General features: G+C 40.3%; 2 protein-coding genes and 1 long non-coding RNA gene across 4 annotated transcripts; 1 reads left to right on the top strand and 2 right to left on the bottom strand.

The window, feature by feature from the left end:
- Positions 1-38,078: 38,078 nt before the first annotated feature.
- On the bottom strand, positions 38,079-40,515 carry LOC133954793 (4-galactosyl-N-acetylglucosaminide 3-alpha-L-fucosyltransferase 9-like). Its single transcript, XM_062389282.1, has one exon. The coding sequence runs from the start codon at positions 40,262-40,264 to the stop codon at positions 39,173-39,175; it is 1,092 nt and encodes a 363-aa protein (XP_062245266.1). The 5' UTR covers positions 40,265-40,515; the 3' UTR covers positions 38,079-39,172.
- A 13,838-nt stretch (positions 40,516-54,353) lies between these two features.
- Positions 54,354-115,756, top strand: LOC133954753 (chemokine-like protein TAFA-5). Of its 2 annotated transcripts, XM_062389236.1 has the most exons (4): positions 54,354-55,083; positions 75,766-75,915; positions 88,649-88,776; positions 115,289-115,756. In XM_062389236.1, the coding sequence occupies exons 1-4, from the start codon at positions 54,993-54,995 to the stop codon at positions 115,307-115,309; spliced, it is 390 nt and encodes a 129-aa protein (XP_062245220.1). In that variant the 5' UTR covers positions 54,354-54,992; the 3' UTR covers positions 115,310-115,756. The 2 variants fall into 2 exon arrangements, with proteins under 2 accessions (XP_062245220.1, XP_062245219.1); XM_062389235.1 differs by lacking the exon at positions 115,289-115,756 and having other exon boundaries at positions 88,649-88,954.
- Positions 97,521-99,669, bottom strand: LOC133955505 (uncharacterized). Its single transcript, XR_009920884.1, has 3 exons — positions 99,370-99,669; positions 98,545-98,596; positions 97,521-98,277 (listed from the first exon to the last, which is right to left on the bottom strand). It is a non-coding gene; the product is annotated as an uncharacterized LOC133955505 (long non-coding RNA).
- Positions 115,757-144,179: the final 28,423 nt, after the last annotated feature.

The raw sequence follows: 144,179 nt of genomic DNA, 5'->3' as shown, positions 1-144,179 counted from the left end.
TTTATGTCCCCCCTCCCCTGTAAAATGGTTGAGTCCATGAATCCTATTTGCTCTCTTCTCACCGTGCGCATCTGCCGCTTCATTCAAATGAAGACAGAAACGGTTTGAAAGCCAAAGAACTGGAGACAAGCCAACTGTACGCTTGCAGTGATGAAAAAAGGTACAGTACAGCTGAAACTTGAATCAAGAAAATGTGATGGGTGGTCATATGTGATAGACAATTCCGTTGTAATTTCAATCGTTTATTTAATTGCTAGCTTGCAAAAGTCGATAGGACTAGTAGCTAGCTCGCTATACAGCTGCATTAAAATGTGAGAGGATGACTCGGTTATATGCTATAGACCCTATTGTGTATGTGGTATAAAGGCTGGGACGAATTTCGAATTATAAATATGTTAACCGTTTTCATTAGCGATTGGTATAAATAAATACATATAGACACCAGGCATGTGTGTTTCCAACAATAAAAATACTTGACTTGACTTTGTGTGTGTGATTTGCCACCCTTGAATTTAACTTGCCACCCTTCTGCCACCCCATGTAAAATTTTCTAGAATCGCCACTGGGCCTCCACCAATCACATCCAAGTTACCTCTGGCAGTCCCTGAGTCACAGCTATTTACCTGAGTCAGAGTAAACACTCTTCTGCTGTGCCAGATTACCAACCTGACAAATAAGCCAATTGCAGAGGGGCCAGAAAATGCTCATGCTATATTATGAGAGAATGCACAAAACTGGATTAATCACACATTTGTTTAAAAATCTCATCAAAGAAGTAGGATATTATATTCCTCATCTTGTAGCCCAGTCCAGAGACCTGCTGTCAAAATCTACTTTTAAATACCAAACTGTTGTTGAGCTCATATCTTGTAATATTAGGTTTCATCAAATTGCTTCACTTTTTTCTCTGAAGCAACATGAACAAAACCTCAGCCCATGTCGCCTAACTCCATCATAGGAGGCGTGTGAGTTAGCAACCAAAAACAGTATTATTTCAATTATCAATAGATCTAACAATTGTTTTTCTTTCAGTGTTTGAAAATTTGAATGTTTTTAAGGTGCAAAATCAATATGAAGCCCATGGGTATATTTACAAAGTCTTTTTGGGGATTTCAGCCATGGGCACAAATGCTGGAAACTAATCAGCTGAACATAAAATATAAAAATAGAAGATTGATATTTCAGACTTTAAATCCAACAGATATTTTTATGATTCACTTGATTTTAAAATTATATAGATGCCTTTCACATCTGATACTATCTTTTGTCCTTCCTTATAATACCAAATATAAAAAAAAAAAGTCTACCCCATTTATTGCTTGCTTCACATATGCATTGTATGTGTGTGCGAATGGGTGGATGGAAAACTGTACTGTACAAAACTGATCATCAAGACTAGAAAAATGCTATACAATACATTCCTCTCACAGACCATTCCATCTCACCTAAACTGTTGGTTGTCTATTTTAGAAGCTAGCTTGATTCCGGATAAATAAGTATTTTTTAACTTGTACATGAATAACACATGTGGACTTGAAAAGCTCCACTCGGTCATCCATGAGGTGGACAACAGAAACAAAGTGTACCAAAAATGTCCAGGCTTTTACAGCCGGCTGTTAAACATCTCATGCAGGGTATTACACCGTGGTGCGTTTTACTACCTGCTGGCACAAACAGCCGCCGCAGGATGGACCCATAAATCCCTGAATAACAGTCGTATTAATGCCCCCCTCCTCATAAAAGTGATATATTTCCTGCTGCTGACTGGATGACGAGGATCTTCTGCAGCCACTGTCAGGCTTATATCGCTCAATCTAACAAACTGTCTGTGGAGAATGAGGAGGAAACAACTACACAACCACGAAAGCTGGTGTGGATATCTGATTTGTCACTGTGCCAATATGTTATTACCTCTTTGTTGCTTTGTTTCATTTATCTAGCATTTATATTCTGCAGTGAAATGTGTCAGAGTTACATTTTCACTGTGCTATTTGTGTTTTGTCCTCTATGTGTGTGGTTATCCTGCTCTGCTCTATAATCTCCAGTGGTTTTAATGGTGTGTCTTATTCCTGGAACAAGTCATTGTGGTTAATTACTACATTCAAACTCCATTGTAGCAGGGTTTTAACCTTGGTTTAAGTAGGTTTAGTCCTAGTTTTACCCTGAGTTTTATCCACAGCTATATAGTCCTTAGTTGAGGGTGTAAATTAGGACTCTTTACTGTAGTGTCTGACTTGTCTCAGCTGAGCAATCACATGTCAGATCCAATTCATTTCAGTAGTTAATACAGCAGCCAAAGCAATCAGCAGCATCACACTGCCAAGATGTTCAGCACAGTTTCTGACTGTCTCTGTTCAGTCGCTACTTCAGTTTGTTGCTTTTCCCAACTGTTTGTAACAGTTCTGCGGCCACTTACTGTATTGATGACTGTTATAACAGTATTGCTTCTAGATCTTTTTCAATAGGCTTTTTGTGAGGAAGTTACGTGCTGACATGTGTGGTTCACAACAGAGGTGTTGTGCATTAATATGGGTCATACGTGCACTTGTGTGTGTGTGTTTTCATGATAATTCTGATTTGATTTCCCAATCAGCACGTAAATAAATAATAAATAAATCTAAAAGGATTAAATAAAAATTAAATAAAAATAAAACTTGATAGTTAGGGTAAGATGAGTTGTGTCGTCAGGGGTTACAGTTTTGAGCAGTAGGTGGTTTTTAAATTATTACAAGGGGGATGGCAGAATTGGCAATTTTTCTATAAGGGGCCATTTGGGGTTCAGTATCTTGCCCCAGGACAACTCGGCATGCCGATGGGTTCAAGCGACCGACTTTCTGAGGTCGACCACTCTACCCCTCAGCCACAATGGCCCAATGGAGATTTATTTTAGTTCATTTTGATCAGAAGCAGATGGCATTCCCCCTCATCCGCCGACAAATTGTATACTGGTTGTGTTTCCGGGGTTGCTGATTTAATACAGGAAATGTCCAGTGTTTTTCTGATCAATCCATCCAACCTTAACTCCACCATACAAAAACTTTTGTTTTTAAGATGGTGGAGTTAAGGTTTAAACATTTAAGGGGAATGTAACTTGAAGGTAGACAGATTGTGTTGTATTGGGGCTTTGACTGGAACAAATGATCCTGTTATTGTTCTCTTCAAGCAGACACAACACTGTGTGAGTATGCGTCTACTTGGCTCAAACTGTGGTGCAGATGGCAGGTGGCACTCCATGCTTGGCTGCCATCATGACAGCATGACGACAGCTGATGACCTGTCAGCTGGACGTCTGTGATTGGCTGAGACATGGGGAAAGGGGTTCATGCAGATCCTAACCTTTCAGCAGCGACTGCTGTGAATCAGTGGCAGATGGCGACTCACGGCTTCTGATGATGTTTACTGTTTTTTCCCATTGCATAAACACTAAAATCAAAAGTATAACACAATTATCAAACCTGACACTCAAGGAGCAAAACATGGGCCCAGATCTGCACCACTATAAGCACAATGTCAGCTTCACACTTTTTGCAAAACAATACACATAGTGATCTGCAAAACACTAAACACACTTGTTTACATTAAACACAGAAGTATATCCAATGCTGAACTACACAATCTTGTCTATCACTGTATTTCTGAGAGTTTTACAGATGGATGCTGAGGAAATCGCATGAATTCATATACATGAAGGGTTCAACCTGAGAAAAACCTGACAAAAGCAAGAAGGAGAGGCAGAAATATCATTGGCCACAGGGCTATGATCCATGTCCCAGAGCAACGTGGGGGTAACATCACCTTTTGTGCTGCCCCTACACAGAATGGGGTCCTCCTCCATCACGCCCATATGGGCCCTTACAACACACCTCACATTCTAAAATGTTTGGACTGATTACACAACATCTTCACAGCAGTAAACCACATGCACCAGATGCAATCCATTGTCATCTGGGACAATGTGTCATTCCACCGCTCTGCTCTGGTCCAGAACTGGTTTCAACACCATCCACAGTTTACAGGACCATACCTTCCACCAAACTCTCTGTCTCTAAACCCAATCAAAGAGTTTTTCTCGGCATGGTGATGGAGGGTTTACGATCTCCGGCCCCAGGCTCAGGTACCCCTCATTGAATCCTGTACTGGATACAGAATTTTCTGCTTGTCTGATATTTGCTGAGCCTACAAAGTTATGCACACTCCTGTAGTAGCATGGCAACTGCGACATGTTTTGTTGTGAATCTCCATGTTGACATGTTGACTGATTTGGGGATATGGAGAGAAATAAGTTCAATTTTCATGGGACTGCAGCATTGGTCTTGTGTAGTGTTTGGTGAATTTATTGTATATTTGCACTTTCTCAGAGTACTTCACTTACAGTAGTCTAATCACTGAGAACTGGAATTGCTAAAAGTGTTTAAGGTTAGCAACAGCAGTGTGTAACTGGCTCAAACAGAATTAAGTCATATGAAGCGTGTGTGTTTCATATGGCAAAAAAATATGGTTTCGATAAATAAGTGTATAGTTTTTACAAGAGTGTTTCGTTTTGCAAAGGATCTGAGGTGTTCTGCTGATTGTGTGTGTGGTTGTGCTGATTGTGTTTAGTGTGTGAAACACTGTTTTGAAAATCGTGCTTAAGCAGTCGAAAAAAACTGTAAGCTGTTAATGTCTTCAAAAGCTGTGAGACGAAATGGAGCCCCTTTATACAACATTTCTGCAGCATAAACACAGGGTATGAGGTCAGATGAATGTTTCTAAACACCACCTGTCAATCAAACATCACCTGACAGATTGCTTACAGGTGCAGACAACGTCAACACATCACTATCCTGTCACTTTTAGTTGATCTGGGTACCGACAGAAACCCAATTACCCTCCCATCGTCCTTTGTGTCTCACCAATGTTTGATGTGACATTAACAGGCGTAAACAGCAGTGCTGACATGAGAAACTAGTCCTACACACCAGACACATCATCTCTCTGACAGTGCACCCTCGAGGGCGTCAGGTTTCCACGCCGAGTGAACGAAAGTGAGCCATTAAACACTTGACTTCCTCCAGCTCTGCAGAGCATGAATCAGACAGCAGATTATGAATTATTGACCTGGGAACACGGAACGCACAGTCTCATATTTTAGGTGAACCAGCATTTGTATCTATTAACATGTGAATCTTAAAAGAAATGTGTTCCATTCTCCCAGAATGTGATGTATTGTGAGGAGGGTTGCCATGTTAGGTGGTTACTTTTATGAAATGTTAGCATTTAAAAAGGCTGGCTGTGATAACGTGGGCTGCTGTGGTTTAGCTTTATTTCAGTGAATCATTCCCACCTCTCATCCTGTCTTGTCATCCTGAGATTGACAAGACAGTTTAGTCGTCATGTTTTTTCAGGAAATTATAGTTATTATTCTGTTATAGCACTGCGATAAACCCCTGATTGACATATTTGATCAAATCAGGATGACTCTTGCTTGTTTTTCATCATTAAGGCTTCAGATCTGCACCAACATCCAATGTATCCAAAAGAAAGACACTACCTACAGAGTGTCAGACAGTTGTTTGACCACTGCTGCCGCTGAGCAACTATAGCAAACACACTGATGTGATATTAGAGAGAGCCACCGCTGACAGGAGAAAACACCGGGTCCTGATCAATAATACAAAATTGTTGCTGGAGCTTGTGTAGGCTGTTTGCAGAGTTGACTCAGGCAAATCAGCAGATCAAACAGGAGCCTCTGTATCTTCAGTGTGATAAATGATGATTGACAGCGCAGTTAATTACGCACATAAAACCTGATGAGTGAAGAGCTGATCCTGGGAGCCAGAGTGAGGAGAACAATAACCGTAATCATTGATGCAAATACACAAATGTAATTGACTTCTGAAGGTTTATGGTTCCTCAACTGCAAAGAGAAGAAAAGCAGAGATACAAAATGACAGCAAAAAAGTGCAAAACAAAAAAAAAGAGATACGAGAGAACTACAAAGTCAAAGAAAAAACTATTAAAGAAACAACTAGAACCGGTGGTTATATTCTTCCACCATCAAGAGCAATTTCAGTCAACATACATTATTTTTCCAGACTAACATGAGGTCACTGTGACATTTACCTTTGACCACTGAAATTTCAACATTTAATCCAAGTCCAAGTGACCACTGGTCAATATTTTAAGAAATTCCCTGCAAGCAGATGTGTGAGAAATAATGTTTAAGAGCCAAAAACATGTTTGGAGTCCACCGTGACCTTTTACTACTCAAATCTAATCAGTTCATCTGTGAGTCCAATTGAATATTTAGTGAGGATATGTATATATTTTCTTTGGTTGATACGTACCTTTATCATGTTTACAAGAACAGGAGCTCACTGTGACCTTGACCTTTGACCACCAAAATGTAAATAGTTATCATTATGTCAAATTGAACACTTGAGAATATACAGAAACTCCTTCAAGATGTTCCTGTTACGTTCACAATACCAACAACATGTTACGTGAGATCACCGGGATCTTGACCTTGGATCACTGAATTCCTATCCTTAAGTCTAATTGAACCTTTGCAGCATTCTTGAGAAATCATGTGTTCACAAGATTGGGACAGGTGCACAATTTGAAAAGATGCCTATGGCCACTGGTTGTCACCAGCTCAGAGGCATACCAACACCATGTGTAAAAACATGGCAACAGATGCAAAACCAACAAAAAGAGAAAATATATTTAAAATAACTAGTTAGGCTTTACGTTTTGTTTGAGATTGGTGAAGTATGAAATTCATGAAGTCATTCAAACCTGAAGGATCATCCTCTCAAAGGCAGAAATGAGATTTGGATATTTTGGAACTCTTCTGAACACTCGTTGCTGAGGTATCTTATCTTTACTGCTCATCCAAACAACTGTAACCATCAGCAGTTTGATGTTGAATGCTTTCCCTCCTCTCAGAGTCATAACTCAAACATACATCATGTGTGGGCAGAGGTTTCACTCATTCTCACTGTAGAAGTAAAGTTATCAGTTTCAAAGCATTTTGGAGAGACACAACCGGCCTGGATCTGACTCATCAATGATGAATGAATCAATGCAGTCCAACAGAAAACAGAGCAGACAGAAACAAACCTCAAACACAAAGAGACCTTCAGAGAAATGAAATAAAGAGAAGCCTGGAGATAACCAGAGGCAGAAACCACACACACACAGCCACACAGGAGAGAGAGAATTTGCAGCGAGTAAAAAAGTTTTGTGAAAAAAAAAGAAATGTTAAATGCCCTGGATCCTGTCCATTTACAGTCACTAGGCGGAGGAAACAGTATTTGTGTTAATCTTCTGAAAGTTTACCGACACAGACCCAACAGACAGAACTGAGCTGTATCAACGGATATATTGGGGCAGTGTAGCCAATAGCTACATGACACAAACATAAGCACTTGTTTATAATAGTTGACAAATACTCAAATGCAGTAATCTTGAATGTCCTAGTTTCCAGGTGAGCAACATTGAGCCAACTTTAACATCTGAATTCATTTTCTACCTGTTATTTTTACTTTGATAAAAATCAACGGAGGAGCTAAAGGGTGTAAAGACTTGATGTGTGATCTCTTTTTGCTCCAAGTCAGCACTCATGCAGCAGAATTCAGGATTCTGGATTGATTGTATGACCAGACAGTATTACAGAGGTCTGGTCTGCCGCTTGTGTGCATTAGCCTCACAGAGAAAATGCTCTACAAATTGCAAACTGCTGCTCTTGTGAAACCACATGAGCTTTGCCAACAATCAGACCTGCTAGTTGGTTTGATGTAAGTCCCAGTTTATTCAGTTTTGAGTTCAGTTTCTCTTTGAACAGATTTTAACTTTTACTTTAAATGCTGATAATCAAAAGTTTCCCAGGTCAAAAACTTAAATCGAATTGCACTTTTTCCAATCATGTGAAACTAAGTGACAAATAGTCCTCTAACTTAGATGAACTTTCATTGCCCTCCTTTTAAACATGTGGTCAGTGGCGGTTTTGGGCACGGGCGAACCGGGAAGCTGCCCGGGGCGGCACCTTTCCTGTCACGTGGGGGGCTGCACAAGCACTTAAAAAAAAGGTAATCTGGCCCGCGAAGCGGTTTTCTATTATCTATCATATCACTGCGTGTGGAATTGGCAAATTGGCGCCCCCTGCAACTGCAGCGCCCCTGCTTGATGCTGTGTGAGAAAGGGGAAGGGGAGGGGGGAAGGGGGACAGTTCATCTCTGGGTCTCCCAAATGACAAGCAGTGATTATCAAACTGTGTGGCGCGCCCAATGTTTTAATCTCTTTAACGGTGGAGCAGTAAACAAATCCCTCCTCTGCAGTGGCTTCCTGAACAGTGTTGTGTGTGTCGCGGACAGCCCACACACACAGGCGCCGGAGGGCTCTCGCCCGGGGCGCAATTCCATGTAGAACCGCTACTGCATGTGGTTACAGTTTAAAGAAACCAGAACAAACTATTGTTCTAAAACTAGAAACAAACAATATAGACGTATAGGGACAGTATCAAATCAAAAAAGATATCTGCAGTGGAGAGATAGAGGGAGAGAAAGAGACGCTGTGGCAAAGTTCAGACTCAAAGTGCTGATGCTGTTGGAGCAGGACATGGACCTTAACCCACCTACACTCCCTCCCACCAGCCCGATCTCCCCCTTTCTCCCTAAGGCTGTAATCTCCTGAAAATAGTTGTTTTCTCTCTCATGGATTTTTTTCTCCTGATGCTGCTCTGATAAGCCTCCACATTATTGTCAGCATTGTCCTGCCGTGAAGCGTTGCCAGGGCGATGGTGACCTTGTCAATGGGACTGATGGATGACACCTCTAATTAGGTTTGGGAGTTTGGGGAACTAAAGTTCCACTTTGTAGTACTTTGGATGATTCATAGGTAGAAAGGTTTTCATTATTGTACACTAAACTGAAAGTAATAATCTTTGTGTTTGTATTACATTATAATGAACCCTTTATTTCTACTTTGGGAATAGGACCCGTCACACAGTGTGCTTCACATTCTCTACGGTAGAACGAGAACAGACAGACCAAAATTTGGCTGTAAAGAGGGCCTTTCACATTCATCAGTGGGGAGAGAGGTGAGGGCTGTTCAATTGGTTGCAATCTGCTACCTTACCAGTAGATGCCACTAAATCCTACACACTAAACATTTGATGATAATAAACAGCATGTGAATAAACTGAATCAAGAAAATTATTTCTGATTGGAAAATTGTTAAAATGATTTCCATTAATGAATACAATTCTTGTTATAAAGAAGTGTGTTTAGATGGTTCTAATATGATAAAGGGTTCTATTCCATATCACAAATCTTACTAAAAGCAGCAACCGGGTTCAGTTAATTTGTGGTGGCTCTGGTTTTTATCCCAAGTCTACCAGAATTATTTCTTGGTAGAGTAGTCCAAAGCGAAAAATGAAAATTAATGTAATTGATAGAACAGAGTAATACCAGTAAATGGCATAAAGTTGTTAAAATGTAATGCTTATAATCGTAAAAGACACAATGATGAGTCCAGCGTGAGACTTTAGATGAGCTCTATTATAAAGTTTGGCTGTAGGTTCAATACTTTATGTGGTACTAAGAGACCGGAATTGAACACTAGGAGATTTTTGAAGTTAGGATATTAGAAACAGAAAGTGTGAGATATGACCTGCCGTGGTTATAAAGATATAATGACTTATTAAAATCCTTATTCTTTTATTAGATTCTGAGTATGCACTTCATGTGGGAGGTGATAATAGATCAAATGTAAGATACTAATAATTCTTAACAGGGAAGGTTTTTATTCTCAAACTGTGGGGTGGGAGAATAGAAGTACATGCAATCAGTTTTATCCTGGTCAGATAGTGTGTCTGCAACCTATTAAATAAGAAAATCCAATCTGAAAACATAACGTAGGTCTCAGTCTGATCGAGACTGAGATACAGAAGCAGTAACCAAGAGCAAAATATAGTCTGTAATTACAAAAAAAAAATGTCTGACTGACTAGCATTTCCATGACGCATAGACAGTAAAGAGGACAATTTGAAATGTCAGATGGAATTAGTTGAAGAAAAGATGCTTTGCTGCAATCTGTTGTCACCAGCAAATGTACAGTTTGGCAGCCCTCATTAAACTGGGCTACTGTATCTGAAAGGTGTGATGGCCAGAGATGCTGTGTGAAGACATGGCATGTGTAACTGTGTCAGCTGGAGTTCCCTGACAGGTTTCTAATGCAGTTTGTGGAGAGTGAAAACTAAACAGATCGGGGTGAAATAAAGTTTGTAACATAGTCAGACATCTTCTGCTCAACATTCAATTTACAGATGGTGATAAATTAAATCTAAATGTGTTAGTTATGTTCCACCACAACATCTTCTTCATGTCATTAGTTCTTCAAAAGCACTGAAAGCTACTAAAGGGATGGCCAGCGTTCCTCTTGAGGACATTCCCTCTTGTTTTTTTACTGATGCTGGTGAACATATCACCACAAAATCTCCCTTCACCACCTCTAAACTCAACAGGAACCTACTGAGGGACTAATAGGACATCCCAAGAGACCAGTAAAGCCTCCAAAAGATCCCCCAAACTTCTTTCATGCAGACTATCCTCAGTGACCAGTACAACCTCCCCTTGAACCTTCGAAAGAACCTCTAGAACCTGGACACTGACCACTCAAATTACCGCTGCAACTTGATAGGGATCCTCCATAATTAGCTTAAAAAACACAGAACCTTATTTTTGTTAAATACCTTCTAAAGCTATCCATGGAACCTTTGACCACTTCAGTGACCAAACCGTCAAAGCAACACCTGTAACAACCCGAAGGACCAACCTTCCAATCTACCTTCGACACATACTAAATAAAAGAGAAAACCTTCAATCTGGTTGAGAATAGAAAAATGGCACTTTAATGCATTAAAGTATGGGATTTCTGGAAAACATGTACAAGTTATGTATTTAAATAACAAAATATGAGGAACTGTAATAATTTACAATACATTTTTAAGCCACATTCTTGTAATTGATTCCAATAATTATATTTCAAATTGCCTACATATCTAAGTATTTAAAACAACCTTTTGGTTTAGGAACTGCAGCAGTGAAGCATTTTAGGTTGTCATTTAATTTTGTATCCATCCAATGCTTTTGCAAAACAGAATTTACAATGACATTTTCTGAATTCTATCTCTAGAGGATTAGTTGCAACAAACTAAAACAAAATGTTCTGTGGAACTGTAACATCAAAATTTTTCTTGTCTTGTTTATTGGTTTTTCCTGTAACTCGATGCAGTGGGAAATAAATTCTTCATTGCTTTAGAACCGTCAGAGCAACACCTGGGTTCAGTCTACTTTAGTCCGCGTTACATGCAATAATAATGTAAGAAAATGTTGAAGTAAATATGCTAATCCACTTTAAGTAATTTGAATACTTCAACAAGTTACATTTAAGTTTTACAGAGAAAGATCTGAAAAGAAGCACACAAATCCAAAGGGACAAAAAATAACACAGGTAGTTTTCTGTTTCATTAGATCAGCAGCTGGACACATTTTATTTCTCAGAGAGTCAAAGTTCTCAGACATCCTCAGAAAGTCTCTCCAAAAATCATCTCTCTTCTCCAAAAGCTCCAGCTGCTGCTCTGAGCTCTGGGGGAACCTGCTCTGTTTTCTCTTTGCAGTGAAGACGTTACGACTGTGAGGGAATCTGACAGAAAGACGAGCCGAAGTTTAATCCGACACGACGACAGAACAGACAAACACTTTTCCCCTCACACAGGTGACTAATGAGAGCTGACTGGTCGACCTTGGACTGACCTCTGCTAACTGCCTCAGCGTGGCAGCTGAATGAAACCCAGTGAAATGAAGTCAGCTGTTAAAGCAGAAAGGAGCTGATGTGAATCCTCAAACAGACAGTGAGGATGTTTTAATAGACACCTCTGACATGTGCTCAGCAGGTCCAGTGGAGTCAGACCTCCTCCGTGCTGTTCACTGTTACAGAAACGTGATGTGAAGCAGAAAATGTACTCTGCCCGATTACGCTCTCTGTGTGTGTTAGAGACGGCGCTGTGTGTCGACAAGGTGTCGCAGCTCAGGAGCAGCGAGGCGAGACGAAGAGACAGCTTTGAACACACATTACAGCACATCCTGCATTTATCCTGCCCTCATGCTGCTGGCTGGGGATGGAGGCAAATGGAAATTCCACAGATTTTCCACCTGATTAATTTATTTCAACCTGCAGTTTTATCATAATGTTATATTAGGCAGACCATGTGAATGCAACAGCGTCACAATACCCAATACTACTGTCACTTCTGTTCCCTCATTCAAAACCACACTACTTGTAATAATACAAAAAACAGGGATGGAGAAACAGCTGAACCTGCTCTGGGTCACTTTCATGTCTGACATTGTGCTTAAATTCATTTTAAATGCCAGCCTCAGACAGAAGTGCAGCACACACACAAAATCACTTCATATGATGCCTGCAACACACGCTGTGTTTTTTACAATCTGCAGTAATCAATATCCCTGTAGTTAATCTGACAAACAGATACCACTGATCAGCTCCTGGTCCCATTAACCTTTGACCTCTTAATTTTTGGACTGGAAGCATTGATGTTCGCTGGCTTCAGAGACCGAGACAGCCTATCAGACGTGGCAGAATGACCTGAAGAGGTCTGGATCCATCCGCAGGTCAAAGGACAAGTGCTGCAAATTAAGAAGGGTCAGCGAGAAGGGCATTTGAGTGAGTGAGTGAAGAGAAGGATACTGATAAATCAATGGACAGAGGAGTGGCGCTCAGATTGTGTGTGTGTGTGTGTGTGAGTATGGAAGACATTGTTGCACAAATTTATGGATTGGGGCTAAAAAGAAAAGAATATACCAAATTTAGCAAAATTGCAGCAATGAATCACAATATTGGACAAAACTATGGTCACAACGACAGGAATATCAAACTAAATCACCAGAGAATAGTGGAGAAATCAGCAGAGACTACAGGAGACATCAGTGGCTGAAACAATAGAGAATGCTGTACACGCTTCCGAGGTAAATCATTAGCTTAATTTTTAGGTAGGACAAATGCAGAGCAGGGTGCAACCAACAGCTGGAGGTTTAAAAGGTTTACTGTCACAGGACTTCGCAAATCCAGTCCAGAATGGTTGAGAAACCACATGGGGCGGACAAGTTTTTCAGGATTCCGATGGCGTTTCAGGAGAGAAGCAGGTCAGACCGGTCGTGATTAGTTTAGAGCAGACAGAGAGGCTGCAGCTCCACAGGCAGAGCAGGGCATCCACTATCCAGAAGGTCCGCCAGGGGGTCCAGCTCGGCCCGCCGGATGCAAGGCATGCTCTAAATCTAAAAAAAAAAAAAAATTGAAATAAAAAAAAAAACGTTAATTTGTCAATCATCATGGTATCAGGCCAGTATGGAAAACCGGAAAATGCAGAAATGTGTGTGTGTATCTCCAGACAGCACACACACACAGGCCCCGGGGCTCCAACCCCACACACTCGCTCAGAGACACACACATGAAATCAGAGCTCGTTCCCCTGAAGCAGCCGATCAGGGACAAACAAGACACAGTGTTCAAAAAATGAGTTGAAAAGAAAGTATGATGAAGCCTGTCTTGCTCTTTGGTTCACAGTGAATGAAGGAGGACATGAGGAGAGACCAGTGTGTATTTTAGGTCTGAAAACTCTGGCAGATGACAGTAAGGGACCCAACAAATTAAGAAGTCACTTAGAAACATTACAACCCAGTCAATTGCATGTGTTCTTTTTTGTTAAGCTTTATCATCGTTGTAACAAAGCAACGGCTTTGTTTGAAAAAGTGCAGACTGAATGATCAATGTAGTGATAAATGTCACCAAAAGTACTTAAATTAAGTTGAATTTAAGCAAAGTTTAAAAAACATTAACAGAAACAAATGTTGCATGTTTTAATATATCTGTTTCTTACCATCATTGTTGTGGAAATCATTGTTAATAATTTTTGTGAGAAATAATTAACATTGACGTGATTAGACAGTCTCTTCACATATATTATTGTTGTGCAATAGTACGTAAAAAGTGTTACCATAGAATGGTGTGCCTTTAGGCACTCAATAAATTTGGTTATCAAAATAAAATATAAACATTTAAAATATTAATATTAAATCATAACTTTAATTGGTTAAAGTTCTCGCAGGGCACCACCCTTCATAGAAGGGAAAAGATAGCCAATTCATTGATTAAGATCAGTCTCATTTAGATCTAGTTCAATTAGAAATCTCAATATTTTACCATTAAAGATTATATAATGAACATTAATGACAGATCATTTGTGAAAGAAGAACATTTATTATGAACATAATAAAGTATAGAAACACAAATTACTAAACAATCAAACTGTTAACGACTATCTGACTAAATATGAGTGTGTGTGTGTGTGTGAATTAGGGGCCTCCCAAAATGGCTGACCAAATTTCACACCTTTGTAGAATGCTTTCAAAATGGTAGTTTATCCCCTAAGATAAGAGCCCCCCCCACCCCCCCCCCCCTTCTTCTGAGGTTGCTTTACGGGGGGTAGGTTTAACTAGGTGGAGACTATGCGTGTGTCTGTGTAGATGTTAATCAGATAATGCAAGAGTCAGAGAGACCTACAAAGGAGGCCTGTGAAGGGCCTAACTAACAATTACTTTCACATAACTTGTTGCCACAATATCACACCACATATCAAACTTATAAACACACACGATCAAATAAACAGTCTTGCTTAGCGTAATATAATTATTAAGCCCAGATTATGTTACCAGTCCGAGGGAAAGAGGAAAAGAGAGTTGCTGTTCAGTTTGCAAAATTCTGTATGTTTAGTATTAGGAAATGTCTTGTGTCTTCTGTTGTGCCTGTGCACTTTATATATCTCACTGTGGGAGAGTGGGAAACGTTGTATCGATTCCTTTTTGTTCATAACATGTTAAGAAATTGACAATAAAGCTACTTTAACTTTAACTTTAACTGTGACGTCGCCTGGCTTTGTGGTCGTAGAGTTCTGCATTCGCGTTTCTGTCGAGCGGTGTGCTCAGATACTGGTTGAAGTTTTCCTGCAGGACATCGCGTCACTACAAGGTTTTGTAGAGATTGAAGGGCGAGGAGATTTCCTTGAGAAGGGTGAGCTTTGAGCTGCACCTCTGACCTCCGGTTGTGGTTTGGATAGAGAAGGAAGCTGGATCAGCCAGGCCCCCCCCCTTGGCGATGTAGGAGAAGAGAGGCTGGACAGCCTGCTGGCCTTCGAAGGATTGTAGAAAGAGGAAGATCTTGAGGAGACCTCTCCTTATATTGGCCCCGGTGACCTCACAGGTCTTGGACCAGAGTGACCAATAGGAGTTGACCCTGGTGGTTCTTGACACCTTTGTGTGACATTGCCCAGACCCCAGGACATGCAGCATCCTGTTACATCCTCTGGGAGACTGAGTTCCTTGACTTTCTAAGATCAGTGGAACCTGTGGCATCTTGGGGGATTGAGTCCACTCCAGCACATGCGGCATGTTTGTTACAAGTTTGACTGAAAGGAGGCCTGTGGTTTGCACAAAAACCATGTCCCAACATTATTATTATTATTAAAAGGCGATCTTTGCAACTTTGTTACTCAGGAAGTTTGTATCAAACAAGTAGCCCTTCGTAATACTCATTACCTTTGAAGTAGCTCTCAGTTTCCAAAAGGTTGGTGACCCCTGCCATAGACCATCGGTTCCCAAACTGGGGTACGGAGTACGCAAAGTGGTTCAGGGAGTACGCGGGGGTGTGCACGGAGCCCTTGGGGGCTGGAATCCCACCTCAGCCGGTGCACGCCGGCCCTCACCTTTCTCTTTCAATGCGTGCTTCAGACTCCTAGGTCCGTGTTCCAAGACGGGTGGGACCCCACGTTATGTTGGTTTCATGTTGGTATCCTCAGCCGGGGCATGGTGGGGGTACGTAGCTATTATGCTATGATTTTACTGGTCTGGCCCACTTGAGATCAAAGTGGGCAGTATGTGGCCCTTTAACTAAAATGAGTTCGACACCACTGCTGTAGTCAGTCTGAACACTCACACAACATATTGCAATGATGCAGAAAGATACGCTTTAAAAATCCTTCATCATAGTGTTAAACAAAAGCCTGATGTCTGTTTTGCTCCCCGGAGAGTCCTCGGCCTCCTGCTGAGTGTCTCCTCTCACAGAGCCTCCTCTTCCTCTCCGACAGGAAACCAGTCTTTAAGACATCAGTGAGTCTTCTTCTCCTCTTCATTTCGTGCTGCTGTGTGGAGGAAACACTCAGCCAACTTCAGTGAACACAAAGGCAGAGCTGTTTGTTTCCACCCGTCATACTGAGCTCTTTGAGTTTGATGGTGTGATGATGATGATGATTGAGGAGAAACTCTGGTTCGTAACATAAGGACAGAAATTCATTGTGAGAATGAAACATGTGAGATTCAACGGAAACTAGATCTGAATGTTATGAGGTAAATATCAGATTTTGCTGACATGTTGTGGTTTAAATGATCTGTATATAAGTTATCCAAGTCAAGCTATATACAGTCTATGATAATGTTAAGTAACAAAACTTATAATTTCAAACTTGTCATTTTATGCTACTAAGATGTGTCATTTTGTAAGCTTCACAGATCAACAGAACAAGCTGATGTTGGTTAGATTTCCTGTATCTTGGCTGTTTGATGGATAATTCTGTGGTTTATCGACGTAAAAAGACACATTTGACTGGTTATACGTTCTAGTGTGGGAATTGCATTCAAACGCAGAAGACAATTCTTGAAGTTGGGAACACAAGTCTGTGTCCCGTTTATTATTGTAGCTGCCCAACAACAAACAAAATGGCGCTCCAATACCCAGCAAGCCTTGGGCTCCAATGTCATCATGTTACCCAGCAGGCACTGGGCTCGACCTCATCACGCACATATATATTTAAAGGGACATGGTCCCGGCACAGTTATACTTTATATATTAATTAAATAACGGTATGAAAGAGTGTATAGAACTACACTAAGAACAAGGGTGAATTATGCAAGTCACATTCACTACACAAGTCCCCCCAGAATTCACCATACAAAAAGAACATCATCTGAGAGGTGGTCGTATTAACCGGCCAGAGCGGCTGTGTTTTATAGGGGGTCGAGGAGACACTGCTGTGGCAGGTACCCCGCTATGACACGGGTGTGGGGCATGGAGTGTGGAAGATTTGGAAGGAAGGGGAGCAGGTGGATGGGTGCAGAGCTGGAGGACGCCTGCGTCGTGAGGGCTGGGCCAATTCAACAGGCCTAGCCACGTCCAAATAAGCTGGTTTGAGGCGGTCAATGGAGAGTCGCTCCGGTTTACCGCCCATGTCCACCACAAAATGTTTGTCTCCTGTCTCCAAAACACGGAATGGGCCTTCGTAGGGCGGGCGTAGTGGTCCCCTGTGAGCGTCGTGGCGGATAAAAACATATTCCGCCGTCTGAAGCCAAGCGGGGATGTGCGACTCCCCGCTTGGCTTCAGACAGGAACAGGTGCGAAAAGCCTTGCGTTGTCCAATAGCCTGGAACGCTGGAGAGATGCAGACCAAGGAGCGGTGGAGGGAGGAACAAAATGCCCTGGAACCCGCAGTGGCTGGCCATAGACAAGCTCCGCGGATGAGGATTGTAGGTCTTCTTTTGGTGCAGTCCTGATGCCCAGCATCACCCACGGGAGCTTGTCGACCCAGTTGCAGTCTTTGAGGCCAGCACGAAGAGAAGCCTTCATCAACCTATGAAACCGCTCACAGAGTCCGTTAGCCTGCGGGTGATACGCAGTCGTACGGTGGAGTTTCACTCCGAGGCTCTGGGCAACTGCGTTCCGCAGCTCAGACGTGAACTGTGCGCCCCGGTCAGAGGATATGTCCGAAGGGGTGCCGAAACGGGCAACCCAGGTGCCGATAAAGGCCCTTGTCATCTCGGCGGACGCCAACGATGTCAGCAGCACAGTCTCAGGCCAACGGGTGGTCCTGTCGACCATGGTCAACAGTTAGGTGAAACCATGAGAGGAGGGCATAGGGCCAACCAGATCCACGTTAACATGATCAAAGCGTTTCTCAGGCACCGGGAAAAACTCTAAAGGGGCTTTGGTGTGGCGGTGTACTTTGGCCCGTTGGCACTCAAGACAAGTGGTAGCCCAGTCTCTAACGTCCTTTTTGAGGCCGTGCCAAACAAACTTCGCCGTCACCAGCCTCTGTGACGCTTTCAAACCAGGGTGGGAGAGACCATGGATGGCATCAAAAACGCGTCGTCTCCATCCAGTGGGAACGATTGGCCGAGGACTGCCTGTCGAGACGTCACACAGGAGTGTGGTGTCAGCCTCACCAAAAACCACGTCCTCAAATTTCAGATCAGTAGTCGAGGTCCTCAAGATGTGTACGTCCGGGTCTGTGGTCTGGTCTGCTGCCATGCGGCTGTAATCAAGACCAAGACGGCCCCTGCCACAGCCCGTGACAGGCAGTCCGCCACCTGGTTGTCCTTACCGGCCACGTGCTGCAAATCCGTGGTGAACTCAGAGATGTAAGACAGATGACACTGCTGGCGGGCGGACCACGGCTCGGCCACCTTGGCCATGGTGAAGATCAGTGGCTTCTGGTCGACAAAAGCGGTGAAGTAACGACCTTCCAGCAGGAAACGGAAGTGTCTGATGGCGAGGTAGTGACCCAGCAGCTCCCGGTCGAAAGTACTGTATTTACGCTCGTTGGTGCGCAGTTGGCAGCTGAAAAGGCAAGCGGCTGCCAGGCCCCCCCTTACCCACTGCTCATAGACGGCACCGACAGCGTAGTCCGAGGCGTCCGAGGTGATGGCGATGGAGGCTGTGGCAGAAGGATGTACCAGCATGGTGGCGTGCGCGTGGGCTGTCTTTGTGTCAGCAAAAGCCCTGACCCTGTCCTCAGTCCAGTTCACAGTGTGCGAGGGTTTGCCTTTTAAGGCCTCGTGCAGGGGCTGCATGAGCAGAGCGAATCTAGGGATGAAATGGTGGTAAAAATTCACCATGCCTAGGAACCCCTGCAGGGCTTTCATGGTGAGCGGGCGTGGAAAACGTGTGACCGCCTCCACCTTTGATGGGAGAGGGACCGCGCCGTCCTTGGTGACTCTGTGTCCCAGGCAATCAATGGTGGAGAGACCAAACTGGCACTTGGCAGGGTTGACAATCAGGCCATGTTGGTTGAGCCGCTCGAAAGTGTTCGGAGGTGCGGCGGTTTATTCCAAGATGTTCCATGTTGGAAAACTCAGCCTTAGCAACTGCGAGCTTAGTAGGGTCGAGGGGCCTAGCTCAGGCGTAGACCGGTGGACCAATAGTGGCGACATGGTGCTCCACACCATGCTTCACAGCAAACGCGGAGAAAGTGGGCTGAGTGAGTGCTGCACAAGCCTGAAGAAGACTGCTGCCGACGAGAAGAGGTTGCCGCGACAAGGGTGGAATCCTCCATTGTCACAGGAGCGACGTGCGTGGAAAGAAACGCGGCCATGACACGGTGGTCTTGACCCGCCAGGAAAAATATATCAGCCTCTGCAGCCAGTTGTCGACAGTCAGTGATTGTGGTGTTGGCCAACGCAGCTCTGACTTGGGAAGGCAGCTGACGCAGGAACAGATAGATGAAAAGAAAATCGGGACTGTGCCCGCCCAGGAGATCCAGCATACGGTCCATGAGCCCAGAAGGTTTGCTATAACACAGTCCTTGGAGGGAGAAAAGCCTGTTGGCTCTCTCAGCGTCGGAGAGTTCAAAAGTCTTTAACAGGTGGGCTTTGAGCGCTGCATACTTCTCCATAGCTGAAGGGTTTGTAAGGAGACTCACCACTCGGGAAGCTGTTGAATTTCCGAGAGCTGACACAACATAGTAGTAATGTGTTGAATCGACGGTAATCTCCCGCAATGCAAACTGCGCTTCAGTCTGGGCAAACCATGCCGACACCGATGATTCCCAGAGTTTGAGGGCAACAGCGTTCGCGGTCATGGTCAAGTCGTGTTTGTTAATTCGTCAAGCAAACAAACGTCGGGGTCACCAATGTGGGAATTGCATTCAAACGCAGAAAACTATTCTTGAAGTTGGAAACACAAGTCTGTGTCCCGTTGATTATTGTAGCTGCGCAACAACTAACAAAATGGGGCTCTAATACCCAGCAAGCCTTAGGCTCCAACGTCATCACTTTACCCAGCAGGCACTGGGCTCGACGTCATCACGCACATATATATTTAAAGGGACACGGCCCCTTCATATATTAATTAAATAACGGTATGCAACAGTGTATAGAACAACACTAAGAACAAGGGTGAATTATGCAAGTCACATTCACTACACTAGGTTATATATTTAAAAGGTAAAAGTGAAGGTGGAGTCACCACAGACATTTGGAGCTGTTGCTTTGTCATGTCTACATTGATCAAATGTAATATGTAACCAAAAATATGTAGATAATGTCTCACTTAGATGTTTTCAGACATGAACTCAGGAAAGTGTCTGTACAATGGACAATGGCAGCAACTCACGGTCATTTGCATTTTCATATACAGGCCCCTGGATAAATTCGGTAGATATACAGACTTAAGTGCACGTCTCAAAGCCGCTATAAAGAGCCCTGAACCCTCAAGTTTGACGCTATGCCGGTTATTTAAAACGGGAAGTTTGCAAAATAACTGCAAGAGGAGTAAGTCAAGTCTATCCCTAATAGAAGAGCACCTCCAGACAGATTTATTTTCTGGAGACAATTAGAGTCTAAACAACAGAAGTGAGCGCAGCATGAATAGTTCCAGAGAAAGCTACGGACGGTTTATTTTGTGTACGCCAGTATTACGTAATTGTACATTTTTTAAGTTTATTTTACAATTATTTTTAAGTAAAGGTAAAGAAACAGTTAAAAAGTTAAAATACACAAAGTCACTTGAAACTGCGGCAGAATCATGACACAGGGATTATTTGGATCATATCAGAGAAACAGAAAACATTGATATTGCTTGTATTTTAAAAGTAGATCATGTTTGAGCAGTCTCAAAAACATTCAAAGGAATAATTCACAGAACAATATAAATACACTCATAATCTACTCACCACTATGCTGATGGAGTGGTGGTTGAACTTTTGGAGTTTCAGGGGTAAGCAGCGTTTCATGTTCTTTTCTGACATTTACACTGTGTTTAAAGACCAAATGTCTGCTACGGGAAGTAGCATAGCTAGCGGACGTAGCCACATGATGCTGTGCTCCAGGATCGTGCATGTGAATGCACCTCATAGGAAGCAATCAAAGACATTTAGGCCAAAAACTTGGTGTAAATGATGACGTTTCGAGTCGAATACAAACTTCGGGCCTGGGCACTTGGATGATCCCACCAGTCTGGAGGCATGTTTTGTTTTTTTCTGTTGTTTTATTAGGTCTGAGGTCCCGATTGACTTCAATTTGATTGGATTTGGCTGCAAAACTGTTTACCCCTGAGACTCCAGAAGTGTTTTGTGGTACTCAACACTTTACCCACCCCTCCATAGGCATAGTGGTTAAGGATCAGTCGGTTTAATAATCATGTCTTCCTTTAAAGAATATCATTAAGTTCATCTTATATAATTGCTGTTCCTCCAGTGGGTGAAACTGAAGCATTATAGCTGTGCTGCAGAAAAATTATATTGATAATTACACTGTGAGCCAACTCCTGCTTCATAAAACAGTTTGAAGACAGCAGTAATTGATTTTTCCGTTTTAATCGTGCTGTGTTTTGTCCTGTTACTGAAGGAATCATCTTTTTCAGGGCAAGAAAGTGTTGGAGTGATGAATAAAACATGTGCTTGGTTTTCTGAGGACGCCACATCGTCTGATTCAAAGCAGCAGACAAACAGTTATCATCATGCACCAAAAACAACTGCAGTTGCACATTTGATAGAAATCTGTGGAGCAGTTACACAAACTAACTAAAGTTTAATGAAATGATGAAGAGTTTTGCAAGTGGGATCAATCAATCAATCAATCAAATTTTATTTGTATAGCCCATATTCACAAATTACAATTCATCTCATAGGGCTTTAACAGGGTGTGACATCCTCTGTCCTTAACCCTCAGCAAGAGTAAGGAAAAACTACAAAAAACCCTTTTAACAGGGTAAAAATATGTAGAAACCTCAGAGGGATGTCGGAGTACTTGATAAACTGAAGTCAATAAACTGAGGTTTTCTGGGTTTGTTTATTTTCACTGAGCCACGTTAATCTCATTATACAGTTGGCCCCAGTTTGTGCCTCCTATGTATCATCACTTCATCTGAGTAACAGAACAAAAGATACTTCAACTCAACTCAGGTGGACACCCACTCAATCTCAGATCTGACTATATTGAACAGTGGCGAGACGACTAGAAGACACCGAAAGTGCTTAAGTCCACCGAGGCTAATACCCTATCCCAATATGTTAAAGCAGTGTTTCGTATTCACTGTTGACTGTGGCGATGTTCTAATTTGTCCAGCCACTTTCACAATGATAATTTACTCAGATGCCCACCAGAATTCAATAGGTTCTTTCCTGACCCACCTGCAGGTTTTGTGGTAATGTGTTGAGTAGTTTTTGTGTAATCTTGCTAACTTTCAAACAATCAAGCAAAACGTAACAAACACGTAATCTTGGTGGAGGTAGTAATAAAACATAAGGTAGTAGCCTAATTAGCCTTATTCCTTATCTTCCTTTTTATTTTAAAGACCACCATGTCTGGTGTTTGGAGACATGGTGTTTGGAATGGTCTTTTTGCTTGAACTGCTGTCTGCAGCTTTCTTTCTGAAGCGGACAAAGCTTAGTCCACAGAACCCATAAGTTACCATAGCTGCACAACAAGCTTTTCAACTGTTTATTCAAAGTTTAATGAAGCTCGACTCAGATACAGAACTGAGAATCAGTAGTTGTGAATTCAAATTTGTCATGATTGATGTCGCTTACATTCATGAATACCCGCCTGTTTATTCAAAGTGTCTTGATATATCACGTGTCCAAATCACACCAAACAGACACCAAATGTGAAGCCACAGATGAAAGGTTCTCAAGATATGCATTCCAAATTCATATAGACGGACAAACATATCTTGAAAAAGCGGATTGATGGTAAGGGAGATCTCTGTCCATGGTGACACCCCTAAACAACATGGAAATGACCAATGCCCTGTCAAATTCACCCCTTAGCCATCCCACTTGGGCTTACCCCGTCCAGATCTTCAATATGTGTCCGCAGCACATCTGTATTACCCTTTTAAGCAGAATTGGTGGACAACTTTCAATTTTTAGTATCTGATCACCTGAGTCTTTAAACTTGCAGTCCAGTGTGTGTGTGTGTGTGTGTGTGTGTGTCTGTGTGTGTGTGTGTGTGTATGTGTGTATGTGTGTGTGTGTATGCATGTGCGTGTGCGGATGCAAGTGTCCTGTAAGTGAGGAGCCGGAGTGTGTTCGGATCAGAGCCAAGCAAGAAGTCATTACTGTGAATAATGACTTGCTGAAGGCGCTTGTGGCCTTCGTCTTATTAGAGTACTGATGATGACACCTCCAGCAGAGAGAACAGAGACGAGGGGGGGGGGGCGCTGAGAGCTCTCTGTGGGTGAGCGGCGACCTCGTGGTAGTGTAGGGCTCCGAGACAGTTTTTTTTCTCTGTTGGAGGTCAGAAGGGACCTCCTGGTACTGGATGCATACATGTAATCCTTTTAAAAGCACTCCAGCTGCTGTGACCTTTGACCCTGTCTGTCTGAGTGAGATCGACCACTCGAAGAAAAATGAAGAAGAAGAAGAAGGGGCGGGCGGGGGGCTTCACGCAGAGGTACCTTTTGTATCTCTTATATCTTGATGGATGATGTTTTGGTCACATGACCAATGGAGGTCTGTGGAAAGAGTCTTCCCACAGAGTTGACTATACCTAAAAGGTTCACGTTGGTTTAAAGCACTACAGGTGACAGTATTTACATGAGTTTTATTTCACCTTTAAATGTAGACTTTAAAACATACTTGGTTATATGTGTGAAATGAAAACCAGAATCGAAGTATTTCATTTAAGAACAGCCATGATTTTGTTTACAGTTCAAAAAACACATTTGACTGTGAAAGAAATCTCACTAAAACATAATGTGAGTCATGATAAGCATCATAATGCAACGGCTGCAGCCATTACGGAATCTTTGAACAATGCAGGGCCGTGTGGTGCAGTGTTTTCAGACAGGTGGTGCTGATCACAGAAAGAATCTGTTGTGAGTTTTCTATTGTGAATGTTATTTTGAGTTATGCAGTTGGGTAACCTTCACAGGGGATGTAGGAGGGGTCATCAAGTTTCAGGGTTATTTGTAAATCAACCAGTGGAATAAAATTATGTTTTTCAGGACCTTTCCGAATCAACTGCCTGAATTGAATGATAATAATATGATAGTATGAATAATTAAAATAAAAGATATAATAGCTTTAAAATACAGGTTGAAAAAGAGCATATGATGCCAGGAAGTAGGGAGTGGGGAGTTCCTTCACCACGCAAAGCAAATCATTCCTCACAATCCTGTGTCTCTGGGAAAGAGCGACACAAATTTCATTGTGTGATATTCACAGGTGAAAATAAAACTTGATTAGCTGAGTTTTCTCTATGCTACTGTACAAATCTGGTGGCTGTTTGCATCTGAGTGATTAAAACATGATGGACGCCCATTTCTGCCACTGTGATGAAGAAAATAAATGTCCTGTATCTCATAATTAGGACTTTCTATCTCATTACTTTGATTAAGTATCTGATAATTATGAGATACAAGATTTGTATTTTCTTCATCACAGTGGTGGTAGTGGGCTTCCATAAAACACAAACATCTTCTTAAAATAAATATAACATGGGCACAAGACCGGGGCACAAGATGAGATCACTCTTATTTGTGCAAATGCCCATTAATGCTTTGTGTAGTGCACACTGAAACAACAAGGGCGGACACATACCAGTTTCTTTACACGTGTTTACAAAATTACCACTGAACTTGGCAATGCTGCACAACTTCAGTGTCACACACACGCCTCTTGCAACTATTGCTCTTGTACTACTGACAGGCAATTGTATTTCTTTTTAACTTTTTTTGGACCTATCTCTGTTACTGAGCTTTGAACAGTGTTGGCTATGAACAGAGAGGTTTTGTAAAAAGAAGGGAACGTTATGATACAATTTTTATACAGAGTGGGAGCACACACACATACACACACACCCAAATGCTTACACACACAAACACACACACAGACACACACACACACACTCACACACACACAGTGAGCTCTTCCATATTTCCTGAGGGGTTAGTGTTTAACACTGAGTTCTCAGGAAACATGACCATCCGGCAGCTGCAGGTCTCCACATCCCAAAACAAACTCTTGGATGGTTTCAAGGAATCACGCAGTATAAAAATCCTCAGCTGGAGTCAGAGCAGGGATGTTCAGCTCTGCTGGGCTCCTGTATGGGGACAGCTCACGTCACGCCAAGACGAAATGGAAATTCTGTTCTTCACCAGGAGGTCAGATAGTCTCACTCTGTTTATCAGCCAAACAAACTGTCTTTTAGTCTTGCTTTGTTATAAACACAAAGGAATGATGATGGAAATGAGTGTGACTGCCGTTTCTTCAAGTTGCTTCAGTAACAATTTTAATTGTAAGTTAAATCAAAAATACTTAGTCAACTCTCATCTGTCCAGAGTGTTTCATTACTTGAATCTATCCAGCAGAGATCAAGGAGTAGGAGTACACCTCTTCCACACCTTCCTGGCCTTCTATAACATAAATATCAATATATATATATAAAAATATAAAAAATAAATAAAGCCCCTAACGCTCTTCCTGCCTTTCACTTTCACAATCTTCAAAGAATCTCCTGCTGTGTTCTTCATGTGTGAAAAGCAGATTTCTCGAGAATGGCGAAAAGTTTCCTCCTTCCCTTCCTTTTCACTTCCCTGTCGGGTCCTGAGGGGGGGTCTGTTGTGTAGGGGTGTTAGGGCTGATTTCCTCTCCAAAGAGAGTTAAGATTCCTTCAACCTCTGATACATCATTTATATTGTCTCAGCATTGATGGTGTGGTCCCTGCTAGTGAAAATGGGAAGAAAGGAGAAAGAAAAAGAGGAAGTGGGATGTGTTTGTTTTGATGTACCAATGAGGAGTTCAACCTTGGCATATACTGTAAACTGGAGGTAGGTACACACAAATACACACACCTTTCATCTATTGATTATCCATGTTCTCACCTTGACTTCACATGTCATAAAGAAAATCATCAAAGCTGCAAACAGAAAGAGGCTGAACACACACACACACACACACACGCACACACACACACACACAGACACACAATGTGAATTTATATATCTCTCAAATCCCCAAAATTCTACTGTACAAGAGAAGATGCTACTCATTGTAAAGTTAACCCCACTGCTGTTGTTTGATGTGCATGATGTGTGTCCATGATTTAGACTTTCAAACCATTTCTCTTCAAACAGTAACAAAACAGATATAATTCAAAAAGCATGAAAAGCTTTTGATTTTTAAAGGAAAGGGAAGTAAACACAGGAATATTTAATATTGAGCTAACGTAAAACCAATATTCTGTGCATATTCTGTGTTATACAGGATGAAATGACTGAGGCTGTACAGCAGGACGATCAAGTTTTCGAGGTTTAATACAGAAATCCAAAGCTGAACAAGATGCAATGCTTTTTTTCTCCAACAGCATTTAATGTTCTTGGAGCTTACAGTCCCTTGGGAAGATTGTTTGAAAGAGGTCTTTGAAAGGAAGCTCTGCAAGGTACCCAGAACTGGTCAGCGACTTTTAGTGGGCTGATGGAGAGCAAGGTGCCTGCCAGTGGAGGTTGGGTGCCGGGGACTTGCAGCCCAATCTCCTGCAAGAGCCTTGAGTGTAATCGGCATCAAGGGAAAGAAGAAGAGGGGAGCAATCCGCAGCACCATGACAGGGCAGAGAGGGCTTTGAGATGGCTGTGGCTCAAAAGACATCAGTCAAGTAGTACCAAGAAGCTAGGCCCCTATGCACATGTTGAGGTCTGATCAGCCCTGGGCGGATCAACTGAAGGAGGGTGTATGATGTTGAAAGACCCAAAACACACGATGATTCCAGGAAAATCCCTGAAGATGTGTCCAGAGGCATCAGCAGCTGTGTGTACGCGACGAAGCTGGACACCATTTGCTTGGAACCATTACATGAAATTAGTTTTGTACAGAGGATCTGAATAGTCAGCTCAGATTAAACAATCAATCAATCAATCAAATTTTATTTGTATAGCCCATATTCACAAATTACAATTCATCTCATAGGGCTTTAACAGGGTGTGACATCCTCTGTCCTTAACCCTCAGCAAGAGTAAGGAAAAACTACAAAAAACCCTTTTAACAGGGTAAAAATATGTAGAAACCTCAGAGAGAGCCACATGTGAGGGATCCCTCTCCCAGGACGGACAGAAGTGCAATAGATGCCACGTGCAGGAGAACATCATCAATAATCAAAGTCTCTAGCAGCATTGATGAAGCACAGTCCATGCTCAGCAACCATCTAGACCACGATCCACCATCCAGACCAGACGCCACTTCAGTCCTCAGTCACCGTCCACCGCCGCCCACCAGGAGGACCCATCACAAGCCACCACTGCGGTCCTGGTCCACCGCCCGTGCCCAATGCCAACGCGACACAGGGTCCGCCACCAGCACCACGATCAGCCCACATGACTCAGAATCCGCCACACTGGATCCAACACCGCGACCCCCGGTGCGCGATCCACAAACCGTAATCCATGGTGCGGCCACAGAGGCCCTGGATCTGCGGGTGATAAAGCAAAGGGATTCCGGGGAAGGGGGATAGGGATGGAGAAGAGGAAGGAGAAGCTGGAAAGAGAAGCTCCGTGTGTCATGTGTCATAAAATAGAACAAGTAACGTTCTGGCGCACTAATTAGCTCTAACTATAAGCTTTATCAAAAAGAAAGGTTTTGAGCCTACTTTTAAACGAACAGATGGTGACTGCCTCCCGAACTGAAAGTGGTAGATTATTCCACAGCCGAGGGGCTTGATGGCTAAAAGCTCTGGCTCCTACTCTACTTTTAGAGAATTTAGGGACGACAAGTAGGCTTGAATTCTGGGAGCGGAGTGCTCTAGTGGGTTTATAAGGTATTAACAGCTCTTTAAGGTATAAAGGCGCTATATTATTAAGGGCCTTGAAGGTGAGGAGGAGAATTTTAAATTCTATTCTAGATTTAACTGGAAGCCAGTGTAGCGATGCTAATATTGGAGAAATGTGCTCTCTTCTCTTTGTTCTCGTCAGGACACGTGCTGCAGCAACAACAGTGAAGCCAGAGGAACTGTTCATGCTGTTCAGGTTTGGACTGCAAATGTCAATCACGCAGAAGTTTAAACCTGATTTGATCCTTTGAGATGAAGGAATTTGATCAGTCGATTCACTCACTGCAGCTCTCAGGTAAACAAATATCTATTTAAATATATATTACGTCTTTCAGTGACAATTGCAGGCACTCAATTGGACTGTTAAGACTTAGAGCCCCTTGATGAACGACTGGTCAGATGGATTAGAGAGCGTGAAATCCCACAGGTAAACAGAGGTGATCAATGATCAATAATGCCTGCGGGGACCGGGGTGTGGGTTGTTAATTAAAGCTCAGGACAGACTTGAGCATTTGCTGAAACCCACAAGCACAAAGCACATTAATGATTGTTTGCAAAGATTCTGCAGTGCATCTCTTTCGGACCCTGAGGGACTTGACTCTTATCACAGGCTGCTCATCGTCTAGTGTCTCTCAACTGACTTTCAAGACTGAAAAAGGGACAGAGATGGAAGCATGTAATAATATTGATTGAGGTTGGAAAAGATTTTTGCAATTAGTCTCCATTTGAGTAAGGTGTCTTCATTAAGTGTTGACTCAAATGAAGACAGGAGTTATACGACAGCATCCCCCCAGAGACTAGACAGTGGTGGTGGTGATGGTGGAGAAGAGCCAGCAGGTGGTAGATGGAAACTCTCAGCTCCTGTTGAGACCTGGTATTAACATCCATCCTATGAGATCTGATCACAAGTGATGAGCTACAGGTTCGTCTGGTCACATCTTACATTAAAATACGTCTTGAACATGTCTCCTGTGACCACTTCTCATTTCTCTGCTCTATATCCAATTAATCAAGTACATCATTTATGTTTGCAAAGACCGAATCATGCTATTTTTAGCCAGTGTGACAGTGTGGCCTGTGTGTGTGTGTGTGTGTGTGTGTGTGTGTGCATGTGTGTGTGTTTTAGGGAAGGAGTGGTAGAGAAAGGGAGAGAGTGGGGCCAGGAGATGCTGATTGACTCAATGCAAGTAGATTTAAAAGATTTCACTTGTTAGGATAAAAGAAAATCAATGTGTACTTAATGCATCTTGGGTGCGTTCACTCCTGTACATACAGCTGTTCACTCCGGATGGATGTTCATACCAGGTCTGAACCGGTCTGAACAAGGTCCCAGATGGGTTACTTTAAGTCAATTGTAAATAGTTTTTTAATACAGTTTTGCCATCCACACACACATTCACCGTGCATCTATGTGCAGCATCTTCTCTTTCACACATAAATCCCTTACAATCAGTATGGACACTACAGTATGCAGAATAGGGAGACTGGGATCGAACCGTCAACCCTTTGATTAGTGGTCGACTCTCTCTATCTCCTGATAGAGAGAGATTGTCATTACAAATTGCTCTTGTGTCCTAAATGTAATTCTACACTTCCTCATAAAATGTTCGCACTCGTCTGTTTCTTGTTTATTTGTGTGTTAGTTTGATTGGAAGCAAGATTTCACAAAAATAACTTACTGGTGGGATAAGGAGGTAAGTGGTAGGAGATGTGAGGAGTGAGATAAAGCTTTTATCGGCATTTTCTTTGACCTCGCAGAGAATAGTTTATTGATCTTGATAAATAAATACGGCATGTTTAGGGGACTTACATTTATGTGTGCATTTTGATGAAGCTCCAGATCTCCCCACCTTCACAGCTCACCTGAAGTTGAGGAGCATTTCCTGGCTGCTGAGTCACGCCTGACAAGCTGACACATGATTGGTTTCTCAGGTTTCTGACATTATAAATCTTGCTATTTTAAATCTTTTTTGTTTACTGCTGTGAAATACTTATCCCTAATATTGACGAATTACTCCTCTCAAAATATTCCTTTTATGACATTATAGTCATAAGGGAGTCATGTAAAAATGTTTAAAAAATTTATTTTCACCGCAGGAGGAAATTTACGGTTAAGATGGTGGTGGTGTGATTCTCAATAGCAGGTTTGTAAGAAAGTACAGGAACACGGACAGAAAGATAATTGGTCAAGTATAGTTCCCTTGAATTTGTGGGGATTCAAAGTTTTATTTAAAGCCTCATAAGCTGTGTAGTTAGGTGAAAACAGTCTTCTTATTATAAAAAACATAGGACTTAAAATGGGTGGATGTTGTTTAGATCCATGATCTTATGCTTAACCTAACCAAGCAGATTATGTTCGGTTCAAGTTCTGACTGCATTCCGGATAACTTGGGCTGGGAAATTGAAACAGTTTTCTTGAGCATAAAGGAATATGTTTTCACACTGTTCCTCAGTGTAAAGTTCTCTGAAGCGTTCAAAGGGCAGAAAAATGCCATCTGTGTCATTGTTGGTTATCTTTTCTCCAGTTTTCAGCATACCAGACCATAACTATTTGTCATTCTTTTGATAAAATCAATGTAAGCAAATTATAATAGGTACTTTTATACAATATATCAGAACTTTAGTTCACATGCTTTTTTCTCTTAAGTGATATTACCTATATACAATCTATTCTATACTTTATGACTCCTCTATGCACTTCAGTTATGATAATATATTTATTCTCTTGTTTTCAACTCTCTGAAAAACTAATTTTCTTGATATATATATATATATATAAATCTACATTAAGATACCACTGTAACGGATATGACAATTAGAGTAATTTCACTTCTATAAAGGGATTGTATGTTTATGAGATTGATTCTGTTGGACAGCCCTCTACATCAATTTAAACTCCCTCCCCTTCTGAAACAGAGAGGTTTGTCTCTCTTTAATTAAAAGTCAGACTGATTGTTTTTTTGTGAGAGCACTCCACTCCCTCTCTCTCCTGTCAACCTCACATTTTTCAGCAAACTCTTGGCCAGGAGGTGGAAGGAGGTTGGGGAGAGGAATGTTTTGGCAGTAAGTGTTGGGAATCCATTTTCCTTGGCGTGCTGCTGCAGTGGTGGTGAGGGTGGTGGCGGTGCCAGTGACAGGCAGCAGTGGGGGGAGATTAGGAGCCGATATCCTGCCTCCTCACCCGTCGCTGATAACACACAGCAGGATAATGGCTCTGCTATTTCTGCTGCTGCTGCTGAAACGATGTCCGCTGTTATCTAATTGCTGGAAGCTGCTGTTTAGAGCTCCAGGAGCATGGCAGACCCATCAGTCAGTATCAGTGATGGACTTATGGAGTTCCTGCTGGTAAACATCAGTGTTGGTGCTGCTGCTGTCTGACACATCGTACACAGGAGCGTCTGTCTGTTGTAGAGCTAATTTGTTTATTTGGAACTATGTGAAATTATACCGATACTGTCGTCTTTTATGCTAACACGTTCAATTTAAGTCATTTTATTGTGTTATTTAAAAAAGGCTCATGCTACTAATGGATCCGATCTAACATCAGTATTTCCCTCGGTCATTCATCTGAATTTTGAAAGCGCTCTGTGACTCTGCTTGTGTCCTAGGCTGCTGAGCATTACATATGCATTAACTGTCTTTGGGATATAACGAGGCAGCACAACATCTATAAGCACAACATGTGACATCAACAGACAGTTTCTTACTCATAGATCCAACAGACACAACAACAGAGTCATGTTTATGACCAAGTGATAACTTACCACAATATTTACTCTGCTTTCAGTTGATCACAGGTTTGTGTTAACAGCACATCCACACCTTTAATGACTCTTCCCACCAAACTTTTTTTCTACGACGTTGTGTAATTCAGTTCTCTGCCATTTGTGTCTCACTCCACGTGTCTCTGTGTCTCCTCTGTGGTATCTCTGCTGCTGCCTTTTGAACCAGAGCATCAGTTAGCCAACAGCCCTTCAGCTGCTCCATGCCCACATACCACCATCACCAAATCAGGCTCGCTAACCATCTGGGAGCAATGTTTGAGTAAACTATTATTATCTAGTTAAATTATATTTCACATGTTTTTAGAGGCGTTATTGTCTCAGGATTGTGAAGGGGCGGCACCCAGGTGTCCCATATTGATAAGAAGCAGCCACTGGTTATACTAAAAGTTAGCGTAAAGAACTCTCTCTCTCTCTCTCTCTCTCTCTCTCTCTCTCTCTCTCTCTCTCTCTCTCTCTCTCTCTCTTCTTGGCCATTTTCATGCAAATGCATATGCAGTAGTTCTTTCTAGACGCAATGGCAGCCAGTGTGGCCCTGATCTCCTAATCCAGACTTTTTATGAGCCTGAAGGAGAAACTCCAGATAATGTCCACAGACATGAACTCAAACATTTGTGTTCTCAACCACAGCCTCTCTGGATAACATCAAGAGATGTCTGAAAGAAGCTTTAATCTAACACAATACTACTTGTATTGCTCTTCTTTCCCCCTCCTCATCGTCTCATCTCTGACATAAATTAGGGTCTTTCTGCTCCCTTACTTGTCTGCTAACCTGTTGTACCCAGACGCAGCGTTTACCCTCTGGCTCCTCAGCTGTTCAGGAATCGGTTGCGCTGGTTTGTAGCAGGCCGTTGGCGCCTTCATGTGACTGTGTTTAGTGGTTCTGGAGTTATTAAAGACCAGAGCTATTTAAGTCTTGTGCAGCAGATGTGCACTCAATCTTATATGTGATCATTAAAGTCACTCCATTCTATTTCTGAAAAAAAACATTATTCATTCTTTTAATATTTCGTCTGTAATCTGAATTAGTCAGAATATAATGGATTAAAAAATAAGCCACTCAAATCTTTATTTTACCGATCCTTCCTCTTCCTCTTTTTGTTCTTGGTCTCCTCTATTGTTTTCCTTCCTCCTTCTCCTCCATTTTAATAAAAACATATTGGGTTGTAATGCAGGTTTTTTACTTGAAATATTTAAATCAAGACAAAAAAAAAAGCCAACTGCTAGCTTCAGTAACAACAAACCATCTCATCATGTCTCGATATTGAAAGCTTTGGATCTCCAAATTTATCATGTATATTGTTTAGTTTTTTCAGTTATCTGCAGAAAAGTCATTTTAATCCACTTGCAGAGAAAAAGTGAAGACCAAACAGAGATTCTGACTGAAACATGTTCACCCTGACAAAGGTAAGTCCAGGTCAAAGTTGCACATAACAGATTGAAATAATGAAAAGAAAATAGGGGTGCTAATGTAAAGAGCCAGACTGGAGGTTTGGTCTGCAGATGAAAATGAGCCTGAAAGAGTGAAAACAATGAGAGCTGATCTTATTCTCACCTTTGCTACAGATCTCATTATTATCCTGACCGAGAGAAAAATCGAAATTCTTGGGTTGATAGGATTTCAAGTTTCAGTCTATCTGTGTTCACCATCTTCAACTCTTTCAGGTTAGCGTCAAATACAATGATTTGATGTATAAGTCCTAACAGACCATGTCCTGATAGCTCACCTGACACTGTTTCAGCGCAGATGTTGGTTAAACTCCAGATTTTAATTAATATAATACTAATATTCTTTTCTCTTTAGAATCAAGCTGAGAAACATTTATCAGATTACTTTTGTTGATATGAGAGTATACAATAAGCTTCATAGTATTAGAGAGTAACCTATCTGATCACGATGAGACACTCCTGATGCCTCCATTATTATCCATTATGATTATAAACCATCAATCCAATTTATTTGTATAGCCTTCATTTACAAATCACAATTTGTCTCATAAGGCTTAACAAGGTCTGACATCCTCTGTCCTTAAGTATAATTTGGTATCATGTGATGAACTTTAACTTTAGTGATTTAGAGCAGATGTTAGGTTGGAAGGTTCTTCACACCTTTAAGTTCAACAAACTTGAAAGATTTTGCAATTTGTGTCTACAAATTGAAGTATTTTCTTTCAAACTGGTCCAACAATTCTTTTTACATTGATTGAAGATTAAGATAAAATGTAATTATTTCATGGCCAGATACTGTTGTTAAATTATCTAAATCGTAGTTGGTTAAATTCCTGTTGGTTGAGCTATGTCATTAAATGACTAATAGATCGAATCATAAATTATAAGTACTCACATAATCACAAATATTCACACTAGCAATGAGCCTGAAAGACCCTGGTGGCAACAAGGTCTATAACACTAAGCAGCTTAATTTTATTAGCCCTTTATTTTATATTCTTTTACAGTAATATGATAATATCCACATGCGTAACATGCCTTGTTTCCTTCACCTGAAGCATTCTCATAGGCTCTGTTCCCTGCACTTGAACCCTTGTGCTGACAGTGATTTTTCATGTAAGACTCTTGTTCAATCTGAAGCTACAGTGACTGGTCCACATACAGCTCATATTGATTATCTGGTCTGACCACAGAGGACCAGAAAACATCAGCATTAAACACAAGGGTTGTGTTCAGGACATAATTTTCAGTTTGTCCCTCGACATCACACTGTTAGTCTGCTCATGAAATTACTGATGTCGGGAAAAGTGGAACTTCATTTTGGTGTCAACTTCTAGAGAAAATCTTACTAAATTATACAAGAAAAGAAACACATTATTTTAGGGAACAATATTAACCAGTACCCGGTTGCTTATTAGCATGCATAGTATAAGTATATTGGCTCTTTATTAATTATTATAAAGCAATTATTAATGCCTAATTCAGCACAACCTTATTCTATAACTACTAGGCCATTAACTAACACTTTTCCCCCTAAACCACCTAATTAATGCTTATTGATTGTAAGTAAGGAAATTGTTGTACATGAATTCCAATCTTAATATGGTTTGTTCAGTATGGGCCTTATAAGGTGTAGTACCACAAAAATCGTCATTCCCCCTTCATAACGCTTAATAAATATATTATATTCACATGTAACACAACACAAAACTAAAAGTGTTAATAGTGTCTAAATAACTCTAAATGAAGTATTTCTTACTCACAACACGTTCCCCATTCTAAAGTAAGATTTTGCTCATTCACTAGTAGTTTGACACTTATTAACCCACACAGGTTCTAAAGATCCTCTTCTTCACACTTAGTAAATCCATTATAGCACATAACTAGCGCAAATAACAGGCACTATACCTCAGTGATGGGTTACACCTTGAAAAATGCACAGGTTCTAGAAGAACAAAGTCATCACAAGTAGAAATATCTCCTTTATTAATGGACCACTTCAGACATTTTCAAAAGTAGCTGTTTAAACATTTTTTAAAGTTTCATCAAGGCTAAGAACAAATGTACTGCCTAGACTTCCTGTATACATTTAAGCTGACAGAGCTTTTTGGTGCGTAAAGGAGCACACAGATTTTCAACCATTTATCTATATATTTGTTATCATAATATATGACTTATATAAATACTGACACTTGTCAATATTCTATTTCTCACTTGCAATTTTGTCTTCTGTAACATGTGAATAGAACATATTTATTACGTTTTATGTTGGTGTAATTACTATTCTTGTGGCACAACCACATTATAAGGACGCTACTGAGGAAAGCATATTAAGATTGTTGATGAGAGGCAATTACTGAAGAGTAGTGCATTTTTGGATTTTTTTCAATCATGATTACAGTTTTTCAGTGGTGTGACGACAGACATGAACCGCAGCAATTTTTTCTGAAGAGGGTAAGTGAATGGAAAGAGTGGGTTAATAGAAATATTCCTCTAATTATCTTAATTAAATAAATCCAACTCCTCTTTACGTTTCCAAAAATATACATGTTAGCATCTCTCTAAACTGTCGGGTCTCTCTCATTCTTCTGTGTACAGCTCGTTCAACGCAAGGAGCTTCGATCCATCATAACTCACTATCCTGACATATAAACACATCCACAGTTTGTGATCACGTTTTATAATACGTACAATTTCATAAGATGCAACATTGCCGTAAACAGCTGCTCTGAACATTTAGTTTGTTGAGCTTCTTTGAGACATGCACTGAACTCCAGATAACCTCTCGACTTTATTAGGAGTAGGTGTTTGTGTAAATGCAAATGTCTGAGTGAGAGCCTCAACAGTTTCCACAGTTTCCGCATAACCTCCACAGGAGCCGATGTAAGGTCCTCCGCGGGATTCACTGCAGGCGGGTGGGTGTTGTTGATGATGTTTCCAACATGCTACATACACAAAACTGAAAGACAAACGATAACAAAACAAATATCTCTAGATGAAAAAGCGGTGCCATTAGCTGTCAGTCAACTTTCTTTGCTTAACTTTAGTACATTCAGCCTGTAAAATTATTTTGTGTCTTTAAGTGACCACTCTCCTTTAAAAGCAGAACTAATTATTAATTCAGTGTCTCCATCAGCTTTCCAATTTGCAGGAGTACTGCAGGATGCAGTAAAAAGTTGGTGTCTCCACTTTATAATAATAAATAAAGCTCATTTGTAACCTTCCTATGAATTAATTTGTGTAATGAGCCACTGCTCCAGTTCCTGTGCCGAAGAAATATGAAACTGCAGCTGATTAAATTAAAGTGGCGAGTCTCTGTTTAACACTGAGCAGGTTCACACTCACACTCAGTTCACTGTTAACACATGATGCTGCGTGTGCACAGAGTCTCTGCTCAGGTCACGAATGCTATGAATCAAATACTGATCTGAGCACTCTCTTTTTAGGATCGAACAGAACTCATATCTCTGTCTTTAATTCTCTCTTTTACTTTTTTGAATAAGTTTCAGCGAGCTCTTTTTCTTTTTTTTATTCTTGATCTTTTAACAATAGCATCTTGAAATCATTTTTTATAACATTTTATTTTAAGTTTGAAAAGCAGGTGGTGCTCATTCTCGAGTCACAGCCTTAAACCACTGCAGAAGAAGAGGATGCAACAACAAGATGCAATTAATAAAGCACAGGTCAAACTTTAAACTGTAGACTTGTTTTAAAAATTTAACTCAAGTTGGGTTTTATCTTTTGAATCCCTCTATAGTGATGTCTTTTTAGTGTGCATTTTCTGATCTACGTCTGATGGCCTGGCAGTTAAAACATCATCACTTGTAACACAGAGGCAGACGTGGTTCCTCAGATGAATGGCGTTGGGATGGTTTGGTTTGTCAATGGAAATTGGGCCCTGCAGGTGATTCTGAAAAGTAGGCGATAAGAGAACGGGATGAATCAAAGTCTCATGAGAACAGACGTCTCTATGCCCTGTTGCTTACTGCTCGTCCCCAGAAGAACGAGATGCCGGCGAGCATAATCATACATCCTGTTGATGAGGTTTTCTCCAACAGGTTCAACCACCGCTACAGGCTAGAAAACAGCTGCAGAGGGAATGTAAACATTTGCACCTGAGAACGACCTCCTGCTGAGAAAGGCACAGTTTAGCTGCACCTCTAATTGTAGCGAGGGACTTCTCTAATGAACACAGTTACAACTAAGCTGGATGTAAATGTGTTTAGACTCTTCATGTAAAAAAAAGAACAAGTTCTCGTTACTAACGGGCCTGGAACACAAAGGATTTCTCTTCCACATCAAATAATTGCATCTGAAGTTCAAATGACACCATCATGAACGATGATGTCGTGATAGGAATGGACAAATGGTTTTCGCTGTGGAGGGAAAGATCTGATATCAATGAGAGTGTCCCATGGTGCTCAACAATAAATCCTATCGTCCTAGCGACCCAACTAATCGGGATGTAAATGTTTCAAGACTCGGATGTAAAAACAAATTGAAAAATCCGTTATCTATTCGCTTATCATTTGAGGGTGGGAGTACAGGAGCTGAAGTGTCACAATTTAACTAAACCAAAGTAGAAAAAAGGGTTTTATGCCTCCATGCAGGCGACTGTCATTTGCCGGAGACATTATGTTTTCTGGTTGTGATTATTTTTCTTTATACTTTTATTTAAAACAAAACATGATAGACCACAACATTGTTTTCATAACAATACAACAATACATAGAAACAAGATAACAAACACTGACTATTTATCTTAGAGGAATGTTGAGCCTTAAGTTGTCTCCGATCACACAACACATTGCATCCTTTTAGCACCATTTTTAAATAAAATCATCCTTAGGCTTTGACTAAGGAGATGAAAACAGGAGGTGCTTCCTCCCCTGTCCTTCCCTCCACTCTGCTCTTTCTGCTGCTGTATATTTCGACAATTTGGCTTGTCTTACAATCAAGTTGAGCAGCTGCAACTTTGAGGCGTTAGCTTTTTTGTAGCAGACTCCAAAAATTAAGGTAGTCTGACACCATGTTTCATCAAACTGTTTAAAAACAAACGACATTGCAGTAAAAAGACTACAGAGTAGTTTATATTCATAAAAACAGTGAAAAACAGTCTCCACTACCCCTAAATATGGAAACTCATTAGACACAGAAGGAGTAATACCAGTTTTTGTTTTCAATAGGTTCGTATAAAACCACGTCCAGTTTCAGTCTCAACAGTATCAGCTCGCCTGTTTAGTTTGTCTATTGTTTTTACATATTGTGTATGTAAAAACATATGTAAAAATATTGTGAGTTTTTCCTTTAGCTGTTCCATATAATAAGTGTCCTGAGGTCCATTGCAGAGTCATAACGAATCCCAGTTCTGGAAATGGATCAGAACCTCAGGAGTTTCCTCTCCTCTGCTGTACTTTTGCAGCATCTTGACCTCCTCCTCTGTCAGTCTCTCATCTGCTCAAGATACTGCTGCTCTGCAGAATCGACTTCAGTCGGGACCAGCTACATCCCCACTTTCCTCAGGATGGTAGTTCCAGAGGTGAACAGCAAACCGCTGAGATATACTGAATATTCCCTCTGGCTTGTGTGGGAAGGGGCAGGGGAAGATAGGAAATGTTTCTGAACATGATGACGTGGTTTAGGACTTTAGTTTCAGCATAACGGTCTGAAGCATCTTTATCGTCATCTCAACTGGTTCCACTGGATCATCTTAACAAATCATAAACTGGCAGCAAGTGAAGACTTATTAAACCAGTATCGGATGGCGAATGAAGCTGGAGTTTGTTTTTGTAGTTTTCATGAAAAGTACCACCCATAAAGATCATTGATAACATGGTATCCTTTGTCTTTTGAGATGCGGTCACAGGCTAGGCAGACAGGTTGAATGAATTCCTTGGAGAGTGTCAAAAGATGAGGAGTGACTTTGTAGTACTTTCTCCACTCAAAGTAACTCATGTACGCTTCATGATCCTTGTCCAGGTGCTTCAGAAACTTTGCCAGTCCTTCAGCATCACGGAAATCATTTACGTGAATGAAGGAACCATTGGGAAGGAACTGCTCATAGTTTTCTCTTGGTGGACCCAGAACTACAGGAACCGCCCCGGCTAAGAGGGGCATGTTGACCTGCTCAACAAAGTAGTCTTTGTTGCACGAGTTCTCAAATGAGAGATAAAACTTACAAGTCACAAGGGTTGGGTAATACTTTTCAAATTCTAAAAAGTGCTCTGTAAAATCATTACCAAAGATATTGATCCTAATGTGTCGGGACAGCTCTCTGAAATATTTCTCTCTCAAAGCTATTCCAGTAGCTGAGTTTTTGTTACTGACAATCCAACACACACATTTGTCTTTCTTGGGCAGAACAAATTCCTCCTGCGTGTCTGTATTCTTGATCGTCACCTCATTCCTCACTGTGATGTCAGCATCTCGTCTGTAGCTCAGTGTTAAGTTAAACAGGTTTTCCAAGCCTGGGATCTTTGCCGTGTTCTTGGGAGATTCCAAATTGAACCAAATCCACTTCTGAAAATATGGACGTGGATCCTGAGGCAAGTTCTTCAAATCCCAGGAGATGTCTTTATGGAACAAAATGACTCCCTCTGCTTGGCTGTACAATGACCTGTTATTAGTCAGTATGCAGCTATCAATGTTGAAGTAGGCTTTGCATATTTTAAAATCAAACTCTACAGCAAAAGGCCAGGTCCACAGCAGGACGACAGGCTTTTCAGTTGGCTCTGGGGCTTCAGAAGTCTTTTCCTCAGCCAATGTGGACGTAGATGGACACGAAAAAGCTGAAAGCGCAAAATATAGAACGAAGACAATAGTAAAGCAGATAAGGCCAAGAACAGCTACCTTTGCACGGCCCAAAGCTTTACTGAAATATGCTGTCATCTGTGAAGACAACAAAAGAAATTTATGTTATCATCCATATCATGATCATTAAATCATACTAGGAACAGACTTCTACCCATGCAGACATAGAACAAATGCACTGTGGTGCCCAGGTATAACCTAACCTAACCTCATTTTATTTGTTTTCGTTATTTTGACATGTTAACAGGACAGGAAGCATCAGATATATACTTCACATGATTTAATTCCCTAACTTACAAAAAATGCAAGCAATTTTTTTAATCATGCAACATTTTCAAATAAGCATTTACTCCAATGTTTTAATAAACAAAAATATGTGGCAAATAAAAAAATTAAGATAAATGTTTAAAAAGAAAGGCACATGTCCATATTCCCCAGGCATTGATTTATCATTGGGTGTGATGACTAAAGTTATAACTGACCTCATTGTTGAGGATTTTTTTTTTCATCCTTACACATTACTGTATATGCCACCTAATATTATGTAAATAATGTATATTGTAAATTATATCTGTACAAGAGAATAGTGCCTGTCTAATTCCACACATACTCCCTTCTTTCTCTAAGCAGTAACCAAGATACTTCAACTGCTTATATTGCTACTGCAACTGCTACTACTTCTATTTCTACTTCTACTTCTACTTCTACCTCTACTCTCCTCTGTGCTTGAAACAGTCTAACAAAACCCTGGATCTATGTCAATATCCTTGCTGAAGTACATAAAGTTTATGGGTAATTTAATTTACCATCTTGTCCGAGGTTTAAATTAATCTCATCAATTACTGCTATTCAGACATGTTAACCTATTTGCAGAAAGTGATCACAAACTACATCCTATAAAACTCCACATCACAGATCATCAACCAGGCAGGCTATGGCATGTTGTTTTAGGTGCTAGGGCTAAACGACTCAGTTCTTTATTTCTGTCCACATCTTCTCTATGGATCATTGTAACAATCATTTAGCATCTAAAGATCTTATACAGAACCACACAATTGAATCACCATCATCTCAGAATAATAATTTCAAAAAGACTGCCGTTCTCACCTTTGTGTAGAGTACCAGGACAGGGTGTCCTCTCACTTGAACACTGAAACTACAGATGGGACCCACCTCTTTTTCCAACAAGGCAAACCAGTTGTACTAGTTTTCACAGCTTGACAATATTTTGTTCCTGTCACAGTGCAGTCTAGTGATAACAGTGTTGATTGTACTGAAATGACCGCCCCTGGTGACATTACGTCAAAAGTCTTAAGTGCTAAAGCAGTGCTGGGATATTGCAATGTACGTTTACGTTGTTACTCCAACTAAGTATGATTTCATGCATCCCTAGGCCTGCTTTACTACCAATATTCTCGTATCAGGTCAGAACAGTGATAGTAATAGATGACCCTTCTACATCAACATGTTTTCAGCAACCTCCAAAATGTTCTTGTTCAACAGGCTCCCAGGTGAATCTGGGACATTGGGTAAGTAGAGACACCTAAGCTTTAGTTTCTTTAATTCCCATCTAAAAAGATGTTGCTGTAGATAAGCATGGATATCATTTGACTGAAATCATTTGACTTCATTAAATTTTTTACATTACATGTCATTTAGCTGACGCTTTTGTCCAAAGCTACTTACATTTTTAGAACACTCAGCATTTATGAGGGGCCATTTTAGTTCAGTATCTTGCCAAGAACACTTAAGCATGCAGATGGGAAAGAGTGGGGTTCGAACCGGAAACCCCCGCTCTATCCCCTAGACCACGCTCTCCCCACTTGATGGGGGTAATGTCACAGAAAGGGGTTGGGCAATGTCATCAGAAACCCCCAATTGGAATTGCATGACCAGGTCTGGGATTCTGATGTTAAGATCAATGTTAAGGATATAAATCGGTCATGAATGAAACAATGTTCCTAATTGTTATCAAATTATGTTTGTGAGGCATTCCAGCAACAAAATATGCATTGAGTTGCTGAGATTATGTTTTGGTTTGGGACTTTTTCAAACATTTTCTTATTGTCCGACTTTATCAAATATGATAGATAATATGGAACCGCCATGGTTTGGGTAAAGTCATTTAAGTGCTCTTATCGGGTGAAATATACGATTTAGGGCCTTCATAAAGTAAAACAAAATGAATAAACTAAAGGAATGTAGCATATGGTCAGACGGGAGTTAATGGTATATACATTCTGTCCCATTCTGATTAAACTAACTGTCCCTGTCTAAACAGTTTGGCTAACTTGCACAAAATCAGTTAGCTCTCTTTGTCAGAGATGATCCAAAAAGCACACAAGAATGTCTGTTCTGGGCTCTGCAGCCATTGGAGAAGACAATGGGCTGATCAATGATGACGGTCTCTCACCTGCAAGGACTGTTTGTTCCCTGAGTAGCCCAAACAGAAGGGTGAATTACTAACTGAATAATCAGTTATTGTTTTTGTTTCTTGCTGTTGATCGATTCAAAAAAAGTGATACACCTTGAATAGAATGTTTCAAATGAATATTATAATTTCTTTATTTAAGATAGGATTCTTTATCCAAAATAGGAGCCCTTGGTGATGGAGGTTCTGACGCTGCAAAATGAGTGTGTAGATATTCTGCTGGATCCGTACGACTGATGCCCAACCTACTCATTTGAATAACCAGTTCTCTACTGTGAAGTTAAGCAGATTGAATTTGAAACAATGGATGCTGATACGTTATGAAAGTGCTTATTATTTCAGAGCATCAACTTTCAGAAATGAAAAATCATCCTGGAAAGGGTGCTATTATGTATACAAATTTGCCAAGTCCAAAGAAAAGGACAAGCAAAGACAATAGAGAGCATGAATAAACACAGTCATTAGTCACAGCTTTAACCAATTCAATATAAAGTCGTATACTTTTTGGCTTCACACCAGCGTACTCCCGGCAGCTGATCTGATTGAAAACCCTTTAAAGCTCAAGCTATTTTCAAAACATGCAGTGTAACATCAAGACCTTTAATGACACATTTTCTTTTGGTTCTATATTCAGCTCAACCAGGACACCTTTAACAAGTCATTGAGTTTTAAAAGGCTGATAAAACTGTTATACATTATACAGCTGTAAAAATAGTCACAAAATATAAAAAAAATGACACACCAGCAGTGTATTGGAACAAAACACCTTACACTGCAGTAAAGAGTATTTAGTGGTACTTCCTGTATAACTTAATACAGGAGCCCCACGTGGAGTATCCAGTTTAACCCACGGTCTGGTTTGTGTGTGTCTGCTGTGGGAAATGAAACGACAGTTCCGCTGATGTATCACCTCTGTGTTTCCTTTAATTAATGCTCCTCCTGTGCAGTAAAGTGAGTGTAATAATTCCACACAGGCCGCTGTGATCTGCATAATTTGCTGCCCTACCTCTGACTTAAAGCCAGACCATAAATCCAGTTGCGGCCCAAGCTTTAGCGATGGTGGCTGAATAATGTGGCGATTAGAGAGGGCGGGGTCAGGAGGAAAGGGAAGGGGAGAAAGGCACCTTAAATCCAATTGTTGCCCTCCTAAATCTGTGTCTTACTTTACTCCAGATTTCTAAAAGGAATCAGATGAGGTTCATAAATATTGTATCGTATTGTACGCCCTGCATCACTGGTGACATTTGTTGAGAATGTACATAGCTTTGAAAAAAAAACAACTCAGATACTAAGGCTCAGAAGAAGGTTATTCATTCATTTTGAGATTACAAATTAATTAACATAAAAAAAATGCTCTTTCCAAAGATTTGATGGGTTGTTTTCTGACCCATATCACATCATTCCATCAGATTATGAGGTTATCCATGTATGTGTAATCTTGATAACTAACAAACAAACAAACTTTGAAATTTTGAATTTCTCAAAACAGTGATCAAAAACTGTTTCAGCAAAACCTGTGGAGAATGAGGGTAATACTTAAGTGAACTGGCTTCCAGATTGTCAGAGAATTGACTGAAAAACTCACATGTTGGTTTAATTTAGCAAATGGTTTGGGGGCAAAATATTTCTGCTTAGCCGTTCAGACCAGATGTCGTGGAACATGTCTGATCACAGCGTCTAGACTAAACCTGAAGAAGCAGTTCTGCGCTTTTATTCTTCACATATCTGGAACAAGCTCCCAGAGTAGGCCTGACCCAATCATGGTTTATAACTTTGTTTTTAAACACTAAAGATTCACACTTAATTTCTGTATGAATTTTTGTCAGACTTCTGCCAACAATCCAAGCGTGAGAGAGAAAAAAGAACGAGACAGAGCTTAACTTCAGTTTACTCACATTCACTGCATCCCCCTCTTTTATAACAACATTAACTTTGTCTCTCTCTCTCTCTCTCTCTCTCTCTCTCTCTCTCTCTCTCTCTCTCTCTCTCTCTCTCTCTACCGGCTGACACTGTTTAAGACCCGGTGTTGTTTTACAGCTGTAATATGTGGTCGTTGAATTCTCTCTGCTTGTTTTTAAGACGCTTTGTTAGAAAAATCAATCACTCATCTTTACTTCAGGCAGAAGTGGAAATGAATCGTTTTATGCACCATTAAATTCTCAGCAAACACGAAACTGTGTAGAATAGGTCAGGAGAATAAAAAGTTTCATTTTAAAGGCTGTTATATTAGTTATTAAGCCATCCATACATACAGAGAATGATTGAATGAATGTGTATTAGGTCTATAAGTGATCAACCAGAGAGAAGTAAAGAGAGAGAAAAACATCACAAATATGGGAGCTGGCTGAGCGTGATTGTACAGAGCAGGTAACCTTGGGATCCTGGGGGAAGACGAAGAGACTGGGTTAGTGAAGAGCAGGCATACAAAAATCACAAACGTTTTCTGAAGAGGACTGGTAAAGTTTAGCTGAATACCAAAAAGGAAGGTGACGTTAAGGCAAGGAGTTGGTGATCAGACTGGAGGCTTGATGGGGGGAGGTGAGTGGCTCATTGCCAAAGGGGTGCATTCGAAAAAAGCCTGTTTTGCTTAGGGACCTTCCAAACTGAATGAAATTACCTGGAAGAATTTCAACGACAGCCATAATAAGAGCAGTTTGAATAATAAGGAAAGGAGCTTCTTTGCTTTCATACAATTCATTGCAGCAGTAACTTTAAGAGTGACACAACGCGCAGTTTTATCTTGTGACACGATCTAGAACTGATGTGAATGCTCACATTTTTCTGAGCTCATGTCTTTCACATTTGACCAGTGAACAACAAGCTGATGCACTTATAGTTCAAAAGATCATCCTCAGAAATAAATACAAATATAAAAGTGATTTCATTCACCAAGTAGTGGAATGGAAACAATCATTTTTTTCTCTCAATGACCCTGAACAGTCTGTCTCCTACAATAGAGTTAGGGTGTTTTCCATAACTACACAGTTCAACACAACAAAAAGACTAATTTCTTTACTTTTTACAAAGACGAAAACTAAATCTGTCCCAGCCTGTGTGTGCTCAGCTCCTCTCTCTGCATTGCCTTTGCCTGATGTCACATTTGTCAAACATTTCCAAAAGCACTTTATTATTTATTGATTTTTATTTGATATCATGGGATCCTTACATTTTGTTTTTGGAAAGATCTTTTCTTCACAGGTTATTGACAGTAGCAGTATATTTGAATAGCTGTAGAAAAGCACCCATTAGGCAAGCTAAAGCAAATAATATACCTAAATTATGATCTAAAAAGGACCAAATGTTTTTGTATGAAAGACTTCATTTTTCATGTAACCAAGCATTCTGTAAGAAATATAAACATCTTCCAATTTTGTAATAAAGCAAACGGCTTACAAATCGGCTGAAAATTCACTTAGTATTATCCACAATCAAAATGACACTAGATTGTGTCCAGTGATATTTTTTTCTCTGTAGGAACACTGTCCAGGATTTTAGCAATTTTAGCAAGAATTTGTAGTGGTTATACTGTGGTCTATAAATGTTCTTAGGCAGACAGAAGAGGCACTTGTTTATTTGTTGTGTTGGTTCTTTGTTGTCCCTAGAAGTTCAGATGCACTAGTCCATTACTATTTGAACCTCAGCATCTGGTGTCCAATATTTTAAATTATGCATTATATGTATATTTTTGTTATAATTTTTCAGGCAGTAGAAACATAGAGGACAATTTGGGGTTGTTTTGTGTCTATATACCCTATAAAAGGCACTTTGCATTTTTTAATTTGGTACTTGTACTTTTACTTTTGAAACTTAAGTACATTTCAACACCTGATACTTTTGATACTTAAGTACATTTAAAATTAGCTACTTTAAGACTTCTACTTAAGTCATTTTCTTATGTGTGACTTTTACTTTTACCTGAGTCACTTTCAGGTAAGATATCTGTACTTTTACTCAAGTATGGCTTTCAATAACTTTATACACCACTGGTTTTTACAAGTCTTATCATTGTGTTTTTCAGAGTGTCAGAAGGATAGAAGAGAGCAGGAAAGAGCAAAGCCTGGATGGACTGAATAAATCAACAAGCATTTTTTATTATAAAACTGATTTTTCTTGTTTAAAAAAGTTCAAAACCACCATGTGGTGGTCCTTGTTAGTATTGTGGCAGTGGTCAAAGTGTTTATGTAACATGTCTGCTGTGGAGCATTCCTTGAATAAAGTAGATCTTTACTCAACTAAATGCCGGGACTATGTTTTGAAGCTGTGCGTCTTCTGGTCCTGGAATAACATTAAAACCTAGTTAAGACAAATGGTTTCAGTCCAGAAATACAGATTTTACTTTGAAATTAAGAGCTGTTGCCATTATTTATGTTTGTGACATATTCAAGAAATACAGACATTGAATATGTGCTAAATGATCAAAGATGTTGCCTCATTATGAATGTAGGACAAAACATTAAAAATAAACATGTGACTGAGCTGTAGTTTACAGGCGTAAGTTTCATGTTTCTTTGTGGGTGAAATCAGCAGAGGTTCTAATAGTTGATCTGCAGATCATTTCCGCTGAGGGTCACTTTTCACTCCGCTGTGATTCACTAACCCAGATGGTAATAAAATGTCATGCTTTGCCATCATGTTTAATCACTGATACTCAAGCTTTATTGCTGCTGTCTGTGATTAGACTGTTGCTGTCAGAGAGTCATATTTCACTATACTACGCACCAGTATACTCACATTGTTGTGAAGAAATGCTGCTTCAAGGTAGAAATGAAAATACACTAATTATCTACTTACCATTATGCTGATGGAGGGGTGGGTGAAGTGTTTGAGTCCACAAAACTATTTTGGAGTCTCAGGGGTAAACTTTATTGCAGCAGAATCCAATGCAATTTAAGTAACTGAATCCTTCTTCAGACTTGCATCATCCAAGCACTATCGGCAAAGTGGTGAGTAGCTTTTCATTTTTCAGTGAACTATCCCTTTAAATACCGGACATCAACCTGAAAACCAAGCTAAACGTGTTGGTCTGTTGCTTGGTCCAGAAGCTTGTTTCCAGACTGATATAATTATCTTTCCTTAAGCACCTCAAATTTCAATTGCTTGATAGGTGTACCAATCCATCACAAACTGACCTGCCCGACACGTGCACCATGCCATGTAGCAGAAACAGTGCAGCCAAATTTCCTGATTCCGTGACAGGCAACGCAAGTAAAGAAAGATTAAATTTAAAAAGGCTGGGACCAAATAGCATTCATGTGTTTTGGGGTCATGGCTTTGATGAGAGGGCAGATAAGAGCGAGTGAATTCATATTTTCAAGGTCAATGGTTTTGATTTTATATAGCGCTTTTCTAGTCTTGATGACCACTCAAAGCGCTTTACAGTACAGTTTTCCATTCATCCATTCACACACACATTCATACAGTGCACCTAATCGCAGCACTTTGTTAATCTATGGGGGGCCATTCAGTTCGGTTCAGCATATTGTCCAAGGACACTTCGGCATGCAGATGGGTCAGACTGGGGATCGAAACGCAGACCTTTAAGTTGGAGGATGACCACTTTAACCCTCAACCAGAGCCGCTCTTGGTGCAGCTCTCTTGCCAGCTTTTCCAGGACTACCAACAATGGCTTTACTTTACCTTATCTTGACCTGATGTGACAATAATAAGACGCAACATCAAACAATCTGATACTCTACATCAGAAGGTGACGCTAGATGCTGCTGTGATTAGAATGGCAAGATAAACGCCCAAGGCTGATGATTAACAGGATGTAGATGTCTGCTTTAATAGTTTTAAATGAGACACATGCACTGTAGACCACAGAAGACCCTTGTGAGTGTGAGTCTTTTTGTTTTCCTGTGGACTGGTAAAACTACTGGTGTGATCCCACATTATCGACATATTCTCTGCTCATCACCATATAAACAGCTTTTGTCAGAGCAAATCTGCCTCTGCTGCTGAGTTAATTTGGATCCGGGGGAAGCAAAATAAAAAAGCCAGACACCAAAGAAACAAACAGATACGGTGTTAAATAAGATTCTCCTGCACAGGAATCAGGAGGAACACTCCTCGATTCAAAACCAGCTGTGTCGTTGCTGTCGATTGTGTGCAGTTTTATTTGTGATGAATTTGCATTTGTCTCATGCTGAGTGAAGAGTTTCCTCTGCTTCCTTAATGCCTGCTGAAATCATTGTTTACTCTCAGTCTGGAGGAGTATTGATGGTGAAGCACACATCTAGCTGATGTGTGCTTTTCCATGAAATAAACATAAACAAAAAAACGAATGTGGCTTCCAATTGATTATTCATCAGAAACCGTCAAATCACTTGTCTGCATGCACTTCTTCAGCATGTTTGGAAAGAACTCATATCAGTTTGTCCTAAGCAACAACAAGGAAACACTTAATGGTGTTGACTTCATGGAGGTGACACTTAATTCACCATTCACCCACAGTTTGAATCAAATTTACATCTTGCGTCAGTTACATTGGTTTAGCTGCAGTGGTTTTGCTGTCACTTTTTGTTAGACATGTATAATATAATATAATATAAAACATCTTTGGTTGTTCATTCACTGCTGTAGCATTGCACTGATGAACCGTGCACAGAAAATCAGACAATAAGTAAACTCCAAAACTCAACTAAATTAATCACTTTCTCCTCCCACACTTTGTTTGATGTCTAAGATGTCTCTTTTTTCATGCAATAAATAAGCATGTTATTAAAAAAGAAAAGGCAAAATATTGCTCAAGAAAATTCTGTCGTTGATGTGAAAGCTGGCATTAGCTAGATATTTTCAAATTGAAAACATCAAACAAATTAGAATGTGTGCTGTTTGTGATAGCTGCATATTCACGGTTCTTCAAACTGTCAACTGACATCCTGAAATACTCCTTGAAGTAGCAGCGGTACCAGGCAGTGCCAGTTCTCCTCTCTGCATCAATATTGGGTGAACCCCTATTTTTCAAGTGAAAGATGCACCAGGTCCTCATGACTTGATGTTGAGTCCATCTTTCTTTACCAATCTGTCATTTATACTCATAATTTCCTTGCTAAATCGTGTCACTCTCAAGGTTATATATCTAGCATATTAAACCTAATTTGTCCATTTTTGTGTATCAAGGATCTCATCCATGTTCATCAAATAAGGAAATAGTGAGTCTGTGTTCTGAAGTTCTATCAAAAACAACAGAAAAAAAACACAACATGCCTCCATTCTGCTTGTGTAGTGTCCGCAAGCCGGGATATTCATATTCACCTTGAAACAAGGACATTTATACCACGTTTTTAGCCTAAAAGGTTGCTGATATCTGCGACGAGATGCATTCAAAGACTGTCGGGCGTACTAACGTCTGTTAGCTTAGCCACTTCCGGTGGACACTAGTGTAAATGACACCGTTTCAAGTCGAATATGAATGTCAGGGCTTGCTGAAACTTGGATGACACCACACAAGCAGTTAGCAGTTTTTTCTGTCGTCTTTTTACCCCTGACACTCCCCCCCTCCCTCGACATATTGGTGAGTAGATGATGAGTGAATTTTAATTTCAGGGTGAACTATCCCTTTTAGAAAGATGAAGTGATATCTAGATTCAACTTCCTCCAAGTGGGCTGTGAGTTTGAGAGAGTTTGTGGTCACAGTTATTTGTCAGGTCTTAATCTCCTCCTGACTTTCCATCCTGTCAGACGGACAGTTTTCATTTTCTGTCCTGCTATTGACACCAGATGAGTCCTGACAGTGTTTGTGTTGATCTTTTTCTCCAGACTCGTCTCTGCGACACCGCCGGTCGTTGAGGGAAGGCTCTGTGGAAATCTAATCGATTGCAGAAAACATCAGCAATAATCACTACCGGTGGAGGCCCAGAGACCACGACCTGACGGAGACGGGTCCAGATCTGAGCAGAAGAAAGGCTGTGATGGAGTCTGTGTGATATATGCAGAGCTGCTGAGAGCTTTGATAAGAGCTTGAGCGTAACCTGGAGCGTCTGAGGCTGAACAATCAATCAGCTGGATTCTTTCATTCAGACTGAAGAGCAGGGGACTGCAGAGCTGTTGTCATCATCACCACACGTCTCCATCAACAGACAACCAGCCATCATTCAACCTGGAGGACACATGTTCATGCTGGAACAGCTGCAGAAAAAACTGTGTAATCAACAACTGTCTCCAGACAGACCCTCACCTTAATGTACAGGACATCCCATGATAAGCTTAACAGGTATGAAATCTATTTCATTACATATTACAAGCTCTAATAAAGAATAAGGAAATGGCCAAGTTTTATTTTTCAAATTCAATATCATTATTAATACAACTATTATTATATATTTTTCTATTACAAACAAAGATTTCTAGTACGTATGAGTATCTATTTGAACGTGTCAAATTGGCTTAACAACAGTGTTAATTTTGGCAGCTATTTTTGTTTTAGTCTTAGTCTTTTGACGAAAATGCATATTAGTCATTTTTATCCTTCTTAGTTTTAGTCTAGTTTTAGTCAACTAAAACTATTCACATTTTAGTATAGATTTAGTCACATTTAATAGCCTCATTAAAATCCTTTTCTTCTCTCCTCAGGCCCAGGGACCCTGTGTTGTGTCTAAAACTACATAATAGTCTAGCTTGCAGTACTTAAGTTTTCCATTAGATATCCCTACCAGCATAGGTCTATAGCAGGGGTTGGCAACCTTTACTATCAAAAGAGTAATTTTGCCCACCAAATAAAATGTGTCTGGAGCCGTAAAAAACATATTTGATAACAAAGCTAATAAAGTTTAATATAAAGTTATACTATACTAAACTATAGTTTGTTGCATTTACGAAATTATAGAACAACAATAAAGACAACTCTTGACATTTTATTGCTGTTTGTACCTGTTACAACAAAGGAAACACCGAACATTTATGAAGAGAAGAAAATACACAGGCAAGTGTAGGCCTACTTTGAAATAAATTAAACATATAACTTTGTAGGGTTATTTGAGTCCTCCCAATATTTGTGGAAAATGTATGAAATAAGAAGTACCCTATTTTGAAATAAATAAAAACACATAGCTGCAGCCTAATAGCTTAAAAATATATATTTAGTTTAAATGTGAAAACAAAAAGTGAGAGCAGGTCAGGCTGGAGGCTGATGCAGCTCGGTAGAAACCAACTGCAGCTTCTGCTCTGATCAAGAAGCTGAGGCGCTGATCTCTGATCAGCTGAGACCGGAGAAAGTCTGTCTGTGTTTTCACTGTTTCCATAGTTAAGAAGCAGTTAGTTATTGAGAGGCTGCCTCACAGGGACAAGCTCTGATCTCACTGTGTCTCTGAGCGAGTGCTCGGGGCAGGGGGCGGAGCCTCGGGACAGGTGCGCTATCTGGCGCGCACACACACACAGACACACTCACTCGGCCACTCCTGATTCTTTATGATGGCCTGATACGATGATGTTAAAAAAATTTATTTGACTTAGTCAACAACCAACATTTTCGACTCGTCTCGTCTCGTGAACGAAAGTTAAAATAGATTTAGTCATAGTTTTTATTTTCAAAGATCCGTTTTCGTTACATCTTCGTCTCGTCTTCGTCATGGAAAAAAGATCGTTAACGAATATTTTTCGTCATAGTTTTCGTCAACGAAATTAACACTGCTTAACAACATAATAGAAATTCTTCTCTTCATCATACACTTCATTAACACGTTAAAGTTAAATAATCTAATACTATTAAAGCAAAATGCCTAGAAATGTCCCACACTAGTGGTTATGGAAGTGCAATACTTGGGACACTTGTAGGCACTTAGAAATGTTCCACTCTTGGTGTTAGGGAACTACAATACGTGGGGCACTTGTAGGCACTTTACATGAAAGTAAAATCTCTAGATTTGTCCCACACTAGTGATTATGGATGTGCAATACTTGGGACACTTCTAGGCACTTATCAGAGTAGCAAAATGCCTAGAAATGTCCCGACCAATCAGAATGAGCCGGACACTTCTAGGCACTTATCATTGAGGTAAAATGCCTAGAAATGTCCCACTCTTGGTGTTAGGGAAGTACAATACGTAAGACACTTGCAGGCACTTAACATTATAGCAAAGATGCCTAGAAATGTCACACTCTGGTCGTAAGGGATCTGCAATACTTGGGACACTTGTAGGAACTCATCATTTAAGCAAAATGCCTAGAAATGTCCCACACTTGTGGTTCGGGAAGTAAAATATGTGGGACAATTGTAGGCACTGAACATTACAGCAGAAATGCCTAAAATGTCCCGACCAATCAGAAGGAGTCGGACACTCCTAGGCACTTATCATTGAGGCAAAATGCTTAGAAATGTCCCACACTAGTGGTTACGGATGTGCAATACTTGGGACACTTGTAGGAACTTATCATAGTAGCAAAATGCCTTGAATTGTCCAACACTTGTGGTTCAGGAAGTACAATACGTGGGACACTTGTAGGCCCTTAAAGGGGACAAATAATGCCCATTTTACCACAAGTTGATATGGTTCCTTGGGGTCTTAATGAAATGTCTGTAACATATTTTGGTCAAAATACCACAAGGATCATTTAAACAGCACCCTTTTTACCCTGTCCAACACACACCTCCTCAGATTAATCTGTTTTGAGTGTTTGTTCCTTTAAAACCTAATGAGCCAAGTCCCCCCCCCACGAGATACGAGCCAGAGTCAGGTGGGTCGAAGCCTGCCTGCGAGGCTGGGGCTGTCGCAGGCTGTTTCGGCCGCTTGACTCTCTTGTAAAGTGTGTACACTGCCGTTTCAGTTTCTATAGAATCTCTGAATAATGTATTTCTTTATGGTAAACAACACAGTAATTAGAGCAGAAAGTAAAGAACACAATATATTGGATCACAATATTGTGAGAGTTCAGGGAAAACATAAAAATTGTAATTGGCCGGTGGATGACTGAAATAATTCATGCTCTCAGTGCTACTCTCTAACAACTGGGAGAATTACATTTTCCTCCAACAACAGCGGCACAATGTTTGCAGCAAAATTCCTATAAAATAGGAGTATACCTGAGAAAACATGAACAGGTTTAAATTCAGACATGTCTGGCTGGATTCGCACAAGTTACTAGAAGTGACGTAAAGCTGTTGGTTTCTTGGAATTCTTGGATAATTCATCCACAACCTCTGTCGTCCAATAAGACGACAGAGGTCCTAAACCTTAAACAGATCTTACTACGCAACCCAAACATCATCTTTTTTCAAACCTATAATCAATTTGTGTGGTGTTTTTCCATTTAATGGATGTTTACACTTGTATTTGGAAAAAAGCCTTGCTACAAATGATTACCCAGTACTCAATACCCACGTAATGTTAAGACATTATTTATTATTTCAAATAACTAATAATTTTTTCATGATTCATACAAACTAGGTGAGTGGCTTGGCAAACTCCCATTAAATGTTTTCTTTTGTTAATCAGATGTATTAATACATCTCATAAATGTTTTATAAAGGGTGTCTTATTACAGAGTGGCATATAACCTGAATTATAAACTGCATACACTAAGACCAGGGTGCCCCTCGCAGTGCCCCTCACATTCCAACATTTCAGTATTCCGCTCCTGTTGCACCGCGCGGGTCCGGGTGTATCTCACTGGAGATTTGCCCCAAGCTGACGGTACCAGTGACGTCAGAGAGAAAGAGCGAGAGAGAGAGAGAGAGAGAGAGAGAGAGAGAGAGAGAGAGAGAGAGATGCTGTGGAAGCAGCAGGTCGCAGAGGATCCTCAGACTTTTAGTGGCAGCAGCTGCATCTCCTCCTACTCCTCTTCTTCCTCCTCCTCCACTCCATCACCACCGGGCAGTGGATCCGTTGGACGACCTGCCCAGTGTGTCGGGGAAACGTGCAACATGCCCGCTGAACACTTCCAGTCGTCGCTTGTTCAAACTCTGGTGGGATTTACGGGGACGAGCGGACGGAGACTCTTGGTGGATCCGAGGCGCAGGGAGCTGTAAGTTGGGCGGTAAAGTGGGAAACTTTCCATCTGGAGCAGGTTTTATAATTTGATGGACGTGCTGCGGTGGAGGAGATCACCTCGGGCATCACCACCCGCTGCTGCTGCTAGCGGTCGCCGCTGCGCACCGTGACGCGCCGGGTTGCGCGGCGAGGACCCCCCGGCTGATTCACCCGGAGAGCGCGGGGACAGAAACAAAAGAAACAAACAGTGCTTCTTAAATCTCCTCAACTCTGGATTTATCAATTCAGGCTCCTGTGTGGTTTCGTATCCCGGAGATGCCACCTGTGTCTCGCCTACGTCCTCCTGTGGATGGGATCGAGATGGATGTGGCGCCGTGAGGAGGCACCAGCTCCCGGATAATTACAGCTCGGACTTTTTGGCTGCCGGTGCGGCTCTCGGCTCTTCCTCATGCAGCTCCTCCGGCCGGCCTGGGCTCTGACTGCCGCTGCGGTCTGCATCCTGCTCCTGCTGCTGCTCCACAACCACATCCTCAGAGAAGGTAGCTACCACACTTTGGGATGGTGTGTGTGTGTGTGTGTGTGTTTGTGTGTGGAAGGTCAAACCGAGGGCCTCAACAGGTCTCTGAAACATTAGCAGATGTTAAAGAAGAGACCTACATGGTGTTTTGGTTTGATTAAGAAAATAGTCAAATGTACAGTGTTTCGCATCGCGTGCACGTGCATCAGTGGACGACATGGTGATACAGGGGATGAAGGGCGGGAGATGGAGAACAGATCAAGGAACAGAGGCAGTGGAAGCTATAGGCTGTTTTTATTGGAAGGATCCAGAAAGATAAGAGACAATGATAGAGAGAGGAAATACTGAGACTTTGCCCCCCTCTTTCTCACACACACACACACACACACACACACACACACACACACACACACACACACACACACACACACACACACCCCCCACACACACACACACACACAAACAAACAGGCACACACACACACACACACAGACACACACAAACAGGCACACACACGCACACACATAATTCAGTTAACTGTTGTTAAGATTTGAACTTTGGTTGTGAAATGATGCATTTCGGTCCTCTCACCATTTAAAAACGATCAAATCCATAATTTATTAATAGACTAATTGTTTTTGTATGAACTGATTCATTTTTTTAGTCTGTAAATTCCAAGGGGACATAGGTGATAAATTCAATTATCAATAAAGTGACATTCCCGCTGTCTAAGTGCTGATAGGAAGATAAATCAGTTGGAGAGATAAGATCTAAAAATCCCAATCCATTCATTTAGATTTTAAAATGTGGCAAAAAAAAGCTTCTGGTCATAGCTCTGCACTTTTCGAACCAAAAAGCGATAATTATTGAATCATAATGAAACAAACTAAATGTTAGGGCTGGCAGGCATGGCAGTTCATAGAGAGAAGTCATGCCCAGTTGAGGGGAAGCAAGAGGTCCGTCCACTCATTCCTTCTTGTTTGTATCGACAGTTCACATCGAGGGACAAAAGACCTGCCGCTCCTGATGGGGCTGTCTGCCTCTGACTGAACTCTAGAAAGTGAGTTATGTGCATATAAGATGTTTAAGTTGACAACTTTTCAGCATTGCTGAAAATCCCCACAGAGAGATTGCTTTAATTTGTCCGTTAGAAGAGTCTGATGAAGAACTGAAATTTTTTTTTTCAAGAATTTTAATCCTTTTAAGGTTTCAGTTGTCAAAGATTTCTCTGGAAAACGGACAATTCCTCTGTTGTCGTCAGAGTGTCCATCTGCTAAAATCCAGAGTAGACAAGAAACGACTCTTGGATTAATTCCACCACTGTCAGGTTTTACAAGTAGCAGTGTCGGCAGAGCCTCTCCCATGGATTTTGCCTCTCAGGCTCAGGATGCTACTGTCTCTGACCTTCTGACCCTTCGACTGGACATTGCACCGACATGCACAACTCAGGCCTTCAAAAAAACGGCAAACTCTTTTAATTTTTTTGGCAAGAAAATAATAATATTAAGAACTAGAGCTTATAGAGACCCTAGAACCTAGACCCTGCCAAGGCCCAACAGTCCCCTTATAAAACAACACATTTAAATTAACTACATTCACATATTTATATCAAATACCTACATACATAAATATCCGTCAAAACAAGCTGGATTTTAAAACTATCTTACAATATTAAAGAAAGCCCCAAGATAATGACTTGTATAGACCCCCCTGATCTGGATTCACACCAACAGGAATAAGGAAGATTCTTCTTTACTGTTTAGTTTTTCATTTAAAAAGTCTAATAGCCAATTACATTCTGATATCTTATTTAATAAAATGGAATTAATATCCATTTTTTTTATGATGATCTCTGCGTCGCCCCACTTCCCAAACCAAGCCTACACCCTTGCTCTTTGCTGAGTATTTTTATTATCAGTTTTCATTATGGATGACGCCTTCACCAATCAGTAGAAAATGTGTCACCGTCTCAAGTGCAGAGATAAGTGCGTATGTTGATGATCCTCATATCAACACAGACTGTATAACATGAAGCCTTTTTTTCTTAGTGAAGAGTTCAGCCTTCAGAGTTTGTTCTCCCTCTGTTTTCAGCTATAAATGAGACCAGAAAAGAAATAAACATTACAAAAGCTCTGCTTTGCTCCTCAGCAGCAGTACTGATCCTGTGTGATGGCTCGTTATCAGAGCTTCCTCTAAAGTGCAGAGTGTCTCCCAGTGAGATGCTCTGCAGGAACAGCAGAAGCCTGCATAACCTTGAACATTTAAAATGTAATGTGAAGAGAACAGTTTGGAGCACAGATAGTGAATTGACCACACAAGCTGAGTTGCACTGAGTTATGATTTCAAAGTGTCAGCACCTCTTCTTTTAAATTTTTAATTTATATTCCCCTAAAGCTGCAATGATTGGTTGTTTAATCAGTAAGTTGACCTGCAGAAAAGGAATTAAACATTAAACATTTCCCGGCTCCCAGCTTTTATCCTTTTCTCTTTCACTCTTATAATTTTAAGCGGAAAATCTTTGGACTTTTGCTTGGACAAAACAAAACAGGACGTCCACTTGGACTGTGGGAAATTATAGAAGGGATTTTTAACTTTCTGACATTCCCAAGACAAATCAATGAAAATGAGTCAGCAGATTAATCAAGAAGGAAAACAATGTGCATTGCAGCCCTGCTGTACATTCTAGTACGAATATTAACTTATCAGCCGATGAGGTGTTTATGGCAAACTAGCCTTGCTGCACCTTTTCCCTTTTTATTAACTTTCTGGAAATGACACTGAATCAGTTGAGTACAGCGGCAGCTCTAGGATTATCCTAAATCCAGAGCTATAAAGGGGCCACAATTAACACAGAGCGGCCAATTATATGTTCAACATCCATGCACAAATCCTGATTCAGTAAGGTGCACATTTAAGGCAATCCTTGTTTACTGTTAGCCGGCAAACATCATTGAATATATTTAGAAAATTGTTCCTTGTTCAAGCACATTGTGTACGTTAGTAAATACAAATTCTTAACAAAGTCATATCTTTTGTTAATATTATTTGTAAGTGACTAGTTAATTTTGGGCTCCTGTGGTCTTGTACATGTCTGTGAACATTTACAGTTTCTTGTGTGAAAGCAATTTTCTTCATGCAGTGCACAGCCAAACTGCTGCTCCACCTCTCTGACCCTCACTCAATAGAGACACATTGGGCCTGATCTACTTAGATCCCCATTAAAGAGTGCTAAATTGCATGTGCATTATAACAGATTAGCCATTTGCGCTGGTTAGCGTTTTGCAGATGAACTTCTAAAAATAATTGTGTAAATGATAACAGGTGCAAACATGGTAGAGGCAGTAGTATATAAATTCGTGTTTTGCATGTGTTACTGGTTTCTGCCATATAGCATTAGGGAGAGCTGAGTGACTGCAAGCGCAAAGCTAAGTTTAATGCCATGGAATTGGAGGTGTAAGTGGAGGAGGCAAACAAACATGTTGTTGAGCTACAGCAAAGAAATACGAATGTAACTCAAAGAATCGCGAGATGGGAGAGTTTCTGTGAGAATATAAATTCTGTGTCTAAAACAAAAAGAACAACAGATGAAGTTAAGAGAAGATGGCAGGATATGAGAAGGAGAACAAAAGAAAAATAGCTCATAATAAAACCTCGGCAAATAAAACAGCTGGTGGCAGAGATGCCTCCTACCAATATTAAGAAGCAGGTGCAGTTCACTTTTTGAAAAAACACGCTCTCTCCGTTTTCTTGCTGCCGTCTCCTCCTCACCACAGTAACCGGAGCCATCTGAGCGTAACACTGTGCCGATTAGCACCTACCTTTCAAATGTACTAAATATAGACACATACAATCCCCGAAATTTTTTTCATGCTTTGTAAATCACAATATGTTTGCTAAATGTAAGTATTTGCACACCTAATATTTTGTGAACTCGGATTTAAATGCCCGATAATGCATATTCATTGAGGCAAGCGTACTAAAGCGCGTGTTATTTTGCACGTAATCCTCAGTGCACAAAGTTAGTAGATCAGCTTGCTATTTTTTTAAGGCGGTCAAATGAAGTTTGCACAGGTTTTTACATGTGCAAACCTTTAGTAGATCAGGCCCTTAGAGGCGAGCCTCTCTCTTGAGGGGCATCCTCTCAAAGTTTGTTGCTACAATGTTGTTTAAACGCTAGATGTTACAAACACAGCGTGGCAATTATATGCCTCCACCAACCAGCACAGTTTCAGTCCAAATACTCTTTTTCCCCAGACTCATATGAGGACACCATGACTTTTGACCCCTGCCACCCTATCAGTTCATCTTTGAGGGTGTTTCTGCCAAAGTTGCAACGACAATAACAATGACCTTCATGTCCAACTTTTATGGTTAACTATGAGTCCAAGTGAATGTTAATGCTAGTTCTAATGAAATTCCCTATGGGGCGTTCCTTTCATGTTCACAAAAACATAAGGTAACGTGAGCCATATGAGGGGCTAAAACAAATTTAACGCAGCTTATATTAACTGCAGCCGACACAAGTCGGAGTGATAAAGCCTTCCGCTCTGGTTGGACTCGGTTATTTTCTTACAAGCTTGGACAGGCTCAGATTGAAACACGAAACCCAGACTCTAATGTGTAATACTGTAATGTGCTCCTTCTGTGATTTAAAAACAGGCCAACAGAGAGGCCCCCTTTTTTGGGTAAGAAGAGTTTCCACCCCTGTGTCTGCTTCTGTGTCCCCCGTCATGTTCAGACACTCCATCTGTTTAACTTGCTGTATAAGGAAGTGTTCAGAGCACAACTGAGCATTTGAAGATAATAAAATGCCTTATATTTTATTATTAGACTATTGATTGATTATGGTTTATTACACTGTCAAAGTCGTGGTGCACTATCACACATGACTATGACACTGGAGTACTGCCAACCCCTTCTTTTAACCCCCCCCCCCTCTCCCTGACATACACATGTTTCAAATGATCTTTGCTGCAGAGACAAGAGAATCTTACAATCCAGCATTCAGAGCTCAAACATACTCAGAGACTCCACATGTCTCCTGACGCTGCAGTGGGTCTTCATATTAATTTTGATTAAAAATGGTGAAATGTCAATATGTCGACTTGTTCTCTCTTTATCAAACAACAAAAGTGGTTCACCATCTTTCTGCTCATGCAAACATCTTTAATGGGATAAAGTTAAAATCCCAGATGTGAAATTTGAAGGAAAACTTTAAAAGAAACGTGGAGTGAGTGAATTTCAGGAGGTGTTACCTCAGTGTGAAACACTTTAATGAACACAAACTGCAGACTGAAACTTCATCTCCATCTGTTTACTGCGTGACTCCCTCCACTCGCTCATGAAGCTCGTTTAGATACTGGAAACAGGCCTATTATGCAGCCATACTGTTGTGCCTGCAGTGTAGAATGCTTACCTAAGGAGCCTTCAAAATCCAAATGAATTCTCAATGCTTCATTAAGTAGAGCATATATTCATGGGCGTTATGAACAAACTGCATCGGAATGAAAGAGAAAAAAAGAAAATCGAAGGAAAAAAATAACAAACAGAAATTAACGTGGCAAAAGGCTGCAGAGGGTGTAATTGGATTTGAATAAATTCATCAGGAGGTGGAACAACAGTGAGCGGTGAGCAGCCCTGCGTGGCGCTGATGATGCTTATTGTTTACACTTCTCACTCTTAAAAAAAGTAAAAGAATGAAATCCGTCACATGTGCGACAGAGACAAGATCCCCTGCTGGGTGATGGGAAAATCCATTTGGAGCAGAGTCGTTATGGAGCCTTAAATCCGCAGAGGAACACAATATCTGACTTTGTCTCACAGGAGAGTCGATTCTTTTCCTTTTTCATTTCACACAGTCGTTGTTTTCTTTTAACCAAAGAAAACTGCCAAAGTAAAATGTTAAGCCAAACCATGATCTTTGAAAATGTAACTCTAATGTAAAATATAATATAATGTTTGTTTCTTCTATCGTTTGTATTGGTCACGTGTAATGGAGCATGATTATTCATTGGCGAAACGTGAATAAAACTTTAATGTTTAACCTCATAAATGAACATGTTTGTTCACCATCATCAATGGTGGTGAAGACACAAACTCCCATGATCCCACACTGCTTCACGGAGTCATCAAACTATGTATTTTGTTATAAAGAGACCCCTAGCAGCCGAAGTTACACATAGTGCATTTAACAGATCACTAAACGTATTTATCCAACAGCAACCATATAACTTTGTATCAAATATAGACATAAATCAAAAGATCTCGCAGCACAATGTACTACTAGAGACTGCAGCAATATGATGATGTTAAGAATCACTGCATTGGTTAAGGTAAGGGATTTAATTTTAAGGAAGCTAATTTCAATTGCATCTAAACTATGAACACAGGATCTCACCTTATCCAAAGTTCTTCTGTTGTCTTAACCACACAGGACTGTGGTTGCACTTGCCATTCACCTCAACCAACTAACTCTGCGCAGTGATTGGCTCACTCACATCAGTGTTTCCATGTAGCATTTCAACTTACTTATACTTATACTTGTGCTGCCAGAACACCTGCCTCTTTGTTTGCTCAAGATTGGACTGTCACTCAGCTCATGAATCTGATGGCATGTAATGACTCTTATTGGAACATTACTGTTGACCGTTGATAGGCTGCTGGCATATACGGCACTTCTAAACAGTACATCATAAACATAACAGTTCTCAAATGAAAGTACTGCTTCTCATTGACACTGCTGTTAAGTAATGCATTAATCAGCATTTATTTCAATTCACATCACGAAGAGGAACATTTCAATATCTTGTTCTGTTTGTGTCTAAAGACACTCAGGACGTGATCTACTAAGATCCCAAATAAAGAGTGATACATTGCGTGTGCATTATCACAGATAGCACGTTTGGTTGGTGGGCGTTTTTGTGGGTGATCTTCTAAAAATAATTGAGTACATGATAACAGGTGCATACATGGTAGAGGCAGTAGTATTTGAATGAGTGTTTTGCATGTGTTACTGGTTTCTGCCACGGAGCATTCAGAGAGCAGAGTGATCGCAAGTGCAAGGCAAAATTTAATTCCATGGAATCGGAGGGGTAAGTGGAGGAGGCAAACAAACATGTTGTTGAGCTACAGCAAAGAAATATGTATATAACTCAAAGAAATGCGAGAGGGGAGCGTATCTGCGAGAAAGGAAATGCTGTGTATAAAACAAAATGAACAACCGATGAATTTAAGAGAAGATGGCAGGACATGAGAAGAAGAACCAAAGAAGAAATTGCTCATAATAAAACCTCAGCAAATAAAACAGGTTGGGGGCCAGTGGCAGTGATGCCTTTGACCAATATTGAGCAGCAGGTGCAGTTCCATTTCTGAAAAAAATTGTTCTCAGCCGTCTCTTCCTCAACACAATAACTGCAGCCATCTGTGCATTACGCTGCGCCGATTAGCACCTACCTTTCAAACGTATTAAATATATAGACACAGTCAAAATCCTTGTATATCACATCGCATTAATTTAATTAAAATATTTGCATCTACTCTAACTTTGCGGGTTGTTAAGAAATACCCGATAATGCATATTCATTAAGGCAAGTGTATTCATTAAGTGCGGGGGCTCTTCTGCACGCATCCTAAGTGCGCACCATTAGTAGATCAGCTTGCATGTTTGTACAGGGGAAATTAAGTTTGCACACGTTTTTAAACGCACAATCCTTTAGTAGATCAGGCCCGTAGTCATTATTCTGACAGTAAGTTTGGAGCTGTTAATAAATCTGTAAATATGAATCAGTGACCGAACAGATGCCTCCCTGAGGTGTTAATACATCAAGGAGGCAATAAACTAATAAATGAAAATCTAATTTTTGTATCAAACCAACTGGCATATAACGAACAAAAAATGACTATAAAAGTATTGAGAAAGAGGGAAATGTAGATCCATAAATCCATAAACCATTTACAAATAAATTAATATATAGTAATATATAAGTCACATTCATCATTTCATGCATTCTTTTTAACACTTACTCCAAACACTTTCAGAGACTTTATGTCCAACCTCGTGTTGGATTCATAATTTATCTCCTGCTGCACAATAACAGACTCATTAACTGTCATCGGATGATCAGCGGACAGCCGCTGAGTCCTGTCAAATCCCATTTCAAACTCATCACTATTCCCCCGTCTTTACTCTGAGGATAAACACGGGGACTCCGCTTGTCAGTGAGCAGGGTATTGAAAAAAGATTGTCGATAATAAATGCTCATATCAACCAAGACGTCAGTTTATCTTTTTCCATCATCCTCTCCCTCATGAATAGATGACACTAGAGCTGTGACTGCAAAGAAAAAAAATAAAACGGCAACATGGGCAGAGAAAGCTAGATGTGCTGTAATTTCATCGTTCTGCTGCGCTGGAAGCGGGATGTTTGGAGCCTTAATGCTAATGTCACAGCATTCAGGACAACAATTGATTTTGTGATTCATTCAGATAAACTACAAAGTAAAATAAACGCACAAGAGTTCTGCTGCAGAGATCAGCAGGAGGAGATTGATCCCCGCAGGCAAGATGTCATTACACCAAGATAACTGCTGTAGGAGAAAGGAATCTCTATGGTAATTATAATACAAGTTCAACAAATATATTTGAAACTATGCACTTTTCCTTTCAGGCTTTTCTTTATGAAGATTATAGATACTTTCCTGCAGGTGAAAAAAATTCACTACATTACAGTTCTCTGTACATCTTTTCAAACTAAATCTGACTGTTGGCAGTCAAAGTGAAACATTAAAGCTTCTTTCAGACATTCACTGAAGTCTGGATAATCTCCTGAAATTATCCAGAGGGGCTGTATGTGAGAACAGAAATGTCACAGTCAGAGGTCAGAGGCTGGGTATTTCTCTTAATATCACAACTTTATGTCTTCATTCTGGAAATCTTAGAATTTCTTTATTCAAATATGGCCCTAACATATTTTGTTAATATAACATTATCTAAAATACATTTTTATCACACTGATTCCACTCTCCTGTTTAATAGTTACATAATTGGGCAACTTTCCTGTCACTGAAATGTGCCACCACTGCACACAGGATGTTTGATTTGTTCTTCAGAGCAAATCTACCTCGAGCAGGAGCTAAGTGGATCAAACCTTACTTCGTTTCCAGACAGTAACACGGATCATAAAAGGCAGAGAGACGACAGCCCTGACTGCTGAGTGAACATTGAGCTCCATGCTCATAATGAGAGGTTCTAAATGCAAAACATTTGTTTGTGTCGTCTGCAAGAAACATTTATTTTTAATATGAAGCAAAGCTCACACACAGCTAAATGCAACACATTACTGCACATTATGTGTCATCCTCAGCCCCCTAGGACTTTAGGAAGTTCTCAACATTGCCCTGAAGGGATATTTTTTTAAATGATGCATTTCTTGTTGTATGGTCTGAATTACAAAAAAGTTCACTTTGACCTTGACTAGATACAACAACAAGGTTCTATCATCACATCATCATCTTGGAAAAATATAATTTACTCACTTTTGATTTTGACCTCTTATTTTACTCAGATGCCTGCCAGTTGCTAGAAATTGTTCATACTCTTGAACCACCTCCTTTTACAAGATTTATAAGGTACAAAAGTTCAGAAAACTGCCTTTAATCAATCTTCTTTCTCCTTTGAAGTAGTGGGTATGAATTACTTGCAGACATTAGATACTCAGGAAGCTTTGCAGTATTTACAACCAGCCTCAAGCTCTGGCGAAAATCAACACAAAAGTGTCACCAATTAAGACAACTTTGTATTTACAGGACTTGTATGTATTGTATTGCCTCATGTAAAAATAATAATAGTTAATAATAACAACTACAATAACGACAAAGGTTAGTTTGTAATATGCACACCGATGGGAAACAGTTCTTTGTCTTTATACATTTGGCTAACCCCTCCCACTCTGGTTGGGGTTGTTACAAAGTCAAAGGTTGGGATCTTGGGATCAGATACGAGTCTGATATCAGTCAAGAGGTCAGACGCAGTAACACCGAGTTGACGGGGGTCAGAGCCGCTTTACATATTTCTCATGATTGACATTACAGTCAGGAATTACTGATTTCATGCTTTCATTTCATCGTCCCGCTCCTGCCGACTCAGGGCTCCAGACTAACTTGTTTTACAAGCAGCACATATCCTCCTACTGAAAATATTATGAGCCCAAGCAGAACATTTAGGGGCACACGTTAAATACCCACCTACCCCCCATTAAATGGACAACTTAAAGAAATTACAATGTAGAAAAAAACTTGTCAGTATACAGAGGGAGATGGTAGTGATTGCAGAAGTATTACAGCGGGTAGAAGAGTTACAAATCAGGAAGGCCGTGGTCAGATTCATGCTCAGTAATCATGTTGTTAAAGTTATTTTCTTCAAAAGTAGGCAAGATGTAGTTAATGAGATATCTGACACTCTGTATAGATTTCAAAATATGAATATTGTGGCTACTTTTAAGGAAGTTACCGGATCACACAGAGGAATGAAGCAGAATAAAGGGTTGGATTTAATGGCTAAGCACTAAGTATGAGCACAGTATAGACAGCCATGGGAGCAACAAAGATGAGAACATCTTGACCAGGCCGATAGGACAAACTGAACTCAGTACCACACTGCATGTAATAAAATGACATCCTACAGGATTATTCGATTACTGCCAAATCATCTTTACATCTAAACTTATTTGTTAGGCATTATCCTGATATTGGCTGAAACAATTAGAAGATGCAGAAGAAAACACAGATCTAATAACCTTATGAGACATTGATACTAAACTAGTTACTAAACCAAAGTAGAAATGGACTCACCCAGACTCAATCTGACGCAATATAACCCCTGTCGTTTGTCCTTCTGAGCGAGCAAAACTATCAGATGATCACAAAAGTCCCCCAGTGGTTGCCACTGCATCCATCAACCACTGTAATGAAGAAGACCAGGACCCTCAAGAGGAAATGGATGACAAATTCAGGGTCATCTCACATCTCAGGGATTCAGAGGAGAGTTTGAATTCTGATGATGGAAATTCTGAAGATGATTCTTCTGATGATGGAAATTCTGGAGATGAATCTTCAGATGATGGAAGTGGTGATGGTGGAAAATGTGACGCTAAGGAGGATTCAGATCAAAGTTTGTGCAAAACTTCTGTCAAGCCAAGGCAGTCTTCTGATGTCCGGCCTCCTTGTGAGCCAAGAAGGATGTCAACGCAGAACTTAGTTCACGTAGAGATTGCCTTGGTTATTACAAGGCTTGCAATGTGTACCATAAAGAAGGCCAAAGTACCACAGAGTGTGATAGATGTGCACAGTCTTATCAAAAATCTTTTAGAGAGGGCAAAGCAGCAGATCAAGCCCGAAACAAAGATCGTAACCATATTAGAAAATTATGAGAAGATCCACAATGCTGTGTACAAAGAATTGGCACTACGAAAGATATTCTGCAAGTCATGGAGACACAGATGTGTGACATCATCCTCATTGACGAATTGAGGATTCAATTGACTTCACTGTCACCTAAAAATAAAGTGTTTCGTACTGTTCTTCTCTTTCATGGGCAAACTTTTGAGGAGTCGATTTAGGACCTGATCTACTCATATCCCAACTAGAGAGTGCGTCCTTGCATGTGTATTATAACAGATTGCACATTTGGTTGGCGGCCGTTTTGCTGGTGATCTACTAACAGTACTTGTGATAATGATAACAGGTGCAAACATGGTGGAGGTGTTGTGCCCTGGAAAGGGGAGATGTTAATAAAGCAACTCGGACATGGTGTTTCTTCTGCTTCAGCTTCATAGAGAATTGTTTATAATTTACAGAATCAATTTACATAGTTACAGTTCTTTGAATAAAAAATATTAAACAATGTCATGCATTTTCTTTCCATTCACTTATCCTATACAGGTAAATGGACAGGTAACAATATATGGAAATGGCCTATTAATCCTTGAACATTAACTTAAATTATTGGCAATAAACAAAAATATCTTAATACTTATTATTTATTCCCATAAACATAGTGAGCATTAACCACACACATACACATTAGCAACATCTTGGTCTCTGTTTGTGTGTCTTGCTAAGCTAACCATGGTCACAATGCACACAACATCTGTTGCACTCATGCTTCCCTCGGGCTGCTCCATGTCTGCCACTGGAAGAGCAGAGTTTAGCCAGCTACATAACAGTGTGATACAACTAGCTGCACAAACTTCACACAATCACGAATTCAACTATAAAAATAAATATAATATTGTAACAAAACAACGAAGTAACATGTTCACAGAGCATAAACATTGATTTCTTACCTGGAAAAGGGAGATGTTAATAAAGCGACTCGGAAAGGGTGTTTCTTCACCCTTTCAGCTTCATAGAGAATAACACCGTGCCCAGAGCTCCCCAATCGGGCCTCTGCAGTTATTGCTAATCGATCAGCAGATGTCATCTCTTCATCAGGCTATACTAATCAAGTGCAGATTAACTAGCGTAGATGGAAATCCTTCTTTTTAACCATTTATCACAGAGGCAGTAGTATTTAAATGAGAAATTTATTTATTTTTTGAGGATAATGTCAAATTCAATGGATTTGAGGCAGCACTGTTTAAGTTTTAAGTGGTATGTCATTGTGTCGCACTGTCACTGAAATTAAGAAAATGAAGGTCCACAATTTTCAGACTCTGCATCCATGTGATCTTTGACCACTCACGTCTGTCAGTGCCTGTCAGTCCTCGGGCCCTAATAATAAAAATACTCGATATGATTCTAACATCAGAAGCCAGTCAACTTGCAACCTGTATTTTCTGTGGTAAAAATGCAGTGCAGTTAAATGTGACAAGGGTCTTTAGCTGCATCGGGATCTGCGTTGTCTCACAGTTGATAAAAAGTACACGCTCCCTCGTTGACTCTATAAAGACCTGCTGCACAGTGGATTTTTTACTTCAGTCCTGTTCACAGCTCACGTATTGCACACGCGTCTTCTCCCAGCATGCTCTGCTCAGGCTTACACCAACAAGAGACAGGGGCGTTTTCATCCTACTGTGCTGTTGCAGATGGAGAGTTACACAGGGCCGGCGATGAGCTGCAGCTAACAAGCAAACAGAAACCTGCCGTCAGCCTCTGTGGTTACCATGGGATACCTGGTAGCGAGTGGCATCTCTTGTATCATCTACATGCAGGCTGGATCCTGATTACTGCAGAAGGCTCCGGGGCTATTCCTGCAGCAACGGCTCTGATCTCAGCAGCTCAGAGACTTCAGGATCAGTGACATCGAAAAGTGGGCCTGTGATGTTTAAAATAAAAAAAGACAGCCACTGTTTCACCGCTGGTCTGACACCTTATGTTGATTTGAGCTCTAATCTACTTTTACACTGACATCAGTGTGAAGGCTACCAGAAAGTGACACGCCAAAACTAATCTGCAAACTATTTGGACCGGACAGAGATGAACATAGCCATTTAATGTTGTGTTAGCAAGGCCTAAAGCTGTCTTAGCAATGTTTTAATAACCTAGCAAAAATGAAAATGTTGGTGATATGTAAAGAATATCAGATAAAAAAAGATGTAGATAGATGCTATAATTAGCAAGCATGACAGACTAAGCATGTGACCTCCCAACTCCTGATATTTGAAGAACAGGAGTGAATATATTCTTTTGAATTGAAAGCTCACTATCTGGACATTCAGCCAATGACTTTATTTTGCCTTTAATATATACCTCTCTGTGAAGTCAGTCTCACTCCTCTGTGGTTATGTATGTGTGTGTGTGTGTGTGTGTGTGTATGTGCTACGATCCCCTGACCTTTGTCTCAAATAGTGCAACCCTCCAAGGGACGAGGGTTCAAATGTCCTCCCCTCTGTATGTCGCTGGCTGTCCACGGCTTCCACTGTGACCTTTGACCCTTTAGATATGAAGAGGACTGCTACTTCCACAGAGCTCACAGACACAAAGAGGAAGAGCAGGAGGTGATTAGCCTCATCACAGCAGTGTAATGACAGAGATGAGATAGATTATTATTCACTTGTATAAAGCTATAAGGCTAATGGGGTGGGTTTCCCCGGGATCAGACAGAATGAAGCAGTCGTGTGAATGCAACCTGTCACATGCAATTATGAGCTTCTTAAAAACTGCATCACTAAGATCTGAGCTGTGTTTTTAGAAAGAAACTTCAATCTTTAAATCTAGGTTAAAAAAGTAACTACTTAAGTTTTCTTTTTGAGTGAATTATTTTGCTTAAAGCTCTCAAAGCCGTTTTAAGTATTTACAATAGTAAATATAAGTACATTATATTCACTTAGTCCAACATCACAAGTTACACATTTTCCTCAGGGGGTTCACTGTCTATAGAGAACCTGACACCCCTGACGTTCAATTCAGATAACAAAAAAAGGGATAAAAACTGAAAAATCCTCAGAAAGATCAGCAGAGACCCTGTCCGGGTTTTGTGTTAACATCCGCACTGAGTGATCTTATCACTTGTGGTCAGCAGTAACCTCAGGTTTCAACACATCCAAAAGCAGCCTGATGGCAGTCTGAGATCTGATCACTCAGACCACATTCAGAGGCGGTCTGGGACGCATGTGCCCACATTCTTTTTGCTATGTAAATGTGAGTCCATCCTGGGTCACATATGAAGGACCACCGACTCAGCTACATTGATTTGTTTGTAATCACCGCCACAATATTACCACTGATCAACACATACTACCACAAACAGACACAAAGTCAGACTGTGTAAAAACAGCATCCTTTTGACTTCACAAACACTAACAGTGTCATTATTTGCATATGAATTGTGATCGGATCTTCCAGGATGTTTATATAAGATGTTTATAACAGGTCTGCAGGTTCGGAGGAGGAATCCCTGTTCCAGGACAGACAGTCGAGCCGTGGTTGTTCATTCAGAATAAAGCAACAAAACAGTATCAAGATGACAGCATTAGATAAACATTAATGCAGAATAACTTTCCGGAGAACATCAAGCTACTTCAGGTAAGACAAATATATTAAGATAAGACCAGAGTGAAAACAAGACTTCCTCTCCATCATGAAGACCTGGCCAGAGCACACAGACACACAAGACACAAAATAAGCACATCTTTCACACAGATAGAAAACAAACACACAGGGAGAGAGAGGCTGAGTCTTGAAACTGCTCTCAAATCCAATGAGGAGTGTGTTTCAATTTAGCATTACAGTTTGAAATGTTCTCTCACTGTTCACTCTACCACAGACTCATCACAGTTGTGTGTGTGCAAACCAGATATATCTTATTCCTGATAAGTTGCTTTTTTTGTGTGAAAATGCCACCTAATAAGACAAAGTCATTATCAGATCATTTAGGTAGAAATAAAACAACGTGAGCTGCAGACTACAGACGGCACAACCTCCAACTTCTTTATCAAAAAGAGGTGAGATTGTTCCACACCAGCTGCTGGTGAAATTTGAAACATTTAAATATACACACACTGTCCCAACAGTAAAAACAGGTGTCCTCAAAAATGACTCAAATCTTAAAGATCATAACTTGTTAATCTGATTTACTGCAGTCACTCAACCAAAAACCTCAGATCTGTGAAATAGAGTTTCCTAACTGAACTATTATGATGCCTGTGTCTGATAAATTGCAGTTGAGCTGTTGTGATTGGCCAGTTTGACTGAGAGCCTACCTGGTTGCTGGTCAGTGAATGGTCACTTTTAACTTTGGCTCATGTGTAAGGCCTAAAGGAGATAAAAGCTCTCTGAGCAGCATTCTAGTTTGTTTTCATGCTGACAGACTTTATAGGACCCTACAACAAAATCTTTCACCATAATGTGTGTAGCTACATGATTCAGATATAATGTTATTATGTTGGTGCATTTTGTGAGCAGCATTCCATGAAGATTCTCAGTCAAAGTTTATTTACCCGAGTTTCACCTCTTGTGGAAAAGACTTCTTCAGTCCTAACTGACTGGGATATAACGTCCCGTGGGTTTGCTGACACCTTCGTATGGAAATTAGTAAACAACTAAACTTGTGTTTATGGGAAAACAAAAATACCTGAAATAAAAGAAAATGGGAAATAAACAAATGCAGCTCATATCCTTGCATATCACTCCATTTGCTACTAAAGTTGCAGACTTTTGATGTAGCTTCATGATGGCCGTGAAATGTGAACTAAAGCTCTAAAAGAGCTCACATAGGTTTGTAGTTTTGACTTGTTATCCTGTTGAGGTGGAGGAAAGAGAAGAATACTCCTCATCCCATAGACATGATTCCTCCTGAGCGATTACTCACCTGACAGACAGTGATGACTCGGAGACAATAGAAACAATAACACTGCGTCTTCATTCGATGTTCACAAAGAGCCTGCTAACAGCGAACGCCGCTCACCACATCAAAACCCTCTCAGCTGCCGAGTGCTGCTGCCGCTGCATCACGTTTCGGTCTGATGGGTTAGGCTTTTCACCCCAACAGTCAGGACTTCAAATAGCTACAGCTGCAGAAATGACAGAATGGATTTAAAAGGAAACAGCTGAAGGACAGCGTGGCCTTTAAGACAAGCTGAAAACCTGTAATGTAACAAATTACACTCAACAGGAAAACTTTGTTCAAAAAAATCACCTGCAAGTTTACAAAGGTTTTCTGTCCCTCGGCTGTGAGATCAGTATCACCATCAATGAGTGACCCTTCTCAACCATCAAAATTAAGATCTCTTAATCAGACATCCCATCACCCAGTCCTCATCATCACCTCCTGTGTCAAGGCCCTGGGGGAAGACCCCTTTTATTCTAAGCGCTTAATTCCTAGGACTGCATCATGGCAATCTTCTTCCGACTGGGTTCTAAGTGCCTGTTCAAAATAAATGTTATTTCATTCAAATTTACAAACTTTTGTAATATATATTTGTTGTCTTTCTTTCTGGAACTACACTTACTATAATGATTTGGGAATGTACTCAAGAAGTATAATGGGCATCAACCCCAACCATTTCTACCCACCATATAGTGTTTTAAATTGTTATCATAAGGAAGAATGCTAAATTAATCAGTAATTAGTAATATACTCATTGTTGTTCAGACACTCACTGGAAAAGCTCTGGAACATCCTGTAAAATTTGACATTAATTCAAAAAGAGTGGGGTTACGACTTAAAGGAGAAAGAGTGCGATTTTTGACTCTAACTGCTCACGTCAGTGAGGGTTCACTGAAATAATATAAAGCTGAAAGAGAAGCTGATATTAATACTATTAAATAATTGGCCAGTTTTTTTCTGCCTTCTTCAATGGGGCTGATCTGGTGGGAAAGGAGGTTTCTACTGCTTGTTTATTTTACATGCATGCATTTATGTTATTCAGGTTTATATTATGATTGTTTGTGAAGGCAGGCGTCATTTTCCCTTTAACAACAGAGCTGCGGCAGCTAATTTATTACTTATTTCGGGAACAAATGACAGTGAGTCATTTTATTAATGGTTGACTGAAATGTACTTTTTGTTATTCATCAGCTGGATGCTCCTGTTAGACTACCAGATATTTATAGATATTTTAGAAGAGTTAAACTTAGCCTTGGACATATTACCCACAACAGATTTATGAGAAATTATGTCCAATTGTGATATCACTTACTTTTTTGTTTTGGGTCCAAATATTCTTGTTAGATCATTGGATTTGGCTCATAGGCAGTTATTTGCCTGCGGCTCTATAGGGCCCAGGGGGCAGTTGCCTGCAGACTTGTGCTGCCAGCTTTAGTTCAAACTTGGCACACATGCTATATACAAAACAAAATTTACCTTTACAGCTAATCTTAGATTCGGAAACAATAGATTGTGAAATCAAGTGCTTCGCATGCGCAAAAAAGTGGCTTTTTATATGAAACTTAAATTTGCTTTACAATAAGTGCTCATATTTGTTTTTCTAGTCCATCATCTCAGGTGGTGTCTGTCTGCGAATCAGCCCCTCACCTGAATCCTCTGGGGGATTTGTTGTAAACACACCTGAGGGGAGAATCTCCCGCTGCCATTTTCATGTGTGAAAATAAACCTCTGGAGAAAGTCCTGACATATTCACAAATTACAATTCGTCTCATAGGGCTTTAACAGGGTGTGACATCCTCTGTCCTTAACCCTCAGCAAGAGTAAGGAAAAACTACTAAAAACCCTTTTAAAAGGGTAAAAATACGTAGAAACCTCAGAGAGAGCCTCATGTGAGGGATCCCTCTCCTAGGACGGACAGAAGTGCAATAGATGCCACGTGCAGGAGAACATTATCAATAATCAAAGTCTCTAGCAGCATTTGATGAGGGTAGACATCCCGAAGGACAACCCCAACATGACATGCCAAGCAGTCCCACTGCAATCAGAGTCCATGGTCAGCAACCATCCAGACCACGATCCACCATCCAGACCAGACGCCACTCCAGTCCTCAGTCACCTGCCTCCCGAACTGAAAGTGGTAGATTATTCCACAGCCGAGGGGCTTGATGGCTAAAAGCTCTGGCTCCTACTCTACTTTTAGAGACTTTAGGGACGACAAGTAGGCCTGAATTCTGGGAGCGGAGTGCTCTAGTGGGTTTATAAGGTACTAACAGCTCTTTAAGGTAAAAAGGCGCTATACTATTAAGGGCCTTGAAGGTGAGGAGTATTTGTGTGGTGTAGTTGCACTAGATACACATTTATGGCCTCCTGTGAGAGTCTGCTTGGATACCTGTATTGCAGCTGAGGAACTTGGTGTGTGCAGGAGAGTCAGTGTGTTGTTGAAGCCCCTGCTGTCAGTGTGTCAGCCCTACAAATCATGCTAAGCTGCAACTACAGCAGAGTTATGGATGGGCCCGTCGCGTGTTTACCACCACTGCATAGAAATAAATGGCGTACATGTAAAACTTTCTTTCCTGGCTTTTATCTGACTTGTCAGTGTCAGTGCAGTGAGGGTAGCAACTGGTTTAACAGACAGGGCTTTTCAATGTGCAAAATAACCTCAGTTTTGCTTATTACGTAAAGGTTATAGAGAGGGAAGAGGATTCATCTCTATCATAGATTGACATTCAAATTGAAACCAGTTATGTCTGTAAAGAAAAGGCTGTTTTTTCATGTACTATGAATTTTGCTGGGAAAAGTATGGGCTGTCTCAAGATCATATTCCAACAAACCTCTATGTGATTGTATGTCAACTCTCAAAAGTCAAAGTAGCTCACCACTTTTATCTTGCCGGTCATATTACACCTTGACGTGCTCTATCCGCATCAATATCCTCTTTGTTAAGATCTTATTGGACAAGACAAACTTCCCTTCCAGGTACTTGCCTGCTTCCAGGTACTCGCCTGCTGGAAAAGGGTTCACTTTATGACCAAAACAACCAACTACCCAATCAGAAGCGATGTTGAACTGTTGGATAAGTGTGTGCTTCTTAGAAAAGACTCGTCTTTAGACATCCGCTGTTGTTGTTGTGGATGAGGATGTTTCTGACACTGCTGACCCCCGTCTCACAGAACTGATCCCTCTCTTTTCTCTGCTCTGAGGTCCTGGTTGTTGTCGGCCCAGTCATCTGTGGAGAGGGAACGGTCCATGGCTCTATTGATGACAGTTAATTAGTATGCAGGGGGGGCTTTTGCTGTCACTACAGCAACCAAATACCCCCCCTCCAAAGACACAAGGGAAAGAGCACAACCAAGCCAAACAGAATAGGAGCAGGGGGGGTAGCAAAATTATTGCGAAATGTTCTCAATTTCGATTGTAGAGATTCCAAAGGGTTTTAGGTCTTATAAGACGAGTCGACACATGGTGGATGATTACGTTGGTGCTTGGATCCATACTACATCCATAGGGCTGGGCAATTAACCAGAAAATGTATTGAAACTGAAATGTATAACCTCTCACCGACCTAATTTGGCTAATGTTGGTTATTTGGTTTAGTCTTTCCCCAATGCCTGCATTCATAAACTGTCAGGTTTCTGCTACATTCCGTTCCATATCACCCAGCCCCATGGCCTCCCTCCTCACTCCCCCTCTGACCTGTGCTCACTCTACACCTCAACAAAAATCAATAATCAGATGTTATTAGGACAGTTACAGTACTTGAAGTTTACTTTGTGTACGCTTGATTCACTCTAGGGTTTATAAGACGCGTATTTCAACACATTGAAAAAAAATCACAAATTTTGCCAGCATGCAATTTAAATACCTCACACAAAATACGAGGGGTAACGTAGACACCGCCAGAATGATCCTGATTTATGATCTGACGAAGACGAGCAGACAAGCAAACGTTCATTAAACCAGATTGAGGTAAAAGTTTGGAATATTGACTTGAAGTCATATTGCCCAGCCCTACTACATCAGCAGAATAGAACCCTCGTCCAGTGAAGATTAGGAGGGACATAGATTTGGTTTCAAAGCATTTAAAAGAAGTTCACCTGTGAGATACACCTCCATTCTTTTATTTATCTTCTGACCACTCAGTGGTTTCATAAAGTCACACAAAGCATCTCAACCTGCATCAGTTTATGAGCAAGACCCTTAAACAACGAACAAGTGTACAATCACAAATGCTGTCACTATTTGTTAACTTTCAAACCGAGGCATTAAAAGAGAAGTAAACAGTAACAGAAACGTAAATAGAAACATTGTGTCTGTGTGTGCATATCAAACTAAGTCATGAAATGTATTATATTAACATTATTTACCTTCTTGCGTTCCTCAGGTCAGCTGGCGGCGGGGACCTGTGAGATTGTTACTCTGGACAAGGACAGCAGCCAACCAAGGAGGACCATCGCACGACAGACGGCCCGCTGCGCCTGCAGGAAGGGGCAGATCGCCGGGACGACACGAGCCAGACCGGCCTGTGTCGAAGGTGAGATGCTCAGCGTCCTCTAATAACTGATTGTTGGAGACTCCTAGGAACAGTAAGTGTCACATTTTGAGATCTTGAGATTGGCTAGAGGAAGTCATCAACTTTAATACAAACATTCACCTTGACTCAAAGATTAACTGATACATTTTGGTGGTGAAAGGTCAAAAGGTCAAGGCTACATGACCTTGCATTGTTTTGAACTCAATAAATCAGGAGTGCCTGAAGAGAATTTCATCACATCTGGCACAAATATTCACTTGGACTCAAGGATGACCTGAATAGAATTTGGTGGCCAAATGTAAAAGGTCAAGGTCACTATAACCTCCCAAAGCGCTTTTCTTGCCGTGTGAATGCAACCCCTGAAAAATCTGAGGCACAAACATTGACTTGAGCTTGTATTCGATCTTAGTAGCTAAATGTCAAAGGTCAGGGTCACTGTGACCTCACCTAGTATGTTAATGTTTTTCTTAAACATTCTATCTTATTCCACTGGGGCGCTAAGATGAATTGATTTTGGTACCTAGAGGTCAAAGGTCAAGGTCACAGTGACCTCATTTACTGTGAATGTGACATATTCATAATGGGTGAGTCTGGAACTTGGAACCCAAAAGCATAACTGAAAACAGTCTGAGATTTCCAAAAACATAGGTCGTTTTATTCCAATCTAGTTCAGTACACATGTGAAGTACACGTGAGAAGTTACCTAAAGGAAAGAGACAAGCGAGAGTGTCATAGTAAAAAAGGAAGTGACATATAAAATTAAGTACTGTGTGTGTGTGTGTGTATGTGACAATATTATTGATTCGATTTCAGTGTCAATGTGTTTTTGGCCTTTTGAATGTGATATCTCAAGACCTCTTGAGGGAATTTCTTCAACTTTTGATCAGTTGTCACTTGGACTTAAAGATGAAGCGATTATTTTTAGTTGTCAAAGTTAAAGGTTACAGTGATCTTTATATGAATATGGAACAAAAGTATGAAGAAATATATACACAGAAACTGCGCTGGTTGGCGATGGCATACAACCGCAGTTATTCGATTTATTCCTGCCTCTGTTTGCAGTACACATTGACTCTCCTATCTTGCTATATATATATAAGTCTGAATACTTTCCGTACCATATATATATATATATATATATATATATATATATATATATTCATATATATTCATATATATATATATATATATATATACATATATATATATATATATATATATATATATGGTACGGAAAGTATTCAGACCCCTTTAAATTTTGTAAGTGTAGAAATAACTGAAGTCAGTTAGTAACTTTGTCCCACATATTAAACAGAATGCACCAAAGATGGCACCCAGTTCACTTGACTCCTGATGGTCAGACACATATACGCAGCCAAAACACACTCCAGATCTTGCCAGAGAATTCCCACATTTTAAAGTTTTTCTGATTGTTGGATTTATATATGTGTGTACAATTCAAACAGCAACTACTAATAGCTAATTCGGTATGGTTAATATTCTGTTTCAAAACTGACAGAATTATTATCTACTTAATGAAAACAGAGCAAAGAAAAGGAAATGCTCTATAACATACATTGACAGGAACTGTTTTCGTTGCAGTGTACATATAGTGTTTTGAAGGAGTGTCAGTCAGTAGCTTTTTTCTTCAAATAAGTTAGAACAAGAATGTATGCGCATTCTTTTCCGAGTCTAAATAAACATCTCCTCCATATCTCTTTATCTGGACTGTGAGGTTCAGAATGCCACAGCCCAGATGGGAACAGCTCAATGTTTCATTGCATTTCATCACCAGCTGTCTCTCACTTTCCCCTTTTTATTCTGTCTCTGTTTCTGCCATCTGTAGAAGATGTAAACAGCTGGAGGGACTGGGTCTACTCTGCATGGATTTACAGGCACTCCTGGTGATTTTCAGTGACTGTGAAAAGTTGTTTCGCTGAGTTCAAGATTCTCTGGAGTCCACCGTCCACCGAGTGAGATTTGACCAAGATGTTTTCAAATAATCAGTATCAAAATTGTATCTTGTTTACCAGCGGAACACTGATGTATTGGTGTCTGGCTTGTTTAATAACAACATATGGCACTTCAATACAAATTTGGGGGAAAGTGCATTGATTTATTTTTTAGAGCTTTCGTCTTAGTATTGCTAAACTTGGAGCTTGTAAGATTTATTTCCTAGACAAATATTTGAAAAAGGCTAATATGGGGGTCAGTATCTTGCCCAATGACACTTCAGCATGCAATGGAGAGCCTGAATTTCTGTAGATGAACCACTTTATCTGCGGAGCAACAGGTTAAAGATTGTTTTGTTAAATCGGATCAGTTAAAGTTGTTGTGTGGTTGGATCCAAACAGATTAAAGGTTGTGGTTGGATTCGAAAAGGTTAAAGCTGTTGGATTTGAACAGGTTAAAGTTCGTGTGGTTAGATCTGAACAGGTAGAAAGTTATGTTTGTTGTCTGTCCCGTCTCTCCTGCCTTAGGATGATATTTTCAACATCATACTTAGTGGGAAAACATGGCTAATTGCTATGACCTGTTTTCTGAGCTCAGAGACTCAACAGCAGCAGCCTGTTTTATATTTCCCTACAGTCTAAAACCTTCTTAAACTCTAAGTGACCTATAGTTTAGGTTATGGAAAGCGTTTTGATTTGTCTTCTTGGTTGAAAGAAATGAAATTTTCCTTGGATCCATCTTCCAGCTCAACGACACTGACATTTTCAATCTTAATTCCATCAGCAGCTTCTGGTCAACCACTGCAGTGCAATGATGAAGTTAAGTTATGTTGAGGTACACTGTACAACGAAAAACATGTGGACACCTGAACATTCCAGCCATGCAGGATAGTTGGCAATTGTATTTTAAAATATAGTGAAACTTACATCACAGAGCCTGAATGTGAGTTTTAAGTGAAAAATCATTGTGGATGGAAGATGTACTTTCTAAGGTATTTGGAGCAAAGTTTGTCTTTCATCTGTGTCTCAGTGTGACCTTTACAGAGCTGCATGTCGGTATGAATGTCAGTTTGGGTTTGCTGTTACAATCTGCTGGATCACAAACTCTAAAGTCTCATGAATGTTTCAGTGTGGAACACAAAAATGTAGTGTCACAAGGCCAAAGTAAACAAAACATCAACATCTGGAAACCGAGGGTTGCATTGTTTTGTGTGGTCCGACCAACATCCAGGTAACAAACAGCAATGCTCTGAATGTTTTGCTTGAAAAATGAGTACAACATATGATCAGTTTTTAATGTAACTAATTGATAATTTGACTTATCGGTGAAGCTCTACAATTCTTAAAGCAAATTGGAAGTAGCTGGTGGAGATGATTCTAAATGTATCAGCTTTAAATATTGTAAGCTAGTTTAATTAATAGAAATGTATATTTAATAGTCATTAGTCAAAATTACATTTCCATTATTAAATATGAATGCATGTCACCAGCGGTCATTTACATATATACATATATTGATGTCTGTGTGTGTGTGTGTGTGTTTTTTTTTTTTTTTGGTGAGTCAAGTATTATTTTGCCTAAAAATATTAAAAACAAAGTGTGCGGTCGGTGCCAAGCTACAGTCACAGGTTAGAAATGTTGAAAGGAAACAAAGATTTCAGCGGCAGACATCGTGATTCTGGATCTTAATGACCTTTCCTGAGTTTCTGAGCGCTGCATGTTGGTATTTATGTCAGTTTGGATCGGAGGCTCTCTAGCTTTGTATTATTAGGCTCTGCTTCCTGAAACCAACCAGCAGAGCTCCCACTGCCAAACTCAGTCGTGCGCTCACTTTCAGGCTGGAATACCTAACAATAGTCTGAGTGTTTGCTCCTGTGCACAGGTTCCGCTCTGGATAGGGTAAATCCAAGCATGCATCACAGGGAGGCTGCATCGTCCAGAGGAACCATTAAAAACTGGCATGTTAGCAGATGTTTCTTATGCACATCTTCTGCTTCAAACACAGCTGCAGAGAAAGAAAAAAACTAATATGACCTGCTGCTGTTTTACTCCAGACATTAATATTATCAGACTGAGAGAGTTGAATAAAAAATGCCACAAGGCTGTGAGGCAGTGTGGGGAAATCAACAGATGAGACCTTTTTATCTCTCATTACGTGGAGATGAACTAAAAAGGGCAGAGAAGCGGTGCGGTGCGTTCAGGGACTCTGTTGAGTCAACTGTTGATTCCTGACATCAGAAGAGAGGAAAAGAAAAATAGTTCAGAAAAAAAAGTTTGTATGCTGAAGTTGAAGCGCGAACATTGAGAAGGCTTTGTTCACCAAGACAGGCTTTATGTAAATATTGGTTATATAATATTCATATATACATTCTTAATGATTTAAAATGATGACTTCAATAACACACAATTGTATGAACACAGTTCCATAAATTTATTCTGATCTCATATTTACAGATATTTTATTTTGAGATCGCAAAATTTATACTTTGTAATATGAGAAAATTATCTCATAATCTGATAATTCAGAGATTACATTATAGATCTTATAATTGAATTAAGACCATCCAATTTGTAGGTTTATCTTTTAATCAAGGGATCTGTCTTTACAATTTTTTTGACAATTTATGATTATGAGATATGTAATTAAAGAAAAGACTTATTATAACTTGGGCTATGTTTACAGCCAACTTTGAAACAGACATGTGTATACGTAAGATTCTATGGAGGCTATTTGTGAGTTATAACAATAATTATATTTAAATCATAGTCTTTCTCTGTACCTCTGAGAAAAAATGTATTATACAAAGTGAAATAAAGGTGACGTAAAAAAAACTGATAAGGACAAAAAGGAGAGGGAAAAATTGAATGAAGGAAAGATTTAAAAGTTGATCAAATGAGATGATTTTCTTTTCCTCTCTGAGGCGTACAAAACATGTTGAGTATTAATGGGTTCTGTGTCAACTTCTTGTTCATGCTGTAGGACCATTTTAATTTTTTCCCTTTCATCCATCTGTATTTTCTTTGCCTCATTTCTTTTCATTCCTCTCCTTCCTCTCTGTTCATCTGGTCCTCTGGGGACAAAACAGCGTCCCTCCTTCTGGACCCTGTCTTTGATGAATGTGGCGATTACAAAATGGCCTCCTCTCTTTTTGGATAAATGAACTGTGCTGAGCGGCGGTGGATGGATCTACGTTTTGGTCGTTCATTAATCAGCGTGGTGATGCAGCACTCGCAGGTGTTCAGGTGTTCACTGGTACCTGAGATTAATCCACTGTATCTCCATTACACACTGTTTGCTAATGTGAAAGCCTATTTTCTGTTTCTGACTGTTTTCTATAATTAATACCGGAAAACACCTTCAGCCGTCCTGTGATCTTATTGGTCAGAAGACATACATGTTAGGGACAGTAAAGAATAACTATATGCTATATTTCTTAGATTAAAAACAAAGTCAATTTTAGAATTGCAAAGCTACCTCTTTTAGTAGACTGTGTTGACCCCGGTTGGGTGGATTTATGAATGATGACTGCTCTTATAGCCAAAAACATTATCTTAATATATGTTCGTCTGTTCATCCAGTTCATCAGGGGTACACCTGTATTTTGGAGATTGTGTCCATTAATCAGATAAGATTATAATGCTGACCAGAAAAAAATAATAAAATGTATCAAAAATGATTGTGACCTTGGATTTTGGGCTGCTCAGTTAAATCAGCGTGATTTGTTCAGGTCCTAGTTGGCTACTTTTATCAGATCCACTCTGTGTTTTGTTTTTCTCTCAGAATTACTGTGTTCAGTTTTCCAGATGATTTACGGAAACAGCCGCATTTACAGCCTCGCTGTGAGGCGTCTGATAAAACACTAAGATACTGCTGAGGTAATGGAGTTGTTATGGAGGGAAGCGCCAGGTTTGGCCACTCAATCCTGTGATGCACTGGGATGATGACGGAGAAAGATAAATCATCAAATGGTGCGGCTGCTGTCGGCTTCCATCCTCGCCTCGGGTGATTACATGTTGTCCCCTCAATAACCAGGGCAGTGCTGTTTCTCACCACCCAGTTCTTTGAAACCCCCAACATGTCTCAGGGGGAACTTGAGGAGGTACAGTGCTGCACTGCGGGGTCACAGGAAGAAAGGTGGTGAAATATTTGCGTAAAAAACAGACCTGACAATGACAAGAACATAAAACACATACAGACACATTATTCCAACTGGTCAAGTGCCCCTTCTAAACTTGCCTGCTTGTATTTGTCTGTGAACAGGGCAACTTCAGACTCTTTCCCCGTCAGACTATGGTGCAGAGTGAATTTAGAAACTTTGTGTTCATCCTTTCTGGTTTGTTTGTAATGAGGATTTTATAGTCAATGTTTCCAAAGAATATTCAACTGAATTTGCTTAATTATAGTTCACCAATGTGGCATATATATATATATATATATATATATATATATATATATATATATATATATACTTTGAAAAACAATTTGTTTTCAAAGTCAAAGCACAACATGTTTTGTTGCTGCAGTGCTTTGTCAATTAAGCTGAATTACATATATGCATGTATATATATATATATATACATGTTGTGCTTTGACTTTGAAAACAAATTGGTAAAGAGGAAGTGATGCTACGAATGTTGCTGCTATGATGGAGATCAGACACCCATGAATGTAGGTGTCAGTCTTCTATGGTGAAGTAGAAGAACTGTCATTGGTTTGACATAGTTGCCGACCACTGCTGTCTTTTTAGCAAGGACATAGAAGAAGATACGTTCAACTCAGTCAGCAGACTGAAGCCCCCACTGCCTCGGCCTGTACTGGCTGCTACAGAGCACTAGTCTCTCTCATCTCCCAAAACTCGCCATCGGGGCTGTACCAGGACAGATCCAGAGTAGATCAGTGGGCAGTTCAACCATAAACAAGTTTGTACCAGCCTGCTTTGCTTTCCTTTTGTTCAGGGTGTGTGTTCCAGGACTGGGTTTATCAAGCTCAATTCCCCACTGAGATGGAGCAGTACATTCCACTCTGTTACACTCTGTTTCTGTTTCTGTCTTCAGCTACTTTGCCCCATCCAATGCCATAGTTTGCTTTTGCTAGGTTGAGTTTCCACATATACTTCAGTTGTTCCATCTTCAACCGTTTCCCTTACATAGCAAGCAATTAAGTTAGTATCGTATATTTTGGGCAGCCGAGAGGTCGATGATGGTGAAGTTGATGCTGAAGGAAGAATTCTCCGCAGACCTAGAACTTGCTTGTATAGTTAAAGTTTATTACACAGAAGTCTTCACAGGTCAGGACGGACTCTAGAAATCCGGAGACATTCACACGCCAATAGTGAAGCCCACTTTGCAGGCGTCAAACATACAATATATATAGGAGTTGCCTACGCCCATGGCAACATCCCACATCCCATGGTTGAGAGGTGCATGACTACATCTGTTTGAACACATAAAATGTAAATGTAAGGATGAATTCATAACATCATGCCTCGTGCTTAATAGAAGAAAACCAATTTTCTACACTCATCCATTAAGGGGTCAAAGATCATACCCTAGGGGAGAGAACTAACAAGAAATGCATAGAAGAACTACTGAGAGTCTAAAGATGGCGGTGGCATGCTTAAACATGTGATTTCTGGTTCATACTAAGGTTAAAAGTAACAGAATATACTACATTAGCAACATGACTTCCAGGTTCAGTTAACAGTATCATGCTCAACAGGATGGATCGTGGTTGTTGAGTGTTTGTGCAAAGCTTGCATTAATATATTAGATATTAATGTATCTGAACTTCGCACACATACATGATGCTGATATCCATCTCATTACTATTCCTTTTGCACAACATTTCTGTCATTTGATGTGAACTGTTAAACTAAATTCTAAAAATAACTTGAATTAATTAAGGAGCAGCAGAAGTGTTTTCTTGTTCCAGAGCGTTTATTTTTCTCCATCTCAGTAAAAGTGTGAGGCAGTTGGAGAATTTAATTAAGTGTCATGGCTGAGAGGAGCTCCTGTTGTTCAATAGGAAATTGGTTTGATAATTGGGGGCTAAAAGGCTATCACAATCATACTAGTAGTCGGCTGCTCCAAAGGGAGAACTGATTACCTGGTTATGTATCAGAGGCCTGAGCAGACTTTCATTTTCTTCATCCTTCCCCAGGCTGAGCTCGTAGAGTGTAATTCAGTGCAGGGAAAGAGGGCAATGTTGGAATGATGGCAGTGACTGGGTCAGGAAAGTATCGCACTAACAGCAGGAAATCCTTGTGTGTGTGAGTGTCTGGTGAACTTCTATAGAGAATACCTGCTGTTCTCACCATTATATTAATACTGTATAAGGTTGTCATGTCATTTCATTTTATATTTTATTACATTATATTTATATAATACTATGGTATTTGATAACTGTGTTGCATTGTTTCACATCATGTTACATTATGTCATATTACTATGTGATACATAATGTCATGCTACATGGGTTGAGCATTCATCGTTGTGCGTAGGTGTGTGTGTGTGAGTCGCGCTGCAATTACACCACCCAAACTCTAGTGCGGATCGTGCTGGAGTTGGAGCTGATCGATGTTGGAGAGCAATCCGTTTATCTTAAGGAACTGCAACTAAGGAAAGAAAGATATCGCCCGTGTTCGTTCCTTCAACTCAGTTTAAAAATAGTCGCAAGTCTGCCAAAAATGCGATGCTACCAAGCGGACCAATCATAGCTCATGTGTTCTGGGTCGCCTCCATGCATTGTTACATTTTTGGGGAGCTTCAAGTCAGGGTACAGTGTAGGGCTCTGCTTAGGGCACACATCGACACTTAGACTAGGGCTGCTCGATTATGGAAAAAATCATAACCACGATTATTCAAACAAGTATTAATGTGCCCTTATTCTGAAATCGATGCTTTATGCTTTTTAATCGCTTCCGGTTTCGGTTAACACTTATGACGGCATGTATCTTATTCCTCCGTGAAACCAGGATATCGGTGCCCGGTTATTCAAACCCTTAATGATGGCAACCCTAACACTCTCTGACCTTGATCACGATTAAATTTCAATTAATCGAGCAGCCCTAACTTAGACTACGGTTAGCTTTGATGCAGAAGCATGAATTGGTCTTAAGACTGTATTACTATGCACTACGTCACATTACATTACATTATGTCGCACTGTTTCATTGCATCCTGTTTTGTCATTGTATGTTTTTCATGTTTTATATGTAAAGGCAAGTTTATCTTGCATTGCATCATGTAATGTTACCTCAATTAAGTTAGGCTAATTTTCACTTTTAAATCAAGCTTCAATTAACAGATCATTTAAAAACCCAAGGCAAGTATAACGTCCTTCAGTGATTATACAGTAAACTAATTTGAATGGCATGCAAAGTCTATACATGTGCAGTGTTTCCCCCAGTAAATGTCTCAGTCAAGGTGGTAAGCAGGTGGCGGTGCTGTTGGCGCGGCGCGTAGCGGCGCGGCGAAAATTTTTGGGGGTATTTTGCTCAAAGATGCCAGTACGCATGAATGAAATAAACAACTGTTTATTTCAATATAAATAAACAACAGTAGGTACAAATGTTGTGGAAAACATGCAGGCACTACAAAATAGGGTTTAAGCCGGTTTTTAAGAAAAATCAAGCTGCCTCGGAAGATGACAGTTTGTGATGTCGGATTCCGTTCAAATTAACCGCCTATTCATTGTGGACGGCAAGAAAAAAAAAGTTTTCGCGCATGCGCACCTGATTCTGTATGATTTAACATGTACGCAAATAAGCATCATTCTTTGTGCCTTATTTACGTAAATGGTATGCCACATAAGCCTTTACGTTACATATCATTCATGGACCAATTAAAATCGAGATATTACTAGACATTTACGCAGCTTAAGGCCAATGTATGCTACTCCGAGTCCGTTGCGGACTGACGGAGCGGACGGACCCTTTTTGATTTATAGTTCTACGAGCCTTTTTGTTGTGAAAACAATTCACCGCCAGAACAGTAGATGGCGCAACTGAAGTCGAGCTTAGAGAAGCCTACCTCATGAGGTATATAGAAGAAGTCCACGCTGGTTTATTTACGTCCTCCCGGCTCCTCACACACAGTGAACGATGGCAGCTAACAGAAAAAGGATGTTGATGACGCGACAGTTTTTGCTGAATAAAGTGACACCCAGCGGGTCATAATGCTTATGTTATCGTGTCTTAACGCAGCGGTTCCCCGGTCTTGTTTCCAAACTGCGTTGCTAATTCAACAGCTGCAACAGCTTGAAGCTACACGGAGGCAGCTAGCTTCCCCCCAGCTTCCACACACAGTCAGCAGGGACACCCGATACTAACTACTACCGTTAGTTAGTATCGATCTAAAGTGCTTGCTTCTAACCTGACGGTGTTTGAGAGAGTGTCATGAGCCGTGGGATTAAAGTCAGCGGGTTTTTGCGCTGTTCCCACCGCAGTTAGCATGGTGGTTAGCCCGCTAGCCTCGTTATGAAAGTTCGTTATAACAGTATGTGACCGTACACACGTGCCGTAAGTGCTCTAACCAGCCACCGTCAGCCGGACAACGCCGCTGGCTTAACACACTTGTCACATTAATTATAGAGTCGTAGTTGTGATTTTGGTTTATTGTGATGTAGGGAATGGAACAGGAAGTTTCCATTCCGAAATGCTGGCGTTAGCGGACCAATCACAGCCAAGGGCTATCCGTGGGCTCTCCGCCATTTCGACGTGTAGTTAGAAAAAGGAGAGCTGCACGAAAAGCTCTCCGAGGAGCCGCGGAGAGGCACGGAGAGGGCGTTCCACGTTGGAGAAGGCGGTCCTATCTGTCCGTTATGCTGTAGTCCTACATAATGATGAATGCTGTCTTTTATTTTTAAGTTGAATAGAAGTAGTACCGGTAGTTTGAATCGGCGAAGGTTTGACTTGTTGCCTTACGTTTATTCTGCCCTCGGTGTGAGGGACGGGTCCGTTAAGTCGATGGATGCGATGTTTAATCATTTAGACCAAACTACAGTAGGCTACGGGCAAACCTGAAGTCACCGTCGTGACATTTCATATACGTCCCGTCTGTGTGTGTGAGTGAGTGAGTGAGTGAGTGAGAGAGAAAGAAAGAAAGAAAGAAAGAAAGGGAGGAACTTATTTGAAATCGGCCGTGCGTGCCTGTTTGTTGTTTATTGTTTTTGATTTAACAATATATAGGTTTAGAGAAATCTGGCTTTCAGAACTCAGTGCCTACCCACTCACTGACCTCACCGCACGTCACTGGCGGTAGATTGACAGGTGACTATGATAGACTATGCAACAATATAATCAACCACCAGATGTCGCCGTCTCAATTACACTCAAAAAACTTTATTGGCACGACTAATGTTGTAAACAGTATTACCTGAGTATTATCAATGCCATTTTTTTTTTTTTTCAACTTTTTTTTTTTTTTTTTTTTTTTTTCAATACATTGGTAGTCAAGGCGGGGCCCTAGTCTTGTTAAGGCGGCCGCCTTAACAAGATAGTGCTGGGGGAAACCCTGATGTGTATACATTGTGAGCTATACAATGCATTAGACCTTAACGCATGTTTAGTATTTTCGAGCTAATTCTTTACAGTGAGGGCAACGAGTTTTCACTTGAGAATAGTGTATACAGAAGAATCCTAGCAGCCACTACACTGATGACATACATTCTGTATATATTCTACTCAGGAAATGTGTCTTTAATTTTTTAGCCCAGTTTGATATTTCCTCCTCTCATCTCTCCTCTCATTAATCAGGTTCATCTCCATCTGATCTCCCTCATATGTTTTTCCCTCTGGGTACAGAGGCCGTATTTGATTAGATGCACACACTGTTGACTGCTGTAAGATGTTTGTTTGATATTCTTCTGCTGAGGCATTGACAGTTTTTTTGCTTTGTAGTGTTGTACAATAATGATCCAGGGGGACAATCATGTGTGCTTGATCACTGTGACCTTTGACCTTTCTTAGGTGCTGTTTTTTATGTTAATTATCTGGGGAAGAATTCTTGAAAGGGAAGGTCCATAAATGTTATATAATTGCATATGGTCACGATGAGAAACCGAGAGCATGAGTTACACACTGGAGGTGTGAATGTAGAGAGGTGTTGTTTGTAAAGGAGGGTCTGCACCATCAGGGGTCTACGTCATCAAGCTGCATGGTGGGACATGCAGAGACTGTTTTGGGATATTGACTAATACCAGGGTTGGAAAATTGGGATATCCATGAACATCCTCAGATTCTTTTATTTTCATCGTTTTTATACACACTCATCCTCCTCTTCATCATCGCCTCCTCTCCCTCTGCGGGCCAATTGGGGAGCCACAATATGCAAATGAGGTTGTGAGAATGTCCTATTTATTTATAAATAGCTTCTGATGAGGAGGAGGTGTGTATCGTAAACAGGATCATGCCTCTGATGTAGGACTGAGTTTGGTTTTTAAATTTGCTTTAAGTCTATTTAAGATAATTTAGTGTGAAAATTAACATTATAAAAAATAAAGGAGTATAAGCTGTAACATTAAAGGAAATTTAATCATCAAGACTAGAAATGCGCTATATAAATACAAAACCATTCAAACTATCTTATGTCATTTGTCCGCTGTTGTCTGATTAAAGTGTAAAACAGTGACATTGAGGACAAAACCATCAGATATTTTGTGATAAAGTCTGAGGACAGTCAGGGCCATATTGACATGTTTTTAAAAATGAAAACGAAACATCAAAATAGAAAAGAAGATGAGTGAAATTTTCTCACCTGTCTTTTCTCCAATTCATCTTCAGTTCGTATCGTCAGGAGCCGACAGTGGTGTGAGATGACTCCTTGTTTGGACGATGAAGGTTGTGATCTCCTGGTCAATCAGTCGGGCTGGACCTGCACGCAACCAGGAGGCCGAGTCAAGACCACCACGGTGAGAAGTGAACTGAACTTAACCTGATCCAGACTTATCCACTGTCTTTCGTGTGACTGAGTACTTGTTAAGTTGTCCAAGTAATATTTCAGGACTTTGTCTGAAAAGTTTACAACCTACCTATCTTAAGCCATCTTGATTTTCATGTTTCATTTTCTTTTTTATTTAATGTTTTTTTTACAATATTACATAGCCTACATTATTTAAATGAAGCCATTTTGTAAAGATGCAGCAGAAAAATAAAACAAACCCCCCAAAAAACCTTTGTCCTCTGTCCACACATTTATTTTATAAAATATTATTAAATTATAGAATTTAAGGTCTAATTGGTTTCATAGCAAGGCATAGCACTATGATTTGTTGTGCCTTTTATTTGCAGGATATGAATAAATAAACAGGCAAAAATTAGCAACAATTAAAAAAAACATTTATTTTAGGAATTGATACATATGAAGTACAGTTTAAGGCAATGGGCTGTGATGGACAAAGTTTCCTTTAAAAAACAAGTTAAGTCTTTATTCTCACTTTCTACCCTAAACTATGAAATGAACTGAACTATGAACTAGTTCAGAATTTAAATGGTGAGCTATGAACGTGAACTATTCATATTTACTTGTGTGAACTGAACTTTGAACTAGTTCAAGAGAGGTGTGAACTTGCACAACACTGGTGGTCACTGTGAAGAAGGCAGGTGTACAGATACACAATGCTGGAAGACTTCTTTTTATCATCCACATTAAAGCCATAGATGCAAATGTTGTACTTCCTGTGTAATAGGACTATCAAGTCTCACACACGGTTTATAAAGGCTCTGTCGGGCTGGGGCTGTCAAGCTGTCATAACATCCATTTTCGCTGCATTATTATGATAATTCCTCATGGTAACAATATTTATAAATAATTTACATAAAACTACCAGTCAAATGGGTCTTTAAAGTTTCACTGTACACTGCTCTTTGATCAAACACATTAATGCCGGTATTTACACATTTACATCCATATTTATACAAATCTGAACATGGAGCATATCCCCCGCCCAGCGGGTTAAACCTTCTTGGATCTTTGAGGGCCAATGCTAACGCAGAGTCAACCATTTGGGATATCTATGTTTCTTGACATTTATATTTGAGAAAAGTTAAATAAACCCTCTAATAAACAGGGGAGCCACCCCCACCACAACCAAACTCGGTCATATTCAAATCTAAAATAAATCACAGAATCATCAACCATTCAGAGACATGCCTTATTCTCTCCTGCCCCTTCACTGTCTATCTCACACACGCACCATTTGAACCATCGGGTGAGACAGTTGCCTGGGCCAGTGGTTTTTGCGCTGCTGCACCACCGCACTCTTCAGACACGGTTAGCACCGCTGCCTGAGCACCAGCTGCCTGTATCAGGAAACTTAGGAGGGGAGAAGCTTCTACCTCATATGACATTTCTGTCCGAAAGTGTGTGAGCTGCAACTGATGTCATGGCGCACAGGTAGACAAATAACTTAGCTTTAGCAAACTATGTTGCGAATGGGGTTTGTGTGTGTTTGGGGGGGGGGGGGGGGGGGGGGCACTAGTTCTCAAGGCATTTTTAAAATTCCTAGGGAGAGACACTTTACACAAAAATAAGGGATGATTCATCTCTTTTAGCCAACGAATGGCACTATGTTTGAACCATGTAGTTGCTTCATCCCAAACACACAAATGTTCTTAGAAGCACTGAATTATTTACAGGATATTATCATAAGTGTATTATTAACATTTTAGAAATAAATATATTTTTAAATATCATAACTTAACGCAACACCCCTAGTAGTTGACACGTCATAATACTGTACATACAGGATGGCAAATGGTACAAAAACAAGCAAAACTGGAGTCCAGAGCCCTTCATTCTTTCCTTTCCTTCTGTCCTCAACTCCCTCCCTTTTCCTTCTGTAAGTTTCTTTTAAAGAAATTTGTAACATTTTCTTATAACATAAAAACAAGGTGGCTGCTGACCCTCATTACCATCACAGCCTGTGTGTGTGTGTGTGTGTGTGTGTGTGTGTGTCTCTTGAATAACCTCTAGCCATGAGCACTCACTCCTCCGGGCCGTCAGCCTGCAAATCAGCTGATAAACAGCAGTTGTTTCCAAAGTGTCTTCACTCACCTCATTCAGAATTTGATGATTTAAATCACAGCTCCTCACATTTCGTTTCTCTGTATCAGATGAGGATTATTATCCGCTGTCCTCTGCGCTCCATGTTCCATTACTTCTAATAGCTAGAGTTTATGACCATCTGCAGTTTCTGTGTCTTTACTTGCAGTATAATCTTGTTACCCACACTTTTATAAAATATAAACTGATAAACCACAAATTAGCTCTTACCTGTAAAGTGTGTGTCCTTTCCATGCTTAAAGCAGATTAGAAACTCAATTAAACAATGACACATATACAGTATACAGTTTAAATAAGTGCATGGTATAACACTGAAATAAATTGTTGGTAATCATGGCACAGAAGAAACTCATAAGGAAAATGTAGTTCCCTTAATTGCCTATTGATTAAAGGCTGTATGAGTGTTATGTTGTCAGAGCTAATTTTCTTAAGTCTTAAATTACAATCAAGAAAATTAAGTTCTTACTTTTACCATAAATTGACTGCAAAGTATTACAATTTCATGTGTTTAAAATTCATGTTTCTAATCACCAACACTGAGGATTTCGTCTATGCTGAATGTTAAGTATTCATGTGGGCAGGACAACACAGCGCCACACAATTCCCACTCTTTCAAATAAGTGGTCAGCTATGGAACTGCAATGTGATGCCTGACAGTAATGTCTATCCATGTCAGGTGTAGTGTGTTAACCACTCAACAGCAGGGTTTTTTCACACACAACTACGAATTTAAGAAAGAAGCCGTGTGAAGCAGTCAAACACAGTGATGTATCAATTATATTCCTTTAGACTGCAGTGTGTTTTTAGAGAGAACACACCCGTTGCACAGGAGGAAAGGATCTGTGTGGCAGGCAGCGCACAGATGCTAAAGAAATAGTTAAAAATCATACTTTTAATGTCCTCATATTTTCAGCACTCCTTAAGGAAGTGTTACAATTTTACTTGAATTGCAATTTCTTAAACTGGATAAGAAAAAGCAAAGGATTAAAAAAATCTAAATAAAAAAGTAAATCTTACACAGGCAATAGGTCTAGTACCAGGCAGGAGTCACATTTTGTGTGATTTATTTTTAAATTTTTTCAAAACAAAGGCAAAGGCGTCTGCTGTTAAAAAAACAGGAACTTCTCCTGGTATCTGGTTGCCCTTGCCCATCTAACCATAATATCCCCTGGTGCTCAGAACCTTCAGAACAAAAGCATAAACTACCAAAACTAACTAAAACTAGGGCTACGTTGTAGCACTTGCGGGCCCGAGCACCCGCACGTTGAAGCCTGTTGCGGTCGGTGGAGAGAGCGATCGATGACCAAGCGCACATCATCGATCGAGCATGCACTTCTCCACGTTGCATGCGTTTTGCGCTCTGCGGCAGTAGGTTTGCCAGTAGGTGGCGCCATCACTATTATTACGCACAGACATATAGATCTGTTCAAGTAGGCGCTCTGATGTAGCGTGAGAAATTTTGTGTCAATTGGACAATGTTTCCGCAACTTAATTTTCACACTGATCAGTAGGTGGCGCTATGACCCTGAACTAATATTTATATGTGGAGCTGTTCAGATCAGTACTGTGATCATAGGTCAGTAGTTTGGAGCCGGTTGGATAATGCAGAGTGGATTAACAAAGTACTTCCTGTTTCCTGGCGAATCAGTAGGTGGCGCTATGACACTGAGGAAATATTGACACATAGAGCTGTTCAGGCTTGGACTCTGACCATGTGACAGAAGTTTGGTAGTGATAGGACAATGCACAGTGGAGTTATGATAACATCGTGTCCTTTGGCGAAGGAAAATCCTTCGCCGCACATCAATGTTTACACGGTTTGAGGAAACGTCACAATTCTGACCATGATCTAATGACTTGACTGATCTGATTTGAGCTGTATATTGTAAATCACACAGGAGCAGTTCATCAAAGTATAAAACATGTCACTTCCTGTAGCCACCAGGGGGCGCTGTAATTTCAAGTCATAATTTCTGTGTAGATGTCATCAGGATGGCACCCTTGTCTTACATGTCTAGTTTGGACTCGATTGGACAATGTATGTCCGAGATACAGAACCTTGTGTTTTGATGGCGTTTAATCAAACTCAAGACTCCACGCCACGGTCACACGGTGTGACGAAAGGTCAATCTCTTAATCACTTTTTATCTCCATCTTGTTGTGATGGCACTGATCTTAATTTGAAGTTAATCTGATGAAAGCCCTGGGACAAGTGCATCAAGTAAAAATGTGGAATATGGAAAAAAAATGGCCACTTAATCCAAAATGGCGGCCTCCCTGTTTGGTCAAGCATACCTATCCAAGATATTTTTTTGTTTGTTATGAAACGACACATGTCCCGATAGATTTGTATAAATGTCGGCCATCGTAGTGCCGGGGTTGCCCTATAGGGGGGGCTGGTCAGTTTTTTTGCCACGCCCCTTTCTTAAAACCATATGAATATCTTCAGGGGGGGGCTGTTGTTACACACATGTAGTTTGAGAGAGATAGAATCATGAACACTGAAGTTACAGCAATTTCGTGTTTCACGGCGAGTTGATGAACTTTAATGCCACGCCATTCATATGGCGTTTGACGAAAAGTCACGGTAATCTTATGTCTTCATTGTCAATGTCTTGGGACCCATTTGATACAGTTTGACATGGTTGAGGTCAGTGGATGAGGAGAAATTCATCCAAGTGTAAGACAAGCAAAAAACAAGACATTTCCTGTTGCCACCAGGGGGCGCTGCGGTTTTAAGTCATCATTTATGCATAGATGTCATCAGGCGGGGACTATTGTCTTACATGTCTAGTTTGGACTTGATTGGAACATGTATGTCCGAGATACAGATGCCCGTGTTTTGATGGCGTGTAACCAATTTTTAACGCCATGCCACGGTCACACGGTGTGATAAAAAAAAAATCCCTCAATCATTTTTTATCTCCATCTTGTTGTGATGACACTCATCTGAATTTGAAGTTGATCTGATGAAAGCCCTGGGACAAGTACGTAAAAGTAAAAATGTGGGATATTGCCAAAATGGCCACTAAAAGCAAAATGGCGGACTTCCTGTTGCGTTTTTCATAATGCTCCATGAGACTTTTTTTCATGACTGGTCACGATACACCTATATCCAGATTTTGATGAAAATCCGTTATGTGGAAACCTAGGGGCTGGTTGCAGGGGGCGCTGTAGAGCCATTTTGCCACGCCCAATTCCAATTACTCCAGAATACTAAAATATCCGCAGACCTTGAATTTCCTGCAAAGTTTCATAACTTTTTGAGCATGTCTAGACCCTGAAAAAGCCCCCCAAAGGGAAATAATAATAACTAGGGCTACGTTGTAGCACTTGCGGGCCCGAGCACCCGCACGTTGAAGCCTGTTGCGGTCGGTGGAGAGAGCGATCGATGACCAAGCGCACATCATCGATCGAGCATGCACTTCTCCACGTTGCATGCGTTTTGCGCTCTGCGGCAGTAGGTTTGCCAGTAGGTGGCGCCATCACTATTATTACGCACAGACATATATATCTGTTCATGTAGGCGCTCTGATGTAGCGTGAGCAATTTTGTGTCAATTGGACAATGTTAACACAACTTAATTTTCACACTGATCAGTAGGTGGCGCTATGACCCTGAACTAATATTTATATGTGGAGCTGTTCAGATCAGTATTGTGATCATAGGTCAGTAGTTTGGAGCCGGTTGGATAATGCAGAGTGGATTAACAAAGTACTTCCTGTTTCCTGGCGAATCAGTAGGTGGCGCTATGACACTGAGGAAATATTGACACATAGAGCTGTTCAGGCTTGGACTCTGACCATGTGACAGAAGTTTTGTAGTGATAGGACAATGCACAGTGGAGTTATGATAACATCGTGTCCTTTGGCGAAGGAAAATCCTTCGCCGCACATCAATGTTTACACGGTTTGAGGAAACGTCACAATTCTGACCATGATCTAATGACTTGACTGATCTGATTTGAGCTGTATATTGTAAATCAGCCAGGAGCAGTTCATCAAAGTATAAAACATGTCACTTCCTGTAGCCACCAGGGGGCGCTGTAATTTCAAGTCATAATTTCTGTGTAGATGTCATCAGGATGGCACCCTTGTCTTACATGTCTAGTTTGGACTCGATTGGACAATGTATGTCCGAGATACAGAACCTCGTGTTTTGATGGCTTTTAATCAAACCCAAGACGCCACGCCACGGTCACACGGTGTGACGAAAGGTCAATCTCTTAATCACTTTTTATCTCCATCTTGTTGTGATGGCACTGATCTTAATTTGAAGTTAATCTGATGAAAGCCTTGGGACAAGTGCATCAAGTAAAAATGTGGAATATGGAAAAAAAATGGCCACTTAATCCAAAATGGCGGCCTCCCTGTTTGGTCAAGCATACCTATCCAAGATATTTTTTTGTTTGTTATGAAACGACACATGTCCCGATAGATTTGTATAAATGTCGGCCATCGTAGTGCCGGGGTTGCCCTATAGGGGGCGCTGGTCAGTTTTTTTGCCACGCCCATTTCTTAAAACCATATGAATATCTTCAGGGGGGGGCTGTTGTTACACACATGTAGTTTGAGAGAGATAGAATCATGAACACTGAAGTTACAGCAATTTCGTGTTTCACGGCGAGTTGATGAACTTTAATGCCACGCCATTCATATGGCGTTTGACGAAAAGTCACGGTAATCTTATGTCTTCATTGTCAATGTCTTGGGACCCATTTGATACAGTTTGACATGGTTGAGGTCAGTGGATGAGGAGAAATTCATCCAAGTGTAAGACAAGCAAAAAACAAGACATTTCCTGTTGCCACCAGGGGGCGCTGCGGTTTTAAGTCGTCATTTATGCATAGATGTCATCAGGCGGGGACTTTTGTCTTACATGTCTAGTTTGGACTTGATTGGAACATGTATGTCCGAGATACAGATGCCCGTGTTTTGATGGCGTGTAACCAATTTTTAACGCCATGCCACGGTCACACGGTGTGATAAAAAAAAAATCCCTCAATCATTTTTTATCTCCATCTTGTTGTGATGACACTCATCTGAATTTGAAGTTGATCTGATGAAAGCCCTGGGACAAGTACGTAAAAGTAAAAATGTGGGATATTGCCAAAATGGCCACTAAAAGCAAAATGGCGGACTTCCTGTTGCGTTTTTCATAATGCTCCATGAGACTTTTTTTCATGACTGGTCACGATACACCTATATCCAGATTTTGATGAAAATCCGTTATGTGGAAACCTAGGGGCTGGTTCCAGGGGGCGATGTAGAGCCATTTTGCCACGCCCAATTCCAATTACTCCAGAATACTAAAATATCCGCAGACCTTGAATTTCCTGCAAAGTTTCATAACTTTTTGAGCATGTCTAGACCCTGAAAAAGCCCCCCAAAGGGAAATAATAATAATAATAATAAAAATCCTTACAGATTCAATAGGGCCTCTCACCATTCGGTGCTCGGGCCCTAACTAGGGCTACGTTGTAGCACTAACGGGCCCGAGCACAGGCAATTTCAAGTCTGTTGCGGTCGGGGAAGAGAGAACGTTCGATGACCAAGCGCTCGTCTCCACATTGCCTGCGTTTGCCCTGTGCGGCAAGGAAGATCGCTCCACTTCTTCTGGCCAGCCGCTGGTGCTGAACTAGAGGTAAGTAACCTTGAAACTATCCAACATAACCTATTGCTTTATCTATCATCATATGCTTACATGCCTCAAGTTTTTTGTAATATGTAATTGTTATAAAAGTTACCGTTTATTTATCACGTCTAATGAACAGATTGAAGCAAGATAACTCGACAGTCTTGTTTTGGTTTTGACATTATTTTTTTTAATGAGTTACTATCAATACGCTACACGTTTACGTTTCATGTGATAGTAACTGTTTCACCAATATTCTGATACAGGATGGTATATCCGCCATTACTATTTTCACATTGTTTATTTAGTCTGTCATGGAGTTGTAGAGTGAATTAGACAGTAGTGATAACATTATAATGTCCACACATCAGTGTTGTAAACACTTCTCCAATTAATTATATAATTATGTTTTCACACTGAGGGAAGTGGAGAGACTTGATGTGGACTGTTATCAACAGCTCTGTGGGAGATCATCACCTTGAATATTACAGATGAGGTAGAAAGACATTTTATCTATGTGTACAATGTTGTATTTCTTTGTCACGTTTTATCAAAAGCGATTTAAAGTATGTGCATTTAACCATTAGGATACAAACCCAGACCCTAGTACATCGGTTCTAGCTGAAATAAGTAGTGCTTCATAAACAACACAAAACATTCATAACAGTACGCTTCTGCTCCTCATTAATGCAGCTCCTGATGTCCCCAGCAGCAACATGGTGGAGATCTGCAGCTTCATGCTGGTCAACTGGAAGACAACTGATTAAGATTAAAAGATTAAGATTAAAATCCATTTATTCATCCCAAACACATGCACAGACATGCAAAGGCACACTCATGCAGGTAGGGAAATTTAATCGCTGCTTTTTACCCATCTGGTGCAGGACACACAGAGCAGTGAGCGACCATGTACGGCGCTCGGGGGAGCAGATGTTGGGGGAGTGAGGTGCCTTGCTCATGGGCACTAGAGAGGGTAGGGAGACTCTTGGATTTTTGGACAGATCAATCCAGGTTCGACTTTTGTTGTCTCTCCATGGAGTCGAACCAAAGACGAACCAGAGACCTTCTCTGCCCATAGTCCAAGTTTCTGCCACTCGACCACCGCCTCTCCTCATGCATCATCAAACTAGTAATCTACACATCATTCCATGCGTTGCTCCCTTAACTACAGATGGCCTGCGAATGTCATGGAGTTTTACAGTGAATTAGACAGTTTAGGTATGATTTTAATCTCCACACATCAGTGTTGTAAACAGTTCTCAAATTAATTATAGAATTATGTTTTCACACTGAGAGAAGTGGAAAGACTTGATTTGGACTGTTATCAATAGGTCTGTGGGAGATTATCACCTTGAATAGTACTGATGAGGTAGAAAGACATTTTATGTATTTGTACAATGTTGTATTTCTTTCAGCACTTTTATCAGAAGGGACTTAAAATATGTACATTTCACCATGAGGATATAAACCAAGACCACAGTACAACAGTTCTATCAGAAATCTGTTGTGCTTTATACACAACACAAAACATTCTTTAACAGTGCGTTTTTTCTCTTCATAGATGAAGAACTGCAGCACCTGATGTCCTCAGCAGCAACATGGTGGAGATCTGATTTGATACACTTTAGATAAGAACCCAGTGTTTTATATTTCTGCTTTGCCATAAGAGACAGAACATGGTCATCACAGCTGTGTCCTTCAGGCTCGTCTGTCCCTAATAAAATGATAGGAAACATGAAAGTGATCGTCATTATTGTAGAGGAAGAGTTACATATGAACAAAGTGTGTAATCTTATTTTCTGTGGATATTCAACTGTGTATTTGAATATGCTTTTGGATTAAAACGTGCACTACCATGACAATGAATGTACAGTATGGAGTTATTTCACATTCAAAGTATTGCATATATTATTTAATACACAATGTATTATGTGCAGTACTTTGCCATGGTTGTTTGTAATTAATGAAAAGAGGTCTGTACCTGAAGTCGGTGTTCAATGTGGTTGAATTCCAGTTGTCTCATGCTGGACATGCTAGAGAAAATTTCAACATAAATATACAAATGTGTAAAGTCATACATGTGCCAGGTTAAGTCCTTAACACACTTTAAATGGTAAAAAAGGAAGTGTATTACTTCAAAGTTAAACAGATCATAATCATTTCAGCTTAGGAAATAGTTAGTGTACATCAGCATCAAATTCTCTATTACACTGTCTGTTCTAATAAAGATACAAGGCTATAATTTATTTTTTATTTAACAGAACAATTCAGTGAAATCTGCCTGAGATTACAATGTAAACAGTGCAGGCAGCAGAACGTTTAGCTTTCTCTGTAAGACATCATAACAATACTCTGAATAAAGAGCTTTGGAAGTTGAATTCCCCTTTAAACATCTGCTCTTAAAATACAGATGTGACTTTAAATACGCACGTTTCAATTGATCACTGTAAGTCTGTTTCAGTAGAATAACTAACTGTGTAACATTGTCAAGTCAAATGCCTTGGCGAGTGAAACCATTTTATAGCAATAGATATCCTGATGGAGCTAATTCACCGGACACACACAGTCTCCTGTCTCAGATTTAACCTCATAAACTAACGCATGCCACTGCTGGGCGGACCTACTCATGTCGGTTCATATCGGTGTGTGTCGGTAATAGTGCCGTTCGCATTAAACAGGAGTTAATGCCCCAGATCGGAGTTCGTATTTAGCCTCCATGCTAACGGACGTTAGCTCGAATGCATGGTACTAAAACACCCTGCGAATCACTTCTACACATCTAAATAAAATACTGAGCTTGACTTACCACAGAAACGGGAGCGCAGACGTCTTTAACGTGTCCGTCAGCAGAACAAGCAAAACATCAAACTGTGTTATTCATCCGATACTGAGTGGGAGGTTTCGAAAGTCTCGAGTTGTGTTCAATGACACAGGAAAAAGTAAGGAGAAGGGAGGGCGCAGCTCACTGTGACGTCACGTAAATTTCAAACCACTATATCGCTTATTATAGCGATATAGAGGTAGTTACGAAAAAGTTCACCCCCTCAGAGTTTTAATGAAGGAAGAACATAGCGATTGAGACTAAAACCAAAGTTTGAATAATGCTGTAAACAGGTTTAATTCTACTCTAAAATTGGGCATTTTAACATGGGATTCAATGGGACTCTCTCCGACGAGCTGATGAACTTTCAAGCCATGCCATTAATAAACCGCATGATAAAAAGTCACAATAATCTTATGGCTACATTATCAATGTCTTGAGACCCATTAAACAAAGTTTGACATGGTTTTGCATATTGGATGAGCAGGAATACATCAGAGTGTCAGCTATACATTTCCTGCTGCCACCAGGGGGCGCTGTCATTTTAAGTCACGATTTCTGTATAGATGTCTTCATATCGCAACTATTGTCTTATGTGTCTAGTTTGGACTTGATTAGACAAAATATGTCCAAGATACAGAAGCTCGTGTTTTAGTGCGTTTCACCGAAGTCTCATCAAACTTTAGCGCCACGCCACAATCACACGGTTTGACGAAAAGTCGATCTTTCAATAACTTTAGATCTTCATTTTGTTGTGATGACAGTCGTCTAAATATTAAGTTGATTTGATAAAAGCTGTACGACTAGTATATAAAAACATAAAACGTGACAAAAACAAGACTTTTCCTGCTGTCACCAGGGGGCGCTGTCACTTTAAGTCACGATTTCTGTATAGATGTCTTCATATCTCTACTCTTGTCTTATGTGTGTAGTTTGGACTCGATAGGACAAAATAAGTCTGAGATATAGAAGCCCGTGTTTTGATGGCGTTTAATCAAACTTTAACGCCACACCACGGTCAGACGGTTTTGCTAAAACGTAATCCTTCAATAACTTTAGATCTCCAATTTGTTGTGATGACGATCGTCTAAATTTGAAGTTGATCTGATGAAAGCTGTACGACAAGTACATCAAAGAAAAAATATGGAATATGACCAAAATGGCCACTAAAGTCAAACTGGCGGGCTTCCTGTTGCGTTATTCATAATGCACTGATGGACTTTTTTGTGCATCTAGTCATGATACACAATAATCTTTGTTTTTTTTGAGGATCGGTGAATGCTAAATGAGGGGCTTTTCCGTAGGTGGCGCTCTTTAGCCATTTTGCCACGCCCTTTTCAAAATACTCCAGAATACGTAATTTTACGCCGCCTTCGAATTTACTGCAAACTCCTACAACTTTTTGAGCACATTAAAGCCCTCAAAAAGCCAATTCATTTAAGCTAAGAAAAATAATAATAACTAGGGCTACGTTGTAGCACTAACGGGCCCGAGCACAGGCAATTTCAAGTCTGTTGCGGTCGGGGAAGAGAGAACGTTCGATGACCAAGCGCTCGTCTCAGCGTTGCATGCATTTGCGCACTGCTGCGATATAAACGCTTCACTTCCTGTAGCCAGCAGGTGGCGCTATGATTTTAAGTCATGGTGTCTTTGTTGATGTCATCAGGTCGCGCTTCTTGTCTTACATGTGTAGTTTGAACTCGATTGGACCAAATATGTCCAAGATACAGAAGCTTGTGTTTTGATGGCGTTTAGTCACATTTTGACGCCTCGCCACGGTCACACGGTGTGGCGAAAAATTGATCTTTCAATAACTTTAGATCTCCATCTTGTTGTGATGACACTCGTCTAAATTTTCAGTTGATCTGATGAAAGCTCTCCAAGAAGTACTTGAAAATAAAAAACATGGAATATGGTCCAAATAGAAAATGGCGGGGTTCCTGTTGCGTTTTTCATATTGCTCCGAGCGCGTTTTTTGTGCATCTGGTGATGATACACAACTGTCTTCAATTTCGTGAGGATCAGTGAATTCTAAATGAGGTGTTTCTCCATAAATGAGGGAAAGCACCGTTGGTGGCGCTGTTGAGCCATTTTGCCACGCCCATTCTTTAAAACCATCTGAATATCTTCAAGGGAGGGGGGCTGATGATACACACATGTAGTTTGAGGGAGATGGACCCATGAACACGGAAGTTAAAGCGTTTTCGTGTGTCATGGCGAGCTGATGTGACGCCCCGCCACAGTCAGACAGTGTGACGAAAAGTTGTTTCTTTGATAACTTTAGATCTCCATCTTGTTGTGATGACGCTCGTCTAAATTTTCAGTTGATGTGATGAAAGCTGTACGAGAAGTATATCAAAGTAAAAGATTATGGAATATGACCAAAATGGCCACGAAATCGAAAATGGCGTGCTTCCTGTTGCGTTTTTCATATTGCTCCGAGCGCGTTTTTTGTGCATCTGGTGATGATACACAACTGTCTTCAATTTCGTGCGGATCAGTGAATGCTAAATGAGGTGTTTCTCCGTAAATGAGGGAAAGCACCGTTGGTGGCGCTGTTGAGCCATTTTGCCACACCCATTTCCAAATACCCCAGATTACGTAAATTTTCACGAGGCCCATAATCTGCCCTATAGATGTTGAATGCATTCTGTAGTGAGAACACATTCAAGCACATGTCCTACACCTCCATGAGAGGGGGGAGGGGTGAGAAGGGGGAGGGATGAGAGGGGTGAAAGGGGGTGGGGTAAGATGGGGGCAGGTTGATCTGAGGAGGTCTGTTTTAGACAGAGTAAAAAGGTGCTGTTTTAAATTATCCTTGGGGTATTTTTACCAAAATATTTTACAGACATTTCATTAAGACCCCAAGGAACCATATCAACTGTGTTGAAATGGAAATAATATGTCCCCTTTAAAGCGAATATGTCCCCTTTAAGCGGTTTCGTGTGTCATGGTGAGCTGATTTGACGCCCCGCCACAGTCAGACGTTGTGTCGAAAAGTTGTTTCTTTGATAACTTTAGATCTCCATCTTGTTGTGATGCCACCCGTCTAAATTTTAAATTGATGTGATGAAAGCTCTCCGACAAATAAATCAAAGCGCACGATGTACAAAAACAAGACATTTCCTGATGCCACCAGGGGGCGCTTTCCTTTTAAGTCATGATTTCTAGGTAGATGTCTTCCGGTCGCGACTCTTGTCTTATATGTGTAGTTTGGAGTCGATTGGACAAAATATGTCTAAGTTACAGAAGCTCGCTTATATTGGCGTTTAGTCGAACTTTGAGACCTCACCACGGTCACACGGTATGATGAAAAGTTTAGATATTGATAACTTTAGATCTTCATCTTGTTTTGTAGAGTCTCATCTAATTTTTAAGTTGATCTGATGAAAGCTGTCTGAGTAGTACATAAAAACATAACACGTACCAAAAACAAGACATTTTGTGTTACCACCAGGGGGCGCTGTGATTGTAAGTCACAATTTCTGCACCCATGTCTTCTGGTGGCGACTCTTGTCGAATGTGTCTAGTTTGGACTCAATTGGACAAAATATGTCTGAAATATGGAAGCTTGTGTTTTGATGGCGTTTCATCAAACTTTAACGCCACACCACGGTCAGACGGTTTTGCTAAAACGTAATCCTTCAATAACTTTAGATCTCCAATTTGTTGTGATGACGATCGTCTAAATTTGAAGTTGATCTGATGAAAGCTGTACGACAAGTACATCAAAGAAAAAATATGGAATATGACCAAAATGGCCACTAAAGTCAAACTGGCGGGCTTCCTGTTGCGTTATTCATAATGCACTGATGGACTTTTTTGTGCATCTAGTCATGATACACAATAATCTTTGTTTTTTTTGAGGATCGGTGAATGCTAAATGAGGGGCTTTTCCGTAGGTGGCGCTCTTGAGCCATTTTGCCACGCCCTTTTCAAAAAACTCCAGAATACGTAATTTTACGCCGCCTTCGAATTTGCTGCAAACTCCTACAACTTTTTGAGCACATTAAAGCCCTCAAAAAGCCAATTCATTTAAGCTAAGAAAAATAATAATAATAATAATAATAATCATTTCAATTTCAATAGGGCCTCCCACCGATTTCGGTGCTCGGGCCCTAATAATAATAATAATCATTTCAATTTCAATAGGGCCTCCCACCGATTTCGGTGCTCGGGCCCTAATAATCATTTCAATTTCAATAGGGCCTCCCACCGATTTCGGTGCTCGGGCCCTAACTAGGGCTACGTTGTAGCACTAACGGGCCCGAGCACAGGCAATTTCAAGTCTGTTGCGGTCGGGGAAGAGAGAACGTTCGATGACCAAGCGCTCGTCTCCACATTGCCTGCGTTTGCCCTGTGCGGCAAGGAAGATCGCTCCACTTCTTCTGGCCAGCCGCTGGTGCTGAACTAGAGGTAAGTAACCTTGAAACTATCCAACATAACATATTGCTTTATCTATCATCATATGCTTACATGCCTCAAGTTTTGTGTAATATGTAATTGTTATAAAAGTTACCGTTTATTTATCACGTCTAATGAACAGATTGAAGCAAGATAACTCGACAGTCTTGTTTTGGTTGTGACATTATTTTTTTTAATGAGTTACTATCAATACGCTACACGTGTACGTTTCATGTGATAGTAACTGTTTCACCAATATTCTGATACAGGATGGTATATCCGCCATTACTATTTTCACATCGTTTATTTAGTCTGTCATGGAGTTGTAGAGTGAATTAGACAGTAGTGATAACATTATAATGTCCACACATCAGTGTTGTAAACACTTCTCCAATTAATTATATAATTATGTTTTCACACTGAGGGAAGTGGAGAGACTTGATGTGGACTGTTATCAACAGCTCTGTGGGAGATCATCACCTTGAATATTACAGATGAGGTAGAAAGACATTTTATCTATGTGTACAATGTTGTATTTCTTTGTCACGTTTTATCAAAAGCGATTTAAAGTATGTGCATTTAACCATTAGGATACAAACCCAGACCCTAGTACATCGGTTCTAGCTGAAATAAGTAGTGCTTCATAAACAACACAAAACATTCATAACAGTACGCTTCTGCTCCTCATTAATGCAGCTCCTGATGTCCCCAGCAGCAACATGGTGGAGATCTGCAGCTTCATGCTGGTCAACTGGAAGACAACTGATTAAGATTAAAAGATTAAGATTAAAATCCATGTATTCATCCAAAACACATGCACAGACATGCAAAGGCACACTCATGCAGGTAGGGACATTTAATCGCTGCTTTTTACCCATCTGGTGCAGGACACACAGAGCAGTGAGCGACCATGTACGGCACTCGGGGGAGCAGATGTTGGGGGAGTGAGGTGCCTTGCTCATGGGCACTAGAGAGGGTAGGGAGACTCTTGGATTTTTGGACAGATCAATCCAGGTGCGACTTTTGTTGTCTCTCCATGGAGTCGAACCAAAGACGAACCAGAGACCTTCTCTGCCCATAGTCCAAGTTTCTGCCACTCGACCACCGCCTCTCCTCATGCATCATCAAACTAGTAATCTACACATCACTCCATGCGTTGCTCCCTTAACTACAGATGGCCTGCGAATGTCATGGAGTTTTACAGTGAATTAGACAGTTTAGGTATGATTTTAATCTCCACACATCAGTGTTGTAAACAGTTCTCAAATTAATTATAGAATTATGTTTTCACACTGAGAGAAGTGGAAAGACTTGATTTGGACTGTTATCAATAGGTCTGTGGGAGATTATCACCTTGAATAGTACTGATGAGGTAGAAAGACATTTTATGTATTTGTACAATGTTGTATTTCTTTCAGCACTTTTATCAGAAGGGACTTAAAATATGTACATTTCACCATGAGGATATAAACCAAGACCACAGTACAACAGTTCTATCTGAAATCTGTTGTGCTTTATACACAACACAAAACATTCTTTAACAGTGCGTTTTTTCTCTTCATAGATGAAGAACTGCAGCACCTGATGTCCTCAGCAGCAACATGGTGGAGATCTGATTTGATACACTTTAGATAAGAACCCAGTGTTTTATATTTCTGCTTTGCCATAAGAGACAGAACATGGTCATCACAGCTGTGTCCTTCAGGCTCGTCTGTCCCTAATAAAATGATAGGAAACATGAAAGTGATCGTCATTATTGTAGAGGAAGAGTTACATATGAACAAAGTGTGTAATCTTATTTTCTGTGGATATTCAACTGTGTATTTGAATATGCTTTTGGATTAAAACGTGCACTACCATGACAATGAATGTTTTTAATGGAGCTATTTCACATTAAAAGTATTGCATTATAATTTAATACATTATGTATTATGTGCAATACTTTGATTGTTTTTAAGTAATGAAATCAGGTCTGTACCTGGAGTCAGTGTTCAGTCTGGTTGGATTCAAGTTGTGTGTCAAGTTGGACCTTCTAGAGGAACATGAAACCAATACACAGATATGTAAAGTCATACATGGGCCAGGTTAAGTAATTAACAGACTTTTAAATGGTAAAAATAAAATATTAGTTCAAAGTTAATCAGAGCATAATCATTTCAGATTAGGAAATAGGTAGTGCATATAAACCCACAACTCTGTATGACACTGTCTGTTCTAGTAAAGTTACAAGGCTATGACTTACTCATATTTAACAAAAGAATTCAGTGAAGTCTGTCTGAGATTAACGATTTAAATACTGAAGGTGGGAGACACGGTTATTTTTCACTGTAACACGTGACAGGACATCAACACCGTGACTCTGAATAAAGAGCCTTAAAAGACGTAGTGCTCCTTTGAACAGCTGCTCTTACAATGTGTAGCAAGTGCTAAATCTCCATTAGTATAATAGTAACAAAAATCACCCTTTACATAATTGAACATATATTTTCCATGTGAACCCCTTTAACACAGTTCAATTCAGGAGCAAAATATAATTTATACAGTATTTATTAGAGCTAGTATTAGTAAACAGATCAAACAAATGCAGTACAACACATCACACATCCACAGTGTCTCTTTTGCTTATCATCACAGTCAGTCAGAAGTGTCCGTTTAACTTACGTAGCAGTTGAGAGATGCTTCGTTGGAGGTAGCAGGAGCTAGCTCATAGCCAGTGCTGCTGTTGAGAGCGGCAGAGTTCACACAGGAAAAGACACGACGGACGGGGGAAAAAAGCTTTGAGTCCCACACTCTAACCTGCTGAGCGAACAACGTCCACAGTGACTCCGCCGCCGTCCTCTCATCCAGACTCGCCAACCGTTCTCCGGTTCTTCGTGATACACAGCTCCGCAGCTTGTGACGACGTAACTCATGAGGCGTTCACTTGCAGCTGTGTTAAATGCAGCTTCGTTTGTCATGGCGAGTTGAAGAAGTCTGCTGCAAAGCTATGAATAATCCGCATGATGAAAACTCACAGCAATGTTATGCCTACATTATCAATATATTGAGACCCATGTGACACAGTTTGACATGGTTTAGCAAAGTGAGTGAGGAGAAATACATCCAAGTGTGAGACGTAACAAACCGAAAGCGGTCTCATGCTGCGTTCAGGGTAACTCTGTTAAAATGGGTTTCATAGGTCATGGTGAGCTGATGAACTTTGATGCCACGCCATTAACAATCTGCATGATGAAAAGTCACAATAATGTTATGCCTACATTATCAATATCTTGAGACCAATTTGACACAGTTTGACATGGTTTAGTAAAGTGGCTGGAGGGAAATACATCAAAGAGTAAGATGACCAAAACAAGACATTTCCTGATGCCACCAGGGGGCGCTTTCCTTTTAAGTCATGATTTCTAGGTAGATGTCTTCCGGTCGCGACTCTTGTCTTATATGTGTAGTTTGGAGTCGATTGGACAAAATATGTCTAAGTTACAGAAGCTCGCTTATATTGGCGTTTAGTCGAACTTTGAGACCTCACCACGGTCACACAGTATGATGAAAAGTTTAAATTCTGATAACTTTAGATCTTCATCTTGTTTTGTAGAGTCTCATCTAATTTTTAAGTTGATCTGATGAAAGCTGTCTGAGTAGTACATAAAAACATAACACGTACCAAAACAAGACATTTCGTGTTATCACCAGGGGGCGCTGTGATTGTAAGTCACAATTTCTGCACCCATGTCTTCTGGTGGCGACTCTTGTCGAATGTGTCTAGTTTGGACTCAATTGGACAAAATATGTCTGAAATATGGAAGCTTGTGTTTTGATGGCGTTTCATCAAACTTTAACGCCACACAACGGTCAGACGGTTTTGCTAAAACGTAATCCTTCAATAACTTTAGATCTCCAATTTGTTGTGATGACGATCGTCTAAATTTGAAGTTGATCTGATGAAAGCTGTACGACAAGTACATCAAAGAAAAAATATGGAATATGACCAAAATGGCCACTAAAGTCAAACTGGCGGGCTTCCTGTTGCGTTATTCATAATGCACTGATGGACTTTTTTGTGCATCTAGTCATGATACACAATAATCTTTGTTTTTTTTGAGGATCGGTGAATGCTAAATGAGGGGCTTTTCCGTAGGTGGCGCTCTTGAGCCATTTTGCCACGCCCTTTTCAAAATACTCCAGAATACGTAATTTTACGCCGCCTTTGAATTTACTGCAAACTCCTACAACTTTTTGAGCACATTAAAGCCCTCAAAAAGCCAATTCATTTAAGCTAAGAAAAATAATAATAATAATAATAACTAGGGCTACGTTGTAGCACTAACGGGCCCGAGCACAGGCAATTTCAAGTCTGTTGCGGTCGGGGAAGAGAGAACGTTCGATGACCAAGCGCTCGTCTCCACATTGCCTGCGTTTGCCCTGTGCGGCAAGGAAGATCGCTCCACTTCTTCTGGCCAGCCGCTGGTGCTGAACTAGAGGTAAGTAACCTTGAAACTATCCAACATAACCTATTGCTTTATCTATCATCATATGCTTACATGCCTCAAGTTTTTTGTAATATGTAATTGTTATAAAAGTTACCGTTTATTTATCACGTCTAATGAACAGATTGAAGCAAGATAACTCGACAGTCTTGTTTTGGTTGTGACATTATTTTTTTTAATGAGTTACTATCAATACGCTACACGTGTACGTTTCATGTGATAGTAACTGTTTCACCAATATTCTGATACAGGATGGTATATCCGCCATTACTATTTTCACATCGTTTATTTAGTCTGTCATGGAGTTGTAGAGTGAATTAGACAGTAGTGATAACATTATAATGTCCACACATCAGTGTTGTAAACACTTCTCCAATTAATTATATAATTATGTTTTCACACTGAGGGAAGTGGAGAGACTTGATGTGGACTGTTATCAACAGCTCTGTGGGAGATCATCACCTTGAATATTACAGATGAGGTAGAAAGACATTTTATCTATGTGTACAATGTTGTATTTCTTTGTCACGTTTTATCAAAAGCGATTTAAAGTATGTGCATTTAACCATTAGGATACAAACCCAGACCCTAGTACATCGGTTCTAGCTGAAATAAGTAGTGCTTCATAAACAACACAAAACATTCATAACAGTACGCTTCTGCTCCTCATTAATGCAGCTCCTGATGTCCCCAGCAGCAACATGGTGGAGATCTGCAGCTTCATGCTGGTCAACTGGAAGACAACTGATTAAGATTAAAAGATTAAGATTAAAATCCATTTATTCATCCAAAACACATGCACAGACAAAGGCACACTCATGCAGGTAGGGACATTTAATCGCTGCTTTTTACCCATCTGGTGCAGGACACACAGAGCAGTGAGCGACCATGTACGGCGCTCGGGGGAGCAGATGTTGGGGGAGTGAGGTGCCTTGCTCATGGGCACTAGAGAGGGTAGGGAGACTCTTGGATTTTTGGACAGATCAATCCAGGTGCGACTTTTGTTGTCTCTCCATGGAGTCGAACCAAAGACGAACCAGAGACCTTCTCTGCCCATAGTCCAAGTTTCTGCCACTCGACCACCGCCTCTCCTCATGCATCATCAAACTAGTAATCTACACATCACTCCATGCGTTGCTCCCTTAACTACAGATGGCCTGCGAATGTCATGGAGTTTTACAGTGAATTAGACAGTTTAGGTATGATTTTAATCTCCACACATCAGTGTTGTAAACAGTTCTCAAATTAATTATAGAATTATGTTTTCACACTGAGAGAAGTGGAAAGACTTGATTTGGACTGTTATCAATAGGTCTGTGGGAGATTATCACCTTGAATAGTACTGATGAGGTAGAAAGACATTTTATGTATTTGTACAATGTTGTATTTCTTTCAGCACTTTTATCAGAAGGGACTTAAAATATGTACATTTCACCATGAGGATATAAACCAAGACCACAGTACAACAGTTCTATCTGAAATCTGTTGTGCTTTATACACAACACAAAACATTCTTTAACAGTGCGTTTTTTCTCTTCATAGATGAAGAACTGCAGCACCTGATGTCCTCAGCAGCAACATGGTGGAGATCTGATTTGAAACACTTTAGATAAGAACCCAGTGTTTTATATTTCTGCTTTGCCATAAGAGACAGAACATGGTCATCACAGCTGTGTCCTTCAGGCTCGTCTGTCCCTAATAAAATGATAGGAAACATGAAAGTGATCGTCATTATTGTAGAGGAAGAGTTACATATGAACAAAGTGTGTAATCTTATTTTCTGTGGATATTCAACTGTGTATTTGAATATGCTTTTGGATTAAAACGTGCACTACCATGACAATGAATGTTTTTAATGGAGCTATTTCACATTAAAAGTATTGCATTATAATTTAATACATTATGTATTATGTGCAATACTTTGATTGTTTTTAAGTAATGAAATCAGGTCTGTACCTGGAGTCAGTGTTCAGTCTGGTTGGATTCAAGTTGTGTGTCAAGTTGGACCTTCTAGAGGAACATGAAACCAATACACAGATATGTAAAGTCATACATGGGCCAGGTTAAGTAATTAACAGACTTTTAAATGGTAAAAATAAAATATTAGTTCAAAGTTAATCAGAGCATAATCATTTCAGATTAGGAAATAGGTAGTGCATATAAGCCCACAACTCTGTATGACACTGTCTGTTCTAGTAAAGGTACAAGGCTATGACTTACTCATATTTAACAAAAGAATTCAGTGAAGTCAGTCTGAGATTAACGATTTAAATACTGAAGGTGGGAGACACGGTTATTGTTCACTGTAACACGTGACAGGACATCAACACCGTGACTCTGAATAAAGAGCCTTAAAAGACGTAGTGCTCCTTTGAACAGCTGCTCTTACAATGTGTAGCAAGTGCTAAATCTCCATTAGTATAATAGTAACAAAAATCACCCTTTACATAATTGAACATATATTTTCCATGTGAACCCCTTTAACACAGTTCAATTCAGGAGCAAAATATAATTTATACAGTATTTATTAGAGCTAGTATTAGTAAACAGATCAAACAAATGCAGTACAACACATCACACATCCACAGTGTCTCTTTTGCTTATCATCACAGTCAGTCAGAAGTGTCCGTTTAACTTACGTAGCAGTTGAGAGATGCTTCGTCGGAGCTAGCAGGAGCTAGCTCATAGCCAGTGCTGCTGTTGAGAGCGGCAGAGTTCACACAGGAAAAGACACAACGGGAGAGGGGACAAAAACCTTTGAGTCCCACACTCTAACCTGCTGAGCGAACAACGTCCACAGTGACTCCGCCGCCGTCCTCTCATCCAGACTCGCCAACCGTTCTCCGGTTCTTCGTGATACACAGCTCCGCAGCTTGTGACGACGTAACTTCTTTCAGAGTCTCATGAGGCGTTCACTTGCAGCTGTGTTAAATGCAGCTTCGTTTGTCATGGCGAGTTGAAGAAGTCTGCTGCAAAGCTATGAATAATCCGCATGATGAAAACTCACAGCAATGTTATGCCTACATTATCAATATATTGAGACCCATGTGACACAGTTTGACATGGTTTAGCAAAGTGAATGAGGAGAAATTCATCCAAGTGTGAGACGTAACAAACCGAAAGCGGTCTCATGCTGCGTTCAGGGTAACTCTGTTAAAATGGGATTCATTGGTCATGGTGAGCTGATGAACTTTGATGCCACGCCATTAACAATCTGCACGATGAAAAGTCACAATAATGTTATGCCTACATTATCAATATCTTGAGACCAATTTGACACAGTTTGACATGGTTTAGTAAAGTGGCTGGAGGGAAATACATCAAAGAGTAAGATGACCAAAACAAGACATTTCCTGATGCCACCAGGGGGCGCTTTCCTTTTAAGTCATGATTTCTAGGTAGATGTCTTCCGGTCGCGACTCTTGTCTTATATGTGTAGTTTGGAGTCGATTGGACAAAATATGTCTAAGTTACAGAAGCTCGCTTATATTGGCGTTTAGTCGAACTTTAAGACCTCACCACGGTCACACGGTATGATGAAAAGTTTAAATTCTGATAACTTTAGATCTTCATCTTGTTTTGTAGAGTCTCATCTAATTTTTAAGTTGATCTGATGAAAGCTGTCTGAGTAGTACATAAAAACATAACACGTACCAAAACAAGACATTTCGCGTTACCACCAGGGGGCGCTGTGATTGTAAGTCACAATTTCTGCACCCATGTCTTCTGGTGGCGACTCTTGTCGAATGTGTCTAGTTTGGACTCAATTGGACAAAATATGTCTGAAATATGGAAGCTTGTGTTTTGATGGCGTTTCATCAAACTTTAACGCCACACCACGGTCAGACGGTTTTGCTAAAACGTAATCCTTCAATAACTTTAGATCTCCAATTTGTTGTGATGACGATCGTCTAAATTTGAAGTTGATCTGATGAAAGCTGTACGACAAGTACATCAAAGAAAAAATATGGAATATGACCAAAATGGCCACTAAAGTCAAACTGGCGGGCTTCCTGTTGCGTTATTCATAATGCACTGATGGACTTTTTTGTGCATCTAGTCATGATACACAATAATCTTTGTTTTTTTTGAGGATCGGTGAATGCTAAATGAGGGGCTTTTCCGTAGGTGGCGCTCTTGAGCCATTTTGCCACGCCCTTTTCAAAATACTCCAGAATACGTAATTTTACGCCGCCTTCGAATTTACTGCAAACTCCTACAACTTTTTGAGCACATTAAAGCCCTCAAAAAGCCAATTCATTTAAGCTAAGAAAAATAATAATAATAATAATAATAATCATTTCAATTTCAATAGGGCCTCCCACCGATTTCGGTGCTCGGGCCCTAATAATCATTTCAATTTCAATAGGGCCTCCCACCGATTTCGGTGCTCGGGCCCTAATAATAATAATAACTAGGGCTACGTTGTAGCACTTGCGGGCCCGAGCACCCGCACGTTGAAGCCTGTTGCGGTCGGTGGAGAGAGCGATCGATGACCAAGCGCACATCATCGATCGAGCATGCACTTCTCCACGTTGCATGCGTTTTGCGCTCTGCGGCAGTAGGTTTGCCAGTAGGTGGCGCCATCACTATTATTACGCACAGACATATATATCTGTTCATGTAGGCGCTCTGATGTAGCGTGAGCAATTTTGTGTCAATTGGACAATGTTAACACAACTTAATTTTCACACTGATCAGTAGGTGGCGCTATGATCCTGAACTAATATTCATATATGGAGCTGTTCTATTCAGGATTGTGATCATAGGTCAGTAGTTTGGAGCCGGTTGGATAATGCAGAGTGGATTAACAAAGTACTTCCTGTTTCCTGGCGAATCAGTAGGTGGCGCTATGACACTGAGGAAATATTGACACATAGAGCTGTTCAGGCTTGGACTCTGACCATGTGACAGAAGTTTTGTAGTGATAGGACAATGCACAGTGGAGTTATGATAACATCGTGTCCTTTGGCGAAGGAAAATCCTTCGCCGCACATCAATGTTTACACGGTTTGAGGAAACGTCATAATTCTGACCATGATCTAATGACTTGACTGATCTGATTTGAGCTGTATATTGTAAATCAGCCAGGAGCAGTTCATCAAAGTATAAAACTTGTCACTTCCTGTAGCCACCAGGGGGCGCTGTAATTTCAAGTCATAATTTCTGTGTAGATGTCATCAGGATGGCACCCTTGCCTTACATGTCTAGTTTGGACTCGATTGGACAATGTATGTCCGAGATACAGAACCTCGTGTTTTGATGGCGTTTAATCAAACTCAAGACGCCACGCCACGGTCACACGGTGTGACGAAAGGTCAATCTCTTAATCACTTTTTATCTCCATCTTGTTGTGATGGCACTGATCTTAATTTGAAGTTAATCTGATGAAAGCCCTGGGACAAGTGCATCAAGTAAAAATGTGGAATATGGGAAAAAAATGGCCACTTAATCCAAAATGGCGGCCTCCCTGTTTGGTCAAGCATACCTATCCAAGATATTTTTTTGTTTGTTATGAAACGACACATGTCCCGATAGATTTGTATAAATGTCGGCCATCGTAGTGCCGGGGTTGCCCTATAGGGGGCGCTGGTCAGTTTTTTTGCCACGCCCATTTCTTAAAACCATATGAATATCTTCAGGGGGGGGCTGTTGTTACACACATGTAGTTTGAGAGAGATAGAATCATGAACACTGAAGTTACAGCAATTTCGTGTTTCACGGCGAGTTGATGAACTTTAATGCCACGCCATTCATATGGCGTTTGACGAAAAGTCACGGTAATCTTATGTCTTCATTGTCAATGTCTTGGGACCCATTTGATACAGTTTGACATGGTTGAGGTCAGTGGATGAGGAGAAATTCATCCAAGTGTAAGACAAGCAAAAAACAAGACATTTCCTGTTGCCACCAGGGGGCGCTGCGGTTTTAAGTCATCATTTATGCATAGATGTCATCAGGCGGGGACTATTGTCTTACATGTCTAGTTTGGACTTGATTGGAACATGTATGTCCGAGATACAGATGCCCGTGTTTTGATGGCGTGTAACCAATTTTTAACGGCATGCCACGGTCACACGGTGTGATAAAAAAAAAATCCCTCAATCATTTTTTATCTCCATCTTGTTGTGATGACACTCATCTGAATTTGAAGTTGATCTGATGAAAGCCCTGGGACAAGTACGTAAAAGTAAAAATGTGGGATATTGCCAAAATGGCCACTAAAAGCAAAATGGCGGACTTCCTGTTGCGTTTTTCATAATGCTCCATGAGACTTTTTTTCATGACTGGTCACGATACACCTATATCCAGATTTTGATGAAAATCCGTTATGTGGAAACCTAGGGGCTGGTTCCAGGGGGCGCTGTAGAGCCATTTTGCCACGCCCAATTCCAATTACTCCAGAATACTAAAATATCCGCAGACCTTGAATTTCCTGCAAAGTTTCATAACTTTTTGAGCATGTCTAGACCCTGAAAAAGCCCCCCAAAGGGAAATAATAATAATAATAATAATAATAATAATAATAATAATAATAATAATAAAAATCCTTACAGATTCAATAGGGCCTCTCACCATTCGGTGCTCGGGCCCTAATAATAAAAATCCTTACAGATTCAATAGGGCCTCTCACCATTCGGTGCTCGGGCCCTAAAAATCCTTACAGATTCAATAGGGCCTCTCACCATTCGGTGCTCGGGCCCTAATTAGCTAAAACAATGTTACAATTTTATTATTTTTTTCTATTAATATTATTCTCAGAGCATAATCTACCTAGTTATATTAATTAAAACGCAACACTAAAAAAACAAATGTTTTACATTTTAAACACTAGTATAAAGCTTGAACACCCTAACTAAATGTTATTATTCTTTTTTACTATTGAGCTTATGAATAGGTTTAAATTAATTATCTTCTCTATCAAATAAAATATTATCTTGGGGTCTTAAATTACAACTATTGAGATCTTAAAAAGATCTTAAAAAGCATTACATTTGACTTTACTCATGGTGCAGAAACCCTGTCTGAGCGTCTGAGAGCTGACGGGCAGAGTCCTGCATCACAACACCTAACCTCCTTCTCTCCTCTCCTGCGTTCTGGCTGGTGGGCTTGAGACAAGTCCGTCTGCTCCCTGAAAAACGGCTGTGTCTGGTCTGTGGGTTTTCTCCTCTTTCGGGAACTTGTTCTGAAGCTGGACAGCAGAATGAGCAGCTGCTCTCTGATCACTGGAGCGTCGCTTCACGGCCTCTCAACGACACAGAGGGACGAAGAAACACAACTGTAACTACAGCACATCTCAGAGGAGGGACATGTTTGAGGCCTGAGTCTTTCCTTCATCTGTGACTTTTTCATTCTGCCCTGACTGACACATAAAATCATTTGTTCTGCCTGTTTCTATTTGCTTAGTCACTATCTTTTAACGTGTTTATGTTTCATTTTTTTATGGCACTGAATTGAACTAAATTTAAATGTGTTTTGAAGGCAGAAACATCCACTTTAAATAATTGAATTAACAATATTAAAGGGAAATATTATATTATTTGATTTTGAAATGTGAATTTTCACATTTTGATAATTCTGTAATATGAACTGAAGTGATATGTGAAAAAAATCACTTCATTTACATGTAACCCTGCATGTGTCAATGAATTAATCTTCTTACAGCTCAATCTTTTTGTAAAGGAAAAATTTATGTTAATTTAATGAGGACATTGAGAACATTTTAGGCATAAATAACCCTAAACCAGGCCTGACAGCATGATACCATGAGTGGTTTGTGATTTTGTTCTGTTCCTAAACCTGTACCATGATTTCCGACTCCCACTCCGGAATGATGAACGTCTCCCCGAGCTCCGACACACAACACCGCTCTCCTCTCTTGTCTTCTTTCGGTTGAAAGATAGCGGCACACTGTTGCGCCTGCTGCCTCTGGCTCCCAGACAAAAGAATCTCCCTTTTTTTAAAGAAGCTTTGCACAAACAAGCTCCACTGCTAATGAAGGACAGCAGATCTGATTGCCTCGCTCGAAGGCAAATTAAATTACAGAGAGATGCAGCGCTGAGTGGGCGGACCGACACGATGCTCTACTGTGTTTACACAAGGAGAGGAGCCAGCGTTCATTAAAACTCAGAAAGCAAGATCAGAGGAACAAATGACGTTCAATTAGCCCTGAGGAGGTAGCAGAGATAGAATAGAGGATGAATCTGGTGATAATGAGTGTGGATTAGGGTTTGCTCCTTCACACAGTCTTTACCGACTCTTCACTGGAGAAGCAGCTGTTGTGTATTGATCCACTTTTCAACATTGGGAACATTGACAGTCGTGAGAGAAACGCATGTGTCTGAAATGTGGCCAGCGAATACCTCCTTCACAACAAAACTAGCAGGCAAACGCAGCTTTCTAAACATGCTGGAAACATACACACAATACACAAACATAAATACAAACAGAATGTTTAAGTTTTCAAGGACAGACATGAAGGTAGACTACACAGTAGTTTACCTGTTTCCTTTAATTCTGGACAAGAAGTTAGATTTTTTATATTTGAGTTAAATGTTAAATTGAATTTCGAAACGGTAGTTTCGAAATTCTGCTCAGGAGCATTTTAAACATCCCTAGACCGGAGTAAATCAAAAATAGGTTCATGGCTCCCTTTAATGTTTTTAAGAAGCCGCAGCTTTGCAATATTCATGAGGCGATTTCTGGCTTGTTTTTGCTTTGGATGTGAAATAAATAGGAACAGAGAGCATTGTTTCTCATCACCAGCCACTATTCATCATAAAGCAATTATTCTGGAAACAAGGACGCCTGCTTCCCACTTTACTCCCAGCTGCAGTGTTTGTCATAGGATGAGCAAATAACACACACAGCTCTGATAACTGAGTCTGTGTTTGCCTTTGTACAGCAGTAATGGGATTTGAACTGATATGTTACTAACAACACGGTGAAGCTCATGTCATCTGATTGTTTCTGCTACAGATTTAATTTATTTTTAATATTTTCTCTCTCTGTAAACATGGTTTCCTCTCCTCCGAGACTGGTTTTATCTGACTCTGGTTTCATCCGCCTTCTGTTAATCTAATATAAGTTTTGAAAACTAAATATTTTGAAATGAACTGTTGATGTTCTTTTATTAACGCCGCCTGCTGATTTATTATTTTCATTTATTTTAAGTAGGGCTTCCCTGGATGCTATTTAGGGGATTTTGATCCTGAGAATTACCTGCAGATTTGAAGTCTTTCCAGTCACTCACCTACGATACCATGACAATTACAACCGGGTTAAGCTGTATGCATGTGCAGCTCATGTGTGTGTGGCTTTTCACCAGCAGCCCAGGTTATCAGGTTAGAGCGGCTGCACTGCCTGCATGAGGCATTTAACAGTTTAAATGTTTATGTTGAATATGTCAATTTTTTAAAAATATTTTCAACCCTTCCTGTTGGTGCAAAGTCAAAGCACTCCACAAACCTCAAGTAGCAGAAGTCACATGGATATCAGCCACAAGAGAAAAACATGACACGTTACAGTTGTCTGCTATACTTCTATCTGTGTGATCCTTTGTCATTATGGGTCATCTTTACCATCCAATACAGACTCGTGATTTTTTCAACATCTGAGTGTGTGTAAAAGTCTTATAACAAAGGGTTCTGAAGTAATTTGACGCTTGACCCTTAAAATTATCTTTGGGCAGTTTTGTGTCATCTATACTAGAACCGTTCATCTTATCAGCTTCACCCTAAGTGTGTATTGCTAAGGGCCCAGTGCAGTGTCAAATTTGGTGTGATACTGTATGTCAAATCAACTTTGAATAATAACAGTGCTCTGTAACAGCCACGGCTCATCATGACAACAGTGTGTTCATGAAATGGCAAAGACGGCTGATCTCCAGTTCACGGCTCTGCATACTTTGATAAGCTTCACTAATACATACTTTTAAAGGTTCAGAAAAAAAGTCTACCGTCTAAATACTTAAAGTTTTTAAATATTAAAACTTACTTAGTTATTTAAGTATTTTTACACCTATGAAAATCTGTTACAGAAATGCTGTGTGTGTGTAAAAAATATCCTCTGTCTATCTCTCTGTCATTTTGAAACAGTATAAAACTATGAAATTCTGTATATTGCACAATGTTAAAGAAGGGGGGGGGGGGGCAATCCTGTATTTGCCCCTTTGGCCATATTCCTCCAAAAATGTATTGGGTTCACAAAGGAATTCCATTCTGTAGTTTTTGTGGACTCCTACTGACAAACCAGAAAACAAACAAACACTCAAAACATAACCACCAAGGCGGAGGTGATGAAACCGTATGCTGTTGCATTGAGATTTCTCTTCCTTAAAACAAATGGGCTTAGACCAAACCTTTTCGAAAACAAGACAAGTGGATGAGCAGTGACCCTGTGGTTGTTTCCTCTGATCACCCTCAGCTCTAAATATAATAAACATGCCAGCAGCTTCTGCATGGCAGCTCAGCTCTCTCTCTCGTGTCTCTCTTCAGGTCTCTTTGTGTTTTTCTCCTCTTGTCGCTGGCTCTTAAACCTGAGGAGTAATCAGCTAACAGCCCTCAGCCACCTAGTTTACCACCCTGGTCTAGGAGGAGGTGCTCTCTGGGCCTCTTACATGCCCACAGTGGCCCTATCATAGGGGGAAAGGAGAATACAATGCATGACAGGGGCTGCATTCCCATCCTCTTCCTGTAATTGATCCCATTGGGCCATCAGGCTTTAACAAGAGCCGGTGGAGCAGAGGAAAACTGTATGGCCGCAGCTGTTGGTGTGAAGTCGAGAGGTGACAGGGAATGTCTGAAGATGACCGCACTCACCACAGAGGCCCCGAGCGAGGCCCAGATCTGTCAGGTCAGTCCTGCTGACGACAAGATCACCTGCTGACATCCAGCGGTTCTGAACATCTGGGGCTCTACTTTGACATTGTGAGCACATGGAACAGGTGCATTTAGGGTGCTGTCACTTTAATGGAGGGTCACTGCTTCATGGTTTAAACGGTCTGTAGTACTTACAGTTTTGGCAGGTAGAGAGTAAACTTGGTTTCACTTTTAATATGAGCAGATAATTTGTATGTGTGTAAGATGGATGTTTGTGCACCTGCTGCTGTCGGGACACACTGTATAACCCGTCCCAAAATAACAGTGAAATACTGACTTCAGACCAGGTTTTTGTTGTAAATTTGATTTCCACTGCCTCAAGAACGCAATGCACCAACACTGCACCTGACAACACCACAGTTCAAGAGCACATTTTCTACTTCTACAACCCCACTTGAGAAAACCTTCCTGTTTTGAATAGGCTGTATGCTTTGGCCTGTGTTAATCCTGCAGAGCTGCTCCTTGTCATTAGTGAGTCCTCCTCAAACAGTTCCACAATACACTGTCACTCTTTATTGTTTGTTTGCTGGACGTTGTTTGGAAAATGATTTATAAACAGTTTATGGTGCAGAGGGAAGTAAGAAATCTTTGCATTCATCCTCCTTGTTTTATTTGGAATGAAGCCGTTATGCATCCATGATCAACCGGATTTAGTTTTTTGCACTGATTTTATAGTCATTGTTTTTTATAAAGTGAAAATGAATTTTCGTTATTACTGTTCACGTATTTTCGTTATACAGTTTGAAGATTTTACTGAACTGATTTTCTTTGTTAAGCTAACAAAACAATCTTAAATAAAATAAAAACTTCAATAGAGTATTACAGCAACAGAGCATGCTTTTACTTTGAAGAATAATTGCTGAAGAATGTTGTTGCCATGACAGAGATCAGTAACACATTTGAATGTCTGTCTCAGTCCACTATTGATAGAAATAATGTAAGAATGAACTATGAATTATGTTGTGGCCCAGGGGTTGCCAGTTGCCAACCACTGCTGTGGGCTGTGCGAGGACGTTGAAAAGGACACGTTCAGCTCGGCCCACTAACTGAAGGCACACTGCCCTGCCGCCACTGAAAGGGGCTGTTTATCTGTTTCACCAATTTCTATTAATAACTAATATATCCTATGTCCATATTGCCCTAATTGCAGTTTCTTGGGCCATTAATAAAACACAGGACAAGTGTGAAGCCTATAAGATGAATGGTTCCCAAGATATATGTTCCACATACAAACAGACAGATGCAGATTTGTGGAATTAAATGGCTTGTATTTGGTAAATGGTCTATATCTGCATAGTCTTGATGACCACTCAAAGCACTTTACAGTACAGTTTTACATTCACCCATTAACACACACATAGTCATTTCAATCAGACAACTCATGTTCAAACGTTTATTGCAGCAGTAGAACAGGTTTAGTGTTTGGCGTCTAGGCTCCAACTTACTCACTCCCCCATATGATTACGCAGGAATAATGGGATGATGAGCAAGTACTTGGGGTTCTTGCTCATCACTCCCATTGAAGCCTACAGGTAGATGCTGGGGTGGTGGAGGGGCTGAAGCAACTGGTAGCAATACTGCAGCACCAGTGCGAGCAAAGGGGATGATGGGAAATGTCTCTCTGCTTAAATAGACCACCTGATAAGATGGGTGTGTATTATAGATGGTTGTGGAGAATGAGGTGTGTCACATGATGTATGTCACATCATTTGACCAGCGCAGCTCGAGTTGGCTGCCTGAACTAGCTCGCTGGCGTCGCTCCCTTTATGTGCATAACTTTTCTAATTGAGAAGGGGTAATTTGGTGTTCAGTATCTTGCCCAAAGACACTTCGGCATTCGGAATGGGGAAGACTGGGATCTAACTGCCTAACTTCTGGTTAAAGGTGCTTACCTCCTGATGATTCCACTGATCTACAAACCTGAGATATATTCAATTTGGGGCGAAAGATCCAGTGTGTAAAGGTTGTAGAGACTCACCCAAGACGACTGGAGGCTGCTGCCTTGGCACTTTTATGTACTGACTTAAATGTCTGAATGGTTTTGTAAATGATAGATTTAATTATCTGATTATTATGGGTCACTGAGTGTATGTTGATGTGCAAAAGTGGCAATTTTATCCATTTCAAATACCTTTTACAAGAGAGCGTGAAAAAGGCTCTGAAGGCTCTCTGAATCAACTTTAAATAATACACATCCGCCAGCCCATTTGCACTTCTGCACATACGGCAACATTAATGTACCAAAAAAATAAGTGTGGAGGGATATGCAGTCTGTGTAGCCATCATTTTCAAGATCATAAAGAGTACTTGCTTTTAGGTTCATATTCAATAATGTACACCCTGTCCGTGTAACAATCGCTGGGAGATTGAACAGTCTGCTATGATGACAGTGTTTTTAGGTGGAGGAGAAAAGGTTAAAACTGCGGAATACTGTTCATCTATTTAAGAAAAGAAGAAATTATTTCAGAGAAGTTGAAAGTTGTTTTCATTTCATTTCCAGCGCTCCTACGTGATCATTATAGTGTGTGGAGCCGGGGTGTAATTTTCTGTCGCAAAGGTGTAATCAGGCGTAGTAAGCAGAAAGCAGAACTCATTTGTGGCTCGCTGCATCGACTCCCCCTGGAGTTTTCCTTTTCTTTTTTCTCGCACATAACTGTCCTTGAAAAGAGAGTGTCTGACTTTCCTGGACGTTTGTGTGTTGAAGCCTCCTGTGTGGTCCAAACCTGCAGAGGTCCATTTACTTTCGGGTCACACCAGGAGAATAGGCAGGGGCAAATCATAGGCTGCTCATTCAGGCAGGAATGCAACGCTCCCTGGAGAAGGAGGACAACGACTTACTTTCACTGTGAACACGGCATGATGCAGATTCTGAGACGGAAGATCTTTTTTTTCCTGTCTTAAAAACAAGAGAGATTCCAGGCGCTGCTTGTTTCTAACATGTTTTCTTCTCAGGCAGAAACTCTCGGGGGTTAGTGCGACTGAAACCTGCCTCAAACACTCAAATAGTTTGAGGAGGTGATGGAGCAGTCACATTACGTCCTCAGTCAGCGCTATGGTGAGGTGCTAACATAAAGGTAGCATAACAATCCAAATGCATAAAGTAAATAAATAAGTAATTTTTAGGTTTGGGTTGCCTTTTGGTTAATTTGACAAACATCAGCAGCTGCAGATGAAATAATTGTTCATGTTATGTCTGCTATGTTCTCTCTGCAGTCTCTGCCTGTGATCACCCACAGATTTGTTACAAGGCAAAGGAAACATCATCCTCTTTTTTGTTGTGTAACAATGAAACCAAAGTGACAGCACACCATGTTGTAGAATAATCTCACAGTTTGTCTGTCGTTCATAGTATCCATGAACTAGGACTTCAAGCACTTGGATCAGGAAGCTGACGATGAGTCAGTCGGGTGCAGCTATTTCAGGTACATCAGTTACAACATTGTGTTGGAGATATATTTAATCTCCTGCTGCTGGTTGTCAAAAATGATTTATAATGACACTCAAACGCTGTTTCAATTTCATTGGTGAAAGACGTTCAACTTTTTGGTACTATGGTTCAGCTACTTGTTGATGTTGAACAGCAAACCTCGATAACGTTAGGTTCAAATGCATTTGTATGGACTCTGGGAACTGGGATTCGAACTGGGAACCCTTGAGGTGACAGTGCTTACCTTTGCAACACTGTGCCGCCCCACAGTGAATCAGTGTGTCTAATAATGTATTGATGAGAAACTGAAATCAGAAAGTGGTAGAGGTAGTTTTTGTTTTGGGTGGTTTTTGCATTGTTCACTCTGCAGCGAGAAAGACAGCAGCAGTGAAAACACTTTTAGTGTGTTACCTCCTGTTCCTTCAGAGACTCATTTCATGTGTGCATTGACTGCAGGAGTTTAAGCGACACATCTGAAATGTTACTAACACACCTTCACCTCCGTGTTTAATCGTCTGCGAGCGGAGCGTTTAGGGATGGTCTGAATGTTGATGCTGTTTCAGAGTGATGTATGGTTCTCAGTGTAATCCAAGTCGTCCTTGTCTGACTCCTCCGGCTCTTTTAGGATTCCAGCTGCAGTCAAACAGGATGGACATGAATAATTCAGAGGTGAGCGGCTCAGAGGTGCCGCCACGGCTGCTGTTTCTTCTTCTTCTTCTCCATGTGAGTCTTCACCTGGAAGCAATTACAGAGAGCTCTGCCTCCGCCAAGGGGACAGAAATGAAGTGTCCTTTCTCGTCCCCAGAGTTTGGTGTTTTTAATCAGAGTCTCACAGCCTTCAGCGGGACATGTCCACACGCTGTGAGAGTCAGACTCTACATGCTGAGTGCAGCCACCATCTCATGAATGTGCAGCATAGTTTAGCATTAAAAACACAGAACGTGTGTTGCATTCCACAAAGCAAAAGTAAGCATCTTTGACATTTGAATGTTAAATCAACTACAGCTCCATTCCTTGATGAATAACATATAAACTATGAGGACTTCCTTCCTCTCTCAATAACTTAAATAATGAAATTTAAGTTGAAGACCTATGGGTAAATGTGAGGCAAGATATATATATATATATATATATATTTATATATTTATATATTTATATATATATATTTGGTTCAGGTTAGAATAAGTATTAGAAAAAAAACGGACGTCACTGTAATATTGTGTGTGTGTGTGTGAGTGTGTGTGTGAGTGTGTGTATGAGTGCGTAATGTGCGTAATGTTTTATTATTTCTGACCTAAAGAGCTTTCTGTTGCCCAGAAACTATTAAAACACACTAATGAGTCACACCGTTGCACTGGGTGACATTTCCGTTCATCAAATTGAACACACACAGTTTATTTTGACTCAATCACACACACTTGCTATAATGTCTTGCTGCCAGAATAACTGAAATTAGTCCCAACATACACTTGTTTCCTTTTAAAAAGTAACATTTGCTGATAACCACAATGGTCAGCTAATGCAAGTCTGTTTGTAAACAAAGAAAGAATATATGTGTGACATTTTGTAGTGAGGATGTCAAATGGACAAAGACATTGGTTGATTGTTTTATTTAATCAGGAAAGGTTGTTTGAGATGTGACTCTGTGTCTCAGCTTTGTTGTGAGTTGTACTTTAACTCTGTTCCTGTTAATGTTTCGGATTCTTTTGAGTCGATATATCAGCTCCTCATTTAGCCTGCTTGTTCCCTGCCCCTGCTGTGTCTCTAACATGCAGAGACGTGTAGTTGTATGAATTCCAATCCTGTCAGATGTGGCTCTGGGCTCAGTTTGAGTTCCAGCTCAGCTGCTTTGATTGGACAAAGGACTACGTGGGTTTTTCATTCTGCTGTCTGCGTGAAGCTCATTTCCTCTAATGAAGCCCAGCCGAGTCGCTCGAGTCTGGAGGCACTCGCAGACACCACCAGCTGGAAGGAAAATAATTTGTAATAGGACAGAATGAATGTTGTCAATGCTTTTGTATGAATTATTTGTACCTATTTTATTTATAGTAGCTAAATTCACAGTACATAATGATTGGATGCACTTATTTAAATACAATATTTTCTTATCTTTCTTATTTATTGATCCCTTTTTTTAGATATTTATATTCACTGTTGATTTATCTAAACGTTTGTGGATTTGGGTGCTGTTGAATCAACACCTCTCATTCTACAACTAAATGTTATAAGCTAAAGGTATTCAAATTCTAACTTTTTATTCTAATGAATTAGATAAGAAAATAAAAAATGTCAAATATTAATCAGCTTTACTTTAATTTATAAAATGTTATAGAAACAGTTTTAGAGAGGTGGTGATTAAACAATACCAAACCTTTAGTTAAATCGGCGCCTCCTTAAAACTTTCTACATCAGCATTTATACATTTTCTTACATGTTGATTCTAATTCATCAACTTAATCTTGGTTAATCTAGAGGATTTTCAACCATTTTAATAACGTGGAAGACCACAAGGAAGATAAGACTTTAGAGCGGCTGTGCCTCAGGTCTCGATACCCGGACAGTCACTGAAACCCAAACTGCCCCTGACTGTGCTGTGCAGTGTGAGAATGATGTTTCAAAGAAACGCATTATTTATACAAATACTGTATGTGTGCGAATGGGTGAATGTGACTTGAGTGTTGTCAAGACTAAATAGGAGCAAAAATAAATACAGATCATTTAGATAAGAACAGACAGAGATAACCTTTTTTAACGGTAAAAATTCAGTTAAGACACAGAACCCCACAGTGAACTAAATCATTAATACTAAACTATTTCAAAGTGGTGATTCCAGGGACTAGAAACACCACATCTTCAAAAATGACTGTGTTTGCTGTGTGTTGAAAACCAAAACCAAATACAAGAAACAAACTGTGGACGAAGTCATTGCAGAGAAGATGCAGCGTATTATTTCATATTTAATCAAATGTTTTGTTGTTAGGATGTCAAATCTGGTTGATGAAGCTTCCCAGTCAGCTCACTGTCGCTATTGGCAGGTTTCTGCTCAATATTCCATTGCTGTTCATTTTACCCTTCAGGATTGTTTAATATTTATGATTTCAAACATTCAAAGCATGTCTTGATACTCCGCAAACTACTACCCATTTATCCTTTAGTGCGGGGTCAGCATTCTTCCATAAAGCAACATGACCTCATCTGGCTCATGTAGCAGAATATTTTCTCGACCAGCAGACACTCTGACTACCTATGATTTGTCTAACGTTGCTTATTTCTGTCCTACAGGTCTCCTGACAGCGGCGGCAATGACAGACGCTCCCAATATATAAGATTGGATCCCATCGTCCATCACCCATTGTCCCTGAGCGAAGCATTGGCTGCTGCTGACGTCCAATTATCAGCCACTATCAGGGCGTCTGCGCAGGTTGCTACATTCATGGGTGAACTGTGGAAACTTCTGGCTGAAGTTCTTTCTGAGGAACTTGACTCACTTTATTTTCCAAGAGATTTGACTAATAGAGCGTGGAGAAGCTGCTGGATCGAATCCCTCTGTTTGGAAACAAACTCTGTTTCGTTTTTACAGACCAAAAATGAACAGAGCTACAACAATAAGACGTTTTATGGAGACGGGACTCTCAGAGCCCCTCGGCAACACAATATTCATGTTAAGAAATGAACACATTGTGATATATACATAACTGAATTGAGAAATATTATTGTACATAAGTTGATAAAAGATGTAACTGTGTGAAGAACGGCTGTCAATGTTTCTGTTGGCAATGTCCATCTGCTTATGTGTGGATCATCTGGCTGGTGGAGATGGTAAGAAATTCATATCAGGCATTTTTGTGATAAGAACATATAAATGTGTGCTCTTTTAGCAGATGCCTGAGGACTATTTCAAAATGTCATTAAACCAGAGTCATTAAATCCGATCTCTGAGGAATAACGTCCTAACTAGGTGAATGTACTTTATAGAAAGTATGTAAACCGATAAAGATAGAAAGTGTTTGGGCCCAGTTTGATTTTATTATAGACATGAAAATATTTCCGTTTCCCATAGTTTCACTACAGTTTTATTTATACAGCTATCCATGTCACATGTCAGCCGACAACCATGATGAAAGAGCCACTGATGACACTCATGGTTGATTTGATCACAATATACACAAATACAATATATAAGAGATAAATCGAGCTTTAGCAGCAGTTTGACGTTCCTGTCTCAACTATCTCAGCAATTACAGAATGGATTGCCATTGAATGTGGTACAGATATCCATGGCGACTAAAGATATGTTATCATATGCACATTATGTATTGGCATGAGGCTATTGGAAAAGGAGCGAAAAAAAGGGAGTGAAAAGGATTAACAATGCATCACACTAACTACAAGCCACAACATCTATTAACACGTATTCAAAGTTTTAAATTGATTTGAATCTTCATTAGGTCCAAGTGCTTGAAAAAGGATTTACACTTAAAGCTAGGGTTGGTAATCCTGTAGAAGATAGCAAGCCTGCATATGACTCTAGTCACAGGCAGGGTGCACGTAGGCAGGTCGGTTAGTGACAGACAGGTAGGCCAAGCCTACACACTGGACCTTCAACACTGGTGAAGCTTTTGTTGCGTCACATGCAGACTAACATTGGTTTAGCGGCACAACAAAGTCTGTCACCGACAAATGAGACTGGCTGACCAACATACATATTACAAAGTATCCAACTTCTCTGGCTGTTCACGACCACTGTAATGCGGACAAAATAACGCAACAACCCTTTTATTTCAAACAAAAAGAGGCCTGTTAGAAATAAACTTTAAATAAAGCCTAAATACAAATATCTGCACACTGTTGAACACATGTCCTAGTTTTTTCTGTGAGTCAATAATCATCCTGAATGATGTCACCTAGAATTTGGATCAAATCCAAATGTGAGTTTCCCACCGAAATAAAACTTCATATGTTAGCATGCTAACATGCTGTACTGTGAACCGTTAACCTGCTTAGCATTAGCATGCAAGTACACCTGTGCCTAAATACTGTATCCTATCACAGAACACTAGTACACTGGCTGTAATCTGATTCTTAGTCTCTGGGTATTTCACTGATGTATGTCATCGCTGATGAGTTCATACACTGTAAACAAAAGCATGTTTTCCAGTGCAGTGCCTCCCAGATGATATACACTACTTCTGTCCCTGAAATGTTCTTCAGATGTTTGATATTCGTGCGCAAAGTTTCCATTTCTTATCATAAAAACTGCAGAATATCTGACTCTTCTCCACCTGACCACATTATGCTTTACATCGTATTTTACATTTTCCAGTGTCAAACATCATGCAGTCGGCATGGCAGGTTATAATGAAATGACAAGCAAACCATTTCATCCTAAGAAGCCAAGATGTTGTGTCTCTTTGGGGGGAAGAGGCATTAAATGTATTTTCAAAAGCCTAAAGTTCTATATTTAACTATTTCATATGTTGTATCTTTGTAGAAACTCTTATTTAACGTTGATGTTGCTCATTATACACTGGATTCACAGCAGTCTGCATCAGATGGAGCATTGTTGCTGCTCAAAGTTCACTTATGGTTTCTTAGTTTTCTCAGCAGGGATATTATTTCACTTTTTTACAAACAAAAGGTATCCTGACCAAACAAGTGTCATGTTTCAGGGTGATAAAGATCAGTCCGATTTCTAAACTTAAGAAATAATTAATCATATTTAATAAAGATATTAGTTACAAATATTAAAGCATTTTATGAGGATGGGCCACAGAGTTTTCCTTCAGTTGTAGGGTTAAGTATACCAAATCCCAGAATGCATTGTGTCTGTAGGTGATCAACTGGGGCCGGTATTTCAAAATGATCGGACAGGATTAATCCACCTGGATTGGATTAAATCCTGATCAGATCCTAAAAACGGGTATTTCAAAGCAAATCTGATCCTGAAGATTCAGATTCAGATTTGGCAATCCAATCCTGCCTTTGATCCGGATTAAAAGCTGCTGTTGAGTATTTCAAAACTTAAGTGGGAAATCTGGATCAGTTTGATCCTAAAAATCAGGATCACCCTGATCCCACCTCAGAGGTGGATTTGAGGGAGATTACATGTTAAGATTTGAACAGTTGAAGTGTAACTGCTCCCAAAGTTCTTTGTTTAATACAACTAAGCTTCACTGCTGTTTGATCAATGTTTATTTCCTTTTCACGTTCCTTTTTTTTTTCTGCAAACATGCACGCTGTTCACTGCAATGCTTTAACAAATCGGGGTCAGAAGTGCAACACAGAATAAACATTGCACTACTGCGTGTAAGTGACATTACAAACTCCAATTAACAAGGAATTATGAAGGAAAAACAATGTGATTTATTAAACAAACAGTGTTAAACTATGCAGTATACATTTCAGTCTTTTAACTGCTTTTCCAGCAACTGAATTCTTAACTTCACTTCTTCTTGTTTAAGAAGTGTTAGTTTGATTTGTTCATTTGTTAGAATTATTTGTATGTTTAAGTTTGAATATGAATGCCTTATTTAAGTAACAGTTTTTTTTTTGTTAAGTTACCCACTGATAAAGGCCTCCACTGAAACTCTGTCAAATGTTTTTATTCACATGCATTCAGCACACACACTTAATTTTCATAGCCAAAGCTCAAAAAGTAATGCCATTTGGAGCAAGTCTGTGCAAGTCTCTTCCCACAGACATCTGTAAAGAAAATCTAATATTAAGGTTTTAGGGCTGTCCCCTTTGTTAACAACTGTTTCCTAAACACATTTTAAAATCTACACACAATGCCTTGCGAGTGAATGCATTCAAATGGACTGTGGACCGCGACATACAGACGGTAGCCTATTTACTAGCTTGTTAGCTCCTTAACACAGGAGTCAATGGAGCAGCGTTAGCTCGCATTAGCGCGAACTCTGCTTAATTGGAGATCGCCGAGCTCTTCTTTCAACTTTGTGCTGATTTACATAATTTGTTAACTCAATATAATGATTGCCTTTCATCTAGTCTGAGGACGCATCAACACTGGCTAAGATTATACTTTAATTCAGAGACAATAGTTGAGCTAGCTTCTCCTTTTTCTGTAAAATGTTGGCTCCATTTCCTGTTTCCTGTCTGTGATCCAGGGGGCGGGACGGATTTGGACATCCCAATCTGCCGGTATCAGGATCACTCTGATCCAATCCAGCAAAGTTTTGAAATACCGGGATAGATCAGGTTGATCCGTGGCTGAGGACAGGGGGATTTGGTTATCCGGATCATTCTGATCTGGATTACAAGTTTTGAAATACCGCCCCTGGAGATTAACAGCTTCTCTGTTTTGATGATCTGCCATTATGCACCATGTTTTTTATTAAAGAGAAGACACAAGTGCAACCATTTTGATCTCAAAGTTTTATAGTTTTTGTGAAGGAAAAATGCAATGAAATGCATCAAAGTGATAATGCATAACCATTGTATAGAGGCTAATATATATATATATACGCTATATATACTATAGTTGTCTAACCAGTTTCATAAAGCTACCTTTTACACAACATCAAAGATCTCCATCTTAGTGTTTTGTGACATTGCTTCAGTGCACAATACAAATTTTGAGCTTATCAATTACAGGGTTTGGGACACACACTCACAAACACACACACACACACATACACACACACACACACACACACAAACACACACACACACACACACACAAACACTGATCAGCAGCACCAGATGAAATACTGCCCATATCAGTGGCCTGTTAAGACATCCCTAAAGTTTTCACAATCTTGGTGAGTAATGCTTTCTCAGTGCACGCAGGCGTAGGGTTCTCAGCAGGTAGGCAGACCTCATCTTAACATCGACCCTGTAAGAGTGTGCTGTGTGTGTGTGTGTGTGTACCAAACCATGCAGTTGATCAGCTCCAAAGGTGTATCATCTGGAGATACCCTCTCAAGCGATATTGCCACCAACATTGGTGAAATTCCTCACACTTTAGAAATATTTTGCACACAGAATCATTTTATGGTGTGTGTGGCTGATACATTACTGTGATTAGGATTCTGACAATTGAAATATTTTGACATACAATTTTGCAACAGTTAATAATGACGTTGTATGTAGGGGTGTGAACCTCTTTTGCTCCACCCTCGGTCACCCCTGGAACAAAGGCAGTGTGTAGTTGGTCAATGGTCACATTTCCACCCAGGAGAAATATACTTTCTAAAGTTCTTTTAAGTTTACTTCTCTTGTGGAAAATACAACCGTTTTTTCTCGTTAGTATTGATCTGAATTATTCAAGTATCCACTGAGCTTAAAGTGCCAAGTAGAATGTTAAAGGTCACTTAAATTTTAGCACTCTGAAGGTGTTGAAATGTCAGTTCAAAAATAAGTGAAAAAGGAGCTGAAAGTGTCACTGATGTGTTTATTAAAATTATGGCCTGTAAAATTTGCTGAAAGGAATTTAATTTTTAATTAAAACTGAACCACTGAAGAACAAGTGAAAAGGGGGATGAATGTAGAAGTGTAACTGTTGACTAAAGTTGAAGTGACACATTTTGCTAAATGTCTAAATTAAATTGCTTCTTGCCCAGTTAACTTTAATATCAGTTGAAGAGTATCTGATAATCTAAAAGTGTTGGAGTTGTCAGTTTCAATGTAAAAACTGAATGCTGATTAAAAAAATAAGGTTATGAGAAGATGGTGAAGTGTCAGCTGATGAACACACAATAGAAGTTACATTGAAGTTCATGATAGGAGATGTTGATAAATAAGAGATTGCAAGGTCTCGAGGTTGAAGATGTTGTCAAATGAAGTGTTGGCTTGGGTTTAACCACAAGAGCTGTTGCTTCTTATTTAAGAACCTACATGGTTAATGTGCAAAATTGAGTTCATAGTTGAAAGGTTTTGAGGGACTGTGCTACAGAAATTAGCATATACATGAAACTTTACATGAAATCTGCATACTGATTAAGGTTAGCTGGTTCCAGGCCTTTATCTGTGTGCTCCTGCTACTCTCTGTCAACCTGAGGATTTACTGTCAGCGAGTAGGTTAGCTGATGACGTTTCTAACAATCAAAATAATACACACATCGAAAAAATGTATGAATATATGAGAAAGCTGTGACATAAACAAAGAAGACAACAATGGAGATGTCAAGAGTTGTCAGTGTTAACACTCCAGAGATTAGTGGAGAATCACATGCTGTGTTGTTTGTGTGTAAAATCGTGTCTAAAAGCTGCTTATTTTAACAATCTAAGCAGACGGTCAATAAATGCATCTAGAGTGTGTCGACATCCACTTTTGCAAGTTGAACAGCTGGAAAAAGGTCAAAGCAGCAGGAAAATGGCTTAAAAGGGTTGCACTTTCCAGATCATAGGAAATAATGCTTCCCTGCACAGGAAACGGATTTGCTTGAGAAAGTGAAATATCTCAAGCACATGATCTGTGTCTGTATCAGCAGAATGTATAAATGTTGTGCACCCGCCTCAGCATGAATTTCTATCTTGATAATGCAACCAGGTTTTAGGTGGCCAGTCACAAAATTGTTTTCTGCTGTCTCGAGATAGCAAAGCAGCAACAATCCAACGGATTTAAGAGGAGGACACCCATGGCTGCTCTCACAGGTGTAAGTGCACTGGCCATTCAACAATGTGGGAGTTCTGTGAAATGTGTTGTCAAATGTGTGAAAGCTGCATCAGTCTTGCAAGGTGCTTGGCGCTGATTTCTCCAGGTTTAAGAGAGGGTCCTAAATGTTAACCAGCAGGGCTAAGTCATTTCCAAGCTGCAGCTCCGCTCTGCTTAAATCCTGATTTTTATAATCGGGACAACAGCTGGCAAGATGACTGGACATGTAAATCAAAATCACAGGCTAAGATCTGGGCTATATATATGTTTATGTAAAATGATCAGTCAGAGAGAAACGTAGGACCAACATCTTATGTTCACTATCACGCAGAGTTTATCTTCTATCTGGGTAATAAACTTCTGCTCTGCTTTATGCCAGACAAATGTGTTTGCCTCGTAGTCCTGGAGAGGGTTTTTTGGAAAAATGCACTTTTAACTTGACCCATTGACTTTTCGATTGACTCACCATTAAGTTCACAAACACATTTTTTTTTGAATTGCATTCATAAAAACTTGCATTCATTAAAACTTCAAATGAAATGTGTGAATAGTTTCTAAAGCAACAGCAACAATCGAAAAGTGTGAGTTTGAACTACCTGCTTAAGTGTAAGCGATAAAAGGAGCTGACCTCATGAAGGAGAGGAAGGGGCGGTTCACAATCAAAATTCACAATCTTTTACATTTTGGGCATAATTTGTCAATAAATGATGAAGTTGAGACCTGTTGATATCTCAACATAAAGAGACGATTTATAACAAGATGATGATTTGTTTTACAGTTTAATCAAGTGTTGACATCCAGAAAAATCATAGTCTGTAAATCCTGGTTTTCAGCAGTGCTGTGGTAGTTTATGAAAACACTATATGAATAAAGTAGATTAATATTCAAAGCTGGTTCCTCAGACTGACGGCTGCTAAACAGTCAGTGCTTTTCCCGTTGAGTTCACCGAGTGAACGTGTCAGTTTTCAGGCTTCACATGAACTAAAAATACTAAGCAGAATGTGGGCAGATCTCTCTGTGGCTTCACTGTTTTTACATTATCCTCTTTTATTTATTAACCTTCTATCCTGGCCTACTTCTTCTCCTCGGCTCTATTAGCCCACTTTTTTCACACAGAAGAGGAAATCACCCCAGTTCTGCCCCCCTCCAACTTTCTTGTTTGTTGAAATCAGGATCAGTTCCTTGCACCTTCAGACGTGTGGACTTGATGAGTACAGTCCTGGGAAGTTGAATTCACAATTCATCAAGTCATGAAGGAGCCTCAACACCTCTCTCATGTGGACATTCACATGTGTGAGACTTCAACACACTTCGTTTGGATAATTAGCCATAAGTAATTGTGTCACATTATTAAAGAAAGAAATAGCCATGGTTGTGCTTGTCTTAGACGAAAAGCAGCATCGATACAGAACTCCTTACTTTCAATACTTGATTACTTTCATCTAACCAGTTCTTCCTGTTTTAACCAAAATACTTTCAGGCAGACACATTCAAATACTTTCATCTGATTTGATTAGGAATTATATTAGTTAATGCCATTCATTTTACACTTGGCTACATTATAATAGTAAACAAGAATATGTTGTCTTGTGTATTAGCATATTGAAGACACTAAACGTATAATACTATCAGGTTGTAATTTGCTGTTGTTATGGTGTTATCACACGATCATAATAATCAAGTTAATAACGGTTCAGAAAACCTGTTTGAGGCAGAACATGGTGTCATGGTCACCGATCAGCGTCAGTGATTGGTTGCCAAGCGTCAAGAAATGTGGGTTTCAGCCAACGTGAGTGTCGGAGAGCAGTGGGAGAAAGCTCAGCGCACACAAGCTGAACCCCAGACCACACAGCATGTGCAACAGGCGGATGGACGACTGTGTCAGACCTGCATCCTTTGTTGTTGGAAACCCAATTTAGCATCTGTTGTGGCCTGTGAGCAGCTTGTACAGCCTAAAGCTTGGTCATGATTAAACCCCTTGAAGTGCGCTCACACAAAATTAACCGATGTCGTGGGCTATCAGCCTCTGACTGAACTCGGGAGAAACTACACAACCTTTGTCACTGCCCTTCACTTGCTCTCCTTGTCAATGTCCTCTATGTGTGTTCGCAAAGCTCGGAAAGAGAAAAGATTTTCCTCATGCTGAAACATTGTCAATTTTTGCAGACACCTTTCAATTGGCCATGGGTAGAGTTGTGCCTCCTCAAAATTTCAAGTTTACAGAATATGAAAATGAATGAAAAAAGTCTCATCTGATGGCACATTTTATTCCCTTACCTGGATTGATCTGTCCAAAAAGATTCTCCCTACCCTGTCCAGGGCCCATGAGCAAGGCACCTTACTCAACATCTGCTCCCCGAGCGCCGTACATGGTCGCTCACTGCTCTGTGTGTCCTGCACTAGATGGGTCAAAAGCAGAGGTTAAATTTCCCTACCTGCATGAGTGTGCCTCTGCATATCTGTGCATGTGTTTGGGACTAATAAATGCATCTTAATCTTAATCTTAATCTGAAGTAACTGTGTTGACGTGAACCCTGATCGGTGTTTCTGAAAGCCTCTGCGCTAGCAACTGAGATGGAGAGATGCACGTGTACATTTGTCCTTCTAGAGGCAATGACTTGGTCCATGTTCGCTTGTGAACTGGTCGTCAGTAGGTGGCTGTCACATGCTGTCGTCCTTTCATCATCCAACAAAGGTCCTCCTCGACCTCACTTCAAAATCGATAAAAAATACTCCCTAGAAATCCAGATTGAAATACATTACTGACAGGTTGATTTATATTTCATCTACTTTTTAATGCAAAAGACTGTGTCAGATCTGCATCCTTTGTTGTTGGAAACCCAATTTAGCATCTGTTGTGGCCTGTGAGCAGCTTGTACAGCCTAAAGCTTGGTCATGATTAAACCCCTTGAAGTGCGCTCACACAAAATAAACCGATGTCGTGGGCTATCAGCCTCTGACTGAACTCGGGAGAAACTACACAACCTTTGTCACTGCCCTTCACTTGCTCTCCTTGTCAATGTCCTCTATGTGTGTTCGCAAAGCTCGGAAAGAGAAAAGATTTTCCTCATGTTGAAACATTGTCAATTTTTGCAGACACCTTTCAATTGGCCATGGGTAGAGTTGAGCCTCCTCAAAATTTCAAGTTTACAGAATATGAAAATGAATGAAAAAAGTCTCATTTGATGGCACATTTTATTCCCTTGAATAACTTCATGTTACGATGCTCAGCAAGTCGAAAAAATCCATGTGAGTCCAGGCGACCAGTCTGTGACATTTGGAATAAAACAGAAAGCAATTGATTTAAATCATTTATTTGATCATCAGTCGGCCAACCAACAGTATTTTCTGATGTTTTATAGATCAAACATTTGTATAAGATGAGGGACAGATTAGTCAATAATGGAAATAATTGTTAGTTACAACCTTGGAAGGAAGAGAAATTGAGTTGCTTTTTAAGTTGCTCCGAGATAATAACAGATTTGTGTGTGCATCTTAATGCCAAAGGAAGTAAGAGAGTTGACTGGTTGCTCTTGTTTCTGTACATAACTGACGACTTCTTCAACAGCAGAACCCTAACACTAAAGTTGTACACAGCAAGCTAAATATTTTTTCTTTTTGAAATTTTTTTGATCAGTGATTTCCTTATTTAAAAAAAAAATCAATGATAATAATGCATGCAACACAAAGGGAAAAACACAATTTGTAATAACTGAATGTACTTACTTGGGTTTTACTCAAATACAAATTGTGTTGGTATAATTGTATTTTTCACACCGAGAATGCACGTGTGTGTGTGTGTGTGTGTGTGTGTGTGTGTGTGTGTGTGTGTGTGTGTGTGTGTGTGTGAGTGTGTGTGGATATTCCACCAGTGATGGCTCTGAGCTGCTCAGCTCAGAGTGAGACATAAGGAATCTTACTCTAAAAATCAGATCCACTGTGACATTCAAGAGCAGAGAGGAGATCTTACAGACTAAAATGTCCACAAGTTTATGCATGGCACCACTTTGGTTACATTGTTTAGTAAAATTCACGCCCCGGATAAATTGTAATAACTTTTTCGATCTTCCCAATTTTCATCTAACCTGCAACCTTCCTCAGAACTGCTACGACAGAACTATTAAACTGTGCCTCGGAGCATCACTGTGATGTCATGTCTCCCCCTCAGAACAGCCACAGCCTTTGAACGCTCATCTGACACATTAATGAGAATAATCAACAGCTCTGCCAGCTCCTTTAAAAGCTCATTTCCATCCCGTCAGCTCTTATTAAAACACAGAGCGGGGATGTGACACTGTTCTGTCCCGCCCACTAACTAGGACCTCATCACCTGCTCTAACAAAGCACACTTTCGTAAATAGTGGATCTGCTTTGCTGCTTTACTTATAATGACCCTTGTGTCCACTGGATGTGTCGGAGTCTCATCTCGGCTGCGGCTCCAACGTAGATTATTTGAAAAGCGCCAATATAAAAGGATTGTGAAGCTCAGGATGCAGAGGGTTAACGATTCAGCGTAGAGAGGCGGTGGTCTAGTGGCAGAAACTTGGACTATGGGCAGAGAAGGTCTCTGGATCATCTCTGGTTCGACTCCACAGAGAGAGAACAAAAGACGAACCTGGATTGATCTGTCCAAAAATCCAAGATTCTCCCTACCCTGTCTAGGGCCCATGAGCAAGGCACCTTACTCAAAATCTGCTCCCCGAGCGCCGTACATGGTCGCTCACTGCTCTGTGTGTCCTGCACCAGATGGGTCAAAAGCAGAGGTTAAATTTCCCTACCTGCATGAGTGTGCCTCTGCATATCTGTGCATGTGTTTGGGACTAATATATGCATCTTAATCTTAATCTTAATCTGAAGTAACTGTGTTGACGTGAACCCTGATCGGTGTTTCTGAAAGCCTCTGCACTAGCAACTGAGATGGAGAGACGCACGTGTACATTTGTCCTTCTAGAGGCAATGACTTGGTCCATGTTCACTTGTGAACTGGTCGTCAGTAGGTGGCTGTCACATGCTGTCGCCCTTTCATCATCCAACAAAGGTCCTCCTCGACCTCACTTCAAAATCGATAAAAAATACTCCTTAGAAATCCAGATTGAAATACATTACTGACAGGTTGATTTATATTTCATCTACTTTTTAATGCAAAAAACTTTAAGCTTTGTTTCATTTGGTTCTGAAACTGAATCTCCAGTCTCACGCATCTTCAAAAACATTTAATATGGTGTATGACAATTTAAGCCTGACCAAAGTTATATTTCTGAGATGGCTGACCTGAGAGGAATGAGGGCGTCTGCAGGAATCCTTTGGATCAGGATGTTTTTAGGTGGAAATACCCATCGTGTCCCTGGCACTGGGATTAGATGATTTAAAAGTGGAATGTTGAGTAAACCGCAGGAGGTGGAATTAAAAGGATGAAATGCCTGATTATCTGTAGCAGCTGTATTATTGACTCTGTCCTTCTTTTTTGAATTTGTTAATCCTAATACTATAATAATATAAAACATTGTTGTATTTTTATGTGAATTCAGTGTGTTTCTCTAGAAGTCACTGCATGTGTCTGTGTCTGAGTTTGCTGTGTATATAGCTGTATAATTATTTTCAGTAACCTATGACACATTGTTAATATGTCTTGTAGACATTTAAGTCTGACCATGGATTGAACTTTATTATAACGAATATTAAACTGTTAATTGAGACATGATGATATGTGACGCTGTAAGTCTGAGTGATGGTCAGCCTCTCAGGCATCCATTTAACTTTCATAATAGAACTAGGCGTTTTGAGTTGATATTCAGACAACGGTCATGAAATGTATAAATATGAGCTGGTAGCTCAATCTATGTGAGGAACGATACTTTCCACCCACCACAGCAAACAGCATGGCAAAGCTGCGAGAATATAAAGAAAGCAAACTGGTCTCCGGTCTGTGTCCGGACTAACAGAACGAGTCCGTTGAAAACACCGGCAGGCTGATACAGCACACTAACTCTTGTTTGTTCTCATCCTGTCGCTCTGCACCCTCAGCAGCTGCTGCTGGTCACATTGAGTCTGCAGGACGAAGCCGAGGCTCCTCGCCACAGAAGATAAACGACCACTGAATCAGCCTCAGAGTGGAGAGCGGAGAGCCGGGATGGAGGCAGGAGGCATGAAAAATGCAGTAGTTTCCCCTAAAACTCTCCTCCTATATGTAACATTAGCATGATGAGATACTCTCTCACACACACACATGCACCCAGGCTTGCATGCACAGATACACACACACGCACACACACATATTCTTGTATTATTATACTACCTTGTGAGGACCCTATAGACATAACGTATTCCCTAGCCCATTATCCCGACCTTAACCTAATTCTAACCTGAACCCTTACTGGTCCTGACAAAGATAGAAGTACATGAACACACACACACACTATCATACACACACAATTCAAACAACATGTAGGCCTTTCACAGCATGTTAATGCCACCTCCCATTAGTCTGAGTCATGTTACTGTACACAATACATACATAACATGTTTGTGTGTGTGTGTGTGTGTGTCAGAGGATTTGAATAATTGAATGGTTGCAGGATGTGATTCACATACTATATTTTGATATCATGTTAACGCACACACACAGAGTAGCTTGACGGTGTATACTGTGTACATCTGTGGAAGTGCATTTTCATGTTGAAACTCTTTTTCAAGTCATCCATGTGTAGCATGCATGTGTCGGATGCTGCGATTAATCCACACAGTAATATGCTGTTTTCAGGTCTGAGTCTTCATGTTTTTCATTTGGGACTTTGAGAAACAAAGAATAGATTCTTCAATACTTTCTTACATTTTACAGACAAACAGATTAATTATGAACATTATTGTTAGATTAATCAGCAGTGAAAACTAGAACGACAGAATGGAATGCATATCTCGACTTCCATAGGAAAGTATGAAAATGATTCCTGCATTTGCCTGCTGATCTGGATCAGAGGCAAATTAAATGGGATCTTTTGTGACCCATAACGCATCCTTCCAACAAGGTTACTGGGGATACACCTGGTAATTCTGCCGACTAATAGACAGACAAACAAACAAACACAGACAAACCCACCCTCCTTGGTGTAGGTAGTAAAGGGCAGGTGCAGCCCTGGTAGTCAATCAGGATGTTCTCGTCCAGGTTTCTTGGAAAATTACGTTGAGTCAATTTTTGTTTGATGCTCAGTTTACACAGTTAAATAAAAGGAAAGTCAGCGTAAGTTAAAGTGTCTCACACAAAACACTAATTTTTTTATTAACTACTTGATCCAAATTTGAAAGGGAGGTTGATTTTTTTAATGGAAAAAGATAGTTAATATGTAGGGTGTGGTATGTAGTCAATGAATGAAGTCCGATTGATTGATTGATTGATTGAAGTCATAAAGTGTCTGTTCCCCCTGTGCTCACATGTAAATCATTGTTTGACTTGATGCTGCAGTTGGAATTTTTTTCTCATATAGAAAGTGATTTATATTAAAAGTAAACAACAGGAGCGAGCTTAAATTTTCCAGAAACACATAAATGGTGAACAGTCCATATTTAAATAGTGAGGACCACTAAAAACACTTTACAGAACAGTTTGGACACACACATTCATACAATGATCAAACCTGGTTAGTGAATAACTAACTACAGCAACAACAGTGTTGAGTTAAAGGAGCTGATGGGTTCAGGCTGACATAACACCATGACTTCTTGTCTGTTGCGTGGTACAGAGTGGAGCATCTTCCGAACAAACAATCTTTGGCAGAACTTGGCGACCACGCTGAATGTTGGCCAGTTGACGACAGCTGCTGTGGCGTGTTCACCTGGTGACTGTGATGGTTGTGTTTTGTGGAGGCAGAAACAGTAGATTCACTGACAGATCTGTTTGTAAAGGAGCTTAACAGATCTGTTCATTTTATCAACCTGAGTGTGAGACTCACTCAGAAACACTTGTTCCCTCTCACACTATACTGTTCACTTGCATACAACATAAGCACCTCAATGTTGGTGCTGTGTATATGAAGGTTGAACAGGGTCAATGTAAATGTCACTGTGATGTTCAGTGAATCAGGTGACATTGAGGAGTCTCCACTCGGCTGTGAATCAATCAGTTTTGGTCTCAGGCGCTCTGGAAGAACCACCTTCACTTTCCACCTCCACCCTGATGTTGTAATCCTGTTACTATACCTCTGCTGTATTGTCCCTCCAACACCCAGAGCGAGGGAAGGGGGGTTTACTATCCGTACAGGACGGAAGGTCACAGGGACTTCCAGAGAAACTGGGTTTGTATTGTCAGACAGGAGCTGAGGTGTCAGTGTGTCGCTCAATTGGCTTCACCTCATATTAACAACAAGATGAACCATCTCAGCGTTATGTACACACACACACACACACACACACACCTCTCACTGTTCCTATCCAAACCCATTATTAATTGTTTCATGGCACACTTGAATGTGACGATTGTGCAGACACACTGGACCGTGTCGGAGGAAAAGGTCATAAGAAGGAATTCATTCAATAGGTGGAAGGTAACAAAATGTGTGGGTGCGTGTGCGTGTGTGTATTTGTTTGGTTGTCGTCCTATGAATTCCGAAAATCTCATCATATGGTTTAGTAATGCATTGGTTATTGCATTTTCTCAAGTTTTGTAAGTCATTAATACAATATAAAAAGTTCTCACTTCCTGGTGTGGTATTCACAGTGCCTTCATCCCTCTGTGCAGGTTTGAGAGGGCCACAAACAGGCAATTGTTTCAGGAAAATCACTATTCATGCAGTCAAACGTGTTTGTTTCTCCCAGGTCACTGTTATAATGCTGGTAACGGTTGTTAGTTGATATTTTATATCACTGTAATGATGTTGGTTGAATGCTGATGACGTAGTGGTGTCCCAATTCCAAGAGGGAGAGTTTTTTGCCCTCTGCCGAGGAGCTCTGTTTGAAGGGAGACACTCCCAGCGAAGGGCACTTAATATCTAGGGGTCTGGCCAAGGGAGATGAATTGGGACAGGGCATTCATATGGTGTCTGAGCTGCTAGAATCTGTTGCTACCTGTATATGTCACATACTAGACAGAACCCAAAAGACGAACCAGCAACCGGGTACGATTATTTCAAATATTTTTATGAAAAAGACAGATTGTGGTGGCTGGCAGGTGAAGTTCTAGTAAGTTGCTGACTGATAGATCTATTGGCTCACAGGGCTGGTCCTCTGAATCCTGTAAAAGGACCAGTATGAGCTGTCAAGCAAGGTAGTTGCCATTAACTCCTCACAATGTCCTAACAATTGGCTCCAGAGTTTGAGCCTCAGAGCCTTTAAAGAACACAGCAGAGGATGCACTGCTTTCAAAACAACACAGAAAATCTGTTGTTGAGGTGAGGGGGGGGTGCATCATCGAGATCCTCATCATCATTAACTTATAAATTCTACATTATCCCGAGTTTTTACCAGGGGGCTGGCAAGAGAGAAGAGGAAAGGGTAGTTCTCTTTTACCTCCTTAAAAGTTGTCAACACATTGAGTCACTGACACTCACTTTGATTTGACAGGGAGACATAGTGAGCATAAAGGAAGGATGATTGGTCAAACATGTGAGGAACAGTGATCTGGTAACATGGGACCTCTGCTAATTTTCAAAACATTTCTGTCATTACACATCTGTCTAAAGGAAGGCTGAATCCGCTCGGACGCAAACAGATCATGTGACAGCCTTATGGTGTCAGGATGGGTGAGGTCAGCAGGATGAACAGAGGGATCCTGAAGGACGAGGAGGATCGGGGAACACTAACGGACGAATAAGGCAAGCTACCGGGAGGAGGAGGAGGAGGATGGGTACAACAGTGCCGGCTCGAGTCTCGGGGGGGGCTACGACAGCGGGGGTTGGCCCCTCTGAGGTATGTCAAGGGAAACAGAGAGACACCACCGCCTGCAGATGATTAATGTCGGGATCACAGTGGTTTGTTGAAGGTTAGATGAGGACTGAAGCGGGTGAACCAGTCCCAGCTTGCCGCCATGACATCTATGGACGGGCACAGGGAGGCGATTCGCTCGCCGGACTCCCAGCAGGCCGCCGCCAAAGCTTCACTTGTCTCCCCTGAGCTTTCCTTGCCTCAGTTTTCCCTCCACTATACACACTAAATTACATCCCAGACACATTTATCATCGGTAGAACTGTCTCGTTTCCTAATTTAAACCTTCTTTGACATCGGTGGATTTAAAAAAAAGCTGATGTAATTTTTCTTGCGGCCTGAAGATGAGTGCAGCAGCAGTTGCCTCTGGCAATAAACACTATGGAAATATAAAAATGTAACTCCACATGACATTGTTAAAGAGCTGGCATGGTTTCCTCCTCTCACACACCACTGTGTGAAGGGCTGATACATTTCACTGTTGTTGGATGAGCTGAAGTTTTCGCCCGCGTTTTTTATTTAGGTTTCTTCCCCTTGAAGAGAAATCACCACTAATCAGGAGGATGAAAATGTGTTGAGCTGCTGCTGCTGCTGCACAAACAATCAAAATTGCTTTTTCCAGAGTCAGGGAAGAATCAAACAAGACAAATAATCAATAGACATCTTGAAATGTGTTGTATCGATTACAGACTTATATTATTTAAACTATGTGTTACCACAGTTACCAGAACTTACGATGGAGAATGAGGACCAAGAAGAGAAAAATCCTGAAATAACAATAATGAAGTCGTAATATTACGAGAAGACAGTTGTAATATGCGAGAAAAGAGTCGTCATTTTAAATTAATAATATTAATATTACAAGAAAAAAGTTGTAAATTTATAATAAATTGGTATTATTAAATTATCCTAATTATTTGGACTTTGAAAAGATTGCGCACGAAACTCAGAATATTCCACACAGAATTGGCTCTTCAAACAAGTTCTTCTTGCTGCTTATTTCATACAATATATTTTGTCTTTATATTGTAATATAATGTCTTTTTTGTCATTAGATCACAACTTTACTCTTGAAAAATACGACTTTATCTTTGTAAAAGGTTTTTGTAAACTCACAACTTCATAACGTATTTGTACTATTTCAAAATATAATTTTTCCCCCTTTTACTGGCCCCAATACTCCGTCGTAAGACCTTAACAGTGGAGCAACAGATATGTAAAGTAGTTCCCCTCTCAGTCTTCCATCATTATTTGTCAATCCTTGCTTTCTTCATTAACTTAATTTATTCCACCTTTCCATTCTTTCTATTCCTGCCTTCCTTCCTTCCATTGATTTCTCCCTTCTTCTTGTCTATCCCTTTTTTCAGTTTTAAATGTCATCTCTATTTTTCTTTCATTTTTGTTGGTTTGTTTTATTAGCAACACTTTCTTTGTTGCATTCACTCTTTCTTTTCATTTTCTTGGAATCATTCTCTCCCTTCCCTCCTTGAGTCTTTCATTTCATTTTTTTATTTTTTTAATGTCCCCCTTTACCCTTCCTCCTTATTCCCCTCCTTACCTTTTGTTCTCTTATTTTTTTGGTATTAGTTCCTTCCTTAAATGTAATAAAAGGATAAAGAATGAAGAAGGGAGATAATGAAGGAAGGCAAGAAAATGTGCTTCCAAGAATAGAAAAAAGAAGGAATGAAAAGAGGGACATCAGTAACAAAAGAAGGACTGTGATTATTGGAAAAAGAAATGAATAAGCAAGAAATGGGAAGTGGAAGATGGAGGAAAGGAGGGAAGGAAGGACAACTAAATAAAGGAAATAAGACAGTGTAAAGGGGAAGCCATTGATGGAGGGACAGAAGAGGCTACTCCAAGCAACAGAAAAAGGAGAGAAAAGGAAGACAATAGAAAATGGGAGGAATACAGAGAAGTAAGAAATTAATTAAAGTGAGACATGTAGGCAGTGAGGAAGGAAGGTAGGAATGAGGATGGAATGAAGAAATGAAACAATAATGAGACAGAGAAAGAAAAGGAATTAAGAAATTCAAAGAATAGAAAAGGGGAAAAATGGAAATTAAATTTAT

Source organism: Platichthys flesus, chromosome 6 (genome assembly GCF_949316205.1).
Source record: "Platichthys flesus chromosome 6, fPlaFle2.1, whole genome shotgun sequence".
Lineage (NCBI taxonomy): Eukaryota > Metazoa > Chordata > Actinopteri > Pleuronectiformes > Pleuronectidae > Platichthys > Platichthys flesus.
The sequence above is the reverse complement of the archived record's forward strand: the minus strand, read 5'-3'. Positions and strand labels throughout refer to the sequence as shown.

Bases quoted from the DNA above. Each gene is read 5' to 3' on its own strand.
- LOC133954793 (XM_062389282.1), bottom strand. From the start codon at position 40,264: ATGACAGCATATTTCAGTAAAGCTTTGGGCCGTGCAAAGGTAGCTGTT.
- LOC133954753 (XM_062389235.1), top strand. From the start codon at position 54,993: ATGCAGCTCCTCCGGCCGGCCTGGGCTCTGACTGCCGCTGCGGTCTGC. The intron at 55,084-75,765 runs GTAGCTACCACA...TGCGTTCCTCAG, and splicing joins CAACCACATCCTCAGAGAAG to GTCAGCTGGCGGCGGGGACC. The intron at 75,916-88,648 runs GTGAGATGCTCA...ATTCATCTTCAG, and splicing joins CAGACCGGCCTGTGTCGAAG to TTCGTATCGTCAGGAGCCGA.